The following is a 144,179-nucleotide window of genomic DNA, read 5'->3' as shown; positions in this document are numbered from 1 at the left end:
ATCACCCCCCCTTTTTCCACCCTGTAGGTTACAAAGGTGATCTTCTCCTCTTTTGGTGATCTTCTTCTCTTTTAGCTCTACAAGTGTGTCCTTTTTCTCCTTTGTCATCTTGTTGAGTTGAATTTGAAGCTCTTTTACCAATTTGTCACATGATCTTCAGTATTGCGCATGGCTGAAGGCATGGAAGTAGTTGACACTTCTAAGCAGGGTACCTTCGACCCTTTGCATGATTCTACATTGGCTGCTATTGCTATTGGCATCTTTGTTCTTGTAAGGGGGACTCCTTTGCTAGGTGTAGGCACAATTTCTTGCACTTTTCTTACTAAATAATACACCTAGGCCATGATGTTGCTTTCATTGACCACTCGTTCAACAGTTTCTTGTGTCGGGGTGGGGTGGCCATGACTAGTGGGGTTGGGTGTAGAGGGGCTTTACCCTTGCCTTCCACCAGTGGTCTTCATCCTGCATCTTTAACTGTTGCACTTATGCATGGCATGTCATCTCATGTTGGGCTCATCATTGCCAATTCGTGCAATGGGGAGGGTTGCTCCACTGATCTCTGAATGGCCAGGGCGATCTCCTCCTACTCCTCCTATTGCCTTAGTCGTTCTTCCTCATCTTCTTGTTTCTTCCTATACTCTTCTTCAAGCTTTTTTTATTCCTTTAACATGTAAGATGAACTCTGATGACTTTCGAGTTGATGTCTTGACCTACATTACATACATAGGCATTAGACCTCATGACATGGACTGTCATGCCCACTTGGAGTATAACCCAAAATTCTATGATTGGCTCATGATGAAGTAGAGCATAACAAGCATGCACTTAATGCCCTTAAACCTTCGTCCTCCAATCCTAGGAAGGATTTTCATCACTCCCGAGGGAGGGAGTAAGGTGGAAAATAAGACACCCCTTGAACCTTAAATCAAATTTTAAAATGAAAACACCATATTGGGAAATATGGGAATTTCCCATAAGTTTGGGAAACATGGTCAAATATTTAGATTTTCTATAACTTGAACACTATAACTCCAAATCCAGCACTCTATAGCTCAATAGATTCCATTTTTCAAGCACTTTCCAATGATAGGTCACATCATACGGTTTTGAGAAACTTATGGGCATGTTATCTGGGTGCCACCTTTTTAGTATTCTAAAAAAGGGGATTAGGAGATTCCCAAACTCACTAATATTGCATTTGAAAAGGACGAGTAAAAGTTAATTGGTACTTAAGGAATATTTTTAGGAAATTCTTATTTGGACTACTTGAAGCAAAAATTTTCATTCTATACTTGAGCATTTCACCTTTCCATAGAAAATATTCATGATCCCCTTATCTTTTTGCAAAAAGTCATTTCAAGTGAACTAATAGTGAGCTGTTGCATCATGTCAGGAACCCAAGATGGTAGGGCAACATGAAAAAGATAGCAAGGTTCCATTCATGAAAGAAGAGTAGGACAAATACTGGCTAGCAATGAAAATAAGGGCCTTTAATCAGCTTAATTTTAGAAGCATCTAGAACTTAAAAGGTACGGTGATGGAAGAGCAAGTAGTAAAACATATTGTTGACTAGTGTAATGTTAGTAAATATATGGAGAATATCGAGCAAGCCATTGAGCAAGTGCATGGAGTTCTTGTGAACTTTCAATGCTAACAGGAACCATGGCTTTGTGATAGTGAGGCAAGGAGAGGAGACTCATAGAATAGAAGTTGAGTTGAGTCTCGAAATGGTGAAAAGAGCTCTAGGGCTAGTCAACAAGCCTAAGAGGCGGCCCAAGAGAGACATTTATGGCATGCTACAGATGGACAAGGCCCAAGTATATATGAATGATGGAGTCAGCTTAGTCGACATCCCGGACCCCAACATCAAGCTACAGGCAAAGAGAGTCCATGCTACATTCACTAGTCAAAGGTATAATGCCTTGACGAGAAGGATTGGAGTGCCACTGCTCGAGAGCCCCATGGCTAAGTCTCTAGATGAAATCAATTAAAATGGATATGTGCATAATACTATTAAATCTTCAGTGATGAAAGTGCTCACCACAAGAGCTAGAGCTACAAGTGGCGAGTCTCTGGCTTCCATAGTGGAGACAACAAGGAAGAAGTCAGTAGCCAAGGCCTCCAACATAGGGTTTGGAGGTGTGCTCACTTCCAGCATCCAGGAGGCCATTGGAGACTTAGAAAGACAAGAAGTGGTGGAGGAAACCCCTAAGTACTCCTTGACCCACGGATTGCTTATGTAGTCACACATAAATATGAGCATCCCAGTCTCTTTCTACACTACAAACTTGGCGGATAAAGAGGCCGTGAGAGTGTAGAAGGAAAAAGCAAAGAAAGCCACAAAAAAAAGAAGAAAGCTCTACTCCAAGTCTAGCAACAACAAGAGGCTTCGAGTGAGAGAACTATTAGTAGGGAAGGAAAGGAGGGCTCAGTCTTGTTGAGCCAAGGAGAAAAAGGAAAAATCAAGTTGTGAACATCCCAAAGAAGAAGAAGAAAACCACAATAGAAGGAGACAAAGAATTAGAAGCTACACAAAAGGAGTCGAAAGAGCTAGAAGATGAATGAAAAAAGAAGCATGAAGAAGAAGAGGAGCGAATAAGAAAGGTGGAAGAGGAGTCTAGAAGGGCAGAAGAGCAACAAAAAAGGAAGCAAATAGAGGATGAGGAAAGGCTGAAAAGAGAAGATGATGAGCAATTGGCCCTAGCCTTGAGATTGTCAGCAGAGCAAGCCTCTCATCTCTCAAAGAGTTGATAGGAGAAGCCCATGTAAAGAACTAGGCTCCAGCGCGCTGCAGTAGAGGAAAGAGCTCAAGGGCCCATTGTGCTAGGAAAAGGAAAGGCCCCCACGCACCAATCACCACCAACCTTGATTACCAGGCATGCCACCACCCAAGAGACGTCACAAGTGAGAGTAGACCAAAGAAACATGGTGGATTGGGGTAGTACCTCTGCTAGATTCAATGAAGCAGCTTGGCCTAGTGCTAAGTGGTAGAGCCCTAGTGATAGCAACAAAGAGAGCTTCTCTTGTGGACAGGGAGTCTAGAAAAGACCCAAAGAAATCCAAGGTTGAAGCATCAACAATGTCCATGCCATTATTATACTAGCAGCAACCAACTATGATGAATATGTGTAGGAGCCCCTAGGCCAACTTGAAAAGATGAAGGAAGAGAGGAAGGCCGCTATGGCAGAGTAAGAGATTGAGAAGGATGGGTTCGATGCCTACCAATCTAGAGAAGACAAAGTAGATAATCATCTATCAAAGGCATGTGAATGATCTAAAGAAGGAATAGAAGTAAGGGAGAAAGTAGAGGTGGAGAAGGAAGAAGAGATTGCAAAGGAACTCCAAATGGAGAAGATAAAGGGAGAAATGGGGCTAGAAATGGACTTTTCAAGCCTCATACAAGGGAAAAAGGACATGGAAGAGCACCTTGAATAGCCAAAGGAACTCAAAGATGAGCTCGCTTGAGGATCCAAAAAGGGTGAAGACACATGCCTATGCAAAGTTCCATAAGGAGAGATGGCAAAAGGAACTACTACTAAAGGAACTACAAGAGGCTAGGGCACAAAAAGATGAGGAGTAGACCAAAAGCCTGCTAGAGACAGAAAATCGACTCCTTGGAATCCTCCAAGAGCATAAACAAGTGAAAGATGAGCTGAACTATCACAAACAAGACAAGGAAAATATGTTGGCAATCTGTAGAGAACAAGAGGAAGTGGTGACAATGTTATCACAAGAACTGAGCCAAAGTAAAGGAAAGATGGAGGAGAAGGGTAAGGCCTGGGAAGGGAGAAATATTAGAAGGGTCAGAGACCTAGCCAAATACCTTGCTCTAGTAGAGAGTGGGAGAATCATGGCAAAAATAAGGGATGAAGTGGTGGAGGTAGAGCTAAAAGTCTAGCAACACGACTTTTTGAACATTGTGCTTCATGTAAGTGATGTTGGAGATGAGAACTCCATGGAAGGGCTAAAAAGAAAGCTAGAGATCTCAAGGAGACCCATAAGGTATGGACTGTAAGAGCACACCCTTACAACCACCACTAGCCTAGCACTAGCCCAAGCTTAACACAATAAATAAAACTTTTCATGCAAGTAGGGCTCTCGAGGAAAGAGTTAGAGTAGCTTGGAATTGGAGAGTAAGAGCATCAAGAGTAATGAACCACAACAGCCTAAGCATAACTAACAAGGGAAAAAGGGCTCAATTTTGAGAAACTTGATAACACCCAGGCACCACCTGGTTAATAGAGCCCACCCCCACCTCCATCAATAGAAGAAAGAAGGCCAAAAAGAAGAAGATTGTGCCAGTGCACAAAGAATGAACGAGGCCAAAAGGAAATGTAGAGAGTTGGCTGAATTCATGAGGAGAAATTTTAATGCTAGATCACAAGAAGTGCCTGATGTCTAGATGATGTGAATTGAGGAACAACTACCTATCAATTGGGTTGGGAGTAGTGGGAAAACGGGTGTAGGCCATTCCAATTTGACTTCTTCTACCCTTCTGCCCTAAATCGAGTGTTGCCTCCACATGTGGTTGAAGGAGAGCAATCCAGCTCCTCAAATAGGCTAAGGAAGAGGTGGATGGATGAGAGGTTAAAAATCCCACATTATGAAGACGAGAGCCTACAAAATATTGGGTGAATAAGGTCGTAGAAGAGCCAAGAAAAGTCAAAGGATACAAATTCCAACCTAAATGGCACAGAAAGATCTTGAATAACAATTTTGAGGCATGGATGGCTTTTTGTAATAGGCTACCATATGAAAGGGACAACTCCACCTAATGGCTTACTCAAGGTGCCACAGTATTGATTTTGACTAGAAAAAGCATGGCAGGTATGACTTCCCTTTGATCTGCAATGTCAATGCTGCCAACCTTGAAGAATGCCTAACCTTTGGGGCACAAGACCTTCGACCTTCGATCACTCACTTCTTGGATGAGTTCACAACATGTCCCAACCACTTTCCTTACCACTTGTAATTACCTCTACCTCTTGTGAATCCTACTAAAACAAAAACATGTAGCCCAAGAAGAACACCTACTACCCCTCTATATAGGTAGTCTTGTAATGACCCGTCTGATGTTAAAGGCCAATCTCTTGCAAGATTTTTGCATGAACCTTTTGGAAGATATGATTGACACTAGGTTCTCAAAGTTTAATAATCCTTTCCTCTCTACTACCCCTCCCAATGCAAGAATTAACCAAAAGGGCTATATGAAAAGCCATGCACTCCTTAGAAAATCTCTAAGGCCCTCTCAAAATGTAGCTACTAACATGATGATACCTAACATGCTAGGGGTTCTCAAGCTAGGTCCATTTGGTGGCTTCAGTCAACATACCCTAGCCCTCTCTGTCCCCCCACTCTACACTGTTAAGGTAGAAGAGAAGGGTTGGGCAACAACCCAAACATCGTTTAAAGAGGGATACAAGAGAAGATGCATTTGGTGTGACAATTTACAGCATGAAAAGCGAGACTATACATCCTATCGTGAAGCGAAAGCAAAAAGGTTTGTCTTTTGGAAAGATAGCAAAATACATGCAACACAAACGAGTCTTTGAATAGAGCCAAATTTTGGAAATGGTGGCATGTAGAAGAGGTTGGAAGAGATGGCAACAAGAACAGCATTTGTTGCCATAGTTGCAGCTACATATGGGTTGATAATTGAAAGGACCAAAGAAGCTCGTAAAGGAGGCATGGTTGAAGAAAAATATTGTGTTTGGATGCAAGCATTAGATTGCATGGAAAAAGGTAAAACATTAAAGTATGAATAAGCTGATGCAAGTCAGAGTATACAAGGGAGAATAAAATGGAGTGCACCAGTGGATTCATTTTTAGCCTATGCTTATTTGGCTGAGGTTCATAATCAAGAAGCTCTTGTGGTGGAAGAAAAGAGAAGAGGAGATGAGGACACTGCTGGTCCTTCCTCTTCAGGTCCATCTAAATGCATAACATGAAGTAAAATGGAGTAGCAAAAAAGAGGCTAAAAAGTCCATACTTGAGCATATTATGGAGGATGCATCTCAAGAGAAGAAACAAAAAGGGAAGAAAAGGGGAAATCATCCTGGTTATAGGTTACAATCGGATCTTAAGACTTCCACAAACCTTAAAAATGTCTTGAAAGATCACATACTTGGCAGTAGAGTGGAATTCACACTTGGTGAAGTTTTCGAATTTCGAAGCGTGAATTTCATGATGCAATCATTGATATGCTAAAACGAAAAAGACACTTTGATGGTAAAGTTTTGCGAGTATTGATGCAGGTTGACAAAGACATAGCGAAACAACTTCAAAGGGAATATGATGATGCATGTAATGCTGATTTGGAGTAGGTTGATGTTTAAAATGAGTTAAATGGGAGTGTTGATAGCAAGCTTGTGGCTGCAATTGGTCTTATGGGTAGCAGTAATCATAGAGAGAAGGATGTGTATAATGGGAATATCCATCAAGTACATGAAGAAGAAGATGTTCATTTTATTCCAAGCATTCATTATTCACAAATGCATTGGGCTCATGGTACAACAGAGACAATTGTTAAAGTGGGAAAAAGAGATACGCCTTGCATACCTCTCTTGGATCATGGTTTCAAAATCAATGTTATGGCACACAGCTTGTATGAGAATGGAGGTTGGCTGATTGATGTAGATGGGATGGAACATGTGAGCACCAAACATTTCATTAACGGATCTTTCTACGGCTTATCCAAATGTACGCGTGACTATTAGAGATGTTAGGGGGGATGAATATCACTTTTTTGTGCAAGATTCATGTAGTTATCCGGTGATTTTGGGATAGCCCTATATTTCAGAATCAAGGCTAGAAACAAAGTCCTTGGATGATGGTTCTTCATATGCTCAAGTTCAGAGTAAAGACAATACAAAGGCTATACAGTTTCTCACTATTTGTGTGAATCATACCCGTAATCGGAATAGGCTACAATATAATCCCATGCCACCTAATGCATGAGAGTTTAAGGATTTTTAGATAGCATTGTTGTAACTAGAGGCTATGGCAATGCCTCTTGGAAGATAATTATGCCTCCAAGAAAGGGGAAAACTATGTTTGTGTCTGGATTGCAAAAATGGACAACATGTAGTCTTGGCAATTTTAAGAATATTTCACCCATGTGCAGGGATGAAAAGAAATATGTAGGATAGGCTGAAAAAGAGTTGAAGACATATGGTTTGATGGCTACAAATGAAGGTATTTTAGGGCTTTTTTCAAGACTGCTTGATAATGATATAGTGGCTGAATTTTCTATAGCAATTAATGTTGAAAATAGGTCAGAAAAAGAGATTTTTGATGTTGATACTTTAGAGATGTATGAAGTCATTCAAGAGTTTTCTGAGCATGAATGTTATTTCCTGCAATATGGGTTGCAAAACATGACTGAAGCAAGGGTGAATACAAAGTACAAAACAGTTGCAAAGAAGGTTAATCCTGTGGCTTTGCCTTTACCACTTGAAAGTGATGGGTTGGCTGAAAAAGTGTCTTAATAGCCTAGTTTGCAAGATCCACATGGAGTAGGACTTAAATTTACAACTGAAACTTTAGAAAAGCTGAAAATTGGTGATACAGGCTTTCTTTTGCTTACAAAAAGATCTTGTTTCTTACAGATGTTGGCAAGGCATGGAAAAGCCTTTGCATTTCAGCTAAATGAAATTGAATGTGTTAATTCAACCATAGTTGTACCTATGGTGATCTTTACAGTACCTCATGTGCCATGTAATTTAAAGCCTATTCTAGTACCTCGGGCATATTTACCTAAGCTGCTAGAGCTTTTGAACAAGAAGATTAGGATGTGGATTTTGGAGCCCTCTTCAACTCCATATTCGAATCGGTGTTTTACTATTCCAAAGAAGAATGGTTCTTTGAGGTTTAACAAGATTTACAACTAGTTAATAAGGTCACCATAAGGAATATTGGATCAGGGGCAATAGTGGATGAATTTGGAAAAGCATTTTTAGGTAAGGCAATTTACTTTATGAGAGATTTATATTCAGGATATGATCAGTTCCATCTTGCATTAGAAAGCCGAAATATTACTACCATGAAGTCACCACTTGGATTAGTTATGATGTGTACACTTCCACAAGGAGCAACCAATTCAATGGCACATATGATAAATGTTATGCATAAATATTTGAGGCAGTATATCCCTTAGTTGACTTTACCCTTTCTTGATGGTGTGTTGATAAAAGGATGTGATATCCATGAGAAGAATGAAGAGCTAAATGAGCAGGGATGTAGAAGGTTTGTGGCTAATCATATTGTTGATTATGGCAAGATTTTGAGCTGCCTTGAAGAAGTGCATTTGACTCTGTCAAGAGAAAAGTGTATTTTTGGAGTGGAGAAAGTATTAGTTGTTGGGCACATGTGTGGACCATATGTATTCGAGGTAAGAAGATTTTTGGGTGCATGTGTCTTTTACTTGATATGGATTCTGCATTTTTCTCATGTGGTTGAAAGTTTATATTAGGTCTCTTGAGAAAAGGGAAAAAAATTTTGTAGGGTAACCTAGGGAGTTCAGTCATAAATATATGTATGTATCATGTAGGTTCAACATAAGGGATTTTTAAAATACCATTTTTACACATTTTCTACATATAGAAGGGTCCCATATAAAGGGGTTACTTATAGATTGAATAGAAAAGGGTTATGTTTTATTAAGGAAAAACTCACAAATAAGGATATTTATAAATAGACCTTAAATACACGTGATATAGAGGGCATACATATAGTGAACTACCCGGGTGGGATAAACAACATACGGAGGCAGTTCTCAGAATTTAAAGAGCTTATTGATTTCAACCCCAACACTAAAGAGAGCAAATTATGAGAATGGGCAACATATTATTCTCACCAAGGATATAAATCCAATTGGCATTGGTTGGGCAATGGGTTGCGTCAGGATGATGTTGATGGGAATAGGTATGCCATTCGGTTTGGAGCAAAGGTCCTCAATGAATGGCAATGGCAGTAATCTCAAGTCAAAATAGAGCTTTGGGGTGTAGTGACAGCCCTTAAGTGTGATAGAAAGTATTTTATGGGAGTTCATGTAGTGGTAGAGACGGATTGTCTACCTCTATTGGGCATGATAGTAAATTGCTCAACTCCTGATGTTGCCATGCTACGATGAATTGCATATATAAAGTCACTTAACCGTGATTTTCAACATATTGCAAGTAGAGAAAACCCATTGGGTAACATGCTTTCACGAGCAAGGTTTGAAGATGAAGAGGAGCTGATGAAAGATGAAGAGGATGATGTGATAGGTGCTGAAAATGACTTTATGATAGTAGAAAATGAGTATGCATCTGCTGTTACTATAGGTACATATCTGAAAACAATAAGTACAACTTTTTTTAATGTAGGTACAACTGTCATAACAACAAATACAGTAGGTACAACTATTGTAACAAGGATTTTAGCAGTAAGAAAAGAGCTTATAGCCATGGAAAAGAGATAGGCAACAGAGAGAAAGCATCATCAGTGTTATGCTTCAATGAGAACACAACTTTTGGAAGATCTGTATGAGGATGATTGGTTGAAAATAGGCCAATATCTTAGCCTCATGAAAAAGAAGGCTAAGTGATCTGAAACTAAATTCAAAAGGATTAAAAGAAAAGCTTATGGGTTTTTCTTGAAAAATGGATATTTATGAAAGCATGCAAAGAAAAAGAGAGGAGCTCTAGTATGTGTATTGGGAGGTAGGGCTTCTCAACAATAGGTGATGCAGGTGTTTCATGAAAGCTTATGGGCTGGACATAGAGGAGTTTGGGGCACATTTGCCAAGATCAAAGAGAAGTATTGGTGGCAAAACATGTATAAAGATGTGTAGCATTATGTGGAAACATACAATGTCTATCAAATGTATTCCACGATAAATCATAGGGATGGGTTGCAAAACCGACCTATCCATTGTCTATGCACTACAAATGGGTCGTTGATTTGGTTACTATTCCTACAGGTTTATGGAATATGAGATATCTTGTACTTGCATGAGAAGACTTAAAAAATCAAGTGGAAGGTCTAGCTTTTAGTACAAAGACTATTCAAGCAGTTTGCAGGTTCTTATTGGAAGAAATCTTTTGCAAATATGGTTGTGTTGGTAAAGTGGTTGTTGATAGAGGAGAATTGGATGCAGATGAGGCTCTTGACTTCTTTTCATAATTGGGTATCAAGTTGGCTTTAACTTCAGCCTATAATCCTAAAGCAAATGGCAAAAGTGAAAGGGGTCATCAGCCTATCATTAAGGCATTAGCAAAGTCATGCAAGGACAGGATGAAAGAGTGGCCAAGAATGTTACCCTTTTCTTTGTGGTCTAATAGGACCACTCATAGTATAGTTATAGGATATATGCCTACTGAATTAATGTATAAACAATAGCCAATCGTGCCTATTGAGGAGACTATTGCTACTTGGAGTGTTCTATCATGGGAAGAGGGTTTGAATAGAGAATAATTGATGGTCCTATGCATGGAAAGAAGGCATAAAGACATTGAGACAACCATGAAAAAACTGAAGACTACAAGGAATCAAGAATAAGAAGAGGTTTGACAAGTGACACAGACTTCGGTTCATGAGCTATAAAAGAAGGGGATTGAGTGTTGGTTTAAGACAAAACAGCTTGGAAAATCAACATAGTGCCAATTAGAAGATGGCAAAGTGATGGTTTGGTCTATATGTGGTAAGGTTGTTTTTGACAATGCTACCTATGCATTAAATGAGATGGATGGGATAGCTCTAAGGATTCCAGTGGCTAGAAAACATATCAAGCCCTTTAAACATAGGAAGTCTTCAGCATATGAGTTGAAGGAGTTGAATACTGAGCATAAATATGAGAATATGGAAGAAGAAGAAGAGGTAGAAGATGAAGACATTGACATGGCAGAGGATACTTCTTCTAACATTGCAGATCCATAAGACTTTGGCACATGCAGGATGTGCAAGTTAAGAGAGGGGGTGGATGCCGTGCCACTAAGCGGACATAGTATGAAAAAATCTAGAGTGCATCATCATTCTACTTTCTTATTGATCTAGAGAGTCAATGCCATATTAGTCATTAGTGTCACTGTCCCTAGTATGGATGGTTCAAAAATACTAGATTTTTATACAAGTTTAGCCTATTTTTTATATTTTGGATATTATTTCTTGTAAATATCCAAAAGTTGTAGACAATTTCTAGAATAGGATGATATGTAAAAAAAAGCAAGTGGCTTTCAACAAATTTTGGGGGATTCTATGCAAAAAGGAGGATTGGCGAAATTGCATGACACATGATTGTAGTTTACATGCAGAAAACAACACTCTGAAAACTGGGAGAAGAAGGAGTGATCTAGGAGAATTTTGACCAAGTGTCCTGTATTTTACCCCCCTTTTTGAAGCCAACATAAGCAACAGATTGGCAATTTGAGAGAGGCAAAGAAGAAGCTACTATTTGATGCACGTTTTTGGTCTATAACAGATTTATCTTCTCAGGATGTAGAAATAAATTGACAAGCTTCATCTCTTTGAGTATTCTTCTACATCTTCTCTTTCTTCGAATCCCTTCTCTTTTATCAATTTCTCTCCCTAAATCTCCCTTCACCCTATTGTCTCTTACCACCGTGGTATGTTCCATAAGGTGGACTCCTCGGGATTTAAACACATACAACATTATGCTAGGCTATGCAAAACAACATTTGAAATGCTATGAAGGCTCAAACATAACACAATTTGTCCCAAGTCTATTAGCTTATAGGGGACTCGTTTAGGAAGAGTTAACTCAATTCCAAAGAACTAACTAGGATTTAACACGTGAGCTAGTCGCTCATATTGCCAAGGCTGAAACTCCTATACCCTAAAGACTTACCCACGTTCACGGCATATAGGGACATTGGAACATTCTTGAGAAGTGATCTAGGGTTTTTCCTAAGAATCTCTCGCTAAAAAAAGATGGAACTTGGAACCCTAGGACTGACAATGTCAGCCTAATGTAATCATGAACAGATTGTTTCATGACTCCATTCGAAGGGTAAATAGTCCCATAGCTTGATGCGACACTTGTGCAAAAAGTAGTAGAGTCGCACAATCTTGTGAATTGATCACAAGAAAAATGGCCAAATTCCTCAGAATGAGGTTGGCAGACTCTTACGCAAGTTATCTTGCAAGAGGATGAATAATCATCCTAATATAGTATCTTTCTTTGGTAAAGATAATTGCTTGAAAGCAAGAGACCAACCAATAAATTGGAATAACATATGAACTTAAGGTATTGACCAAGTCGAGTTAATAGGGTACGGCCCTAACCCAGGATATAGGGGATCTTGCCAAGTCGCAAGTAATCCCAGATCGAGTGCTGGAAGCATTCGGAAAAAAGGATTCGCTCCTTAGCAGTTGGCCAACAATAACGACCAATGGAAATGATTGTGCTTGTTACAGATTTAAGAGCACTATTTTTCTTTGTTTGATCAAAGAATTAAAGGATAAATGGATATCTAATGCTTCAGGTTGAAGGCGTGAAGGGAGAGGCAGCTTTAGTTACCCCCGACTACCTGCGTGGCCCTAACCAAGGGGGTTGTTAACCACACTGAGAAGGTGAACCAAACCCACCGCAAGAGGTCTCTCCGTTAAGTGCTACTTGGAGCAAGAGGACACTTGGGTGCCAGGGGGGCTCTGGCCGTAAATCCCTCACCTTCCGGGCCCTGCACAAGAGGCTAACGTGACTCAAGATTGGATCTCGAGGCCAGCATACTAGTCTACGGGCGGAATCTGGGTTTAGTGATCCCTGTGGATTGCTGGATAGCCTTCGGGCAGATTGTGGATAAGCCTACGGGCTGGACTTTATGTATTTCAAAGATAAATATGATAACCTATTAAAAAGAAACTTGTTTGACATTGCTTTTCTATGTCAAGTGCTATGGTTACGTGAAGGAACCAGTGCCTAACGAGCTAATTAAGGAAGCTAATTGATACATGTCCAACTAAATGTGTTAGGTAATTAAATAACTAAAAAAACCTGAGGAAAGTGTGATGGATGTGGCCATAGGTCCGTCCTATGGATGGGTGGTCCGGGTTGGTCAGGAACTTTTCTCAATCAAAATGGACAGCACGAAGATCATTCAAAGAACACAAACTACAAGAGCGTTGACCTAGAGTTATAACTGATCCCAATTTACATTGTTTTAGGGGAACGGAATGGGACTATGCTTTATGGCAGAGAGGTTGAGCTTCCCATCCCTCTCATTTCCTATTCTCCTTGAACCAAGTGCACCGTGAATCCGCTTCTGACCTGGCGTTTCTGCGTAAAGTAGTTCGCTCGGGTTCGATGCTAGTTGCCGTTAGGAAATGACCAATAGGGAAAACCCTAATTCAGGTCGGTCCTAAGTGGGAACGGCTGGAATACTTCCGCTACGTGGCAGACACGAAAATTCCTAGATCACAAACCCCATGACATTCCATGGGAGTGCCAGGCGGAGCTTTCTAGACATCCTTTTTGATGGACTGCTAAGACGTGTCCTGAAGATAACAAATGGACACGTGATAAAAAACCACTAGAGGAGGGCTTAAGAAAGCCCACAGGAAGGGGGGCTTCCTAAGGGACCTTGGAAGCTTCCCAAGAAGCTTCTGGGAGTCGTGGAAATCCCATGTGGAGGGAAATGAAGGCGGCAAATGGCGGCGACTTCACGGCTTCAGGCGACCATCCTCCTTCCTTCATGACTACCATACGGCTCCTCCTTCAGCGGCAGCTGGCGCACAGTATGTCAATGCCTTCAGCTCCTCCTTTCTCATGGTCTGTGGCGACTGCAGTGTTACCCTCTCTATCCTCAATCTGCAACGTGATGGCCTCCTCTTACTCCACTCCCACAGGGTATTTATAGGTGAAGGGAGGGGACCTTCCCCCCCTCCACGCGGCCTAATTACATGGCCATTCCCTTCCCTATGTCCTCCAGCTAGATGCTTAGTCATAAGTGCATTTCTCCCTCTCCTCCAGCACGACCATCGGCTGGGGGAAAGAGGGGATAATTTTAAAAAATTTACCATAATTTAATCCTTATCCTCTTGACCTCCTCCCAAGAGGAGGTTCATACGAGGATATTCGGTTCCTTTTACTTTGGTCTATTTATGCCGATAGAAATTGTACAATCGCACTATCCATTTATTCAATGCTGGCATTCCCTTGCATGAGTATCACGTGGGTTAGAAATATTTTCAATGGAAATATTGCATTCTCTCCCCCTTGGAGGAATCGAGATGTCCTCATCTCGAGATAAACAGGGGATATTGATGGTTGAGAGTGCTTTCATCTATCCAAGTGGCATCCTCCTCACGATAATCTTTCCACTGGACGAGGCATTCTCTCAAGGTTCTGGATCTCAGTTGTCTCTCCCTAATATCTAAGATCCTGTCAGGCCATAGTTCAAGGACTCCTTGACTAGGCATTACAACTTGTTGGTCATCAAGTACATGGTTAGGATTTGGTACATACTTCTTCAATAGGCTGATATGGAATACATTATGAACCTTTAGGTTCTCAGGGAGTTGCAATCTCTATAAGCATTAGATCCTAGGCACTAGAGGATCTTGTATGGTCCACAATACCTTGAACTTAGCTTCTTGCAATCTCCTAAGGATAGGGAACTCTTCTTTGGGCGTATGCAAATGAAGACCATGTCTCCTTCCTCAAAGATTCTATCTTGATGCTTCAAATCCACGTATGCCTTCTGTCTATCCTTCGCAGCTTGGATGTTCTATCTTATTGACTTTACTTGGTCATCCATCTCATCCAACATCTTCCTTGAAGCTTCAAATCTCAAGGTTGGATTTGAGAAGTTTAGGGGACTTCGACAGTCATGACCATACAATGCTTGGAAAGGGGTCATCTGAATGCTTTGTTGGTAAGAAGCATTGTAGGCAAATTCCACCAAAGGAAAGTATTGAATCCACCTTTTTGGTTCACGACAGCAGTGTGCGCTAAGAATATCCTCAATGACTTGATTGACTCGCTCTGTTTGACCATCAGAGTTGAGTCCCAATGGCTTCAAAGATGGCTCTCCAAAAGTGTGATGTGAAGAGAGAATCACAATAACTAATGATTCTTTTGGGTAGCCCATGTATCTTGAATATCTCCTTGATAAACAACCTTGCAATATCTGAGGCTTTATAGTCTGTCTTTACTGGAATAAGGTGTGCAACCTTAGTAAGCATGTCAACCACAACCATGATGGAGTTGTATCCTCCCTGAACTTGGGGTAGGCCAACAACAAAGTCCATACTGATGAATTCCCATTTCATTTGGGGAATTTCAAGTGGTTGTAACTTTCCTGGCATTTTGACATGTTCGACTTTAATACGTTGACAAGACAAGCAGTCAATGACATATTTGAGAACGTCACCTTTAAGCCTCTCCCAATAGTAGCTCTTCCTAACTACATTGAGAGTCTTGGCATAGCTAGGATGTCCTGAGAAAGGGGAATCATGAGCTTCCCACAATATCTTCTGCTTAAGTGACTGGCTTGCCGGTATACATAGCTTCGTTCTATAGTAGACAAGTGCACTATTGATAGAGAATTCATGATACTTTGCCTGTAGCTTTTGGTCCTAGTCCTTGATAGAGATCTCCCTTAGCATCTTTTGATAGGCTGGATCATGGCATGCTTCCTCTCTAGCTACCTCAAGTATTGGGTTGTTTGGCATGGACATCTTTGTGGCTAGGGATCTAGCTGTTGATGGATTTTGCAAGATTAATGAGTTACGGAGTGCATAGACAACTACATTCTCCTTTCCAAGTCGATATTTGATTTCAAAATCATACTCCTCCAGCACTTCAATCCACCGACGTTGCCTCATGTTGAGCTCATTCTGGGTAAAGATCCACTTGAGTCTTTTATGATCAGTCACTAGAGTAAACTTATTACCCAACATGTGGTGTCTCCAAAGCTTTAGAGCATGGATGACAGCTAACAGTTCTAGATCATGGGTAGCATAATTCTTCTCTTGGCTCTTCAGTTTCCTTGAAGAGTATGCTACAGGGTGACCTTCCTGCATGAGCACACATCCTAAGACAAGCGTGCTAGCATCAGTTACAACTTCAAACTCCTTACTGAGGTCTGGAAGTTTCAGGATAGGTGCTGATACCTCAACTTATCAAAACTGGTTTGTTCGGTAGTTGACCATGCAATGGATGTTTGCTTCTTTAGTAAGTCTATTAAAGGTGTTGCAATCAAAGCATAGTTTTTTATGAAGACCCTATACCATCCTGTCAACCCAAGAAAACTGCGTATTTCTTTGATAGTTGTTGGTATTGGCCATTCTAGCACATCTCTGACTTTGGCCGGATCCACTGAGATTCCCTCCACTGATACGATGAATCCCAAAATATTCAATCTGACATTTGAAGAATGCACATTTCTTCATCTTAGCATTCAACTTGTGTGCTCTCATTGTCTTGAGGACAATTTGAAGTTGGGGTTCATGATCTTCCTCCTATTTGGAATAGGCTAAAGTGTCATCGAAGAACACGAGTACGAAGTCATCAAGATATGGCCTAAAGATATCCTGCATTAACATGTTGAAGGTGGCAGGCGCATTCGTAAGCCCGAATGACATAACTAGAAACTCAAAGTGCCCATATCTTGTGTTAAAGGCCATCTTTAGGATGTCTTCTTCCTTGATCCTTATCTGATAGTAACTAGACCTGAGATCAATCTTGGAGAAGATCTTGACACCCTGAAGATGATCAAGAAGCTCATCTATTCTAGGAATAGGGTACTCGCTCTTGACAGTTGATTGATTCAACCCTCTGTAATCACTACACAGTCGAAGCATTTCATCTTTCTTTTTCTGGAACAGTACTGGAGCTCCCCATGGTGAACTGCTTGGATGGATGTAGCCTGATCTAGTAGTTGCTTGAGTTGTTCCTTCAGCTCAATTGCTTCCGGGATGGACATTCTATAAGGTCTCTTTACAATTGGCACAGCTCCTAGTACTAGCTTGATCTCATGATCCACTTCTGTTTGAGGCAGGAGTTCTTTCAACTCTTGAGGAAATACATTCACATATTCCTTTAGCCATGAAGGTTCTTTACTAGACTCCTGCTTCTAATCTAACTTATTGAGCTTAATTAAGTAAACATGTAGTCCTTTTCTGACTCCCTTTATAATCCGAGATGCTTTGGCCAATTGAATTTTTGGCTTTCTAGCTTCTCCTTGAGTTGTGACCAATTCCCCTTCAGAGTTTCGAAAGGAAATTTGGCCGTTTCCACAATGAATGTGGGCGTCATTAGGTTTAAGCCAATCCATTCCGAGTAGACCCTCATGGATGCCTAAGTTCATGACTCTGAATTTGACCGAAGTCGTCTTTCCTCCTAGAAAGAATTCCACCTTAGCAGTTTGCCTGATACAAGTGACCTCACGACCATTTGCTAATTCTACAAGAAAGGTAGGTGCTTCTACTGTGGCTATTCCTAATCTTCTTGCACAACCTGGTGAGATAAAGGAATGTGTACTGCCACAATCAATTAAGGTCTTGAAACCTTTACCTTGATAGTTCGACGGTGTCTGAATCACCAAGTAATGGCAATTCGGGCCTTTCTTGTGTAGAGTGGCATGGAGTGTCACCCTTTCAAACTAGCGATTCGGGCGATTTGGGCCTTTCGAACTGGTGATTCGAGCCTTTCAAACAGGCAATTCGGGCCTTCCTAGTGCGGTTAACAACCCCCTTGGTTAGGGTCAGGCACACAGTCGGGGGTAACTGAGGATGCCTCTCCCTTCAAGACTTCAACCTGAAGCATTAGATATCTTTTCATCCTTTAATTCTTTGAACAAACAGTGCTCTCTAAACTGTTACAAGCACAATCATTTCCAGTGGTCGTTATTTTGGCCAACTGCTAAGGAGTGAATCCTTCTTTCCGAATGCATTCAGCATTCGATCCGAAATTAATTGCAACTTGGCAAGATCCCCAAGGGTTTGTTTGTTAACCCTTATGTCCTTGGGTTAGGGCCGTACCCCAACTTAACCAATACCTTAAGTTCCATTAGCAGTAATTATGTTATTCCAATTTACTGATTAGTCTTTTGCTTCCAAGCAATTATCTAATCCCCTTATCTTGGTCACTTTACCCAAGAAAGGTACTATATCAGGATGATTATTCATCCTCTTGCAAGATAAAATTGTGTAAGAATCTACCCATCTCATTTCGAGGAATTTGGCCATTCCCTTGTGATCAAATCAAAAGATCATGCGACTCTGCAACTTGTTGCAGGAGTGTCGCATCTAGTCCATGGGATTATTTTACCCATCGAACAGTGTCTGTAATCACAAAATCATGATTAGATAGGAAACAGGGTTAGGGTGTCTTCATAACCAATCTGTTCTTGATTGCACTAGGCCGACATTGTCGGTCCTAGGGTTCCAAATTAAAATCGAGTTTCATCCTTTTAGTGAGTGATCCTTAGGGTAAAAACCCTAGATCGTCTCTCGCAAGTATGTCCTATTGTCCCTACATTCTGTGAATGTGGGAAAGTCTTTAGGGTATAAGAGTTTTCAGTTTGGAAATAAGAGCAACTAGGTCAGGTCCTGAATGTGCTAAACCCTAGTTAGCACTTGGGATATGTTGCATTGATTTAACCATTTCTAAGCTAATCTTTTGTGGTTTAGGTGTTTAGGGTAAAACCATTACGATACCATTCGTAAGCACACGATTTATTGGCTATGAATGATTAGATTTACAACCCTAGTTTTACCGGCTAAGCTCGAAGTGCATGTTTAAGTTATGACACAATTTCTATTGATCCTTCTAGAACATGCATTCAAGACTCCAACTACTAAGCTTTAGGGTTTTATGCCAAAACGAACCATGCAGCCTTTTCTAATTTTCATTTATGAACGAATTATTCGTATGCTGAATGAGCATTACCCAACCTTTCGTAACTACTTACGCAATTGATTTGAGTTTTTATGCCAACTGACTAAAGTTTAATCTTCCTCATGTAGCCCTAGAATCATTTCCATGCCTTGCAAATTCATACAATAATTTCGACTTTATAAAGATAAGAAAACCTGGACTTGTGGATTTGGTGAAATGTCCACATGGATGTTAGGAGATGATCCTCCCGCGGTTGCGCCTTGTGCCTTTTTAGGAGCCATAGCATATTCAACTTTCTTGCCTTGGCCGCTGCAGACTTATGATCTTGGCTGTCTCCTTCGCACGTGAAACTCTCTTTGAGATTCCGCTTCCTTGACCGATTGCACGGTCTTTCAGAATCGAGCTTTAGAAGGCCTTGAAATGGGAAAGGGTTTAAAAACCAGCTAATATGGATTTTGTAAGAAAAGGGAACTTTAGAAATTTTGGATATATAAGCTTTCACGAAAAAGGATACAATGGTTTTAAAAGGCTTGTGTAGGAAGGGTTTTCAAAAGGAAACCGGGGTTGTGGAAAGGTTTTATGGAACTGCTAGGGAAAGGCCTTTTAAATCCGACTAGTGTGGCTTATGGGGGATGTAAGGGGAAAAAGTCTAATTCTTGGAGATATAAGAGACCACTTGGGAAGGCACTAGAAAGGGATTTTTAAAGGAACCCGGGGTTAAAATGAACTTTCGTGGAAATTGCGATAGGGAAGTGGGTTTAATATTGCTTGGGAAGGCCTTGTGAAAAACCACGGAAGGGGGGATTAAATGGACCATGGGAAAGGAATTTAAATCCCGGTGGGGGGTATAAAAACCACTAGAGGAGGGCTTAAGAAAGCCCACATGAAGGGGGGCTTCCTAAGGGACCTTGGAAGCTTCCCAAGAAGCTTCGAGGAAGCTTCTCTGAGTCGTGGAAATCCCACGTGGAGGGAAATGAAGGCGACAGCTGGCGGCGACTTCACGGCTTCAGGTGACCATCCTCCTCCCTTCACGACTGCCACACGGCTCCTCCTTCAGTGGCAGCTAGTGCAGTATGTCAATGCCTTCAGCTCCTCCTTTCTCACGGTCTGTGGCAACTGCAGTGTTACCCTCTCTCTCCTCAATCTGCAACGTGATGGCCTCCTCTTACTCCCCTCCCATAGGGTATTTATAGGTGAAGGGAGGGGACCTTCCCCCCCTCCATGCGGCCTGATTGCATGGCCATTCCCTTCCCTATGTCCTCCAGCTAGATGCTTAGTCATAAGCGCATTTCTTCCTCTCCTCCAGCACGACCATCGGCTAGGGTAAATAGGGGATAATTTAAAAAATTTTTCCATAATTTAATCCTTATCCTCTTGACCTCCTCCCAAGAGGAGGTTCATACGAGGATATTCGGTTCCTTTTTCTTTGGTTTGTTTATGCCAATAGAGATTGTACAATCGCACCGTCCGTTTATTCAATGCCGGCATTCCCTTGCATGAGTATCATGCGGGTTAGAAATATTTTCAATGGAAATATTACATCAACAATAAATCCAAACTATGCTTAGCCCTCCACTTCATTCAAGCATAATGTCATTCAAGAATGATCAAAACTTAGCCCTTGAATTTAGCCCTTTATGTTTTCTAACACGAGATAGAACCCGATTAAGTTCATAGCTTTTTTCTCATAAATCATTGACTCGCATTGGCAATAAGAACATGTACATCATATAGTTCAACGGCTTCTTTTGCCATACCCTCATAGAGTTGAAGTGCTTCCTAAACATATTTATGATTGCCATAACGTGCAATTATCGATATGACTGTGTTTTTTATTATTTTTTGTTGGATTTTTGGGTGATGTTTGTATGATTTATATATTAATTGATTGGTTTGGAAGTGTTTGAGAGAGTTTTAGATAAGGTTGAATAGGTTTGAGAAGCTCATGATGTTTTTTAGTGGGAGGTTGGAATTATGATTGATGGAGTTTGAGAGTGTTTGGAAGCTTATTGAATGATTCTTGATGGTTTTAGTTGAGTTCAATGCTTTCGAATGACTTTTTGTTAAGCCTAGACATGTCTTTGTTTTGTTTTTTCTTTGTATGCCTTTGTAAGTGTTCTATGGGATGGATGTGTAGCTTGGGGAAGTTTCGTAATCATTGGAAGAGATAAATACAAAATAGCTCAAAGAAGTGGAAGAAGTAGTTGCTAAAGACTCAAGTGAAGACTGAAGTGACGGTGACACTCTTGAGCTGTGAAAGGACACTATAGTGGCTCTGGTGACCTTTCATATTAGACCTACCTCTTAGGAGGGGTATCCATGACCAAAGAGTTATTATGAATTATTATTATTGAATATTCCAATGTACTATTAGGAGAGAATGTATGAGGGAGATAGAGAGTGAGAGATAGCCAATTTTTCATGCAAAACAATGTATCTATGAGTGAGAGAACATGAGTGAGATTATAAAGACTATGAAACTATTGAAGATGAATGCTATGTGATGATTTCTATTCAAAGTGGAGCATTCCTTTATGTTCTCGTTTTCTTTTGATGAAGAATATCAAGAATGTGCTAAAGTTTTGTTGTGATAAATCCGTGGGAGAATTATTATATGAATCATTGTGAATATTTGAGAATATTGGTGTTGTTTTTCTTCTTCTGGTTGATTAAAACATGAAGAATATACTTGTTGATGATACAATATAGCTTTTCTTGCAGTAGACTCCCTCTTTTTCTTTGTGTCCCGCTTGGGGATCTAGCAATCATCACATTCCATACCACTGTGTACTTCTTTGGCAAACTATCAATCAAAGCACTTGTTTCTCATAGCTTATTACACTTGGCAAACATATCAATCAAAGTTTTTCTTTCAAAAAATAGTGACTCGTGACCTATGTTCACCATGTTATAGTGAAAAAACTTCTCATGAACAAGGTTTGTTATTGAAGAACATGATAATAAGATGGAAACAAAAATAATATGCATTTGGATCTACATTTGTGTTTGAATGCTTCATCATGAACAAAAACATAATGAGTTCAACATGACACCTTCATGCTATGGTAACCTCATGCACATATAAAGTAACTTAGGATGATGATTTCCTCTCCCTTTAGTACTTGCAACCCTAGGACTCTTTAATGTCATAAAACAAAATAACATGATTCCATGTATGAGAAGAGTATGCAAAATCCTCCTCTTATGCCACCTTCATGGAAGCACGACCCCAAATTAAATGATTTGTAGCCTGGTACACTATCTGTCCAAACCCTTGTACTATAATGCCGTGTTTTTCAACATTGTTGACAAATCCACACTCAGACCATGCAATTCAGCTCTAGTAAAAAATACATGCTCAAGTAGCACCCATCTTCAACATGAATTCAAGACATAACAATTGCTCTTAGCTGACACATACAACTTCCCATCTTCTTCATGCCGATTACCCTATCTTAGTGTGATAACCTCAATAGACTATAAGCTTTCATCATATTTCATGTCACTGCAAACATTGCTAGGAGTTTTACCAACTCCTTTCCACGTGACTCACTCATATGCCGTAGTTACAATCAGTACGAGGCCCTCCATACAAGACTATATGTTTACTCTTATGAATCATAACTTCCTACATAAGATGACAAAGAGACCACACAAGAGGTGGATAACGACATGATATTAGCAACACCTTTTTTTTCTTGAAAACAACTCAAGTCCTCTTCTTGATGACAACCATAGATTCCCTTTCCAAAGCATTCCACAAAAAGATCCATTTACCTCCCTCCCCCTCCCCCCAAGAATAGCCTTTTCCCTTCCTCAATTAGCCACATTCCCCCATTTTCATCAATCCTTTTGAAATAATAATTTAAGCATTACATGTTTTTATTTTTCAATGCACTTTTCCTCTTGCCATCTTGCTAGCAACGCTATGGGACTTATGTAGCTATAAATATTCATGCTTTTGCACAAGATTAGCTTCACATACGTAGGTGGTGAAGCAACCACATTCGATAAAGGGAGGAAATTCTTTAAGAAAACCAATGCAAACAATCAAACTCTTCCATGTTGCCATAGGCCCATGAATAATCCATAGCCATGTGGCATACTGTTATTGACCCATAGACGATCATACCTGGCATTTTCTTGTAGTGGACGATAATCCATGGGACAATGTGATAAGTGGATGTCATCTTGATCTTTAGCTTGGATTATGGCATGGTCTTTAGATAGGGATTGGTGGAAGTCAACATCAATGGAGCTATTGCTATTGTTGAGGTAGTGCAAGAGAGTGGGGAGATTGATGAAGTCACTTCACGGTATTCTTTACGGAATGATAGGACATAATTGATCCAAAAAGCTTGGTTGGAGGTGGCCTCATGGAGGGCTTTGAGAGAGGGGTAGGAGAGGTCCTAGTCATTGAGCTCAATGTTAAGGTTGGGCCTTCTTCATGTAAAAGCACCGATCCCTATCACTACAGGAATATGACTATGAATGGATGAAAGCATCAAAATCATGATACCATTTCCTAGGTGTCTATTTAAGTCCATAAAGACTCTTTCTCAACTTGCATACTATGTGTTCTCTACCATTTTCTACAAATCCCTTAGGCTACCTCATATAGATGTCCTCGTGTAGGTCCCCATGTAAGAAGGTAATTTTCAGAGCCATCTGGTACAAGTCCAACTTCAATTGCACAACCACGGCCAAAACCAATTGAAGGGTAGTCATCTTGACCACATGGGAGAATGACTCATCAAGATGAACTTCATTTTCCTATTTAAACCCTTAGTAACGAAATGTGCCTTCTTAGGATGACCAAGGGTCACTATAAGATACATGCCATATACCAACATTTAAAGCAACACAAATATTCATCAAAAAAATTACCCCGTGGTTGCTAAAAGTGTCAGTATATACATATCTACAGATCCATTGCTATTAGTATTACAAAAGGGATGCTAATAGCAATTCAAATAGCAACGCTTTCCTACGTATACAACAATACAAATAGCGATAAGTGTAGTAAACTAGTGACGCTAATAGCGATGGTTATAGAGAAAAATTAGGTGGCAAGGGTGCATGTTGCCTTGCCACCTTCCAGCACCATATATTGAATAATGTTTCATAAGGAAATTACATATTGAATACATAATCGTCATCAAAGATAGGTGCATCATGAGACGCTAGAAAAAAAGGGTCATTGATTCAATATTCAAATAAGTACAAGACTAATTATGACAACAGTTTGCATCACTTTAAGTTCCCATTGGCTTACACATGTGACACTCCATTCCTTTATTTGGAGTCTTTCCCATCCAAACCACATATGAGCTTTTGGAAATTGGATCTCATAGATAGAGGTGTAGAGGTGTGTTAAAGTAGGAGGATTAATTGCCTCCATATATGCATAGATGTTAAAGGTTTCTCATATTGAAAGGTTGATGGATAGAACCAAATCTCTTAAACTAGAAATTTTGTTATCTTTTAAAGAAGAAAACTCTAAGCCCATAGTCTACAAAGTAAAGACAAGAAACTAGCTATTGCTTATAACACCCTCTTTTAAAGTTATGGATCCATTTACAAACTATTTGAGCATGTGGTTGTAGTCATCTCTAGATGAGGTTGTTAATATTTTGTGTTCATTGAGCTTTTGGTATACATTTTCACTATTAAATTTCAACCAAAAAATTTGAAGGTTGACATTCACCCTGAAAATAAAAATGCACCTACACACCCGAATCCAATGACAATTTTTCCCAAAGTATGCATCATTTGGAGCCACTTAAAGTTATGATACAAACTCTTATGCATTGCATATAAGTTTAATATGTGTTATATAATTAATCTATGTAAAAATAATTTTAATATTTTAGATTTTTTGAAACCCAAAAAAATTGCATCCTTAGTACTATTATATTTATTATTTTATTATTATTCTTTTGTGAATGCTTTTTTCCTAGATAATTTTACTTGATAAAAATATTAAAATACCTAAAATTATTTCATTTAGCCTCTTGATTGAGAAATATGCCACCCCTTGACCCTAAGGACAAAAGAAGAGACTAGCATTCAAAACAAAGACACATACACACATGAGAGAGAGAGAGAGAGAGAGAGAGAGAGAGAGAGATGGTAATTTAGAAAATTTCTACTTGGGGATGAGCTGGGTGAATAGATAATCATGGCTTTGAGGGGATTGGTTGGTTATGGCCCAAGAAGATGGTAGGTCAACATGAACAACATACAATGTTATTAACCTTGGTTATTCTGTAAAGAAATATTCATTTTACCATATGAGTCTAGGATACCTTTTATATCCTCCCAATGCAATGTTGTTGTGCCTTAGCAACTTAATTACTCCAAATATTCTAAATGTTAGAGTTATGGGGGTCACTATCTTGCCATCCAATCACATAGACCTCATTTGACATGAAGTTAGGACCAAACTAAGGATTGGGCACACACATAGTTTCTCCTAATAATATTAGCCTTACAAGTTTGAGCACCTTGGATCATGGGGGAAACTTTTGAGGAGAGAGTATTGATCATGTCTAACAAGATGCTATTGTATTAACTCTTCAAGGAACTCCCATTCTTTGTCTTATTTTTTTCATTTTTTTCTCATCTTAAACTCAATCCTTGCATTCATTCTTGCGTATAGGAGTCAACTTGAGTGAAAAAATTACACATGAACTCATTCTTGCATATAGGAGTCAACTTGAGTGAAAAAATTACACATGAACTCATTAGTGTATCATGACATTTATCATTAAAAAATCTTTCATTTCTTTCTAATGCACCACAAGTTGAGTTTTGGCCCATCAATCAAATTTTAGACTAAGTGAACTTGGAAGGATGAAAGGAACTAATACAAAGTTACAAAAAGTTCCTTATATAGTTTTTATGGGAAAATTTCATAAAGAGATAAGAGATACTCCCACAATCTTTAGGAGACCTTGGGCATACACATTATCATATCCTCTTTTGAGGGGCAATTGAACTTTAGGAGAATAGATCTTGGGTATACACATTACTATATCCTCCTTTTTGGGACACGTGAAATTTAGTACAACTTGGGCATACACATTACTATATCCTCTTTTTAGGGCAAGTATAGTCCATAGCTCTTGCTATAAAAATGAGTGCCTAGTGTGAGAGATTTGGGAAGAATCTGGGTTTCAATCTATTTGAAATGGATTTGGAATTGGATGGGGTCTAGGTTAGGGTCTAGGTCATACTAGTTTGAGGTAATCAAATCCTAAATGTCTTTGTGAGATTATCCCTTTCTTAGAAACCTTATGGCCTTGCTTATGGGACCCTAGAACTGAACAAGGAGAAACTAGGAAAATGAACTAGCCAAATTCTTTGAATGCCTAAGAGGAACTTGGATGATGATTTCAAAATGTAATTATTTGTTTCTTCACCTTAAACAAACCATACCGCATTGCTTTGGAAATAGGGGGGCACTTCACAAGATAGTAGCTAGCTTTAAAAAACGCCATAATAGCAACATTTAGTTTTTTCTATTGCTTATATTCATTTACGTCATAATGAATCTTTGTAAGAGAATGGATCCTGGTCATCCATAATAACACTCTTGGTTTTTCAGTTGGCTACAAGCTTGTGTTAGGAATATGAAGAAACTCCAAACCCCCTTTGTCCTTGTAGAGGGTACAATTATGCAAAGCAACAACTATATCCTTTGAAAAATCTTTGCTAATTTCGACATACACCCACTGCCATCTCTCATTTTTGGTGACCACAAACTAGATAGGTATTCTTATAAGTCCAAACATGTTCCAACTTCTATCCACATGCAATCGAGATTATTGAGCTATTTAGAGGGAGGGTGGAAAATACTCGTTATGCTTTTTTTTTGTCCGATTTATCAAAGAATCTAAGGCCAACCAGAAACCAATAAAATAGGACCAAAGGACTTCTCCTTATTGTGCTCTGTGCCATTTGTCTCATCAACAAATGAATTGAGGGCCATGTCCCTATGAGAGTTGGGAAGGGAAATTCCCATGTTTCTATAAGATTTTGGAAATGATATTTTTTGGAAGATCATTTTTCTCAAATTCAAAATGGATCTAATAGTTCAAATAATTTATTGCTATGATGAAATTGTGGGCAATAAGGGGACTGCCTTGTCTATAGGCCTTGTGATAAGGGAGGGGGATGTGCATGAGATGAGGGAGCCATTAACAACCACCCTAGAAGACTAGCATTTTCCAAAAATAATCTCACAAAGTTGATGGACTTTTTCATGAAATCCATGTCTTAGGAGAATCAAAACAACAAGAACTACATTCTACTCTATCATACGTTTTGTCAAAGTCTATCTTGAAGAAAAGTATGTCGTCTTGGGATGCTTAAGTCCCTCCCAAAGGGTATAATGAAATATAAGATAAATCTAAATTTGATTAATAAATTTGTAACTTGAGATTACCTAAATGTAGATGGCTAAGGCCATGGAAATAATTACGAGAGTCGACATCAAAAATTGGGATGACACTCCTTTTGCTAGAACCCATTAGGATAATGCATTTTATAGAGTGAGGGTTAGGATTATATTTTCCCATGTCCTAGACTACTTATGCCCTTAGAAGAGCTCCGTGGTTCCTACTCGACCAACACAATGCTATAATCCTCCCAAAGCTATGGATGGACTTGGTAAAACTAGGGGTTTAAAGGTTTGGGCTTGTGATAGCACTTGCATAACCTATTGTGCATACTCAACTTAAAACAAAACAAAAGGTGGAACTAAAGTTATATGCAATGGAGTTATGGATCTCCATTTATTAAGATTTTCCTTATCATTTCTTTTGTGGAATATCTAGTTGATAACAATAATAACAATGCTCAAAAGGCATAAAAAAGAAAGAAATATTTCCAAAAACCAAGGAAAGAATAAGGGCATTCTTAAAGATCTAAAAGAACTAAGTAGGAATTCCATCCAATCCTAGGTTTTGTCTTTTTTAAGAACATGAATAGTATGATTGAACTTATAAGGGAAGTGTCTTAGTCTAGGATGGTTCTTCTAGAATGGGATTTTTCTACATCTTTCTATTTTATCTCTAGTCCTACTTTTATGTGAATAAGATTTGGGGAAAAATACAAGAGATAGGTTAATTTATTTATCCTTGGCTTCGTGACCATATTTATCAAGGAGGAGGGGAATCTATTTTGTATCTTTCATCTTTTTCAAATGTCACATCTCATTGTTTGTCTTATCTATTTTCCAAGCCCACTAGGTTTTAGTGAACTATAGGATTTGGGAGGCTTCAATCTCCTCTTCCTTTCTAAGGTTAGATCTAACTTTGTTTAGGGAGGACCTCCTGATTGAATGCATAGAGGAGTTAGGATTAAATATAGAGTATACTCAATATACCTTGATGCTTTTGCTCCTTGCTAATTTTGGCAATTTACAGTTTTGACCATCATGAGGAGTTGCCAATGCTATGTATATCTAGGTTCTAGGCTGTGGAAATGGACCAATATGAGAAATGGCATTGATAATGTTTTGAACATGCTACAAGTTAAATAAGTAATTACCACAATGAAATTATCTAGACCTAATAACACCATATTGGGGAATATGGGAATTTCCCATAAGTTTAGGACATGTGGTCAAATCTTTGGATTTTTCATAACTTGAACACTATAACTCCAAATTGAGCGCTCTATAGCTCAATAGATTCCATTTTTCAAGCACTTTCCAATGATAGGTCACATCATATGGTTTTGAGAAACTTATGGGCATGCTATCCAGATGACACTTTTTTAGTATTTAAAAATTGGAAATTGGGAGATTCCCAAACTCACTAATATTGTGTTTAATTGCATTTTCATAATTTACTGGAATAATTTGATAAGAAAATGATTAAATAATATAATACACTACAACAAACTTAGAGTAGAGACATATGATTGCAATGCAAACTTATGAGAATGTTAAAATAATCGTTAAATATCTCGTTCACTTGAGCTGCATAGCTCGGTCTTAGATAACTCATGTGAATGCTAACTTAAATGTGAAAACAAGAGCCAAATGTTTTGAGATTATAAATACTAAGTTGCATGCATTTCCAATTTAGGCCTGTGGCATACTATTTTTAGCTTTCATCATGTTGAATGAAAAGTAAAACTTAAACAAAAATGTCACACACACACACACACAGGGAGAGAGAGAGAGAGAGAGAGAGAGCTTTCAAGGGGACAGTTGTGTGAAAAATGAGGGCGCACCTTCAATCAAAGCTTACAAGGTAAAGATTCCATTATTGTTATGATTATATTGTATTCTTTGTGTATACACGAGCATGAAGGGTGCCATCGCTATGAGATCAAGTTAGGTTTTTAATGCAACAAAACACAAACTTTATCATCTATGTTCATGTGATTTGGTATGCAGGAACGCAAGAATGGACGCCAGATTAAACAGAAGTACTATAAGATACAAGCCACATATCGATGAAAAAAGTGATATAAATATTCATTAAAAAATTTACCCCCATCGTCACTAAAAGCATTGGTATAGGCATCTCTACAAGTTAAATGCTAATAGACTCTCTATTTGCATCACTATTTACGTCACAAAAGTGACGTAAATAGCAACCCTTTGTGACATAATTAGTGATTAAGATAGCAATGGATATAGTAAATTAGCGACGCAAATAACCATTACAAAGAAATAAATTGATGGCAGGTGAGAGAAAATTTTAAAAACCATTTTTGAAGTAAAAAAGAGCCTGGGAGGCCATAAAATACAAAATTTTCATGCAAAATGAAACGGTTTCAAATCGATGAGTTGGAGTTTTCCTAAATGGAATTTGATGCCAGGAAGCGAAGGAAAGTCTTGGTTTGTTGATCGGATTCTGTTTGACCCCCCATTTAATCCTCGCAAGGTTTCGCATTATGAAGCAACTACATCATTCAAAAGCCGAAAAGTGCGTGTGGTGGGTGCTAGGTTTATAGATTTCGACATCACAAAGCTAGCTGACTAGATAGATCTCAATTCTGAGTATACTTACCCCTTCGAAAGTAAAAAATCCACTTGGTAGGAAGTGTGAATATGGAAAAGTAGTCTAGTTTTTTTTAAAAACATTAGTTTAAGCTTGTGGAATGAAGGGGCATGAAGAAAAAAACGTTTTTCTAATGGGGGCACCGTTTTTTCAACGCCCTCTCCAATCATTGAAAAATCCATTTTTCTAATCAACAACCTCATGAGGAGTTGGAAGGATTGCAGCATTAGCGGGCCTCTAACATCAAGATATGTGTATCATAATAAGCGATTTTGTGAGAAAAATATAGATTTTACCGTTTTATGATAGATTCTTGTTTGAAATGGTTAGTAATGCTTGGATTTGATTTCCAATTCGTCATTTGATTAGTCATTTTGAAAGAATTTAAGAAAACCAGTCATATAATAATTGTATGCAAAATCGAAGACTAGGCGATTTAAGGAAAAATATGTGGTTTTTGGGGTTTTGGTGTGCATTTGCCATTCCCATGGAATGAAATATGCTAAGAAAATCATTTTCTATAAGATTAATCAATCTACATATGAAAACCAGTACTTTTTGTAATTTTCTATAAATAAATAGAGAAAAATAAAAAAATTGTAAGTTTTTCGCGTCATAAAAAAAAGAAAAGCACATGGTCTCAGTTCAGCCCCATTTCTTTGTTAGAGTGAGTTCTTACCACTTTCAATAAAGAAAAATACATTAAAAAGCCATGCCTACACCTATCAACGCAAGCAAAATCTTGAACAGTATGGGGAAAGGGGTTTGTTGAGTGGTTGAATTATATTGAATGCTGATGATTAATGTTACATTTTATATAGAGTTTGTAGTTGTTTGAAATTAAAGGGACTAGTAGTACAAGGAAACTCATGCTAGCCCTTAACAACGAAGCATTCGTGTAGAAAAGGAAATCATGAAAAGAATTGTCTTTGCACATTCACATTGCTGAATTACAGAATATTTGTTTTAGCACGATGGTCATATTCACACTTACATGGATGCACCTCATGGTATCATATCTTGGATGATAGCACATGTTTATATGAGTGATGACCCAACATTGAGAGTGTGAGGTATCCCAAGCCATAGGGCTAGCTATTCGGTTCGACTCTTTGGAATTTATTTTATGAGGATTATTCATTTATCCCCTCAATTTATCAAAGGAGTGGACTTTGTTTCGAAACTGATTATGTTCACATCGCATCTTGGGGCCAATCCCCAAGGTGTAGGAGAGCTAAAGTGGAGCCACAGTGATCAATTGAGGGGTGCTCCTTATATGTGCTACATGGTATATAACACTAAGATTATTAGGGACTCCCTCTAAGGAGTGGGGAGAGAGGTATTCGTTAGACTATGAAAAACGCTACAAACGAAAAGTCTTAGATTCTCCTGACCGCAAGGCCATATGGGCTAGTTTTAGGTGAGTAGTAGAGGTATGGCTAGTGCTTAGAGCCATTGTTGGGCCCATTTTAGGTTTCGACACATCGTGTATTTTTTAGGAGCGACTAATAAGTGGCCGTTTTCGAATCCCAGTCAAAAGGGACCAATTCATTAGTGTATGCGAAAAGGCGGTGAGATAGAGTCAAAAGACTGACCATCAAGCCTCGCTTCAAAAGTAAAAAAAAGCTGAACGGGCTAGACGACGGGCCGAAATCATTAGAAGATATTCTCCACAAGCAGTGGTCCAATATCCCTACAAGGGTCGGGTCTTAGTAACCCTAGCTTAATGCATAGTCTATGGGGGCGGAAGCTCTAGTACTTTCCCCCTTCTAATCAGTCCATCCACTTTGAGTGGAGTGATAGTTTCGATTGTTCAAACTCCTTTAGCAAATCCAATTGTTACCATGACACAACCAATCCCAATAACAGGGATGTCAGACTTGCCAGCCTTAGGGTTTCCTCTACCCAGTTGTAATGGGTTAGTAGAGAAAGACATGAAACTTCATATAAATGAACTCCTAAAGTTAATGTTTAATTATTGAATTCAAGATGAAGGACACTTGATGATGTTCTTCAACATGACTTTGAAAGGACGAGCTGTAGTGTACTATCACAACCTAGAGGTTGAAACCATAACTATGATTGATCTATTCTTTGTAGCCTTTCGAAGAGATTTTGTCCCTAAAAGGGAGGGTTAGTATTGGAAATATGTCCTGAATGTAACATGTTAAGAACATCATGAGAATGTTTGTGGGTATTGTTGAGATGACAAGCTCAACACGTGCGGACATTGATGGTGGACCGCCTGGTTAGATGGGTCCACACGTCTACACTAGCACGTCGGTGGTCGTTATGACTCTCACATGGCCACTGACTCATTACTTATTATATTCAAGTTGTTACACCAATTTACAGCTGGCATAGTTATAGCGCTAGTCGACTGGTTTAGTCAGTTATGCATTGTTTACTTAGTAGGCCACTTTCCTTTATGTTGTATCTTATCTATACTTTGTGTACATTGTAAAGTGTGTGGAAGAAGATGACCAGGGGAGAAGGAGAATCCAGATCCTCTATATCAATTGGTTCTGACTCATCTAAAGGTGGAGGAGGAGGTGCTGGATCAAATGGAGGAGGTGGAGGCACACTCTTCTGTAAACCTGAGTAGGTTAAGAAGGCAGACATGTAGGATCCATAGGTGACATTGGTAACATTGCCCCTGGTTACTTTAATGAAATGTTGATCCATCTTAGTGAGTAGGTAAGTGCTCCAATCAATAGCTACTTCTTTTAACACCATCCTTGTTGGCTTGTTTGGTATATGATTGTTGGGCTTTAGCAATCATATCCTTGACCTCATCAAAAATAGTGTTATGCATAACAGCAATATCATCGGCACTTTGTATTCTATTAGACAAAGATGCAACAGGTGTAGATAATCTATGTCCATAAATAACTTCAAAAGGTTGTGAGAGAAAAAAAAGAAGGCTGCTGCCGCCGCTTTGCCATCAGGTGATGCCATCGTTTAGAGGGAGGGAGAAGGTCGTGTAGTGCTGCGTGGAGGTAAGGAGTCGGAGGCTGGATCTGCTGCACCGTCGCCAACAAGCTTCGCCAATCCCCTCTTCTTCCTCCAAGTGTTAAAAATCACGAGCCCAGAAGACTTTAGAAGCTTCTTTGGAAGCTTCTAAAGCCCCCTTAGGTAGCCCCCCTTCCTGTGGGCTCCCATAAGCCCTTCCAAGGTTTATAATTCCCCCCCCCCCCCGATTTAAGCCCCCATTTCTAAAGGCTCCATCTAAGCCCCTTTGTTCCCCCCCCCCCCCCCCCCCCGGGTTTAATTTCCCCCCTAAAACCCCTTTTTTTTTCCCCCCTCCCCCCGGTTTTAAACCCCCCCTAGGATTAGTAAATTCCCTTTTCCCCTTAAGCCCTTCCCTTAGACTTTGGGAACCTACCCCTGGTTTTAATTCCCCTAAGACCTTTTCCACCCCCTTATAACCTTTTTAACCCTTCTTCAACCCCCTCATAACTCTCATTTTCCCACAACTCCCTAAGCTTTCTTCCTAATCTCCCGTATCCCCATTATTATTTTCCCCCCGAACCTAACCATCATCATGGCCTCGGATGGTACCCCGTAAGGGAAAAATAGCCGTGAGATAAAAGATAGGGAGGGAAAGAAAAGGGGAGTGAAAATAAGCAGTGAAGGAGGAAGAGTGGGAAAAAGACAAAAGAAAAGGGAAAGAAGGAGAAGACGGTGGAATTCCAGAAGAAAGAGGAAAAGGCTATCTCTCATTCGAACTACGATGCCACCGAAGAAAGTCCAAGGTGTAGCTGCGGGAGGGTCATCCCCCGGTATCCATGTGGATATCTCACCTCAAAGCCAGGTTTTTTTTTTCTTCTTGGCGTTAATTCAGTTTTAAGTCGATCATGCAAAGGAAAAGTGTTAAGGATAGGATATATTTGTTCGAGTTATTTGTAACGAAGGAGTTTAGCTTATGAATGACAATGTATAGAACTTAGCTTTCTTCAAATTGCATCAAGCATTATAAATTACGAGCAAGATTATCCATTTACTATAGTAATATATTTTAGTTAAATCCTAAGGTGTAGAAATTATATCTTGCACCATTAGTCTTATTCCTTTCGCAACGAATCATGGTAAATGGCTAAATTCATGAAAGGTTTCTTTTGATGCTCAAATTACTAGGGAGTTATCTTTGCTAGTTGCACATCTTAGCAAGGCAATTGTTGTTATTTGGCATGAGTTCATCTTTAAGGAAAACGGAAGTTAAATGTTAGGAACTAACAAGTATAAAAATTAGATATACGAACTCATTTGGAAAAAAAAAAATGTAATGGGAGATTGCTGGATGACACTCTATTAACACTTTTCCCTTGCTAATTGAGGACTTAGGGACCAATAAAGTGTGTATACACCAATTTCACAGCTAGGCCTTTTTGTCCCAAGGAGTATTGTCGCTCTTTGTATCACCTTGGCATTATGCTATATACCAAATTAAACTGTATTGAAAAAGTAAATTGTCACAAGGATAGTAAAACCGTGACAAGACGATTAATATTACCTTCCAAAAGATAACTGAACTAATCTAAACATAGAAACATTCGTACCTTAAACACTTGACTACTTACCTTACCGTAGGGACAATAAATCCATAAAGATAAGAAACTAGGGTTTGTCCCTAAGGTTCTTAAAAGAAGAAACCCTAGGCCTGACAGCTTAAAGAATCTAAACAGATTATTCCATCGCACGACTTGCGCAACAGGTATGAAATCATTTAGTCTTGTGATTGATTCGCAAGGAGAAAGGGGAAAAACCCTCATCAAGGACGGCAGATCCTTACGCAAGTTATCTTGCAAAAAGACGTATTTTTGGATATCCTTCTAAATAAGGAAAGTTGTAAACCGGAAACTAGCATATCTAAAGCACTTTAGGGTTAACCAAGTTAGTTATGCCCTAACACCGGAATGTAAAAGGATCTTGCCAATTTACAAGACACCTTGGGAACGAGTGCTGATACACTCAAAAAGGAAAGAACACTTCCTTAGCAGTTTGCCATACAACTAGGTTGATTAATGGAAATGTTTGTGCTTGCTAGAGATTTTAGGGCTCTGTTTGAATTATGAATTACAAATTAAATGAGTACCTATACTTCAGGTTAAAAGGCCTGAAGAGAGAGGCAGCTTCAGTTACCCCCGACTGCTTGCCTGACCCTAACCAAGGGGGTTGTTGACCGCTCCGGGAACGTGGACCGAACCCGCCACGAGAGGTCTCTCCGTTAAGCTCTACTTGGAGTAGGAGGACGCTTGGGTGCCAGGGGGGCTCTGTCCGTAAATCCCTCGCCTTCCGGGTCCTGCACAAGAGGCTAACGTGACTCGAGATTGGATCTCGAGGCCCGCATACTAGCTGTCGGGCGGAAGCTTGGAATAGTGATCCCTGGTGATTACTGGATAGCCTTCGGGCGGATTATGGACAAGCCTACGGGCGGAACTCCTTGTATTTCAAAGATAAAATGATGAAATGTTAAAAGAACTTGCTTGATATTGTTTTTCTATGTCACGTGATAAGATTACGTGAAAGAACCAGTGCTTAAAGGGATTAATTAAAGAAGCTGACTGTTATATGTCAAATTAATGTGTTAGATAATTACATAACTAAAACAAACCGAGGAAAGTGCGGAGGATGGGCCATGGGACCGTCCTACGGTTGGGTGGTCCCGGTTAGCCAGGAACTTTTCTCAAAAATCTCGAAGAACAGCGGAATGATCATCATCATCAAAAAGAATAACGAGAACGATGACCTAGAGTTACATCTTACCCGATTTACGCTGTTTTAGGGGAACGGAATGGGACTATGCCTTATGGCAGAGAGGTTGAGATTTGCATCCCTCTCGTTTCCTATTCTCCTTGAACCAAGTGCAGCGTAAATCCGCTTCGGACCTGGCATTTCTGCGTAAAGTAGTTCGCTCGGGTTTGACGCTAGTTGCTGTTAGCTAATGACCCATTAGGAAAACCCTAATTTCGGTCGATCCTAAGTGGGAACGGCCATGATACTTCTACTACGTGGCAGACGTGAGAAGAACTATATCGCAAAACCCGTAACATTCCATGGGAGTGCCGGGCGGAGCTTTCTAGACATCCTTTCCGATGGGTGCTAAGACGTGTCCTGGATGATACTAGGGGATACGTTACACCCATGTTGCTAGCTCCTTCCACTGTGACCATGCCTATGGCTAGTCAGATGGCTCCACCAAATATTGAAATTCAAACAATAAATCCAACCATTGTTCCAAGAAATCAACAGTGAATCCCTAATCAAGTGGTTGGGCCATTGGAATGACAGGTAGATGATCACAGCTATGAGTCAAGTGCCTCAAATATCCTTGGCAAAGTTAAAGATATGATGAAGCATAACACTGATATGATTAGTGAACAATATAGAAAAATAGCCATTCATGTCAATTTCCTTAAGAAGCAACAAGATTTGATAGAGAGTCGACGGTGCCCCCTCAAGATTCAGCTGTAAGTGGTGTGGCAACCAACATTTTCCTAGGAAATTTCCAAATATTAAATGTGACATATATAGAAAGTCTGGCCACTTAGCTAGTACCTCTTGGAGCAAGATTAGCTCTTTCCAACAAAGAAGTAAACAGCCAAGTCCAGTTAATGATCGAGTGCAAGAAAACAATCTCCTGCAAGATGAAGGACCAAAGCAAATATTACAAAGAGGGAAAGCTATGGTAGAGGAGCTACCTATAGTGGCAATGGAGTCAGCTTTGTAGAGTTCATTTGTGTCAATGGCATTGAAGCTTCTAACCTATGAGTCATTATACGAGAGGTCAAAAGTAAAGAAGCTAACAAATACAAGGAAAAACCTGTCAAGGGAAACCCTAAGCAAGATGATTAGGGGGGGGACACAAGTCCTAAATGACAATATGGAAGGTGGACCTCTAAAGGCCATAGATGGTAAAGTTGACCCCAATAAATGGTTGGAAAAGAAGAAGGAAAAAGCCAAGAAAGAGGCACCAAAGCAAGTTCAAAGACTAAAGGAGAGAATGGTCTGGCGAGAAAAGCGAGCTCTTGCTAGCTATCATGAGTTCAATTTAGCAAGTTCTCCTTGTAAAGTTAAGCCAGATGTAAACCTCCTATAGTTAATTAAGTTTTATCTAAGAGTACTTAAGGAATTCAAAAATATTATTCACACTGGGTATATCATTGAGCCCTTGGGAATCGCACGAGTAGGTAATGGTTGGTTTGAACATGCTGAAAAGCATTGTCCAAGGATAGCAACATATGTTGATGGAATATTAGTGGACTATGCTATTGTGGATACAGGATCCTCCGTCAACATTATGAGTTTAGAATTGATGGAGAGGCTGAGATTAGAAATAAAAAAAGATGCATTGATGATTCTCCAGATGGCTGATGATAGTTTAAGACAATCTGAAGGTTACATTATTAAAGTCCATGTGACTCTTGCCAATGTGGAATGCATTTTGGACTTTAGGGTCATTAGGTTTGCAGGGCGGTCTAGCTATCAAGTATTGCTAGGCAGACCATGGATCTTACAAGCAGAATATCAAGTTGATATACTCGTTGGTTGATTGATCTTTAATTGAGGTGCCAGACATGTAGTAATAGATGCCTATCCTGAATCTCCTCAAAGTGAGAGAGTTCATTTATCTTTGTTAGAGTTTGACACATTAGATGCTCCATCTACTAGTGAAATATCATCAAGTAATGAGTCTAACAAGGGTTCCACTACAAAGAATATCTACCAAGTAACCTTGAATGAGCCACTAGAAGCTTAGGAGAGAATAAGAGATGGGGATATAATTGAGTTAGACCTTGGCATGTTGAATGACTCACGGCCAATGAAATTAGGGTCCATGCTTAGTTCGAAAGAAAGGAAGGAATATGTGTCCTTGATTCATGAATTCTATGACATCTTTGCTTGGAGTTATGATGAGTTGAGAGGTATTTCTTCCATTCTGGCTATTCATATGACTCCTCTAAAGAAAGGTAACCACCCTATGCGACAAAAAGTAAGGTGTATACATTTCTAACTAAGGGATGAACTATTCAAAGAATTGATAAAGCTACGAAAAGCTAGCCTAATATTTCTGGTTCAACACACATAGTGGTATTCACCAGTGGTTTTCAGGAAGAATAATAATAATTAGATTCAACTTTGCATAGATTTTAGAGAGCTTAATAAGCAAACAGTTAAGGATTACTATCTGCTACCATTCATTGATCATATTTTGGATCAATTAGTGGGTAGGGAAATTTATTTGTTCATGGATTGCTTTGCTAGATATAATCAAATGGCTATTGTGGAGGAAGACAAGTTGAAACTGATATTTATCACTATCTTTAGTACCTTTGCATATCATGTGATAGTCTTTGGGTTATGCAATGCGTCTGGGTCTTGGCAATGAACAACTGATATGACTTTTGGTGACATCTCCCTAGAGGAGTTAAAAGTCTTTATTGACAATCTAGGAGCATCCACCACAAGGGAACGACAATTGACCATTCTAAGGAAATGTTTTGAGTGTTGTAGATAGTTTTGCATTGCTCTTAATCCTAGAAAATGTGTCTTTGGATTGCCATATGGACTATTATTGGGCCATGTGGTTAGTTCAGCTAGTATTGCGACTTACCTGGAAAAGATAAAGATTATAGTCACTATGAGCTTGCCACGTACTCCAAAAGAGGTACAAATCTTTCTGTCATCAGTGGGATATTATCAAAGATTTATCAATGCATTGGTAGAAAGAGCATTGCCATTGATGAACCTCCTATCTTTCAACTATCTATTTGAGTGGAATGAAGTCTATCAAGTGTCCTTTGAGGATGTGAAGCAAGAATTAGTGAAAGTACCAATCCTAAAAGCACCAAGAAGAGGTAAAGTTTTCTATATACTCTTGATAGCCACAATTCATAGTATCAATTGTGCTATTTAGCCCAAATTTGGGAGGAGAAATGGTATCATCCAATTGCGTTTGCTAGTAGAAAGTTGGGGATATCTGAAATTAACTATACATACATGGAGAAATTGTGCCTTGGAATGGTCTTTGCCACGAAGAAATTTAGGCACTATATTATCTATGAAAAAGTGATATTTTTCACAAAGGTGAAAGGACTTAGATTACTGCTGAATAAGTTACAACTGCCTGATTGTTTAGTAAAGTGGTTAATCACTTGCAGGAGTTTGATTATGAGATTAGAAGCAAGCCACCAAAGCTACAAGGTATTGCGAAATATCTTGTGGATTTCAGGGAGCCAAATGATGTTTTGGCTAAAGGAAGTGATATTGAAGGTCTATTTAAGATTGATATAGCTTCCATTCCTTCCTAGTATATGGCTATAATGCATTATTTATCCACATGAGGATTTGGGGCTGCTTTATCAAAGTTTGAGAAAAGGAAGATCAAGCAACAAGCATTACACTTTTCGATTATAGCAGGTGTTTTATATTGGAAAGGAGTAGATGATATTTATCATCGATGTTAGTACCCGACGAGGTACCATTCACTCTTGAGAAGTGCCATGATTCAGCATGTGGGAGACATTCTATTGGACCGCTTACCACCCAGAAATCCCTTCATGCTAGCTATTGGTGGCCATCGATTTTCCCAGATGTTTTTAGCTATGTTATGCACTGTGATGTCTATCAAAGACATGATGCGAGGGAAAATCATAAGCAACCTCAAAACCCAATTTTGGTAACGATACCCTTTGAAAAATGGGGTATTGATTTTGTGGGACCAATATTCCCTTTATCAAGTACACGAAAGAGATATATTATTGTAGCAACAGACTACTTTACCAAGTGATTTGAAGCTCAAGCAACAGTGAAGGACAATGCGAAGGAGATGACGAGTTTCATTTTGGAGCAAATTTTTTGACATTTTGGTCCACCAAGGGAGATTGTGTATGATTGAGGGACATACTTCTTAAACAAAGTTATAGTTGCTTTGATTGAAACTTTGAAGATTAAGCACAATAAGACTACCCCATATAATCCTTAAGCTAACAGCCATGTTGAGAGTACAAATAAACAATTGTTGGGAATCTTATCCAAATTAGTATAAAAAAACAAGTGCGATTGGGATAAGAAATTATATGTGGCAGTGCAGGCTTACAACACGATATTCAAGAGAGCCACACGCCACCCCATTCAAGCTAGTGTATGGGGAGGAGTGTGTTTTGCTGTCGAAAATAGAGCTCCCCACTGTGCATTTTTCTCTCAATCATTCATTGGGAGAGGTAGAAGTGTTACAAGAACGATATACTTCTCTTCCACATCTTGATGAGATTCGGTTACATACTTTATTACATCAAGAAGTAGGGAAGAGGAGAATGAAAGACCTTTATGATCTTCGGGCAAAGAAGTACAAATTTGTGAAAGGTCAGTTGGTGTTGTATTATGATTCTTGTCATGAGATCTTCCCAGGAAAATTAGAACCCAAGTGGGATGGACCATACAAGATTGTACTTTTAGGAAAGAATGGCTCTACGACCCTTCTAGCAGATTTGCAAGGGGTAGAGTTTAAGACTAGATTTAACTTTAATAAGTTGAAGCCTTACTATGTGTAAGGGCTGATGTTGGACTTGGTGCCTGTACAAGTCCTTTAGGATTAAACTTTAATGTGCAATAGATACCAAGACAATCAGATGGGATGAATCATTCCATATCTGGAGCATCCGTATCTTGAGCAATGTTACCACCAGGGTCTAGTGATCTAGCGAAGCAAAGGGTATCAGGTTATTGAGGGGCAAGAGAGATTTTTCATGTGGGAGATTAAGATCTACTGCCACCATTGTCAACAAATTCTCACTAGCATTCCTATTGAGTTCATCAAGGAAGGAGGGATTGAGCTTGTTGTACACACTTGTTGTACACACTCTCTCGGCTTGATTTTGATTATCATAAGTACAAGTGAGTTAATTAGTATGGTGGTGTGGCCTATCAATAAAAGCCTATGTTTATACTCTATATTTCGACGGAGCTTCTAGAGGGCTTGCTAAACATAGGAGTGTTGGTGTGGACATTAAAGATCCTTGACGTAGGGTTTTCATGAAGATGGGAGTCTATTTAGAACCTTCCTTTACTAATAATATGGAAAAATACAAGGCCTTGATCATGGGGTTGAATGTAGCCTGATATAGTAGTATCCGTCGATTATTGGTTAAAGGTGACTCGGAGTTAGTAATCAATCAACTAAATGGAACCTATAGTGTGCGCCAGATCCCATCTTACAGATGTATCATCGTGCAACCTTGGATATATTGTATACCTTTGACTTGGTGTCTTGTCAGTTAGTTCCTCGATAGTGGAATCGTTTTGTGGATTCCTTGGCTAACTGTGCTTTCATTGAGGATGTCTTTTTCAATTGTGGTCTAAGGGATTTTTACAATTACCTTCTAACATTAGCCTTGGACTATTTTGGTGTCCTTATGACATGTCATATTCTCGCTGCCAATGGTTAGGATGGGTTATGAGTCAGGTAGCTAGTGAGCACCTTGCTACTTTGTCATGGATATATAAGATTGTGTATCGTCATATTTATCAGACACCCCTTGCTATTTATGGAGGGGGGTTAGCTAATAACTTGATCTACTTAGTGTAGGGCATGAAAAGCCCTTATCCTTGGTCCATTTTGTGCTTTAGTAGAATTATAATTAGGACCAAGGATTTATTTTAACAGTACACTACTAAAAGTGGTAGTGAAGTGTTTTATTTCTTTAGGCCAAAAGGGTGGTCTTTGTTCTATTCTAGTGTTTTATTTCTTAAGGACAAGAGGGTGAGTTCATTGGTTGTGAATTGTTATATTCCTTTAGGCCAAGAGGGCCATATGTCTATTTGGTATAGGTGCATTTAAAGGTTTTCTATTTTATTGATAGCATTAAACAGGTTGGACAAAGTGCTTGGAGGGAACCTTTATGATGGGACCTAAAATGGGCCAGCACTGGCAATGCACTAGCTAGACCTCATGCTCATGACACACAAACACCCTCATGGCCTCACAGACGAGGAGCGTCAATCTAATGCTAAGGGACAAACTTCCCTAGAGCCTAATCTATGCGTTTATAGTTTATTAAACTCCACAGAGGGAGAACCCATACACATTGGCAATAAATACCACGATTACACACATGGATGCAACCTCTTGGTAGAAACACTGCGGGCCCACTACAGCTCTCCTACATCGCAGGGATTAGCCCCTTGATGCGTTGCTCAACATATAAAACAATCGAACACAAACTCCTCTCTTTTATATTTATCGTATTTCCAGGAGATATACCATGTGTCCTCACTTAACAGTCCCTTAGGAAACCGACCCTCTATCCTACGGCAAGGGATAAACTCACACTCTCAATCGTGGGTCAAAGTCCTAAGAAACAATTGCTATGCAGTCTAGGAGCGTTTCCGTTGATAGCATGAACTATGCATAGTGCATAATGTGAATGGTTAAGTGCACAAATAGAAGAAAATTAGCATTGTGCATCGTACAAAACCAATCTTTCCATGATATCCATGCTAATGTTTATGTAATGAAACGAGAAAAGACGCCGAGCCTTACGCTCATGCTGCCTTTCCCTTTATTTTAAAACAACATCCTATAGGCATGATGCAACACATAAACAATATTTTAGTTTATATTTTGACACTCAACTTCCCCTCTCACCCTACTGTTTAATGTTTTGCATTCGTTGATAGGTAAAAAGGTCATTTTATGTGTATTTCCTTGCAAAGAAAACGATTAACATGAACGGAAACATAGAAACAAGGGTAACCCAAGGCCAACCTCATGCTCTACCTTCATTATACGCTGCACAAACACACATGTAATTTTTTGAAATTTTTCTTTTACCGTTTCCTAATTTTCTCCCATTTAAAACCCATTTTTTACCATTTTTTGGTATTTTTTCTCTATTTTTTTCAATAGAAAATGACTAAAAATCAAGATTGAATGTGGGCTGTGGCCTTAGGTTCCTTGACAGCAAAATTTCAGGGTTTTGTTGGCATTTTGTCTCATATTTTCCATTTATTTTGTAAAAAAACCCCCATTTTACCCCTTAAACGTGTGTTTTACAGGTTTTTGTTATAACTATATATATCATCTCTCACTTGACTTGGGTCTCACCTATATATACTAACTCTACTTGATGTTTTGTATAAAGACTTGTGTACCACATTTTAGGTTTTGAATATATGTAAAGTACAAAGTGTAAGGGTACGTTCACACTCGAACACAGTAAAAAAGGCACGGCAAGCCTTTATTCCCAACAAGAGAAAGCTATAGGAGAGAAAATTTAGAGTTTTGTCGCGAAGAATGATTGAAAATCAGTCAAATGCAGCTGCTGCCCTACCACAATAGCATTAAATGTTGTTGCCTACAACTAAGACATCCAAATCAGCTATCACCTTGTACATGGATGCAATTGCCTAGCTATGGAGGGTTTGAATTTGCAATTGCCTCCTCAAAACTCACTCGTGGCTGGTTACAATGGCTGAAAATAGGTTGGCCATGGCTGCTCATAGCTCTATATATCATCTCTCACTTGACTTGGGTCTCACCTATATATACTAACTCTACATCAATATGAATCATTCTTTGGGAGCATGTCTTGTGTATCTCTCTCATACTCTCTCTCTCTCTCAACAGTTTTATGATATTAATTTCAGCCATATCACTGATGATTTTTTTATTTTCAGAGCATAATCTGATAAAACTCATAGCAAACAACATCATAATGCATAATCAGCCCATGGGAACAATATTTCATCAACCAAATAGCATAAAAACTCATTTTTTTCTTCATAAAAATTGAATTACCACTTAGGCTTCATGTCTCGGGATCTCCATTTTGGTGCGGGACTGCAGGTCAGCCCTCATTCAATGTCCAGCATCTTCACAATCAGCAATCTTTATGTCTACATCGATCCGGAAGCAATCCGGTCTCATCCGAATAAGCTTTCCTTCACCATTCTTCATTTTCCTCTTGCACACAAAAACAGCCCCTTAGGGGAGAGAGAGGGAGGAGAGAGAAAGACTAGAATTGACTCTCTTCATTCAGGCCACCATTGTACGGGCGAAGACAAGAAAAATGATTAGCAGAGAGAAGGAAGATCGGGGGTAATGTCGGTTGGGTAGGTTGCTTGTAGGCTGGAATCTCCATCCCATCCATTCATGGCGCATTTTTTGGCGCTTGCAGACGACGTACTCTTCATGCTCTCTCTCTCCACGATTTCATGCTAAGTTTCATCTTGGCATAAAATGCCCCAACTCCCCAAAGGTCATCCCATTTGGCCCAAAGTTTGTCCACCTCTTCATATCTTGTCCAATTTGTGGCCATTTCCCCGTTCGGGCTTCGATTCAAGTGCTCTAAATTTCTGGGCATCCGGCTTGACATCTCGCATTGACTGGCAACTCCTGACAACCCGCACAACAGTCTGAAATTTTATCAAAAATTAGCAAGTGTCGCTCGGGCACCTTTTAAAAGTCATCTTTCACTTGGTGCTTAAAATCGTCCTAGTTGGAGCTGCCGCCTTCGATGTTGAATATTTTTTCCCTAAATTCCAGATTTTTTGGCAAATTTTAGGCACATCCCGAGCTCAAAACTTTGCTCTCACTTTACTACGGGGGAGCTTCTTGTGGCCATTCCAGGTGGTGTCGTCACCTTTCCAAGTTTTTTCCTTAGGCTGATAATGATATGTGTATGTGGGGGTTATTTTCTTTTCATTTTTTGGAGATCAACATCAAGGCATGAAGTTCTAACCTAAGGCTTTGGTTAGGCATATCTGAGGGAGATTTGACTAGTTGTCTACCTCCTGTTAAGACATTGTTAAGCATTCAAGATTTGTTTTAGAAGGTAGTCCTAGTAACTTTGTTCTTCCTACTATTCGAGGAGTCCTTGCCAGTGTAAGATAGTTAGAGAAGACTACCAAAATTGAAAAAAATAGACACTTCTGACTACATCTAAAGATAAAATTACAGAGGAATGTAAAAAGGGGTTCTAACCCCTCAATTAGAAAAGAAAATGATGAAAATCCCTAAAAGCAGTTGATGATTGCCTTGTAGAGGCCTACTAGGTTCTTATGCCTTGTCTTCCCTGGGATAGTAGCTAGTTGAACTAAAGTATAAGAAAGGATGGAGAAAAAACAAAAGTGAGCTTCAAAAAAGGATTAAGTGTCGCCTCGCGAGAGCTTGGTAGGTTTTTGGGTATCGAGTGAGGACTTGCAATGTACCTATCTCAAAGACCCAAAGATGAATTCTTTCTTGTCTCCTTTTTGTAGTGTCCCCTTTTTCTCCCTTGTGCACTTCTCTCTTGTGGAGGGAGCTCACGGTCAACTGCCAAGACCCATGGAGGGACCTCTTATTGTTTCAAGCATTTCAAACGAGCTCTCATGGCTATCTCTCACCTAGCTGATGCGCCTTTGAATCTACGAGTGTAGTGAGCTTACCTCGATGCTGAAAAGAGTTGCCTCCTCTCTTGCACACACTAGTAGCTCCATGATCCTAGATGCTAGCTCAAGCCTCCTCCATTGAGCTCCATCCACCATGGCCGCACGCGTGAGAAAAAAGAAGAGAAGAGAAAAGAAGAAGAGAAGAGGAGATGGTGAAGAGCTTCACCCTCTTGATCCCTCACTCCCACATACTCACTCCCTCACACTCTCACACTCCCTCTCTCAAGAGCACACACACAAACAAGAAGGTGAAGAGAAGAAGAGAAGAAGAGAAGAAGATAGGACTCTTGCTAGCCACACACCAAAGAATGAGCTTCCATTCACTTTTTGAACTTTATATACAAGCCCTAAAATCCCATGGGCACCCATCCCTTTTTACATAACCGGCCATTGTGGCAAGGTCCTTTTTCATATTTCCCTCTTCTTGCTTCATGCCTTAAGCCTACATCCGTCTATTCTTTTACAAATGGCACAGGAGGGAGCCTGGTGCTCTTTTACAAGAGTTTTAGAGTTTTTTGAGGCACCTTTCATTTAAAATTGTGCTTTTTGCCTCAGCTTAGCTTTAGGGGCCACCTCTACAACTTTGCTCTTTTTTTGTCCTTTTTCTTCTCTTTGCTTCATATTTCCACCATCTCGAATTGAGGTTTACATTACCCCCCTCTGAGATGGGTGCCAGTTCCATGGCACTGCAAGCTCTTTGTTGTGGAAGGTTAAGCTCTGGTCAAGTGGCTGGTGGGGTGATGATAGGGCCACATGTGGAATCTATTGATTGGGAAGATTTGGTAGTGATTTAGATGGAGAATCCAAGGTATGTCGAGTGGATGATGGAGGCTTCCCAAGTTGGTGGTTTGCAACATCTTGTTGTACTTGAGAGGAAAAGATGCTCTACCTAAGGGGAGTGTCTACCTCACCATGCAATTGCTCTATGCTCGGGCTAGTGGAATGGGGAGATGGATCTAACCAGAGGCAAGCTTGGGTGATGTCCCACACTTGAGGACCGCATTCGTGTGAAGCCTAGATGTGGTGTGTATAGCTTAGGGTGTCAGGTCTAACCATAGGTGAGTGTTACCTCCCTAGGTATGTCCTACCCTTGAGGTGCCCTAAGCATGAAGTGGGGAGTTAAAAAGGGGTAGGGGGTTAGGAACGGAGCCGGCCGACCAAGGCCACTAGATGTGCCTAACTTGAGTATAAAAGAGGTAATTTTCACAGCAAGCAAAATAACTGGAAAATACAAGAATACACCAAATATGCCAAAGAAACCATAGCCAAGGTGGCTAGGAATGAAAATGTATTTCCATGAATGGCTTAGAATCACGGATGAATGCTGCAACAAGATACTCACCTCTTGCTATGGTGGACATAGATACACGTCCCTATGATAGGTGGGAGGAAGAATCCCTTAATCTTGTATTCTTGAGATGGCAAAAAGATCCTTCATATGTTACATCTCCACCTTTTATACCAAACCCTAGCATATCCTAGACTAAGGCATTTTATGCTTTATTACAAGCCATCCTGTCCTAGACTCAAAGCTGAATTGAGAACAAATTATAAGGATGATTACAAGGATAGCTTGAAGCATATGGAATCATGCTAAAGTAGAGCTCTTATGTTGATGAAGAATCAAGAAGTTGATGAAGAAATGACCATGTAAATGGAACACACTGATGTAAGCTGTCAAAAACAGGCTATATACAAAATTGGACATATCTTGAGCTAAAAATGTTTAATTTCCATGTGCTATAGATAGAAATGTAGAGGACAACATGTAGTATCTAGCCATGCCTTCAAAATAAAATTTTGATGAAGATGAGGCAATTAACTTTCCGACAGGAAATTATTAAAGCAAGTTGTTTACTGTTTTGTTCATGAACTGTCCTCTTGTAAAAGCCATGGAAATTTCTCCAAGTATAATGCTTGTTGCCAAGAAGATTCTTTGATAGGCAAACTTTTCCATTTGATAAGGTATTCCACAAGAATTTAGTTCCTTAGAACCTTCTCCCTCTTACCAATAATCTTTTTAGGCTCATAGATGATCAAACCATCATCATCCAAGGGAGGGAGTTCTTCAAGAACTTGGATTTGAGGACCAATATACTTTTTAAGCTAAGATACATGAAAAACATTATGAAATCTTGTGCTTGAAGGTAAATTAAGCTAATAAGCAAGATCCCCAACTCGTTTGACAATGCGGTAAGGACCATAAAATCTATGAGAAAGTTTATTGTGCCCTCCTTTGAGAGAAGCATATCGTGACTTGGAAACCTTTAAGAATACCCTATCATCTTCCTCAAACTCCACATGTCTTCTTTTCTCATCCGTATAGGCTTTCATGGTCTCTTAAGCTTTTCAAATGTTGTCCTTGCATTACTTCAAAAGAGCCTCCATCTTTTCTAACTCCTCATAAGCTTATGGATTCACATCTTCATGGAATAAGGCGGAGGGTACTTGCACTTTGTAACCATATAGAGCTTAAAAAGGAGACATTCCAATACTCATATGATAATTATTGTTATAGCAAAACTCTGCAAGGTGAAGCCAATGGTCCCAAGCATTTTGTGTGTCATGATAAAAGTGCCTCAAGTATACCTCTAACCATTTGTTAACTCTTTCTGTTTGCCCATCGGTTTGTGGATGGTATGTTATACTAGGAGTCAATAGAGTCCCCATTGAAGAGAATAAACTCCTCCAAATGTTGCCCATAAACTTAGTGTCTCGATCGGACACAATCTTCATTGGCATTCCATGAAGCTTGAAGATAGATTCCATAAATTGTTCAGTTACTTGCTTTACTGTAAATTGAGCTTTGGTAGGGATGAAATTGGTTGATTTAGTCAACCGGTCTACCACCACATAAATGCTATTCCACCCATGCTTTATTGTAAGTAATCCCACTATAAAATCCATGGTAATATCAGTCCACTTACCATGAGGAATAGGAAGTGGCTGAAGTAAGCCACTGGGTAGAAGAGAAGAGTTCTTGTTTTATTGGCATGGAAGACATTGCATAACAAAATCCTTAACATCCCTCCAAATACCCTTCCAATAGAAGCTCTTATGGATATTATCAAAGGTTTTGAATAGCCCATGGTGTCCCACTAAAGGTGAAGAGTGCATCCCATGCAAAATATGGTATTTGAAAGAAGATTGTGGTGTCAAGTAGACTCTACCATTATATTATAGAAGACCGTTATGCCATTTGAAATTGGAATACTGTTTTCCTTTGCCTTGCTGAAATTCCTTCATCATCTTTGATGCTTCCTCATCCAGCAAATACTCTTCTCGAATATCATTGATCCAATCCTTATGCACAATTGAAATTGTAGAGATGGAGCATGCCCACATTCTTGATAAAGCATTTGCTACAATGTTGTCTTTTCCAGCCATATAGGATATTTCAATATCATAGCTTTGAAGAGAAGCTAGCCACCTCCGTTGTTTAGGAAACAAATTTTGTTGGAAAAGGAAATATTTCAGCACATGGTGGTCTCTTTTAACCTTGAAATGGTTGCTATATATATGATGATGCCACTTTTTAATAGCATGCAAAATTGCCAACATCTCTTGTTCATAGACATGTAGTTGACGCTCCTTATCATCAAGCTTGTGACTCTCATATGCTATAACTCCATGGTCTTGATAGAGAACAGCCCCAACTCCTCTTTCACTAGCATCCGCGCATATAGTGAATTCCTTAGAGAAATCCCAGAAAACAAGAATAGGTGCTGAAATTAAGAGAGATTTCAGCTTGTTGAAACTCTTGTCAGATATGGAGCTCCAAAAGAAAAACTCTTTCTTCAGTCTATTGGTTAAAAGAGCCGCCACATGAGCATAATTTTTTATGAATCTTCTATAAAATGATGATAATCCAAGGAATCCCTGCAAATATGTAGAAGAAGTCGGTGTAGGCCATTCTTTGACACACTTCACTTTGTTAGGATCCACTCTTATTCCTTTTTCTCCCACAATGTGAGCTAGATATTTCACTTCTTCTTCCATGAAAGAACACTTTGACATTTTGGCAAAGAGTGTGTGTCTTCTTAATATGTCAAAGACCTCTTGTACATGCATCAAATGCTCCTCCTTGGACTTGCTATAAATGAGAATGTCATAAAAAAATACAATGACTATTTTGTATAAGAGAGGCTGCAATATTTTGTTCATGAGAGCTTGAAAGTGGTGGGGGCATTTGAGAGCCCAAATGGCATGACCAAGAAGTGGTATAACCCTCTTTTGGTCCTAAAGGTTATTTTATACTCATCTCCTTCCTTTATTCAAATTTGGTGATAGCCCAAACAAAGATCAATCTTGGTGAAAACCTTTGTATCCTTAAGTTCATCCAAGAGATCATCAATATGTGGAATTGGGTATCTATTCTTCATCATGGACTTGTTCAACTCTCTATATTCTATGCACATGCGGAAAGATCCATCCTTCTTCTTTACCAAGAGCACGGGAGAGGAAAATGGAGATTGACTTGGCTGAATTAGACCCATTTGCAACAACTCTTTGATTTGTCGCTCCACCTCTTTCCTTTCAAACTTTGACAAGCGATAGGGAGGTTTGTTGATGGGCTTGGTATTAAGCAACAAGTCGATAGGATGGTCAATCTCTCACTTTGGAGGCAAATATGATGGTGGCTGAAATAAATATTTGCACTCCTCCAATAGTTCTTTTAACATTGGATCCTTTTTCTTTGAAGAAAAATATGGCTAATTTGGTGGCTGCTCTTCATCTACTTTCGCAAGCAAAAGAGTGAAGATACATGATCGTGCATTGATTTCTTTTCTTAACTTCTTCATGGATATGACTTCCAACTATTTTTTACCAATGCCCTTCAATTCTATATGCTGTCCATTTCATTTGAATGCCAAGTCCAATGAAAATTTTCCAATGGACTTTAACCAATCGTAGCCAATGACAATATCAATAGGTTCCATTTCCAAAATAATCAAGTCCACTTGTAGGGTACATGAAGGAGATAGAGTAATAGGAGTTTGTAGGCACACTTCATTGCTTGACTCCTAAGCTCCATTCGCAACTTGGATCTTCAATGGCACTTGCATTTATTGAGGTAACAATTTCAGCCCATGTAAAGATTTGGTATTTACGAAGCTATGGGTGCTCTACCTGTGTCTATCAAGAGATGAACAACTTTGCCATTGATCAGCCCTTCAAGTCGAAGGGTATTTTCTCCCTTACAACCGGTCCATGCATCATGAGAAATGGCACATAAAGAACCACACGGATCAAAAGGAAAGTTGTCCACAATGTCATAAAACTCATCATTGGTTCCATCATCCTCATCATACATGTCTTCAACCATAGGGTTTGCATACACTTGAAACACATTTGCCTCTTGATTCTCTTTTCCTTCATCTTCATCGAGTTCATCAATAATGACAAAATTGAGCTTGCTATTTTTAGATTTACATTTTAGTCTATGGTCTTGTGTCCACTTCTCTCCATACTTAAAGCATAAAATTTTAGCCTGCATGTCCCAAATTTGATCATTAGAAAGGACCTTGTTGTAAGTGTTGTTTTGATATCCCTTTTGTGTATTTTCAGCCCTTGTAAAATTTTGTTTTGCTTCAGCCATATTTCTAAAAATTTTCCCTTATTTTTGTGCATAATTTCCACCCTGTTTTGAGGTATAAATAGTAGGAAAGATTGGTACTTTGCTATTGGGACTGTTATATCCCCTGTTTTCTTGCTTAAAAGTATCCTTTGACTGGCTAAAATAAGCTCCAAACTTAGAGGACTGATTTGATGAAGAATACCATGCACCTTTAGGCTGAAAACCCATTGAATATTTCCTATATTTCCGTCCATACCTTTCAACATATTGAATAGAATCATGAATGCTCTTGGGCTACATTGCACCTACTTCTCTGAAGAAAGGGCCGGATCTAAACCAAAGATATATATTTTTTATTTTTCCATATCATCAATTCCATCAATGTATGTAGAGAGATTGAGCAACATATTGGAGTAGTCACACACAAACATGCCTCTTTGTTGAAGATCATACCATCTTCATTGCAACTTTTCCTTTTCCATTGGAGAAACAAACACCTCAAACATTTCCTTTTTAAAATCTTCCCATGAAGCAAAAGTATGACCAACTCTTTGCATGTATCTCCACCATGTATGAGCATACCCTTCAAGATGGACTGCCGCAAAGTAGATCTTAGCTTCATCATGGTGAGGGAAAAGAGTGAAGTACATCTCTAGTTTGTTTACCCATTCTTCTAACTCCATTGGAGATGCATTATTCCCCTTGAAGTTGGAAATGGTGATTTTCTCTTTGTATTCCCTCTCATTATATGTTGCCTGAAAATTGTTAGAATGCTGTCCAAAAGATGGTTGTCTCCAAGATTCTCTATGCATTGAATCCCTTCCAAAGGAATTTGTCCTAGAAGCATTATCACCTTGATTTTGTTGATAATACCTCATCAAACCCATTTTTCATAGTCTTTACTACTATATTTTCAAACCCATATTGCATAAACTTGACCAATTGTTGAATACTCTCAGTCATTGCATTGGTTGTCTTTTCCATATTCCCCATTGACTTAGAAAGTTGTTCAAATCCATCATGCATTCCAATGCTCATCATATGTAACTCATTTGAAAGTGTAGGATCCCCAAAAGATTCATGGAATGCTTAGTTCTCTTCATTTCCAAGTTGCACACTATAGGGATTACCAACACTTACAACATCATCATGTTGGTCTTGATTGCGGGTTTCATTAGTGTTATTTTGTTCATTGGAATACTCTCGAATGTCTTCTTGAATTTTCTCCATCACTTGGTCTTTCCTTTTGCCTTTGGCCATTGGAAATGGTTGCAATAGTAATGGACTGTCAATCACAAAATCCCTTGTATCTCTCAAAGTATTGCTTTAATCCCAATGCTTAATAGCTCCAAAGAAAGATTATGATGTAGGAATATACCAGATTTGAAGAGATTTCAACTTGGGATGAAGATCTTAGGTGAAATACTGACAAACAATGAGTCCCTGTTATGCTGTCCAGCTGTACCCAGTGTCACTAAAATTGAAATATCTTGAGCTACAGATGTCAGATTTCTAAGATTCCTAATTTAAATCGAAGCTTATTATGCCCTATATCCAACAACTGATCAAGCTCCAATTATGGATCTATATAAAATTTTCTGTAATAAGATCTTTACTGCTGTCCTGGAATTTCCTGCAACCTGTCAACAACCTGTCCTGTAAGTGCCCTGTTTGGACCTGTAGGAGTTTCCTATGTAAGAATAAACCCTGAAAACCCCTGTAGATACTTGGAGAGAATAGTGGGACACTTGTAGGGCTCAAGAATGACCTGTAAATAGTGGGTACCTGCTGTATAAACTTGTGAAAAATTGTGACCCTATAGGTATCAAGAGAGTATGAAATGCCTTGTTATTGTTTATGCCAATAGAACTTCTAATTTCTGTAATTCCCTAATGTAACTGAAATGTCTCTGCCAATCACTGTCAAATGGATGTACCTGTACCTGCACCTAAACTTGAAAAGTATGTGGGCTCGGAGACTACGGGAGGTGTGCAAAGTTCCTCCCATGCGGGTTTGTGCACCTCGTCAGGATCATAATTGAGAAGGGAGGGTCACCTCTCCTTTGTCTTCCCAACTCGCCTGGCATCCACTTTTCCTCATGGGTATCAACATGGAAAGTATATTCTAGGCTAAGAAAACAGTGGTGCTATGCATAGATGGAAAAAGCCTTTGATTCTTTAATGAAATGCAAGTGGAAAATGGAAAAATTTGCTAAAATTGAAAGAGCTATGGATAGGGAATTACCCTTTACAGTGACTCACTAATTTTACAATATCCCACTTACCATTTTCATTGGCATTTTTTAGTCCTAAGCATCAATGTTATCTCAACCAAGTCAAGTACAAGTTAGGTATAAAATATGAGTAATGAATCACTCTATGCAATCATTTGGGCATCAATTTATGAATGGACAGAGCTGGAAATCAATAAACAACATCAATCAGCCCTAGGTAAGGTACTATATGATCATGATATCAATGATTTACTCTTAATTTCTTCCCTTTCAGTAATTGGAAGGCTTGAACAAGTGGATTAATAGGGAAATTAAGAGTAGAGAATAATAATTACCTCTTGATTGTTGTTGAAGAATGGTAGCTTTCCAATTCTTCCCAAGAAGAAGGGAGTGTCCTGATTTCCATCGCCAAAGGGTAGTCCAAGAGCCCCAAGTCTAAGCGGTCATAGCTTTTAGCGAGCGACATGAAAGTCGCATCCAAGCATCTAAGGCAAGCAACCAAGTCATCCCCTGTATGTTTAGCTAAGTCCGCGATCAAGGTTAGAATTGATCGCCACTCATAAGATAGTTTAAGCCCGATAGGTGGTTGAGGTTTGATAGCACTAGAGAGTTCAACAACTAATGTTTGTTGCTTGGTTTGCTCCTTAGGTGGTAGCTTACTCTTTTTCTTAATGAATTGGGTTGTAATTGCGGTTATGGTACTACTAGATGCATCTAAGGTGCACCACTCATCGGGGCTAGATTTGGGCGATTGGTCAGTAGTAGCAGGCTATGATTTTGGGTGATGGATTGGTTCAGGCCCTGCTTGAGCTAAGGTTTGGAGGTTCTATGGACTTAGAGGCTTGATTCTCTTGTGGTTTGAGTGTCTCTGGTATGTTTTGTTGTGTGGTCAAGCTTGAGGATGGTGTTTGAGTAGGGCCTTTGGTTGTTTTGGCTTTAGGCAATCACATCTAGGTGTTACCTACATAATAGTCTTGCACTTGCAATAAGGCTTTGTGAGCCCATCACGGCTTGGACCATACGTCGATGTTTACAATTTTGTCTTGGCTTTTTAGGTTTCGGGTGCGGGTCATTAGCCTTGCAAAGCTGTGGTTTTCTATTCCTAGGTAGCGCTCTTTGTTTAGGTACCCATTTGAACTAGGGTGCATGGGCTTCAGCATTGGTTCTAATGGGTTGTTGGCATTGCAGCTTGGTAAGTTGTGACGAGTCATGACCCCCCCCCATAGACTTGACAGTGGGTTTCTCTACTAGTGGCTTTGTGGACTTGGAAAGAGTCGCGCCGTCCGTACTGAAAGCTGTAACAACACGCATGTTGCCATTGGCTAAGTGGATATGCTGCGACTGATAGGTCGACATTGCAATGAGCTTGTTTCTTGAAATTTTGTCCTAACAGTGATTTCGTGCCTGCATTCTTAGTATTAGGTAGCACATAGAAGATTATTGACATGCTTTTAGACTCGATAAAAATTGCAATCTTGCACTTTCCCAAAAGTGTGTAGGGTTGGCCTCCATAAGGGGTGAGATTAGCATTAGTGGGCTGCAATTGCGGTTTCCCAATTTGGGTCCAATGGTCATGGGTTAAGATATTAAAATCAGCTCCCTCATCAATCAATGCATTGATGGTGCATGTGTGTTTAGCAATGATCGTCATGCGTAGGTAAGTTGTTCCATCTTAATGATAGTGGCTACTCATATGTGTATTGGGGGTGTTAGCATTGGGGGCTCATGCAATGGGTGTGTGGGAGGGAAGTACTTCTTTATGTGACTGCCATTGAAGAAGCTTATGCCCTCACCTTCTAGGGTTTCAAGTTCTACATTGCCAGTTCGGCTGATGGTTCAAACCTTAAAAGGTCCTAGCCCCCGAAACTTCAAATTTCACTTGTGTCCCTTCACTGAGTATAGCAACACTAAGTCACCGTGTTCAAAGTTGTGCTACTTGAGATGCTTGTCAAACCAGTGTTTGTGGCTTGCCTACTCAAATATTAGTGCATGGGTGGCCAAAAGTTGGATTTTTTATCAGCATTCAAGTTCAATCAAGCATTCTGTTTATGCCTCCTTCCCATCCCATCTTTCTTGAAGGGTTATCTTGAGGCTTGGTATGAAGAATTCCAAGGGAAGAATCACCTTAGTACCATAAGTCAATCTAAAGGACGTCTTGTAAGCTGTGCAATAGGCTGTCATTAGCTTATTATCCCAATCACTACGTGAAGCAGAGATGACTTTGATCAGGATGTTTACTAAGATTTTATTTGTGGATTTAGCCTAACCATTTACCTGAGGATAATATGGCGAAGATTTCCAATGATTGATTAGGAAGGAGGATAGGAGATAAGCTATTACTTCGTTGATAAAGTGTGTGCCCTGGTCGTCGTCGCTGACTAGTTCGATGGGGTAGCGAAATCATGAGATCACTTTCTCCCATAGGAACTTAGTAGTGGTCCTAGTAGAATTATTTCTCGTAGCTCGTGCTTCTACTCATTTTGTGAATATTGTGCCATAGGACTAATCGGTCCAATGAAGTCAATCTCCCATTTCTCAAAAGGTTGTCGTACAATAATTGGGGTTAGCTCCATGTGATCTTTACAAATAGGAACTTTAGTTTGTTGGCACTCATCACAATGCTTTATGAATCGTGTCGCATCTCGAAAGAGGATAGGCCACCACAGCTTGGATTGTAGCACTTTGCGAGTTGTCATGTCTCCGCTGAAATGTCCTCCTACGATTCTGTCATGTGCCTCTATCAGTACATCATGCATCTCATGCTCACACACACATTTGCGCAGCAACCCATCTTGTCCCAGCCTGTAGAGTTAGCCTAGTATCAACTGATAGGGTTGGATCTTCAAGATGAGCCCCTTAAGTCGGGCCTTTTCTATCCTTTGTTCCAGTAGTCTGTGCTCAAGCACTTGAACTATGTCATCTACCTAATACAGTGTCATGTTAGCTCTAAACAAATCCTTTTCACTGGATAAGCGGAATAGATGTGCGTCTGATAGCTCATCCACAATGCCTTGTGTCCAACTTCTTCTCCCATGGGGATATGAGACAAATGGTCAGCCATGTAATGCTACTTCCCCTTACGCACCACCACAAAGAAGTCAAACTCTAAAAGCATAAGAATCCAACTAGCGATGCATTTTGTAGCACATGGTTTGTTAACAAGATACAACAAGGCTTGATGCTCAGCAAAGAACGTAAAAGGCGTAGCCAGAAGATAATGTCAAAATTTCTTTACGAAAAACACCATGGCCAAGCCCTCTCTCTCCATTGTCAAGTAATTCATTTCAATCTCAGTGAGTTGTCTGCTAGCAAAGCTCACTGGGTAATCCAGGTTGCATTCACTAGGTTGGCACAATACAGCTCCTATGGTAAATTTTGAAGCGTCGATGTGCACATGAAACGTGAGTGTCTAATTTGGGGCTCGTAGAATCTATGTTGTGGCCAGTGCCTTTTTAAGTCCCTCATACACACATTTGCATTCCTCAGTCCATTCAAATATAATCAACATCTTGCATAGAGGTTTAGCAATCGACGCATAGTTTAACACAAACCATCGATAATACCATGTATGTCCTAAGAAGCATTGAGCGCCCTTGTAATCAGTTGGGGATGGAAGATTGAAAATGACCTTGATCTTTGAGAAATCTATGGCAATGCCATTCTTTGACACCATGTGTCCTAGGATACATCCATGCTTCACCCAAAACTTGCACTTCAAGGGGTTCAATGAGAGATGATATAGTCAACATCATTCAAAGACTACTCAAATTCTGTCTAAGTGTTCTCGCCAAGTAGAGTGAATACACAAGTCGTCCACGAAGACCTCTAACTCCTTTCTCAACATGTCTTTGAATATTATACACATTAGTCATTGGAAAGTGGCTAGCACATTAGTCAATCCAAAAGGCATGACTATGTAGGAAAAGACTTTCCATTCATTTGCAAATGCAATCTCATGCCTATCGTTAGGATGCACTTGCACTTGATTGTATCCAGAGAAACCGTCCAGAAAACTATAGGCCTCTTTGCCAGCTACTCTCTTGAGCATGTGCTCAATGTACGACAATGGGTAGTTATCTCTCTTCATAGCTGCATTTACCTTCTTGTAATTGACACACACTCTAATCTTCCCATTCTTCTTTAGTACGATGACTATGGGCAAGACCCAGTCTATGTGTTCAATTTCGTAGATGAATCTTGCTCTCATAAGTTTGTCAATTTCTTCCTTAACATTGTGAGTGTGCTTTGGATTCATAGGATACGGTTGCTGCTTGGTAGGTGTTGCATCAGGTGTCATGGGTATATTGTGAGTCAATGCACTCGGGTCTACCCCTTTGAGTTCTTCTAGGGACCAAGAAAATACGTCTATATACTCTTGCAAGAGAGTAACGAGACTTGCTTTATCTTGCTCAGCCAAGTCATCCGCTATAAAGAAAGTTGTGGGGACTCTCCTCTCCTTGCTAAATTAACCTCTTTGACCTTGGTAGGTCCCTCGATTGGTTCACTTGCTTGCCCCTATCATTTGGCTCCCAACAAGATCACCACCCTATCTCCCTTTTTGAACTTTGTGAATCGTTTTGGTAGGTCTTGTGGTTTTCGTTGTTCTTGTATTTGTGTTTCTTTGCTCAGCGTTTGTCATTCTTCCCTTACCTGTCGGTGTCATAGGTGGACGAGTAGGTCCCCCTTAGTGCGTCCAATCTGGGGAAGCCAAGGTATTTCTAGGTCACTATTTGAGATTTGACTTCCGATTTGGAATTGAATTCTCTGTCTTCGCTAGAAGAGGAGCTCTTTCCTTGTGGTTGTAGCTCAGAAGGTGAGTCTCTTTGCAGCAACAGTGCATCACTCGGTCGGGCTAGGCCTACCTGCTCGTAATCGATTGCACCCATGTGCTCCAACCAATTTCGATCACAGTCCTTGTGTCTGACTCCTTTCTCTACTCTAAGTGCACTCTTCTTGTGTGGTCTGGGGTCTGCTTATATTTGTTCGATTATACGTCTCTCCTAGTGTCGTACTCTAGGGTATTGATTTCCCTTTCGCTCTCATCACTGAAGTAATAGAAGTCCTCATATTCATCATCAAGCTGTCTTTGTCTGGTTTCTCCTCATTCTCCTAGTTCTGGCAATTCTCTTCTTGTTGATCGAGGATTAAGGCCCAATTGTACTTCAAGTTTAAATCGTGTACCTTGGACCCATTCAGGCTCGTCCAAGAGATCTTGGAGTGGCTTAAGATTTGTTGCTCGATTGCTAGCAAAATTATTGGTTAAGTACCCTAGGATCTCTAGGATCTCCCGTCTAGTGTTTGGGACTTGGAATGCAATAGGGTTGGGTCTTCCACGTAGGCTTCTAGTCATCATGCAAACTGGCATTGAAGGTATGTCCTTGAGCTTGCCAGTTGCCTTGATGGCTTGTTCATACTCAGTATCTAAGAATGGTAGGTCGATGGTAGCAATAACATGCATCCAGTCTCGCTCATCCTCAGGGCATGGGATATACTTGGTAAGGGTCCCATAGGATCCCCTAGTTTTTCTGTCGCCCTTCAGCATGGTGGAGATGGTCTCTAGGTCGATAGGTGTAGTCTTCCATGTGTCCATTTCACTTTTACAACCTCCATTCAATTTCATAGGAAGATAAGACCGTTGCTTCAGTCCTTTATGACTCTTGCATTGTGTATCCAGGGTGGACTCCCCTCATGACTATGAAGTCAACAGAGAATTGGATTCTTGTGATCTTTACTGGTCAATTTTTCAACACTCCAAACAGTCATTCTATTTGCTAGTAGACATTAAACCTAGCAATCTTGATCGGTGGGTTACCCCAAGTTTGGAGTACTGCATGGCTTAGCACACTCACTCTTGCCCCTTCGTCTAGGATCCCCTTTCTGGTGACATCTACTAGTGCTAAGACTAGTAGTACTGCATGCATTTCCGTGCCTTCCCAAAGGGCATTGAGGTGCAGGGATTTAGGCATGGAGTGTAGCGACAAACTCAGTATTTGAGTTTCTGCATCGTGCTTATGAAAGTCTATGGAAATTGGCTCATTTGGTTCTTCAACCCACTGCTTTAGCTCCAGCCATAGCGTTGGGTGCTGCCTAATCAAGTCACCTAAGCTCAGAGTTATCGAGGTGGTTACGAGTGCATTGAGGAGGTTGCTAGGAACTTGCTTCTCTCCTAAGTCTATGGTTCTTGGCCAATGGCCTTGACTGGTTTTCTAGCTCGAAGCATTTATACTTTGTCTAGGTGGTCTAGGTTGTGGTACCATCGCCTCCCTTGATCTTGGCCGTGGGAGAGAGATTGGTGTGCTTATGCTTGAGAGATCATCGATCTCGTCTTTTAGTATGGGTTCAGCGTCCTTTAATTGCTCCTAGGCATCCTTCACCCATTCTTTCACCTTCTTGATGGCTTCGAGTTGGCATTTTGGGTTAGGGTACTCCTCAACCTTAGCACTTCCCTTTTCAGCCGAATGAGGAGTAGATGTTTCTTCCTCTACATCAATGACTTTCCTTCCAACAGGTAGTGCCATGGAACTTTCAGTTTTGAGGGTGACCTTAGCATCTAGTCTTTCCTTCCTTCGTCTCGGACTCTTCTTTCTAACTAAGGTTGCCTCAAGTTTGCTAGGCCTCGGCAATGATATCTTAGTCTACTTCGTCTGTGCATGGGTCATGATATGCAATGGGATAGGCATGGGCTCCCCATCAAGTGTCTCGACACTGAACAACCCCAATGGAACCGATGGCTCATTTGCCCCCAAACTAGAGGATGGTCTCTGCCTAGGGCAATCGACAAAGAGATGAGTGATTCTACACTCAGTGCATCTAAGGCCTACCTTATCTCTATTTTCTTGCTCCCTCTTGGGGTAGCACAAAGAAATATTTCCATGGTGACCGCAAGTCCAACACACGATTGGCTCTTGGGCCTGCCCTCCTAGGCCTCTACCTCTCCCTCTACCTAATGCCATCACCGGTACTGGTTGATAGTCCATGAGGATAGCGTTGCCTTCCTCATCATATGACACTATGGGTTTACGTAAGGATCATCGTTGCTAGGCTCATCCACATATTGGACTAGAGTCTCACTAGGTGGATGAGTCACGTAGGGTCCATGTGGTCCAGGGATACTTGTAGGATTTATGTCCATTCTAGGGATGGTCGACTTAGCATCATTAGGTTCTGGAAGAGCCAATGGGGCTCCCCTTTCAAAGAAGTTTGGTGTCTGTTCGTAGGGTAGGGTTGACTATAAGCCTACGGATATGGGAGTAACCGTGGTAATCAATAGTTCATGGTGTCATGGTCGACGAACCTACCACAATTAGCGCAAGGTCATGAGCTAGGATCCTGACACTTACCTGGAAAAGTGGTTTTCGTCACAATGCACACATTGGACATGTGGACGCATTGGCCGTCTCATCATCTCCTATAATTTGGTTATGTCCATCCTAATCTCTGCTAGCTCTTGTCCCGAGTCACTGCCCTTCCCTTTGTCCTATGCACTTGATCTTAGTCTCTCACTCGGCATTGAGGCCCTCTCGAAACCCCTCATACTAGACTCTTCTCGATTCAAGCCTCTACAACTTCTTTCCTTGAGCTAGTCATCCACTCTAATAGCTTCCTCAAAGACCCTTGCCAATACATCTCGTTGCATTCTCGAGTTGCTGGCCAAGGCTTTGTAGAGCTCTTCACTTTGTATACCCCGCTGATGGATACCATGGATACCACTCTTTCGATTGGTCTCTCACCCATTGGAATTCTCTTGAAGATGATCCTCACATGGGTTACGTAATCTCGAATGTCCTCTTTCTCTCTCTACTTGACATTTACGAGTCGGACTAGCAAGTTATCAAAGTACCCAAGTTCGAAAAATATCTTAATGAAAAGATTTTTCAAGACATTGAAATTGGCATGCTCCACAGCATCTAAACTTGTGTACCAAGTTTGACCCTTGTCGCCCACCAAGCACAGTCCGAAGGATTGGGAGTGCTGAGCAAGATCAGTGAGGCCGTTGGCCTCATAAACTTGCTCAAACTGCTCCACAAAGTTTTATGGATCGTCTGTTGCTTGGTATTTTTCCAGATGCTTTGCTATCACGGGGATTTTCAATTGGCTCCTAGAGCCTTGGTTAATTCCCAACCCTGTCAGTAGTAATATTTTCAATGCTACAGCACTTTGTTCTACGACCATGTTATCTAGCAACCGATTTGTCTAGATCTCACTCAGTGTAAGGTCTCTTTCTAGCACTCTCTCACTCTCTGATCGATTTTTGCCTTGCTAGGGCTAGTGCTCTCTAGATCTCTCGCATTTCTAAGCTCTGGCATAAGGTCCTAGTTTTCTTATCCTAGTTGTACACCGCTAGGCCTTGCAGAGCCCTATGTGTCAGCTTCCTCTCGCCCTATAGATCTGCTCTTATGTCCTCTACAGGTCTACTGTGATACTCTAGCTGGGTTTGATCATCGTATTTGTTCACTAACTACTGGATATCCTCACGAAAGTATCGTAGGTCAAGCATCTTGTTGTTCCTATGGCCTAATCTACCCTCTTCCAAATCCAAGGCTTCATGTTCTACCAAGTTGTCGATTAAGTTGATAAGGCCGTGTAAATCCACTTCCACAATATTGTGCATCTGGTTTTTCAACTCTGTTCCTCACTTGGTCCTACTTTTGGGGATTCAATCACCCATCTATGTCTTTAGGTCTTCTCCTACTAGTGGGTTCCTTCAAGTTCTTAAGTCTGGGTGAGTTTCTTATTAATTATAACCACTCCTCAACTTACCCTCACTCTGTGAGTGTGCACGTGTGTGTGCTCATTTCCATGCATTGTGCGAAAGCAAGCTTTTAGCTCTTTTCAAGTGTACTTTGAGTGATGGAAATCAGAGTAAGTGAGAAAACAACGTGTGTGCAGCTCCGGCGCTCTTGTCTACAGGTTGGCTTGATAGGTTCGTGTGTTCGATTCCTAGTTTTTCTCATTGGTTTCTTGGGTTTGTTTGTTGTGCTATCCCGTTCGGCTTGTTCAGGGTCGAGTTGGGGTCTTGCAATCATCCCACAACACTAGACACCCTTCCAGACTGTTCAGCCACAATCTCTAGGTTTATAACTACTTGTGAGACATTCGATGGGTTCTTTCGGCATGATTTACACTTCACATTAGCTGGGGTTTGTCAATTTTCCAAATTTTCCTTCTTAGGCTGTGTCCAATCTACTAGTGTCCAATTTATTAGTGTCCGATTCTAAGAATCGGACAGGGCCAGGTCCAGGGTTAGGTCCGATTGTCACAATCGGATAGGTGTGTCCGATCGGATAGCTCAAGTTGGTCCGATTTAAATATGTCCAATTCTCAGAATCAAACAGGGGTGCGTGGTGTGATTTGAAGGTATGTCCGATTGGACAAGTCTATTGATCTGATTCTATGGTCCGATTGTTGCGATCGAATGGCTAGAGCGTCCGATTAGACAAAGTGGTGTCCAATTCCTTCTTGTCTGATTCTCGAAATCTGATAGAAGTGGTGAATTCGATTTGGAGTTGGTCCGATTTTCAAAATTGGACAAGTGTGTTTGATTGAACTAGGTGGATTTGTCCGAGTCTGATTCTGGGAATCAAATGGGTCGCTTGGTCCAATTCTGGGAATCAAACACTGTGGAAAGAGTCTGATTCCGTCAGCTGAAGTGCGTGTCGATCATGTTTTTGCCAAAAATCCTCACTTAAGTGTTGCTAGCACCTACAAGGACTTCTAGGAATCAAGGAGTGTAGGCCAAGAGCATCCTATACCTTGATCTCACTGAAAGCCCCAATATCGATATGACATAGGGTTTGACATACAAGCTCTCTCTCTCTCTCTCTCTCTCTCTCTCTCTCTCTCTCTCTCTCTCTCTCTCTCTCTCTCTCTCTCTCTCTCCCCCCCTCACAAAGCTAGAATTGTAAATGAGGTTTTCCTTGGTCACCCAGGACCTTAAGCCCTCACTGTGGCGAGTACTTTAGCCTTCCCAATCACTCGACCTTCGCCTTCGAGACATCTGAGAACTCTTTTTTTTCCATATTTTCCTATTATTGCCTTGTTCAGGACTGTTTTATAGTAGTAAACTTCAAGATTTCCACTCTGATTTCTCCTTCCTATCCTACTCTAAATGTGATAAAAATCAAAAGCAAGGTATTGCATTGATTCCTCCTACTCAACTAATCATCAACAACCAAAAATACTTACTTGTAGCATGGATTAAAACCCAAAACCTCCTATCTATCTCAGGCTTCGATTCAGGGATGAAACCCTTACTTCGATGGTCAATTTGAAGCGTGCAAGCACTCAAGCTTGAATCTGTTGGTCCCGGCAACGGAACCAAAATTTAGAGGCGACGAGCTCATGCTCAACTTCCAAGACCCACTAACCGCTTATTGTTCAAGTGTTTCAAGCGAGCACTAATGGCTACCTCTCACATAGCGGATGCGCCATCCCTCTCTACGAGTATAGTTAGCTTACCTTGATACCAACTAAGTTGCTTCGTCTCTCAAGCACTCTGATAGCTCCATGATTCTTGATGCAAGCTCAAGCATCCTCAAGCCCTCCACCTCCAAGCTCCATCCTCCATAGCCACACGCAAGAGAAGAGAAGAGAAGAGAAGAGAAGAGAAGAGAAGAGAAGAGAAGAGAAGAAGTAGAGAGGATATGGTGGAGAGCTTTGCCTCCTTGATCCCTCACCCTCACACACTCACTCCCTCACACTCTTACACTCCCTCCCTCAAGCACACATAAGTAAGCAAAGAGAAAAGAAGAAGAGAAGAAGGTGAGTCTCTTGTTGCCACACACCAAATAATGAGCTCTCATTCACTTTTTGAACTTTATATACAAAAATCCTAGATCCCTTTTGGGCAGTCATCCCCTTATCCCTTTTTTAATATGGCCAGTCGTTGCCTAGGCCCTTTTTCCCATCAGCATCCTTTTATTTTAGCTTAGTCCTACCACGCGTTCATCGTTACAAATTGCACAGGGGAGAGCATGGTGCTCTTTTACAGAGGTATTGATTGCACCTTTATATTTAAAGGTGTGCCTTCCTACTTTTGGCTTCTTGCAGCTTTCATGGTTGCGTCTTGTACTCTTGGTGGGCCCACTCTCTTGTAGGGCACCTTTTCCTTTTTTCCACCTTGCGTTTTTCCTCTTGATGTCTCATTTTCTGCTTCCTTCACTTTGTAGTTAACATGAACTATGCAGTGATATCTATTCTATCTGATCCTAATGTATGGCATGTCATGATGAACTTAAGCATGTCAAGAGTATGAAGCTCAAATATTGTATGCCAAATACATTGTTAGTTGCTTCCCTTATAAGCTTTACCTTGAACTTCTTGTATCCAATATTATGTCCAAGTTGAACCATGACATATTGATGTTATGAGTATCTGAACTCCTTGAATTCCAAAGACTTATGAAATTAATCATCCTTACTTCTGACCTTGAAGTCCAATTTATAGAGTAATCTAATCTCTAGCTCCCTATGTGCGAGAGTAATCCTTAAGAACAAGATAAGAGTAATAAAGCAAGCATTCCTTTCTGTTGGACAAGGGAAACACTATCTATGCATATGTTTTGTGATGATTGCAAGTTAAGTTCAACATGATTATGTCTAGGAAGCTCTTCAACTATGAGATGATATGGTAAAGAATACTGTTATGTGAGTCACTACTTTATGAAAAGAAAATACTCTATAACACTAGAGAAGGTTTGACTATTATCAAAACTCAAGTTTAGAGTGGATTTCTAGACACCAAGGAGCATTTTCTTCTTGTTGTAATAAAACTATCATACAATGCAAAAGTGGTTTTCGAAGCCCCATAATGGTTAAACAATGGTTTTGTGGATTTTGATGCTTGGTATCACTTCCTGGCATTAGCACACATCATCTACCTACAAAGATTTGGGTGTATATATGGATTTATAAGGTGCATGTCTTTGATTTTGGACTATGTATAGTAGAGATCTTGATGCATGTCATAGGAGTTTTTAGCTACGATCTTAGATTGTGTGTTGGGTAATAGTCCCAAGTGTGTTTGTAAGCCTAGGATCTAGGCATCTTACATGGTTGTATTGAGATATACTGTTAGACCATGTATGGAATAAAATCATCTATTTATGCCTCTATTATTGCCTTTTACTTGATACTCTTTCTTTCTTCATGTTCCTTATTTCACACTCTCTAGACCCTTTTGTCTCATACCCTTGTGGTAGACCTTCTAGCTTACATGCTTCGACACCAGTGTGCGTGACATAGCTAGGAGATGATTGCCTATTGGTGGATTGAGTTTTCTTATTGATTGGTGGATTACCATCATGAAGAGTCATCCTAATCCCAAGCCATCTCTATGATATAAAGTAATCACGATAGTTAGAAAAATAACTTACAAAATTCAATAAACTTAAATTTCAATTTAATTTATTAATTTTGATAATTTTAGTTAAAATAAAACTTATATTTATTTTATTGAATAAATAAATTTAAATAAATATTGTATTACATATATATATATATTAAATTAAATAATTTACCGAAATAATCTTTTAAACATAACTATAATCTAATTTTAATAGCTTATTAATCCCATAAGAGGCTATTAAGCTAAAGTATATACTTCAGTTCTCATTGAAAATTAAATTAAAAATCTCTACTTTTGTCTTTACAATCCCTTGGATATAAAGATTGGTCATGTAATCTACACTTTTATAGGGGAATATTCTTTCATTCCAAAGAATAGTTTGCAAGAGATATTCTTTCATATAGAAAACTATTTTCACTAATAGTCTTCTTAATCCAATATGGTAATCACCGTTTTTACTTACATGTCTTCATATTATACTTTGTATTTTTAGGGGTCCACTTCATTTTTCTTAATTGTATTTTTCTCATTATTGTTCACCACTAATATCATTACCATGTTTAACATGTAACTTTGGTGTGTAAAAGACTTTAATATTATGCTCATCTTGAACACAAGAGAATACAAAATATTTATAACAAAGTGATTGCATGAAAACTATCTTTGTATTAATAAGTAGATTACAAAGGACACTTTTTCCAAGACTCTTGTGATTTTTCAGCAATAGTACAAAATTTATTTCATTTTTATGTGCTTAATTCTTTCATGTGCCTACTTGTATCTCTTCTTGGCCTTTGGCATCAAACCAGTCTTCACACTCTACCATGTCTCTCACCCTTATGGCCCTTCCACTACCCATCATGGCTTGCAATAACCTTCTGTGTAGGTATCAAAACATATGCTTCACTAGCTCCTTCTTCATAAGAATTATCTTGTATGCATTTGAAGTGATGGTGGAAGCACATAATATCTTTAACAAGGCTTCAAAATGGAGAGTTGACTCAAATCGTTTGGTGTGAAAGTGATATATATGATGACAATATTGCTAATAGTGAGGATTTGGCCAATGTAGTACCCTATTGAGACATCCTTCCAAAAATCTGCTCGAACCTTCTAGCAACTTGGGAATTCATTGATGTCGAGCACAATCTATGTTAACAAGAAGTTATCTCAAAATAATATGCACAATAAAACAAAATCTTAGACAAACTTACCTCCTACTTGTCACTATCAGTAACAATCTTTGAGGGTTTGGTCACACTTAGTCTCGGAAGTGTGGGGGTTTATTGCTCTTCATCTTGTAGGGGTACTTGGCTTGTAGCCAAGATCACTTGCATTACTTTGAACTCTTAGAACCAATTGCAGCGTGTTCTAACAAGTCGATGAGGCATCCCCAAGAGCTATGATTACACCATATAATCGTTCAAGTCATGGATTTGTGGGATGCCTCCTCCATTAGGCTCATAGGTCCTCTAGTAGTCAATCAAAATCCATGTCCAAGCACAACACTACCCAATCTCCCCTAGGAAATGTCAAGCTTAATTGAACATGTGAATCTCGGTTCTACTATATATGGGAAGTGTGGACATGTCACCCCTAATAGCAATCTAACACCCATCTAAGAAGGATCACTTTGTAATCAATTAGATATGAGAGAAAGGTTAACATCACACTTGGTTTAAAGAGAGTGAGAGATGGAGGAGAGTGTAACATTATCCTCTTACCCATATTAAGGTAAAATCTTAACTTTGGTCCCCTAAAACAATGTTAGACTCAAAACTAGTCCTACCAACATTTTGGGGGGGTCACAATCTAATAAGCTCTATTTAGTGTCTCGCGTCTACCCAACAATAGGTTTTCGATCATTAGGATGAAAGCCTCCCACTTTTCTCGATTGGGTTTGCTTTAGTTTTCTTATTAGTAGACATACTATCACACCATTTGAACACATAAAACTAGCTTCCTTTTATAATTCTATTGAATAGGTTTCATTAAACTTAATCTTTAGTATGTAATAGACTATTCAAAAGTTAGTTACTTTATTTCATAATAGTAATCAAAACCTTCACTTCGTAGAGTGATACAAAACTATGTTTCCACAGAAAGATAGTGTCCAACCTAGGACCTTTCAATCCTGTTGGATTGGGTTATATGTGATCACACTTTGTCTCTCATCAACACGGAATTCACTAATTCAAAGCTTCTCTAAGATTCTATGAGCCTCAAGAGCTGTCCTACATAACGAGAATATTTCTCTAGGTTTTGGATCCTTCATTAATTTTAGATCTCATATTGATAACACATTCCATTGCTCCAACACTCTAGTTATATGTTGAATCGTGATAGAAACAGTATCAAAATTTCTTATAACTAGGGCACACAAAACATTTGCATTTATTCATTTTTTTGGGTCAAGGGTAGGTTTTAATTTTAGATCAATCTCCAATGCCACCTCCAAATGAAAATAAGAATCAACGGTAGAAGGAATTTTAAACCTCTACACAGTATAGTTTATGCCATCTAGCTTGTGTTTTTGAAGATCATTAAAATAACCCTTAATATTTAAATTATTCGTATAGCAACATCATTTCTTAATCCACAGAAATCGTTTTCTAACACATAAGAACCACTTTTTAACTTGCTAGAAGCACTTCTTGATGTAGCCATCTCTCATTTCTCCTTGTCTCTCTTTTACTCTTTGATGCTTAGAGCTTTTGTGGACTCTATATCACGTAAAATTACACAGTTCTTAACCACAAGAAACAAGGATCCTGAAGGAGCACATTTTTCAAGTTATAAACATACCATGAAAAAACAAGGATTAATTGTTTTCAATGTGCATGAAGAAATTGCACAATTAAAACACTTAGCGGTTACACCATTGTATTCATTTATCCTGAAAATCCAAAGTTGGGCATAATCCTGGGCATGATCCCATGCAAATTGTAAAGATAGCATATGCTCCTAAGAAAAAACCGCAAAGGTTCTATTTTATTCTCGCCATAGGAAAAGCATGCTATAAGAGATGACAGGTCTTTTGGCCCAAAAGATGGGTTGGATGCCCAAGAGGGATGGCAAAACCCTAGCCCTAAAAAAGTGTGTAAAAAGGACGAGAATGAGTAGGATAAGCTATTCATATGTGTGCAACTTTGTGCACTTGCCTTCTTGCTTTCTATGTGAGTCTAGAGAAAGTGAGGGTAAGAGTGAGAGATTGAGAGCATGAGAGTGAGAGAGTGAGGGTGAGGGACCAAGAAGGTGAAGCAATCCTATTCTTCTCTCCAAGCACTCTTTTTCCATGCCCATACTTATTCTTTCACATGCGCAAGCCATAGAGGATTGAGGGACAAAGTAGCACTCACTTGGCCATGTGGAGCTAGCACGTGCATCATGGTTGGTGATATGGTATGCAATGCTCACTATAATCCAGTTTTGATCCACATGCAAGTAGATAGGTGAGGGCTAGCCCAATGATTTTGTGTGTTGAAACTCCTCAAATAATAGGAGTGTGTCCAATGGTCCCAAGGCATTAAGCATGTGTTGCTCTACATTTTAGTTCCATTGTTGGGACCAAGGACATCAACCTCAAAGTCACTTGTGCGTTTGTATTGTGGAATAGAAGAGGTGTGCGAACACGAACTCCAAAACACATGTCCATAGATAGGATTTCGTTTTCTTTTGGTCGATATGGAATTTGTTGATAAATAAATGAGATTTTTTAAAAGATTAAGATTTTTAAAAAATACAACTAAAGCGGGTATGATAGTCAATCTTTGTTTTTAATACTAATTTCTTTATTTTACTTTCTCTTTAACAAATAAAGGGGGGTTAGTTTTCAAGGTGTAGGGTGAGGGGAAAAGAAAGAAGGAAGAGAATGAGAGAAGAAAAAAAGAAGCAAGAAGAAGAAGGTGAAAAAAAGAAAGAATAAGATTTTTAAATATATTAAACGAAGGAAGAGAAAAGATAATGAAAAAGAAAAAGAATAAAATATGAAGAAGACCAGGTAAGAAGGGGGAGCCAGCCACAACAAGTGGGAGGGGGATCTCTCTGTCTCTCTCCACCGTCTTCTCCACCGTCTCTCTCCAAAACCTCCTTTTCTTCCTCGGCCAGCACCACACAAAGCTATTGTCGCCCATGGCCACCCACCTGCCCCACTGCAGCTCCCCCTGGCCTCGTCGTCACGCTGGCTTCGTCGTCACGCTGCCGCCGGGGGACCATTTACACCGCCTCGTTCGCCACCCGCTGGCTGCATAGACATCCATCCGCCCTATAGGTCGCAGAGACACCCGCCATTACACTGCGCCCCCCGGCTTCCTCTTCTTCCACTCCTCCACCTCCGCCGTATCCACCCTGCCTCGTCCTCGATCCTCGCTGCCTCACCTATGCTCACAGCGAGCCGCGCCGACGGCGTCTCCACCCCGCTTGCAAGCTGGCTCTGTGCTCTCCCTGCCGCAAGACTTCCACCTTTCCCCTGTTTTCCTCTTCCGCCGCTGCCCTACACCTCCCTACCACGCCTTCGCCCTGCGCCCCCCGCTCCCCCAGCCCTGCCGTCCGCCTGCACCCCGCTGGGCTCACGGCCCTACCGCCGATGTCTGACAGTGCTTCCATCCTCTCCAAAAACTCCTCCCCTCCTCGACCTTGCCTACCCCCGCTACCACACAGATCTGGGCTTCCGGACCCACGCAGATCTGCCGGTGCCCGTCGATGCCACCAGCACGACCACCCGCCAGCACCAAGATCGCCCCAACCACTGCCGCCTTCGCACATCTGGCCTCTTTTCTACCAGGAAAACCACTTAGACTAACTGCATACAACAACCAACACACACACACATGTACCCGGGGTGCCCTTCGTGGATATTTAAGATGACGTTCGAAAATCACAATTACCCTTCATTTTTCGTTCCGTCACGCTCAAAAAATAAAAGGGCCCTTGAAAATCTAAATTTTCAACCGATGCAACCATTTATACAGTGAGATATACCCACCTGCCCATTTGAATCTCTTGGAAAGTCAGGCTCTAAAATCTCTTATAAATGGCTCTGGACATCAAAGAAAAAGCACATATTCTAGTAATTAGAGGACTATAGGAAGATCAAGTTGCAAACAATACTATTTCGTAGAGGTTTGAAATACATCTAAGCAATAAAAAGCTTTGAAACGTCCATAAAAAGATAATAACTCACTAATGGCAAACCACCATACCATTAAGAAAATACTGAAGGAAAGCCACTCACAAAAAGTGTGGCTACCAACATCATACATCTTTTCTTCTAAGTGGACTCAAAGATTATATATCCTACGATCTTTAGCATCTTGCCAAATCTCAAAAACTCGATTCCATTCCACATCATCTAGGTTTGGTCCTATATGAAAGGTGAGAAGGATCGAAGCTTGCACGCGAGCTATGGCGGGAGGGCAAGAGCAAGAAAAGAGAGAGACAAGAAATGGGAACTCTAACAGACACAATGTGTGACCGGGCCTTCCTTTATTCAAACTGTCACTAAAAGAATAAAGAATAAAGTGACTTGACGGGTGCCCGCCACCTGCAGTGTATAGTGGCGGGTATTGTCAGTGTAGTAATACACGGGGCGGCACGGCGAAGGCGCCTTTACCCCCAACAACCTCCCACTTAAAGGCGAATCTGCCCTAGTGAGAGAGAAAAGAAAAAGAAAAGACAGTACAAATGTACATAGGTACAAGGGATGAGGAAAGGCGACTTCTCATCCAACGCCCATCAACCTCCTGAGGAAGGCAAAGCGCTCAGTAGTGAGGCTCTTCGTGAGTAGATCTGCAGGATTCTCGTTAGTGGAGATCTTGACAAGGTCAACAGACCTGTCCTCCACGACACCACGTATGAAGTGATACCTCACCTCAATGTGTTTCGTCTTCGCATGGAAGACCGGATTCTTAGCCAACTGAATGGCACTCATAGAATCCGAATGCAGTGTAGGTGTAGCATCAATCCCAAGGTCAGCAACTAGACGGCCTAAGCATATGGCCTCCTTGCAAGCCTCAGTGGCTGCAACATACTCGGCCTCAGTGGTAGACAAAGCCGTACACTTCTGAACCCTGGACATCCAAGAGACAGCCCCTCCAGCATAGGTGAATACATAGCCAGAAGTGGACTTCCTACTATCTGCATGTCCTGCATAATCGGAGTCAGTGTACCCCACGACCCCTGTATCCTGTGTCAAGATTGTGGGAGAGAAGGAAGGAGTCTCACTTGAAGCTTTCTTGCTTGCACAATGGGGGAATACACACAAGGGTGGAGGCTGAAAATAATTTTTCCTCTTCTTAGTTGTGGAAGCCAAAAGAACTCAAGTACAAAGAAATAGAAGAACCCTCTATATGGGTCTCAAACCAAACTCAACTAACTAAGGTGGCATACTAACTGAGCCACGAACTAGAGTAGATAAGGATAGCTATCATGTAGCTATTATTCATGGGCGGTGTACCAACCGCATCTGCAACTGACACGTCGGTGACATAAATACACAACGGTCACCCTGGCGTATCACGAGTGGAGCTCGATATCTCAACACTCCCCCTCGAGCTCAATCCCAATTCCTGCACACCAAGCAGGTCTCTGAACTTGCGCAGCTTCTCTGCGCCCAATGCCTTCGTGAATATGTCAGCTACCTGATCCTCTGTGCTGACATAAACTAGATCAATAAGACCTAGTAAAACCCTCTCCCGCACATAGTGATAATGCACCTCAATGTGCTTTGTTCTAGCATGATAGACTGGGTTATTTGCCAAATGTATACTGCTCATGTTGTCACAATAAATGACAACTGGCCCATCTGTAGGCTCATGCATATCATAAAGTAGCTTATGCAACCAAGCTACCTCACATGCAGCCATTGCTGCACCCCTGTACTCGGCCTCTGTGCTCGACAAGGCAACTGTAGGCTGTTTCTTGCTCCTCCAAGTGACTGCAGCACTCCCAAAAGAAAACACATATCCACTGGTAGATCGTCTATCAGAAATGCTACCAGCCCAATCAGCATCAGTGTATCCATGCAACTGTATCTGAACCCCAGTCTCATAAAATAGTCCATACTGCAATGTGGACTTCACATACCTGAGTATGCGTCTAGCCGCATCCAAATGTGATTTCCTTGGAGCCTGCATAAACTGACTTACCAATCCAACAACATAGCTCAAATCTGGCCTGGTAATAGTCATATAAATCAAGCTTCCTACTATGCGTCTGTACATAGTAGGGTCTTCCAGAAGACCACCTGCATCTGCGCTCAACTTCATATTCTGCTCCAAAGGAACTGAAATAGGCTTACAGCCTGTCATCCCATATTTGGACAGCATGTCCAATCCATACTGCCTCTGCAAGAGCTGTATCCCACTTGGTGATCTAATCACCTCAATGCCCAAGAAATAACGCAGCTCTCCCAAATCCTTCATCTCAAACTTCTGCTTCAATAGTATTTTCACATGAATGATATCTTCATCACTGTCACCTGTCATAATCAAATCATCAACATAAATGACAAGTAGCATAATACCTTTCTCTGTTTTTCTCACATAAAGTGAGAAATCTGCCTTGGAAATCTGAAAGCCAATAGTGACAAGATACTGTCCTATCTTGTCAGACCATGCTCTAGGTGCTTGCTTCAAGCCATACAAGGCTTTCTTCAACCTGCAAACAAACTCAGGATGAACAGCATGCACATAACCTGGTGGCTGCTCCATATAGACCTCTTCTTGCAAATCACCATGCAAGAAGGTATTCTTTACATCCATCTGATGTAAAGACCATCCCTTTGATGCAGCCATAGCAATGACAGCTCTTACGGTTGCCATCCTTGCAACCGGACTGAATGTTTCTTCATAGTCAATACCATATGTTTGTGCATACCCCTTGACTACTAATCTTGCCTTGTATCTGTTCACAGAACCATCTGCATTGTGCTTCACCTTATAAACCCACTTACAGCCAATTGCATTTTTACCTTTAGGCAAAGGTACCAATTCCCATGTAGCATTTGCTTCCAAGGCATCCATTTCTTCATCCATGGCTTTCTCCCATTTTTCTTTTCCCATGGCTTCCTCAAGAGAAGTGGGTTCTGGTTCCTGTATCACTTTGACCATATATGCATAGTGAATGGCTGTAAATCCATCATATTTCAGCCTATCCACAGGATACCTAGCTCTCGTAGACCTGCGCAAAGTAGGTTCACTCCCAGGTGCTCTCAAAACATCCCTGGTCTTCCTTACTCCAGGTGTAACAATAGAAGGAATACCCAACTCATCATCAATGCTCTGTTCTGAGCCACTGGATTCACCATCCACATAAGAGTGACCTGCATTCACATCAACAATGGGCTGATCAACCTTCTCTTTTCCTTTTCGTGATACCTGCATACCACTATCTGCATTGCTTTGAGAAGATTCTCCTGATCTCAATCTGCCTGTCCATGGCGAAGAATGTGAACCACTACTAGAGGACGCTCCAGGTCCACTAATATTTTGTGACTGCTGCTGTGAATTCTGTGCAGCATTACCATTTTGTGCATCTACATCATCAATCACATTTACTGGTTTATACCAGCTACTCATCTCATCAAAAACAACATCTCTGCTCACTGTAAACTTACGAGTAGAAGGGTTATAGCATCTATACCCTTTTTGCTGCAGAGAGTAACCAATAAAGATGCACTTCTCAGCTTTTGGATCCAACTTGGATCTCAGCTCATCTAGCACATGTACATAGGCAATGCAACAAAAAATTTTCAAATGAGAAATATCTGGTTTCCTACCAGTATACCTCTCCTCTGGAGTCATTCCATGTATTGCTGCAGTGGGAGTCCTGTTCATTATGTAGACTGCTGTAGCAACTGCTTCAGCCCAATAAAAATCTGGCAAGTCTTTTTCATTGAGCATGGCACGAGATACCTCTCCAATATGCCTGTTTTTCCTTTCTGCAATTCCATTTTGTTGTGGGGTATAACTGCATGAATATTGCTGCTTTATGCCATGCTCCTGCAAGAACTTTGCAAACTCATTTGAGAGGTACTCTCCCCCTCCATCTGACCTTAGACATTTTATTTGCAGACCTGTTTCTTTTTCAGCCATAGCTTTAAGGGTTTTGAAATGCCCAAAAACTTCACTTTTCTTTTTCATAAAATACACCCAAACTTTTCTGCTATAGTCATCAATAAAAGTGACAAAATAATGACAGCCTCCAAGAGATGCAGCTTTAGTAGTCCACACATCAGTGTGGATTAATTCCAATGGCTTCTCACTCTCTTGAACATGTCTAGGAAATGGTTTCCTTGCCTGTTTTCCAAACTGACAGGCTTCACATACCTTATGCATTTCTGCAACCTTGAATTTTGGCAATCCTGCAACAATATTTTGGGCCTGCATTGATTTAAGTCGCTGTACATTAACATGACCAATGCGTTTATGCCAGATATCAATATCTGCAACTACACCGGTCCCATGTGCAAACATTGCTGCACTCAATTCAGACATTTCTGCATCCAACGTAAACATTTTGCCCTTCTTCTTTCCTTTTGCTATCAAGCGACCTTTATTTTTCATATCCTCAACAAAGCATCCATGAGGATTAAATCTGACCTGCAAGCCCTGCTCAACCATTTGACTGACAGAAACCAGATTCTTGGTGATATTCGGGACATGAAATACATCGGACATGTATTTCTTTTTCCCATCCTGCATAGACAATGGAATTTTTCCAATCTGCACAATAGGATGTGCAGTATCATCACCAGTCTCCACAAATCCTGGTTTTTCCATTTTCCTTGCATCCTCCATCCATTCTGCATGACTTGTCATGTGGTTTGATGCACCTGAGTCAACATACCATACATCATTGCTTTCTTCTACACTTGTCACAGAATTGTTCATGTGCTGCACCATGAACAAATGCTCATTTCTGTCATTACCCTGTCTGCTAGAAGATGCATAATTCCCTTGTTGTAGTTTTCCATTCATGATGTCATTCTGCTTTTTATAGCAGTCTTTAGCCATATGACCCATTTTACCATAGTAGTAGCATTCAACATTACTGTTTGCATTTTGACCTCTTTGCCATCCACCACAACCTCTTTGGCTCCCCCTGCCTCTAGAGTTACCACGTCCTCCTCCATAGGACTGGTTTTCTTGAGTTTACTGCATATTCTGATTTCTACCACGGCCTCCAAATCGGCCTCCTCTACCTCTGCCTCTACCTCTTCCAGCATTTGAGTAGAAGACAGCTTCTTTTGAAGTTCCTCCTGAAGAAGATGCACCACCATTTCTCTGTTCCTCAGAAATTAGAAGAGCAATCAACTCCTCAAAATCAGGAAATCTTTCACGAACTGAAATGGATGTCCGAAACTGTGCATAATCCTTTCCTAGACCATTCAAGGTCACAGAAACTAAATCATCATCTTCCACTGGTGACCCAATGGAAGCAAGTGCATCTGCAATCTTCTTCACCTTCATGTGGTAGTCGTTGATGCTCATATTTTCTCTTTGCACATTGTGCAACTCTTGCTTGAGCTGCATTTTCCTGGCTTGCGTATTTGTGCTATACATTTTTGACAAAGTATCCCATGCCTCCTTTGGCGTACTTGCATCCTGAATATGCACAATCATAGAGTCTGAAATGCTGATAGACAGCCAATACATAACTTTCCTGGCTCTCTCACGCCATGCTTTAAATGCCTGCATTTGCTGTTGATTGGGAACATCAGGAAGAACTGGTTCTTCTTCATTTCCTGCAACAAATTTCCAATATCCTTTTCCCATAAGGAAATTCGTCATTCTAAACTTCCATGCTTGGAAGTTGTTCTTGTCAAGCTTTTCAGTGACAATCTGTGAAAGAGAATCAGATGCCATTACAGAAGACTGCAAAAAATTCTGTCACTGCAAAAACCACAGCTTCACCCTCACAAGGGAAAATCTGCAAAACTGGCGAAAGTGGTATTTGACCACACAGTCACTTCCTAGTGACGATTTTGCATCAACAGGCAACAGGGATGATTCTGTAACTCCCAATGTCTCTGCGCACAAGCATACAATGCAATTTTTACAGTAACTATTCACCGACCTGTAGAACAGTGGCTGCACAGCATAAAACTGGGCCTTTTCCTGAGTGCGTGCAGAAAACTTCCGCCTCCAAAACAGGCCCCGAAATGGCCTCAAATCAAAAAAACAAGGTCGCCGAGGGCAAAAGCCTCCTCCCGCAGTATATACTACCCTATTGCTTCACCGCGAAAGGCGTCTCAACCTGAGACAATGCACTCCTGCACTTTCCGGCTGTGCTACCTGCAGAGATCTGCTCCCAAAACAGAAAATGAAAGCAACACTGCTCCTCTTACCAGAACACCGCGAGCTTGGCTTGCTTTCTTGAGCTCCTTACCACGAACAAGGCTCTGATACCATGTCAAGATTGTGGGAGAGAAGGAAGGAGTCTCACTTGAAGCTTTCTTGCTTACATAATGGGGGAATACACACAAGGGTGGAGGCTGAAAATAGTTTTTCCTCTTCTTAGTTGTGGAAGCCAAAAGAACTCAAGTACAAAGAAATAGAAGAACCCTCTATATGGGTCTCAAACCAAACTCAACTAACTAAGGTGGCATACTAACTGAGCCACGAACTAGAGTAGATAAGGATAGCTATCATGTAGCTATTATTCATAGGCGGTGTACCAACCGCATCTGCAACTGACACGTCGGTGACATAAATGCACAACGGTTACCCTGGCGTATCGTGAGTGGAGCTCGATATCTCAACATCCTGGCTGCCATAGCAAATACACATATCTGTTGTGCCCTTCAGGTACCTCATGATACCCTTCACGGCATCCCAATGTCTGCTGCCAGGTGTAGCCATATAGCGTGCCACAACACCAACTGCATGCGCAATATCTGGACGAGTGGCTATCATGGCATACATCAAACTGCCCATGGCTGAAGCATAAGGGATCTTGGCCATCTCGGCCCTCTGCGCATCTGTCTGCGGACAATCGGCCTGTGATACCTTCACATAAGAAGGTAATGGACAGCCAATAGGCTTTACGTCCTGCATGCGGAAGCGCTCAAGGACTTTATGAATGTACTCTCGCTGTGAGAGATACAAAAGCCCCTGATGCCTATCGCGCTTAATGCGCATCCCAAGTATATGTGAGGCCTGTCCCAAATCCTTCATCTCAAACCTCTTCTTCAGCTGAGATTTAAGAGCATCTAGCTCATCATGAGCTTTCCCTGCTATCAGTATATCATCAACATAGAGTACCAAGATAAGCAAACTGCCATCACAGGCTTTCTTCGTGTAAAGACACAGATCCATAGCACTCCTGCTGTAGCCCTGTGACTGCATAAAGGCATCAAACTTATGATAGCATTCCCTAGGTGCCTGCTTCAAGCCATACAAGCTCTTCTTCAACTTGCACACTAGGTGCTCCCTGCCAGGTTCTGCAAAGCCCTTAGGCTGATCCATATAGATCTCATCATGCAAGTCCCCATGTAGAAAAGCCGTCTTGACATCCATCTGATATAGATCTAAGTCAAGCTGTGTAACCAAAGCCAAGACCAAGCGCAGGGTGGTCATCTTAACCACAGGAGAGAAGACCTCATCAAAGTCCACACCATGTTCCTGCTTAAAACCCTTTGCTACCAATCTAGCCTTGTATGCCGGCTTGGGGTGTCCAGGGGTACTTTTCAGCTTGTACACCCACTTGCATGGCAAAGCCTTCTTGCCCTTAGGCAAGGCAACCAAATCCCAAGTCTCATTCTTATGCAGGGAGTCTATCTCAGACTGCATAGCCCTCTCCCAAGAGTGACTGTCACCCCTGCGCATAGCCTCATCATAAGTGAAAGGCTCTCCTGTATCTATAACCAAAACATAATGCATAGAGGGCTGAAATCTGTCAGGTGGACGTCTGTCTCTAGCAAACCATCTCACCGCAGGCTCTACTGCCTGTCTAACTACCTGTCCAACACCCTGGCCCTGTGGAGGAACTGCTACACGATGTACTACTGGCTGTGCTGGAGCTCTAGGCTCCTCCTGAAAGATCACTCTGCGGATCTCAACCACCTTCTCAGGCTACCTGTGCATCTTGTCTTCATGGAAGATGACATCATGGCTGCGTACTATTTTTCGCGCCTGCGGATCCCATAGGCGATAGCCCATCTCTCCTGACTCACCATAGCCAAGGAATATGCATTTAATGCTCTTGGGATCCAATTTGCTCCTCTTGTCCTTGGGCACATGGCAGAATGCCTCACATCCAAAGACACGGAGATGCGCATAAGAGGGTGGCTTACCAGCCCAAACTTCCTCTGCAACCTGGAAATCCAATCCACTGGAAGGCGATCGGTTTATGACATGCACTGCCGTACTAACTGCCTCAGCCCAAAAACTCTGGGGTAGGCCTGCATGGCTAAGCATAGAGCGCACACGCTCCTGAATAGTCCTGTTCATGCGCTCAGCCAAACCATTCTGGGGTGGGGTGTAAGGGGCGGTCAACTGACGCTTAATACCCCTGTCATCACAAAACTGCTCAAAAGCATGCGAGACATATTCTCCCCCATTATCTGTCCTAAGGCATTTCAGCCTATACCCAGTCTGGTTCTCAACAAGAGCAAGCCAACGCTGAAAGACTGCCAAGACATCGGACTTTTGCTTTATGGGATAAGCCCACACTTTCCTAGAAAAATCATCAATGAAGGTAACAAAGTACTTCGCGCCACCCATAGACATGCAAGGCATAGGCCCACAAGCATCGGAATGCACCAATGCCAAGGGCTCACTCATGCGTGGCCTACCCGATTTCTTATGCGTAGACCTATTCTGCTTACCATAAAGACAATGATCACACGAGTCAAAACATGCATAATCCAAAGGCGGAAGATACTGCAAACCAGATAACATTTTCATTCCCTTCAAAGACATGTGCCCCAAATGGGCATGCCAAAGTGATACATGTGGGATAGAGCCCACTACCAAAACATGGTCTACAGAAGACCCAGATACAACAAGAGGATAGAGGCTGCCAGCCTTGGCGCCTCTAGCAAGCACAAGTCTGCCTTTGGTAATTTTCTAGGCAGAATCCCCAAAACAGACATGAAACCTTGCATCATCCAACTGTCCTGCAGACATAAGACTGCGCGTAAGCGCAGGTACATGACGTACATCCCTGAGCAAAAAAGAACTGCCGGTGGAAAACTGCAACTGAATATCACCCATGCCCACAATGTCAAGAGACCTGTCGTCTCCAAGTCTGACTGAACCAGATATAGTGCGGTAAGAGTGGAACCACTCACGGTAAGGCGTCACATGGAAGGATGCTCCGGAATCCAATAACCAGCACTGTGCATACATACTAGATGTCTCAGTTAAGTGTGAAGCATCAGAAGAACTAGCTGCAAGTATAAACTCATCACCACCATCGGACTCCTCAGTCTGCGTGACATTAATTTCCTCAATCTTGACGCTGGACTTCGCAGGTACTATGCTGCGATCAGAGGAATTCTCCTGCACTTTATCTTTCCCCTTATCCTTGCGCTTCTCATTGCGCAACTCATGACATTGTGGTCTAATATGGCCCTTTTTTCCACAATGATGACAAGTGACATTTGCATTGCGCCCACGTGACTTACTACGCGACTTGCCACGAGATTTAGACTGACCCTTCTGCGAGTCACGGCCTCGACCATTACCACGGTCATACCTGTCATTCTTGCCTCTAACTGTCAAAGCATGACTACCACGAGAGGCATCCAAGTTTTTGCGATTCACCTCTTCCTGAAGAAGAGCACTCTCAACATCTGCCAATTTTAGAGTAGCACTAGAGGCACAAAGAGCAGTACGGAAAACATCCCATGACTCATTCAGAGTCCCAAGCAAGAAAAGAGGAGTTACTTCCTCTCCAAAGGTGATATCCTGCAAAGTCAGGTTCTTCAGTATAGCATGGAACTGGCTCAAGTGAGCAGACATAGTCGCATTATCCTTCATGCGCAGATCCATAAGCTACTTCAACCAGTACATTTGACTTGCCGAACTTTTCTTATCATAAAGATTCTTGATCTTATTCCATAGATCCCATGCACTCTGTGCTTCCTCAAATACATTATAATGTTCCTCTTCAGTGAGAGACAATACAATCGTGGACTTGCATAGCTCATCAAGTTCAAGCTAGTCGTCATTGTCCATAGTTTCAGGCTGCTCCCCACTCAACCGAAGTGGCTTAATCTGAGATTTCTGCACCAAGACCTGCCAAATTTGACTCTTCCAATAAGATTAGTTGGTACCATCCAACTTTGTAATGTTAAAGATGGCACTATCATGCGAAGATGACGACATTATGCAGGCTGGAAATGCCCAAACAGTCCAAAACTGCTTGCTATTTTACTGCAGAAACTGCCCAAAAATGACCAAAACGGGGTCCAAAGGGCGAGCAAAGTGTGCCAAAAGTTGCTGCCCACTTAGTACTAGGTGCGGTACACTAAATCGGGATATTTCAGCATGAAAAGTACACCTCAGTCCACCAATAACTACTTGCTGTAATAAATTGCAGGTATGTAGTCTAGAGAGCAAACTGTCCCAAAATAGGATCCAATGTCAAGCAAACAATGCTAGGTCCAAAGCCGGCATGAAACGGACATAAGCAAGGCCAATGACAGTGAAAAGAACACGAGCTCAACACCGAAGCATGTCAAAATAATATCTGCCAATGAAAGGCACATTCCCAGACACTCTAGGCAAAGTGTTCCCGTAACTGCCAAAACCTGACACAAATAGGTGTCTGCTCAAAGAGAAAGATCCAAATATGAGACTCAGCTCATAAGCATCCTGTGAACCAAGAGTACATCAATGCATATCCATAAAGATCGGAGTATGATCCCAAAGTCTCAATGCGTATGTAGCTGCTCAAGACATAAACTACTCCAAATACATGTAAGTGCTCCAATAGCATGCAACTGTCAAAGGTCAAGCAAGCATGTAAAATGCTCCCACTGGCACAAAAGGCTTACAAAGCGAGCTCAGAAGCTCAAACAACCCAAGAGAAAGCACCAGTGATAAGTGACCTTGTCAATGCATCAAGCGCATCTAAGAGAGCATGACATACATGAAGCACCGGTCGTATTAACCATGAAGCAATACATAAGCCCAAATAAGCTCTCGGTCAACTCAATGACATCCAAATAGCAACCAAGATTAGTGATCAAGTAAGCCGGGAATGCTCAAATACATCCAAATCCAAGCTCCAAATGTCGGTATGGCATACACGAACCAAATAGCATATGTCACAAACCAAATCATGTGATGCAAAAGCCTAACTGTCAAGCAGAGACATGAGGCATAGGGGGTCCACGAGCATGCCAAGTCGGTCCAAATGCCAGTGAAGACAGAGCTAATGCGAAGCTCAAAAGCATCCCATAATCTCATACATATGCTCCAAGCCGTCCCCAAATGTCAGAGACATCATGCCAAAGCTCAAAGCATACATCCGGTATTGGTAGGTAAGTGCCAAAGCCTGTAAAGTACCTTCAGCCCACTGTTATTCCAGCATGTATTTACTGTTCTAAATAGTAGATTTTAGCCCCGAATTCAAGCCAAAATCATGGTCAAACCAAATGCATACATCCCCAATACATCCGGGTAGGAAGTAGACCGCATACGGGCATCAAACAAGGTAACCGAAGTAGAGTATAAGCATCAAATGCCAATGCCAAGTGTGGCTGCCCTGTTTCCAGCACTGTATAACAGTAAATAACAGTCCCAAATCAGCCAATATTTCAGGCCAAAATCATGGCATAATCATGTGCATACATTCCCAAGGCACTAGGCATCATGTAGACCGCATACGGGCATCAAATAGCACAACCGGAATGGAGTATAAGCAACAAATGCTAATGCCAATGGTGCTGCCCTGTTTTTAGCCTGTTATGACAGTTTATGACAGTCCCAAATTTGAAGAAATCAGCCCCGAATGATCAAGACCAATGCCCAAAGCTTGAATGACATCAAACATGAAGTCTATAGCCCTCTTGATCAAGGTAGAGAGCAAGAAGCAATGGCCAAGTGTGGAGCTGAAGTAGATGAGTGCTCACAGCCTGGAAAAAAATGATGCAATGTGCCCTGTTGGTGCTGAACTTGCTGCTGCTCCACATGGGCTGAAAAGGGGGTAATGGGGGGCTCAAGAAGAGCCTATCAAAGGCCTATGACAAGCCTCTTTGAGCCTTGATAGGTGTAAGGCACAATATGAGGGGAATAAGCTTCAAGGGTTTGAAGCCATGGCTGCCCTTGCTGTTTGCAACCTGTAGACTGAAATAAAACCCTGAAAGAATGATCAAATACCTCAGTATCAATGCCTTGAAGGTGCCTCAATAGGCTGGGAAGGTGCTCGGGAAGCCGGGGAGTGACGACAGCTCGGGGAGATCGGATATGGCTGCCGGGATGGAGATCCAATGCGTGAAGCAAGTCGATGCGAAGGTCGGGAAGCACCGAGTCGAGCTCGAGCAAGAGAATGCCAAGCTCTGATACCAGTTGAAAGGTGAGAAGGATCGAAGCTTGCACGCGAGCTATGGCGGGAGAGCAAGAGTAAGAAAAGAGAGACAAGAAATGGGAACTCCAACAGTCACAATGTGTGACCGGGCCTTCCTTTATTCAAACTGTCACTAAAAGAATAAAGAATAAAGTGACTTGACGGGCGCCCGCCACCTGCAGTGTACAGTGGCGGGTACTGTCAGTGTAGTAATACACGGGGCGGCACGGCGGAGGCGCCTTTACCCCCAACACTATAAGTATAACATGCATGAGAATATCCAAAGTTTTGATGGGCATAGATGTTCTCCTTGCATCTTTAATCATATTTTGTCGTGAAAAACCTCTTTCACATGCCATAGTACTTACTGGAATAATAAGACTACACTATAAGATATAGGCCTTATACCGACGTTAAAAGTGACGAAAATGTAAATAAAAAAATTTGCCCCCGTCGTCGCAAAAAGTGTCGTTATTGGCAACACTATAGAACAGTCGGTATTAGCGTCGCTATTTGCATCGTAAATACCGATGCAAATAGCGACACTGATAACGACGCTTTGCGACGCTAATAACAATGCCAATAACGACGCATGCATGTAAATTTGCGACGCTAATAACGACGGTAACAAGAAAAAAAATGGTGATCGGGCAGCGTACTATATGCTTTATTTGGGCCATACAAAATAGTTTCTACACTATGTACAATGTCAAGATTGTGGGAGAGAAGGAAGGAGTCTCACTTGAAGCTTTCTTGCTTGCACAATGGGGGAATACACACAAGGGTGGAGGCTGAAAACAGTTTTCCTCTTCTTAGTTGTGTAAGCCAAAAGAACTCTAGTACAAAGAAATAGAAGAACCCTAGATATGGGTCTCAAAAACAAACTCAACTAACTAAGGTGGCATATTAACTGAGCCACGAACTAGAGTAGATAAGGATAGCTATCATGTAGCTATTATTCATGGGCGGTGTACCAACCGCGTCTGCAACTGACAAGTCGGTGACATAAATACACAACGGTCACCCTGGCGTATCACGAGTGGAGCTTGATATCTCAACACTCCCCCTCGAGCTCAATCCCAATTCCTGCACACCAAGCAGGTCTCTGAACTTGCGCAGCTTCTCTGCGCCCAATGCCTTCATGAATATGTCAGCTACCTGATCCTCTGTGCTGACATAAACTAGATCAATAAGACCTAGTAAAACCCTCTCTCGCACATAGTGATAATGCACCTCAATGTGCTTTGTTCTAGCATGATAGACTGGGTTATTTGCCAAGTGTATACTACTCATGTTGTCACAATAAATGACAACTGGTCCATCTGTAGACTGATGCATATCATAAAGTAGCTTATGCAACCAAGCTACCTCACATGCAGCCATTGCTGCACCCCTGTACTCAGCCTCTGTGCTCGACAAGGCAACTGTAGGCTGTTTCTTGCTGCTCCAAGTGACTGCAGTACTCCCAAAAGAGAACACATATCCACTGGTAGATCGTCTATCAGAAATGCTACCAGCCCAATCAGCATTAGTGTATCCATGCAACTGTATTTGAACCCCAGTCTCATAAAATAGTCCATACTGCAATGTGGACTTCACATACCTGAGTATGCGTCTAGCCGCATCCAAATGTGGTTTCCTTGGAGCCTGCATAAACTGACTTACCAATCCAACAGCATAGCTCAAATCTGGCCTGGTAATAGTCATATAAATCAAACTTCCTACTATGCGTCTGTACATAGTAGGGTCTTCTAGAAGCTCACCTGCATCTGTGCTCAGCTTCACATTCTGCTCCAAAGGAACTGAAATAGGCTAACAGCCTGTCATCCCATATTTGGACAGCATGTCCAATCCATACTGCCTCTGCAAGAGCTGTATCCCACTTGGTGATCTAATCACCTCAATGCCCAAGAAATAACGCAGCTCTCCCAAATCCTTCATCTCAAACTTCTGCTTCAATAGCATTTTCACATGAAGGATATCTTCATCACTATCACCTGTCATAATCAAATCATCAACATAAATGACAAGTAGCATAATACCATTCTCTGTTTTCCTCACATAAAGTGAGAAATCTGCCTTGGAAATCTGAAAGCCAATAGTGACAAGATACTGTCCTATCTTGTCAGACCATGCTCTAGGTGCTTGCTTCAAGCCATACAAGGCTTTCTTCAACCTGCAAACAAACTCAGGATGAACAGCATGCACATAACCTGGTGGCTGCTCCATATATACCTCTTCTTGCAAATCACCATGCAAGAAGGCATTCTTTACATCCATCTGATGTAAAGACCATCCCTTTGATGCAGCCATAGCAATGACTGCTCTTACGGTTGCCATCCTTGCAACCGGACTGAATGTTTCTTCATAGTCAATGCCATATGTTTGTGCATACCCCTTGACTACTAATCTTGCCTTGTATCTGTTCACAGAACCATCTGCATTGTGCTTCACCTTATAAACCCACTTACAGCCAATTGCATTTTTACCTTTAGGCAAAGGTACCAATTCCCATGTAGCATTTGCTTCCAAGGCATCCATTTCTTCATCCATGGCTTTCTCCCATTTTTATTTTCCCATGGCTTGCTCAAAAGAAGTGGGTTCTGGTTCCTGTATCACTTTGACCATATATGCATAGTGAATGGCTGTAAATCCATCATATTTCAGCCTATCCACAGGATACCTAGCTCTGGTAGACCTGCGCAAAGTAGGTTCACTCCCAAGTGCTCTCAAAACATCCCTGGTCTTCCTTACTCTAGGTGTAACAATAGAAAGAATACCCAACTCATCATCAATGCTCTGTTCTGAGCCACTGGATTCACCATCCGCATAAGAGTGACCTACATTCACATCAAACATGGGCTGATCAACCTTCTCTTTTCCTTTTCGTGATACCTGCATACCACTATCTGCATTTCTTTGAGAAGAATCTCCTGATCTCAATCTGCCTGTCCATGGCGAAGAATGTGAACCAGTGCTAGAGGACGCTCCAGGTCCACTAATGTTTTGTGACTGCTGCTGTGAATTCTGTGCAGCATTACCATTTTGTGCATCTACATCATCAATCACATTTACTGGTTTATACCAGCTACTCATCTCATCAAAAACAACATCTATGCTCACTGTAAACTTACGAGTAGAAGGGTTATAGCATCTATACCCTTTTTGCTGCAGAGAGTAACCAATAAAGATGCACTTCTCAGCTTTTGGATCCAACTTGGATCTCAGCTCATCTGGCACATGTACATAGGCAATGCAACCAAAAAATTTTAAATGAGAAATATCTGGTTTCCTACCAGTATACCTCTCCTCTGGAGTCATTCCATGTATTGCTGCAGTGGGAGTCCTGTTCATTATGTAGACTGCTGTAGCAACTGCTTCAGCCCAATAAAAATCTGGCAAGTCTTTTTCATTGAGCATGGCACGAGATACCTCTCCAATATGCCTGTTTTTCCTTTCTGCAATTCCATTTTGTTGTGGGGTATAACTGCATGAATATTGCTGCTTTATGCCATGCTCCTGCAAGAACTTTGCAAACTCATTTGAGAGGTACTCTCCCCCTCCATCTGACCTTAGGCATTTTATCTGCATGCCTGTTTCTTTTTCAACCATAGCTTTAAGAGTTTTGAAATGCCCAAAAACTTCACTTTTCTTTTTCATAAAATACACCCAAACTTTTGTGCTATAGTCATCAATAAAAGTAACAAAATAATGACAGCCTCCAAGAGATGCAGCTTTAGTAGTCCACACATCAGAGTGGATTAATTCCAATGGCTTCTCACTCTCTTGAACATGTCTAGGAAATGGTTTCCTTGCCTGTTTTCCGAACTGACAGGCTTCACATACCTTATGCATTTCTGCAACCTTGAATTTGGGCAATCCTGCAACAATATTTTGGGCCTGCATTGATTTAAGTCGCTGTACATTAACATGACCAATGCGTTTATGCTAGATATCAATATCTGCAACTACACCGGTCCCATGTGCAAACATTGCTGCACTCAATTCAGACATGTCTGCATCCAACGTAAACATTCTGCTCTTCTTCTTTCCTTTTGCTATCAAGTGACCTTTATTTTTCATATCCTCAACAAAGCATCCATGAGGATTGAATCTGACCTGCAAGCCCTGCTCAACCATTTGACCGACAGAAACCAGATTCTTGGTGATATTCGGGACATGAAATACATCGGACAGGTATTTCTTTTTCCCATCCTGCATAGACAAGGGAATTTTTCCAATCTGCACAATAGGATGTGCAGTATCATCACCAGTCTCCACAAATCCTGGTTTTTCCATTTTCCTTGCATCCTCCATCCATTCTGCATGACCTGTCATGTGGTTTGATGCACCTGAGTCAACATACCATACATCATTGCTTTCTTCTGCACTTGTCACAGAATTATTCATGTGCTGCACCATGAACAAATGCTCATTTCTGTCATCACCCTGTCTACTAGAAGATGCATAATTTCCTTGTTGCAGTTTTCCATTCATGATGTCATTCTGCTTTTTATAGCAGTCTTTAGCCATATGACCCATTTTACCACAGTAGTAGCATTCAACATTACTGTTTGCATTTTGGCCTCTTTGCCATCCACCACGACCTCTTTGGCTCCCCCTGCCTCTAGAGTTACCATGTCCTCCTCCATAGGACTGGTTTTCTTGAGCTTGCTGCATATTCTGATTTCTACCACGGCCTCCAAATCGGCCTCCTCTACCTCTGCCTCTACCTCTTCCAGCATTTGAGTAGAAGACAGCTTCTTTTGAAGTTCCTCCTGAAGAAGATGCACCACCATTTCTCTGTTCCTCAGAAATTAGAAGAGCAATCAACTCCTCAAAATCAGGAAATCTTTCACGAACTGAAATGGATGTCCGAAACTGTGCATAATCCTTTCCTAGACCATTCAAGGTCACAGAAACTAAATCATCATCTTCCACTGGTGACCCAATGGAAGCAAGTGCATCTGCAATCTTCTTCACCTTCATGTGGTAGTCGTTGATGCTCATATTTTCTCTTTGCACATTGTGCAACTCTTGCTTGAGCTGCATTTTCCTGGCTTGCGTATTTGTGCTATACATTTTTGACAAAGTATCCCATGCCTCCTTTGGCGTACTTGCATCCTGAATATGCACAATCATAGAGTCTGAAATGCTGATAGACAGCCAATACATAACTTTCCTGGCTCTCTCATGCCATGCTTTAAATGCCTGCATTTGCTGTTGATTGGGAACATCAAGAAGAACTGGTTCTTCTTCATTTCCTGCAACAAATTCCCAATATCCTTTTCCCATAAGGAAATTCGTCATTCTAAACTTCCATGCTTGGAAGTTGTTCTTGTCAAGCTTTTCAGTGACAATCTGTGAAAGAGAATCAGATGCCATTACAGAAGACTGCAAAAAATTCTGTCACTGCAAAAACCACAGCTTCACCCTCACAAGGGAAAATCTGCAAAACTGGCGAAAGTGGTATTTGACCACACAGTCACTTCCTAGTGACGATTTTGCATCAACAGGCAACAGGGATGATTCTGTAACTCCCAATGTCTCTGCGCACCAGCATACAATGCAATTTTTACAGTAACTATTCACCGACCTGTAGAACAGTGGCTGTACAGCATAAAACTGAGCCTTTTCCTGAGTGTGTGCAGAAAACTTCCGCCTCCAAAACAGGCCCCGAAATGGCCTCAAATCAAAAAAACAAGGTCGCCGAGGGCAAAAGCCTCCTCCCGCAGTATATACTACCCTATTGCTTCACCGCGAAGGGCGTCTCAACCTGAGACAATGCACTCCTGCACTTTCCGGCTGTGCTACCTGCAGAGATCTGCTCCCAAAACAGAAAATGAAAGCAACGCTGCTCCTCTTACCAGAACACCGCGAGCTTGGCTTGCTTTCTTGAGCTCCTTACCACGAACAAGGCTCTGATACCATGTCAAGATTGTGGGAGAGAAGGAAGGAGTCTCACTTGAAGCTTTCTTGCTTGCACAATGGGGGAATACACACAAGGGTGGAGGCTGAAAACAGTTTTCCTCTTCTTAGTTGTGTAAGCCAAAAGAACTCTAGTACAAAGAAATAGAAGAACCCTAGATATGGGTCTCAAAAACAAACTCAACTAACTAAGGTGGCATATTAACTGAGCCACGAACTAGAGTAGATAAGGATAGCTATCATGTAGCTATTATTCATGGGCGGTGTACCAACCGCGTCTGCAACTGACAAGTCGGTGACATAAATACACAACGGTCACCCTGGTGTATCACGAGTGGAGCTCGATATCTCAACATACAATGCTCATATAAATAAAGACAAAGTGTACTTAAATCATAACACTGATATATGAAATAAATACATGATCGCATAATAAAAGCGACTAGTACAATCATGGCAAGATGTCACTACTACATAGAAAATGTCTACATAGATCAGGTGACAAAAAAAAAAGGGTGTGTGAGCTCCAGGGATCCAAGGGCGAGCTATACATTCTCGCCATCGGAAAGCTCTTCCCACCGCAAAGGAGCATCGAACGAACTCTACAAAAAAAAAAAACTACAAATCAGTCCTCCATATAATAATGCATTCTAATTAAATATGGTAACTACGGACAAGAAAGATGAGTGACTGACAGGGCCGCCACGTCTATACAATCGGTCGATCAATGCAGTGAGACCGTGCCTCTCTGCATATCGAGTCTTAAGGCTGGTCGGATCGCGATTTGTAATGGAGTGCTGTAAAGTAAACAAAATACTAATTGCTAGAAACACTATTGTCAGTACAAAGGATATTGCAAAAAAATAAGCAAGCAAAACAAAAGAAAAACTTACAAAGTCCTCCAGGTGGCTGCCACTCCCAAGATGATGGACCACTCCAGCTTCTAGTCGTGCCCTCGCCGCCTTACACTGTTGACTCTAATGTCCTGGAGAATCTGTAGCCTCTTCCCTCAGTCGGCACCAGTCATTCGCGTCTAGCCACTCAGCCTTTGTAGCCCCACTCTTGAGTGCCTTGCATGCGTCCGATCGTCTATGTGACATATAAGCATACATGCACTTCATCATCCAGCTCGTAGAAAACCTATCTGCTGTGGCTGGAACTGGAAGCTCCTCACGCAAGGATGCTACTATGTAGTCATTGCTCCCCTCTGGTATGTTTTTTCAATGATCCAAGACGTTGTGCCGAAAAAATTATTGGCACAACTCTCTCATGCAAGCCATTACCCTCCTCCCCTCATCATTCATGATGATGGCTCCTGACCTATCATCTACATGCTCCAAGCTTTCGGTGGCCTCCACCCCTTGCAATATCGATCCATCTATTTGCATATTATCCTCATCTATGCTCGAAACATGATGCCAGGAGGCATATTTCATGGTGGATTCCGTGAGCTTTCACGGTGGATTCCGTAAACTTTGTTGACCGGGGCTCATACACAAAGTGGATTCTTTGTGCGAGAAGTTGATAGGGACGCCTATCCTTTTTGGGCGTTTCATTAATTTAGTGTATACATGGGTGATTCCATAGCGGGTGATTCTGCAAAATATATATTACATTAATAAACGTTGATGAGTTTAGAGTGCGCACTTGTGATAAATTAAGGTTAGGATTGATTTCTAACCAGTTGATTTATTTATGTAGCTGAAGACTGCTAGGTATTCACTTTTGTCGATTTAATTGTATTATTTTACTAACGATTGTGAATGCTTTGATGTGTAGAGATAGCAGCAGTGGGCGAAGGAAAGCATTGAAGGATAGTGTGTATTCGAGTTATCACTTATATTTTGATGGGCGCATACCTTAGGCATGGCACCTATATTTTGTCGCGCCTATTTATTAAGGCGTTGGATATTTATTTATTATTTTGTATGCGCATGGCCGCACGATTATGATATTTGTATTTGGACATTGTATTGGGTATGCCTGATTCTTTGGGCGCCCGCCCATTAGCTTTATTTCTATTTTGTGCTAAAGCAAACTCAAAAGCCAAAAGCGTGCTATTTTGTAATTTGGGTTATTATTTGAGTTTGAAAATGATTAATACATAAAATACATGCTTTGTGGAACCAAAAGTTATTATTTTTTACCATGATTCTAGATTTTGTAATAACTTTTGGATTACTTTGTTTGCTAACCTAGGAATAAAGATTGATTTCTCATCTGCATTTCATCCTGAAACTAATGGACAAATAGAAGCTACTAACAGTACTATTTTAGATCTTTTACGTGCTTACACTATTTCTAAACCACAGACATGGGACACACATTTATATTTATTACAGTTTGCATATAATAATACACCACACACAGCCACAAAGAAAGCACCGTTTGAAGTGATTTATGGTTATAGATTGTCTACACCTGTTGCATCTTTATCAAATAGAATTCAGAGTGCTGATGATATTACTAACATGCACGCTACTATTTTTTATGAGGTTAAAGACATGATTGCCAAAGCCCATCAATCATATACAAAACAAGCCATTAAAGAAAGACAGGCCATGAATTTCAAAGTTGATGACTATGTTTGGTTAAGAATAGAAAAATCTAGATTACCAAGTGTGAATAAACACCCAGTTGTGAAATTAGCACCTAGATTCTATGGACCCTTTAAGATCATTCACAAAATCAATTACAATGCATTTAAGTTAGAAATACCACCACACTGGAAAATTCACAACACCTTTTACATTAGTTTATTACGACCCTTTAGAGGCCAATTACTTGTACACTCTGTTTATGAAAACCCACCTTTGCTAGATGAAGAGACTGAAATTCTTGAACCTGAAGCTATAATAGATACTGACTTTATGAACACTAGAACTGGCTGTAGATATTCTAGATATTTGGTCAAGTTTAAAAACCATCCTGTTAAAGAGGCCCAATGGATGCACGCTAGAGACTTAAATGCTTTCCCCCACTCTATTAGCTCCACATTGAGTTAATAGCAATTGAGGACAATTGCTATCCCATCCCGGGGGTATGATGCCAGGAGGCATATTTCACGGTGGATTCCGTAAACTTTGTTGACCGGGACTCATACACAAAGTGGATTCTTTGTGCGAGAAGTTGATAGGGACGCCTATCCTTTTTGGGCGTTTCATTAATTTAGTGTGTACATGGGTGATTCCATAGCGGGTGATTCCGCAAAATACATATTAAATTAATAAAAGTTTATGAGTTTAGAGTGCGTACTCATGATAAATTAAGATTAGGATTGATTTCTAATCAATTGATTTATTTATGTAGCTGAAGACTGCTAAGTATTCACTTTTGTCGGTTTAATTGTATTATTTTACTAACGATTGTGAATGCTTCAGTTGATGTGTAGAGATAGCAGCAGTGGCAGAGGAAAGCATTGGAGGATAGCGTGTATTCGAGTTATCACTTATATTTTGATGGACGCATACCTTAGGCATGGCACCTATATTTTATCGCGCCTATTTATTAAGGTGTTGGATATTTATTTATTATTTTGTATGCGCATGGACGCACGATTATGATATTTGTATTTGGACATTGTATTGGGTATGCTTGATCTTTGGGTGCCCGCCCATTAGCTTTATTTCTATTTTGTGCTAAAGCAAACTCAAAATCCAAAAGCATGCTATTTTGTAATTTAGGCTATTATTTGAGCTTGAAGATGATTAATACATAAAATACATGCTTTGTGGAGCGCTCACACAAGGCATGAGGGGAGATTGCACCCAATTGGTCTCTTGTTCATGTCGTGCATATTTTCTACCTTGAGTTTTGTGCAAAAAGTAGAGTTCTTTTGTTCTTAGGGACCTTCCGGCTCTCACTACGTAAGCATACAGCATCCGATCTATGCACTAGAACATCACTTTGATCATATACTCTCGTACTTTGGGAAGCTGAAGGTATAATATACTACCATCGAGGTTGTCGGGGGTTTGGATAGAAGATTACATGTTCACAAACACGTACAAGAGAGATTTAACTATTGTGACATGCACCTATTCACAATGGGCCGGCAACACAAAGGTGTTGCGCAAATTCGTCCATTTTTTTTCGGAATCTCTTTTGAGAAATACAGATGGATCTCATCGAACTGTTGCTCCAGCTTCTTCAAGTACCACTTTGAACCACTGCACATCAAATAGTATCATGGAGAAGCTACGGTAATCCATTGTAACAATACTTTGCAAATTCCCAAAATACTCCATCTCATCTGTAACTGTGTTTGGATCCGTTGCTCATCGTTGACTCTCTTGCTCAAACCTTGCCATGATATCACAGTCTATTGTGGAGTGCATTTTGTCAATACGTTTCATGCGAAAATGTCGTCCGCGCGACTACGCTGCACTATATATTTTGTATTGTACATTGAAACACTCAATTAGTTGTCACATATAAAATATAGATATGAAAGATCCTAAACACATCATCACCTTTGGACTACATCCCCTCAAGAATTTCCACTCCTCGATTGAGACCTCCGCCCCTTCGTGAGACGCTGTGCGGTCAAAGCTTCATGCAACCATCACGTTGACATAAAGCGTGGCATCTCCTCCATGCCCTCGGGATATCGAATCGGTCGATGGTGTGTACTACGTCGAAATTCAAATCGCGCTTCCTCTCGATCTTACCTAGCTTGCTGGTACCTGGTGAGCCACGTCTCCATAGAGGCATGGTGCAACATACAAAAGTAATTCACTTTCTCCTCCATTGCAGCATTCATTCTTTTTTCTACCCCATTTTCAACCACCACATCTCCGGTCAGTCTATCATCGTCCTTCAGCGCGACTATAGCATGTTGTTGTCTGGATCTACCGTTGTGATGCCAGGAGGCATATTCCACGGTGGATTCCGTGAGGTTTTACGGTGGATTCCGTAAACTTAGATGACCGGGGCTCATACGCAAAGAGGATTCTTTGTGCGAGAAGTTGATGGGGACGCCTGTCCTTTTCGGGCGTTTCATTAATTTAGTGTGTACATGGGTGATTCCATAGCGGGTGATTCCGCAAAATGCATATTAAATTAATAAACGTTTATGAGTTTAGAGTGCGCACTCGTAATAAATTAAGGTTAGGATTTATTTCTAACCAGTTGATTTATTTATGTAGCTGAAGACTGCTAGGTATTCACTTTTGTCGGTTTAATTGTGTTATTTTACTAACGATTGTGAATGCTTCAGTTGATGTGTAGAGATAGCAGGAGTGGCGGAGGAAAGCATTGGAGTCTAGCGGGTTTCCGACCTTTGGATATATTTTGATAGGCGCCACGCCTATATTTTGATTATGTCTATAGAGACATCGACTATTTATTATTATTTTGTATGCGCTTATGCGCCTGGATATGTTATTTTTATTTGGACATTGAGATTGGGCGTGCCAGACTCTTTGGGCACCGTCCATTAGCTTTATTTTCCTATTTTTGGTAGAAAGCAAACTCAAAAGCTAAAAGCTTGTATATTTTTGTAATTGGGCTATTTTTGAGCAAAAAGATTGAAAATATATATTAAATACATGCTTTGTGAAGCGCTCACACAAGGCATGGGGGAGATTCAACCCAATTTGTCTCTTGTCTCATGTCGTGCTTGCTTTCACATTGATTTTTGTGCTAAAAAGTAGAGTGCTTTGTTCTTGAGGACCTTTGGGAATTCACTACGGGAGCTACCTGCGTCCGATCTGCGCACCAGTGGTATCAGAGCGGAGCAGAGATCAAGGGCTTCCAATCGCTACCAATCTCGGGCGAAGGCGGAGCTCCAGGAACAAACGACCTCTACAGTCAATCTCGTCGCGAACCGTCGATACAGGCAGACTTCTGGCGATCAAGAACCCCTGTTTCCACTCTCAGATCGCGAAGGACCACTCTCTGTCGGCGGAGGACCACTCCCTCAACTCCATGAACAAGTTGTGATGAAACTGTGAGAAAAGCTCTTAATCCTATTAATCAAAAGCTTAATCATAAAGCTAAAGGGTATTAGAGAAGCTTGATTAGCTTCAAATCTTCAAATCGTGGCAAGAGGAGATCATCCCGAAATTTTCGGCGGAAAAAACGGACCCCCCCCCCTCACGATCAGAAAACGGCGGCCTATTTTCCTCCTTCTTAAGCTTCTTAAGCTTAAGCTTAACTAATTAAGCTTAAGTCCCTCCATACTCTGCAAGTCAGTGAAGGCAGAGAAGTCAAAAAACTCCTGGTCTCGCACTACAGAAGACAAGTTCAGTAAGTCACTTGGAATCAAGTACTGCAAGTCCTGCAAATCGGCTAAGTCCAGCAAGTCTACAACCCTGCAAGTCTGCTAAGTCTGCAACTCTGCAAGTCAGACTAAATCAGAACTGACTAACGCTCGAAACTCCTAGAAGACTTGTTCGTTTGCAAAAACTCAGAACTGGAAAGTTATTCGCAGCAAGCTGTTTTACCTATCTGCAACTTCGTTGAAGTACTTTCAGCAAACAGAGACAGAAATATTTCAGAATTTCTGAAAATTGAAGAAGAAAATACCCAAAATACATAGCCTTGTAACCCCAAATTTGAGCTACGCTCATCCCGCTAACTGATTTTGAGTGAGAAAGGTTTGTTGAGTTTTACAGGATGACTACCCCACTTATGGATGATCCTATGGCTGAAGACGACCTACCCGAGCCTACCATGGAGCAAAAGCTGGATCTTATCATGTTGCAATTAGACGAAGAGCGAAGAGCTAGGCAAGCCTTGCAAGCGCAATTGACAAAGCTACAAGGAGCGTCCACTGATAAAGAAGAACCTCAAGCTGAAGATTTGATACGCCGTACCATCGACGCCACTCTTGAAGCACAAACCATTCGCAAGGAATCCAAGATAAGTAAACGAAGTTTCAAGTTTCGCACTTTCAATGGCATAAGGGAAGGAAAGACTGTTTTATCATTCATTAGCCAGTTTGATGACTATTTCCATGAGGAAACTTATCCTGAGAAAGATAAAATCAAGTGTGTTACTAATCATCTGATAGATAGAGCTTCACTTTGGTGGACTGTCGTCCGCAAGAGCATAGAATGTCCTGCTACATGGGAAGATTTCAAGAAGAAGTTCATGCAAAATTTCCTTCCACCGCAATTTCATGAGAAGGCAATCAAGCAATGGGATTTACTTCAACAACGCGACCGTGAGCCTATACCACAGTATACAGAGCGTTTTTGGAATGCACTCCTACAGCTACGCATGCTTGAAGACGTACCAGAGACGACCCATAAGCGGAAGTACATGTCTGGACTTCTTGGACATTACTACGCTGAGGTGAATATGTTCAAGCCTGCTACTCTGGAAGATGCCATCTCCTTAGCTCACGACACTGAAGATAAGTTACGAGGAAGAGATCGACGACCAAAGCCATTCCAAGCAAACGGTAATTATGGATCTAAACAATTCAATTCAAATTTCAGAAGGTTTAACCCAGGTCGTTTTTCATCTCCATCTTTCCGCAAGAATTGGCCTAAACCACCTGCATTACCAACCACTGTCAATCCAAATCCTAAGCCTATCCAACAAGCAAATCCAAATATACCCAGACTCCCAGCCATTGCAAATAATGTGACCAAAGCCAAGCCTATCGTATGCTACAAGTGTCACCAGCCAGGCCATCTCGCAGCAAATTGTCATTCAAAGAAGCCATCAGCACATATCAACTACCTTGGAGCTATGGACGAAGACGAGCATGAGGATATGCCGGATTTCACTGAAGAAGAAGATGATCCTACTACTACTTCCGACACTCTACCAGGTATGCCTACTTTACATTCATTGTTGACTATGAAATGTATGGTGCATGGAAAAGAAAGAACTTTATTGCATGATGACGGTAGTACGCATGACTTTATTTCAGCAAAATTGGTAAAGGAATTGAAATTGCATACAGTACCTACGCACTATCGCATAAAAGCTGCATTTTTAGGTACTAGGTACAATGGCACACAAGAAGTTCAAAATTTAGAAATTCAAATTGGTCCATATATTGAAAGAAGAAATTTCTTAGTTGTCCCATTACAGTCTAGCGACATTATTCTAGGAATGCCATGGAGACACCAACATAATCCCAATATAGATTATTCCACACACACAATGAATATTAATTTTCAAGGAAAATCTATTACATTATTTGGTATGCATGCATCTCATATGTTTCCACTGCTTTCGCATACTCAAGCAAAACGTGCACTACGCAAGAATACTAAATCATATCTCATTTGGGTGAATGAATTGCACGCAAAAGAAACTCATATGCACCCTAGACATAAGGAATTTCTTGCATATTTTAAGGATTGTTTTGCAGAAGACCTACCACCAGGTTTACCTCCATCACGTCCAGAAGACCATAAAATTGACCTAATACCTGGCACACAACCACCTTGCAAAGCCCCATATAGGCACAATCAAATAGAGCAAAAAGAAATCCAGAGTCAAGTAGAAGAATTACTAAATAGAGGTTTAATTCGACCTAGCAGTTCTCCATTCGGTGCACCTGTGCTCTTAGTCAAGAAAAAGAATAATACTTATCGGATGTGTATTGACTACCGAGCATTAAACAAGATCACTGTAAAGAATAGGTATCCTATACCTAGAGTTGATGACCTTATGGACAAACTGCAAGGATCTTCTATATTTAGTAAAATTGACCTTAAATCTGGATATCATCAGGTGAGGCTAGATAGATCCGACATATTTAAGACTGCATTCAGGACACAGTTTGGCCATTACGAATTCTTAGTTATGCCATTCGGATTAACTAATGCACCTGCCACTTTCAGTAGAATGATGAACCGTATTTTTCTAAAATATCAGTATTGTGTGATTGTTTTCTTTGATGATATTTTAGTATTCAGTCAAAGTGAAAAAGAGCATTATGAGCATTTATCATTAGTTTTTCAATTACTGAAAGAAAATCAATTGTTTGCAAATCCTGACAAGAGTGAATTCTTTAAAACAGAAATAGAATATCTAGGTCATATTGTATCAGAAGAAGGAATAAAAGTTGATCCTAAGAAAATTGACGCAATATTGCATTGGCCTATTCCTAAAAATGTACATGAATTACGTTCATTCCTTGGTCTTGCTAGTTTCTATAGGAAGTTTGTACGTAATTTCTCATTACTTGCTTTACCACTGACCAAACTTCTTAAGAAAGGCATTGTTTATCAATGGACTGAAAACCAGCAGAAATCCTTTGATTTACTTAAACGTGCATTGACCAATGCCCCTGTCCTACAATTGCCTGACTTTAATAGACCATTCTTTTTAGTTGTGACTGATGCTAGCGGATCAGGAATAGGAGCCGTGTTAATGCAAGATAACCATCCAATAGCATATTCTAGTTCTAAGCTGAAACCCTCTGAGCTCAAATATTCCACTTATGACAAGGAACTCTTAGCAGTTGTTCAAGCATTGAAACAATGGAAGCATTATTTAATGGGTTCAGAATTCATGATAAAAACAGACCAGCAAAGCATTAAACATCTACTTAGCCAACCCCAAATTTCTGACCGCCATATCAAATGGGCTTCATTCATTCAAAGTTTCCATCCTATCATTCAATACCAACCTGGAAAAGAAAATGTAGTTGCTGATGCATTAAGTAGAAGACCTGCAATTCATAACATTTCTATCATATCTTTTGATTCTTTGATTGCTATGAAAGACACATATCACCAGGATATTACTTTTCATTCTGATTGGCAAAAATTAGTTCAAAATAATTTCATTCCTGTTGATTCATTGTCATATAATGATGGATTCATGTTCTTTGAAAAGAGACTGTGTGTTACTATTCCATTCCGATCTTTTGTTTTGAATGAAATTCATTGTCCCCCATATCAAGGTCATAGAGGTATCATTTCTACATTACGCATGTTAACTGAAGATTTTTATTGGCCGCATATGGATGCAGATGTGTCTAATTTTGTTTCTGAATGTTTGATTTGTCAACGAATAAAAAGACATCATGGTAAACAGTATGGGTTATTAATGCCTTTATCTATTCCATCTAAACCTTGGGAACATATATCTATGGATTTCATTACTGGCTTACCAAATACTAAATCTAACCATGACATGATTTGGACAATTGTAGATAGATTTAGTAAGCAAGCATATTTCATTGCATGTAAGAAAACTTTAACAGCATCACAAGCAGCACAGTTATTTTTGAAAACTATTTTTACTAACCATGGATTGCCGAAAGTGATTATTTCAGATAGAGATTCTAGATTTTGTAATAATTTCTGGATTACACTGTTTGCAAATCTAGGCACAAAGATTGATTTTTCATCTGCATTTCATCCAGAAACAAATGGACAAACAGAAGCCACAAATAGCACTATTTTAGATCTTTTACGTGCATACACTATCTCTAAACCTCAGACATGGGATACTCATTTACATTTATTACAGTTTGCATATAATAATACACCGCACACATCTACAAAGAAAGCACCTTTTGAAGTTATTTATGGATATAGATTATCTACACCTGTTGCATCTTTGTCTAATAGAATACAAAGTGCCGATGATATTGCTGTTATGCATAACACTATTTTTGATGAAGTAAAGGATATGATTGCTAAAGCCCAACAATCATATACCAAACAAGCCAACAAGGAAAGACAAGCCATGAATTTCAAAGTTGATGATTATGTTTGGCTTAGAATAGAGAAACGTAGACTGCAAAGTGTAGATAGACATCCAGTTGTCAAATTAGCCCCTAGATTCTACCGACCATTTAGAATCATTTATAAGATTAATGACAATGCATTCAAGTTAGAACTACCATCTCATTGGAAAATTCATAATACATTTCATATTAGTTTATTGAGACCATTTAGAGGACAATTACCTATCCACCCTGTCTATGAAAACCCACCTTTACTAGAAGAAGAGACTGAAATCCTTGAACCAGAAGCCATCATAGACACTGACTACATGACCACTAGAACTGGCCGAAGGTACTCTAGATATCTCGTGAAATTTAAGAACCATCCTGTAGAAGAAGCACAATGGATGCACGCTAGAGACCTAAATGCTTTCCCCACTCTGTTAGCTCCACATTGAGCTAATAGCAATTGAGGTCAATTGCTATCCCACCCCGGGGGTATGATGCCAGGAGGCATATTCCACGGTGGATTCCGTGAGGTTTTACGGTGGATTCCGTAAACTTAGATGACCGGGGCTCATACGCAAAGAGGATTCTTTGTGCGAGAAGTTGATGGGGACGCCTGTCCTTTTCGGGCGTTTCATTAATTTAGTGTGTACATGGGTGATTCCATAGCGGGTGATTCCGCAAAATGCATATTAAATTAATAAACGTTTATGAGTTTAGAGTGCGCACTCGTAATAAATTAAGGTTAGGATTTATTTCTAACCAGTTGATTTATTTATGTAGCTGAAGACTGCTAGGTATTCACTTTTGTCGGTTTAATTGTGTTATTTTACTAACGATTGTGAATGCTTCAGTTGATGTGTAGAGATAGCAGGAGTGGCGGAGGAAAGCATTGGAGTCTAGCGGGTTTCCGACCTTTGGATATATTTTGATAGGCGCCACGCCTATATTTTGATTATGTCTATAGAGACATCGACTATTTATTATTATTTTGTATGCGCTTATGCGCCTGGATATGTTATTTTTATTTGGACATTGAGATTGGGCGTGCCAGACTCTTTGGGCACCGTCCATTAGCTTTATTTTCCTATTTTTGGTAGAAAGCAAACTCAAAAGCTAAAAGCTTGTATATTTTTGTAATTGGGCTATTTTTGAGCAAAAAGATTGAAAATATATATTAAATACATGCTTTGTGAAGCGCTCACACAAGGCATGGGGGAGATTCAACCCAATTTGTCTCTTGTCTCATGTCGTGCTTGCTTTCACATTGATTTTTGTGCTAAAAAGTAGAGTGCTTTGTTCTTGAGGACCTTTGGGAATTCACTACGGGAGCTACCTGCGTCCGATCTGCGCACCACGTTGGTAGCCATTGTGAAATATGCACTAGCGCCTCAGACATCAACCAACCTCCAGTCATGCTACCTTCTGGCCAAGCTTGTTGGCGCACAAAGCCTTTCACGGTTTTCATGAAGCGCTTCAAGAAGAATATCCATCGCATATGGACATGTCCAACAATCTCCACTTCATCTACAAGATGCACAAGAAGGTGGATTTGTATCGTGAGCATGCTGGTAGGCAGGAATTTCCCAAAGAGACAGACCATCTACATTGCTCCCCGCCTGGCAGATTCAATAGAGGATGCCTTAATCTCCTTCTATGAGATCCATTGCACTAAAGTCAACAACCTGTAAATGGCCCCACGTATTTTTGGAGTAAGGCATCCTGTGATCGCGATCGGTAGTACAAACTGCCACAAATGAGAAAGCATTATGAACAATGACTACACTCCAAATAAAAAAATGCAAAGGCCACTTACAATCCATTCCTAGTACAAACCTGACAAATCTTATGCCAATCATGGGATTTTAGCCCTGATAATTGCCTCCATCTCAGGCTCCAAGATTATAGGTAAGTCTGGAAGGCTGTTTGTCTCCTCTGGAATTGACGGTATAGATTGGGTAGTACCTTCCAAGTGGTGGATTGGCTTAGGCACTCCATCCATCGCACACCCACAAACTCTTCTAATTGGTCGCAAAGGATACACTCCTCCTTGGGACGAGATGTCACCTTCTTGGATAGGAAAATTTGCCAGCCACACCCAATGTTTTTGTATATGGTATTCAATTAGCTTGTGAGTACAATGCATGATTGATATTAACTTTTCTTATCATTTGCTGAAAATCTAAGATTGCCTGATCAATGGTCTCAAATTGAAACTTGTCGAAGCGTCGTACGTGTTCTATAGACAATCGACGTTTTCATCGAATTACCAGCTTGCATTGAGAGCAAGGACATGAGACACATTGATTAAGATACGCCTCGCGATCTTGAATATCAAGACCTTCATTATTTTTCATTTTGTCTACGTTACAACAAACAATTTGTTTTTGTTATCATTCTTTTTTTATTTCTTAAATTGTTTGAGAAGGGATTTCTTCTCTTGTAACTCAGTAAAAATTAACGAAGCAAAAATTAACGAATGTAAAGTCTCCACCCACCCATCCATAAATTAACGTATATTGGAGTGTTTTCCGTCTTGTAGTGTTGCACCGGGCCTCACCAAACCTCACCACCACTCTCTCTTTGTTTTTTATCCATTCATTATCTCATCTCCTTCCATCTCTCTTTTTTTTTCTCTTTCTTTATTATGTTGTATGTTTATTCCCTCTCTCTCGTTCCTTCATTTTTTTTCTCTTCCTCCCCCTCTCTCATTTTCTTTAACAAAACATATATCTCTCTCTACTACAACAACAACAACAACAACTACTACTACAAATAAGAAAAGAAAAAAAAACTACTATTACTACCACTACTACAACAACAAAAATAAATAAGAAAACTAGACAACAATAAATAAGAAAACAAAAAAAACAATTACTACAACAACAATAACAATAAACAAGAAGACCACTACTACTACTACAATCACGACTATGATGACTACGACTATGACCACGATTACGACTACGACCACGACCATGACCATAACCACGACTATGACCACGACCACGACCACGACCATGATTACGACCATGACTACCACTACCACTACCACTATAATAAACAAGAAAAGAAGGAAAAAAAATAACAACAACAATAACTACTATTACTAAAATAACAAACAAGAAAAGAAGAAAAAACTACTACTACTACAACAACAATAAACAAGAAAAAAAAAACTACTACTACTACTACTACAACAAATAAGAAAACAACAACCTCTCCCTCCTTCTCTCTCTCCCTCCCTCTCTCTCTTCCTCTCTTTTTCTCTTTCCCTATTATGTTTAATGTTTTCTCCCTCTCTCTCTCGTTTTTTCTTTCCTTTTCTCTCTTCCTCTCCCTCTCTCATTTCCTCTCCCTCCCTCACCCTCACCCTCTCTTTCTCTCTTTCCCTATTATGTTTAATGTTTTTTCTCTTATCTTCTCTCCCTCTCGCATTTCCTTTTCTCTCTTCCTCTCCCTCTCTCATTTCCTCTCCCTCCCTCACCCTCTCTTTCTCTCTTTCCCTATTATGTTTAATATTTTTTCTCTTATCTCCTCTCCCTCTCTCGTTTCCTTTTCTCTCTTCCTCTCCCTCTCTCATTTGCTTTTCCCTCACCCTCACCCTCTCTTTCTCTCTTTCCCTATTATGTTTAATGTTTTTTCTCTTATCTCCTCTCCCTCTCTCGTTTCCTTTTCTCTCTCTCATTTCCTCTCCCTTCATCACCCTCACCCTCACCCTCTCTTTCTCTCTTTTCCTATTATGTTTAAATTTTTTTCTTTCCTCTCTCTTCCACACCCTCTCCCTCTTTCTCTCTTTCCCTATTATGTTTAATGTTTTTTCTCTCTTTTTCTCTCTCCTCTCCCTCTCTCATTTTCTTTTCTCTCTTCCTCTCCCTCCCTCTCCCTCTCCCTCTCTTTCTCTATTTCCCTATTATGTTTAAGGTTCTTTCCTTCCTCTCCCTCCCTCACCCGCTCCCTCTCTTTCTCTCTTTCCCTATTATGTTTAATGTTTTTTCTCTCTCCTCTCCCTCTCTTTCTCTCTTTCCCTATTATGTTTAATGTTTTTTCTCTCTCATCTCCCTCTCTCATTTCCTTTTCTCTCTTCCTCTCCCTCCCTGTCCCTGTCCCTCTCTTTCTCTATTTTCCTATTATGTTTAATGTTTTTTCTTCCTCTCCCTCTCTCATTTTCTCTCCCTCCCTCACCCTCTCCCTTTCTTTCTCTCTTTCCCTATTATGTTTAATGTTTCCCTCTCTTTCCCCTCCCTCCCTCTCCCTCTCCCTCCCTCTCTCATTTCCTCTCCCTCCCTCTCCCTCTTCCTCTCCCACCCTCTCCCAAAAGAGAAAGAAAAAACACAAAAGAAAAGTAATAAGGAACAATGTACTCACTGTAAAGGCTTGAAGAAGGGTTTGGCAGCTCCTCTTCATGCTGGCGGCTCCTCTTCACCCTCTGTACACTTCCTCCTCTTCCTCGCAAATGGCGGCGGTAGCGATGAGAAGCTTTCTTTCTCCCTCTTTCTCTCCCTCTCCCTCTCAAATGCAAGATTTTCGCTCTCCCTTTCACTCTCCCTTTCGATCTCTCTTTCGTGTATGCGTGCAAAATAACGCGCTCGGGTTTCGGCCCGTGTTTTTTTCGTCTGAGTACCATCACTATTTACGTCCCTATTAGCGTCGCATTTGTGATATGCGATGCTAATAGCAACGCAAATAGGGACACCACTACTTTGCATTGGAAACCGCTGTCGCTATACCTCCATATCCTTCTAGTGGTAGCTTGCCATAGCCTCATCATATTAGGAAAGCTTTCTTGCCACTCTTTCATCATACAAAGTGCTCTCCATGCTTCTTTCATTGTAAACCCTTCGCAATTCAACCGAAGAGTCTCAATAAACATAAATAGCTCTCTTTCATAAGCTTTTCTATCGACCAAGGAATACAAGGGTTCTTTTCCTTCCTTGCATGGTTGAAGATGTATCAACTTGTCAAGCTTGGTGTTCTTATCTCTTATTTCATCATCTTGAGCATAAAAGCATGGTCTAAAAAGCTTTGCAACATTAAAGAGTGGAAGATCTGGAAAATGAGCATTTAGACTATCTATGAGGCATTGCACATAGTCCAGTGCTAGTTGTGTACAAGAATCTGAGGTGCCATCAATGTGTGGTCTTAGCACTAGGCTATGTGTCTTTTTGCCATTCTTTTTCCTTCCCATTCGATGCATCATCCTTCTCTTTACCTTAAGGAAGTGGTCTATATATTAATTCATGTCTATGTACATAGCCATCCTTGTCAACCATTTCCAAGTATCCTATTTTAGAGCATTCCAAAAACTTAGATAAGTATGTGGTATCTTGAACAAAATGATTAGGTCTAAAGAAATAATGCTTAAGCTTTGATATAACCACATCGATAGTACTTCCAATGGATGTTAGATCCACTGTGTCTTCTTGAAACTTTAGACTCAAGAAATTCAACACTTTCAAGACATCAACCATCATGTGAATGCAAAACTATACAAAAAAATGCATTGATTTATTATACCAATCCATCAACTTTTAATATTTCCAAAGTTGTCAAGATAGCAAAATTTAAGCAACTAGTCTTTCTATGACTTGTCCATGTGAAAGCCATCTGATTGAATGAATTTATAAAGGTCAATGTGCATCCAATTGCATAATCTCTAAAAGAGACATAAACTCATTGTTTCTCTTGGGTGAGTTATTTATCCATGAATATACTTTGTTTGCAAGCTTTTCTATAAAAAGTTCTCGAAAATGATTTACATGTATCTCCAGCAGCTAAAGCTTGATGATGTGCAATAATACAATGCATTGTTATCAATTAGGCAAGTCGTTTTTGAGAAGTCCGACCATACATGATGCCCAATTAGTTGCTAAGCCAATCATCTTTTGCTTTGATAGACCTCTTGCATCAAGAAACTGCATCAAAGCATCATAGATGGTCTTTCATTTTCCATCTAATAGTGTCATAATGCCCATGAAGCTTAACTACTTGCTTTCCACACCTTTGCTTGCAATGCATGTGCCATATACTCTTAAATGCATCTCAAGTCCCCTATCTGTACTCTCATCCAACATCACTCAGAAGTATAGAGATTGCAACATAGATGCAACATGCATTTCCAAGAATTAACTTGATAATGCTAAAAGGAACTTAATGCCTGCATAATGACTTGTGTAGGAAGAATACTTTGTGTCCTTGGCATATTTGGGATATTTAGAGCCATTTCCAAGTCATAAAGATACTCAAAGGAAGCAATCGAGTTATCTCTTTTTCCTACATAATACATTAACTTCATAGTAGTAATGACCCTTGCCTTGTTTGCATAAGCAATATATGTTGGAATTGAATTTGCTTTCTTTTCCACTTCACAAGTGTACTCTGCCATTGCCATTTTGTGACCACTTGATAAAGCATGCACTTTGATAGCATCATGTTGCATTATGTTACATCCAACTCCCATATCACACATGGACCAGGTGCTCGGCACATTTCGCTCCATTCACATTTCATCACTCCTTTCTCACCATCCCCTAAAAACATATTTCAGTCAATGAATTTTTTCTTTCCATTGGGCTTTAAATTGTCTCTTATTGACCCTTGTTTTTGTTCCCCTTGAGTACATGAAGTATTGCTTGTAATTTGCAAATACGGCTCCCCTTCCAAGCCATGCATATTAGTTCCATTTTGTGTAGAGGTTTCCCCTTGCAAGTCATCATTAAGATCAAAATCTAGAGGAGAATCCATAACTTCCTCAACAACTTCAATAAGGGCAACCCACCCAAGCATTGCCTTCAATGTCTTTTTCCTTTTCATTGATTTTTTTGGTGTCATTGATAATGTAAACTAACACATAGATTATAGAGTATCAAGCTTTATGAGCATTATAATTTCCTAAAATAAAAAATAAATTAGTAAAGGCTAAAACCTCTACCTTGATTTCAAGAGTTGAAAGGAATAGTATGGTGCAATTCAAGGCCTTTTGATTCACGCACCTCCCCTCCACAATGGTGTAATACTCAAGCATTCACCATTATGTCCAATCGAGGTCCTATAAAAATAAGAACACAAGTTTTGATACATATATATTTCCAACCTTATCAAATCCAATAATTTGAAGACTGAAATCCAATCATTTGAAGACTCAAATCCTAAATTCTCAAAATTGACTAACTACTTCATCACATTGCACTAATTATTAAATAACATTAATTCATATAATGGCTATTCATTTCTAAGGTTGTATATATTTTTAGCATTATCTCGAGCATGCAGTAACAATGTAACTTCTAAGATTACTATGCTTAGGTAGCACTAAGCAGTATGTAGCCTACCAATGTGCACATTTTTTTAGCAGAGAGGCTGTAGCAAGGCATATGCATGATGATGCCAAAATACTTTCTTATTCACACACTTCATTCTCATTTTTGGTTCAACTTTCAACCCTCGACCCTCGGGTATTGTTGGAAAATAGGTCTTATGTATTTTGCTTCTGAATACACTACGGCTTGCCTATTAGTGTCTAAGCCTAATGGTTTTCTCATCAAAGTTATCATTTGCTATTGAGTTGGACATTAATCATTGTATAATTAATGACTAATAGGTATACTGTACATGATCAAGGGGCAGGGCTAATAGTTACATCAGCCATAGACTAAGCCTATGGACTCTGAAATTTGAAGGATGTTGGAGTGTAGGAGGCTGCAACTACCTACGAAGGAGGCTTGAGCAGGGGAGCCTAAAGTTTGGAGCTTGGAGCATAGCGCTCCACATGCAGTAGGCTATAGTGTAGGGCCCAAGCGGCAAGACTCTGGCTGTAGCTGTTGTCGGCATATGCTCAGAGCTCCTCCAGTGCTCCACAAGCTAGCTAGTGGGTACTATAATGCAGGCGGAAGTGGGCATGCTACAGGACTCACTCAGGATGTTGGTGGTTTCCCATTGGAGCATAGGACCTAGTACCTACTACCTAGGCTATACTTCACACTGCATACGCTATGGCTGCTGATGCATAGCATACACTAACAGGCCTGAGGCGGCCACCGTTGGAGCACAGTTCGCTACAGCATGGCAGGCGTAGACAAAGCCAGCTATGCAAGAGGATTTTTGTATAGTAAGTGGAGCCTAGCATACTATGGCTGCTCTGCAAGACCTCCAGTGAGCCTCGATAGACCATTCATTGTCCCCACAAATCACAACTAGATGATAGGGGTGGAGTGAGGGGATGATTACTCATGCATTGGCGGCTGGCCTTTCGAAATGGAGGCTAGCCACTAAACTACCATTGCAGGATACACCTTGCACACTTAAGCAAGCTACACATACAGGCTGTAGAATGATATTTGACCAATGCGCATTGAGAGTGTAGCCTGCAGACATCCCTTTTCTTCTTATGCAGAGAAACGAGATGATACTAGTGAGACCAGAGAATGTTGTTTGAGCCTCGACTCCCAACTTCCAACTACCAGCTGTTACAAAAGATATGGCGAGCATGTATTGATGTGACAATGGTGTTCTTTTCTTTTCATAATGTGATAGACTACATTGTTACTCTCTCAGCCTTCAAGCTTCAGCTTTGTTCTCAAAGAGAGTACAACGTCTAATTTGGATGAGGAAAATTTTAGTCCTCATTTCCCAAATCCTATGGGATATGTCCAATGCCCATTTTTTGACCCACTTAGTATAGCAACAGCCTGCTGTCCGGGCCTTGGAAGTTGGCACTTTGGTCCTCAAGGATGCCCATGATCCAAGCCTAGTACCTATAGGTTACTACCCACATACTACTAGTAAATTTTGACTTGTACTTTTTAACCTTGCCCATCAAAATGACGGTCTCCTAAAATATATGCACTTCACAAGTGATAGATTCACGAGAAAAATAAAATTAAAATACATGTGATAAGCCTAAAATCGTGCATTATATCCTTCAAAAAGCAAGCTTGCTCCTCACTCACATACACACAACTCACACCCACATGCACACCCTGTTATAGAATCTGAGATACACGCTCGACTTTCTTATATACTTAAAATATATATGGTGAATATTATGTTGGCATAGAGGGAGAATAGATGAGAGAAAAGAAAGATGTAGAGAAACACACTAGGGATTGGAAGATGGGCTAGTCCCTCCCCCCCTTTGTGGAGTTATATTATTGACAAGGAGCAAGCTCCTCCATTACACATAAGCTAGTTCTTACTTGTAGATCTTGGAAACAAGATCACGGTTCCTTGCACGGTATACAACCAGCTAACACTTGCACAACTTGGAAGTTGGCACCTTTTGATCCTTCTTGAGTCTCATTCACTTCTACACAATATGTGTAGGGCTCTGCTCTTGACGCTTGATTTCAGCAGAGCTTTTGTAGCACTTGCACCTTCTCTTCTCCTCTTGGAACTTGATTTCAATAGAGCTTCTGCAACATTTGATTTCAGCAGGGCTTCCGCAGCACTTGCACCTTCTCTTCTCCTCTTGGATACATGCAAAGTGATACTTTCTTCACCTCTCCCTTAACCCAAGGAGAGCCTCCTCTTTTATAGGCTTTCAAGAGCTTATCTTCTTTGAGAGAGAGTTGAGTTGATCTTTATGAAAGATGTGGTTGTTCCACTCTGCAGTACTAATTTTGAGATATCTCTTTGTGCGTTGTTTGGATGAAAAAACGTCCAATATGAAAGTTATAGATCTTGATGTTTCCAATAATCCTCACGGTCCATTTTTAGAGATCGTTTTCTATTGCGAGATATTTTTAAAAATGATTTTCTAAAAAATAGCTTTTTAAACTGTACTCTTAACTTGTGGTCCATGCAACCACCTTGAGTCATAGATCAGGAGAGTTCATTAGACTACCTTGGGCCTCAACCTTAAGATTGAATTCCACACAAAAGCTTGTGTCATTTTAGACCTTAGAAAGAGAAAATCACTTCTCTCCTCACTTCTAGAGGATCACATCTCTCGTCTCTCTTAGTGAGAGAATTCCGTCTCTCGTCTTTCTTAATGACAGAAAAGACCTTAAACCTTGACTTGTAGGGGAGAGGATGACCCCAAATGAATGCAACGCTCATTACACACAAGTAAACATTCCCAGGTGTCCCTGGATACACACATAAATACATATACACAATGCTAATGCACTTCCTCTTCTTAGAACTCAATCCATCTTCATTTATGTATAACTCCTTGGTTCTTGTGTACACTCTTACACTTGGCAAACACTTCTTTCCCCCTTCATAACTTGTACTACCTGTATCAAATATCCCCGTCATAGTGCTTTGATCACCCCATTAAGTGATACACTAGGAATACTGGTCTCTAAATGGTCTCATGGCCATGCTAGATCATCGTCAACAGTTAAAGAAAAGTGAGTCATTAATTTATTGGCATGAATTTATTAAATAGAGAATGCGTGATAAGCAATCAATTTAGTGGCATTCCTCTGGCTTCTAAACAGTTGACCTCAACTATAGAGGGGATACATAGTCCTTAAGAAGATCTCGAAAGTCTTGTAGTCCTCTCTCAGTCATAAACTGAGCGTCTAATGGGGGATAATTCTTAAACTTAACCAGATGCTTCTGTAATACCTTACCTGACCTTAGAGTATTGTCTTGATGGTGTAAAATTCTTTCAAGCACAAGGAACTCTTCTGTTTCTTCTATGTCACGTAAATCTTCCTTGATTGGTTCCATTCAAGGTTCTCTAATATAGGGATGTAGCAAACTTATATGGAAATCATTATGAATGTTCCAATGACTTGGTAGATCCAAACAAAAAGTCACATCGTTTATCTTATCTTGTGATCTTGAAAGGGCCATAATAGCGATTAGAAAGCTTAATCACTTTACCCTTTTGACCTTTCTACTTCTTCAAGCGAGCCTTCCCAAACTTAAGAAGAACATACTATCCCAACTTGAGATCTAACTTACGTCGATGCTTGTTTGCTTCGCGTTTATGCTTCTCTTGTGTCCTTGGATAACAGCTTTTACTTGAGTGAAAGTTGTATCAATGTTTCTAACAAACTTATATGCTGCAAAGATCTTATCCTTTGTAAGAAGAATGGGTGGTAAATGAGGCTAACCATAGATGATCTCAAAGGTTGCCTTACCAATACTAGAGTGCACCATATTATTGTATGCAAACTCTACTAAAGGCAAATACTTTTCCCATTCTCTTTGATTATCAGAGGCATAGGATTTCAAAAGGTCCAAAATAGTAGAATTAGCACTTTCACTCTGCCCATCCGTTTGAGATGATAAGAGGATGAAAACTTTAACTTACGGTCCCAAGGTTCTCGAAGAGAGCTTGCCAAAAGAGGTTGGTCATGCGGGGATCTCGATCACTTATAATGGACTTAGGCATGCCATGATGCTTGAAAATATGAGCAATGAATAGCTTAGCCATATGATCAGCTTTGATTATCTTTCACATAGGTATAAAGTAAGCTTGCTTACTGAATCTATCAATGATAGTCCAGATTGGATCATTGCCTACTTGTGTGCGAAGAAGCTCCATGATAAAGTCCATGGCTATACTTTCCCAAGGCTCATTGGGAATATGTAATGGCTTCAGTAGACTAGGTGGTTTATACCTGTCATACTTTACTTTTTGGCATATCTTGCACTTGTGAACATATCTTTCAATGTCAGCTCTAAGAGTGGGCCAAAATAAATATATTTCCAATGCTTGAGTAGTGGGTAGAATACCCCTATGTCCAGCATATGGAGATGCATGTGCTTCATCCATTACCTTGTGTCGCAATGGTAATGCTACACAAATTGCTTGATGATGATACAAATAACCATCTCGAATCAAGTAAGGTGTAATCGATTGACCTGAGTTAAGCTGATCCCATATAGTTGAGAAGTCGGAATCAATTGCATACATTTTGGGTAAATCCATTAACTTGTTATGGTAAACAGTTGTAATTTCATTCACTTGAGGTCGCCATAATAGAGCATCTACTACCACATTCTTAGTTCCAGATGTGTGAAGGATTTGAAAATGAAACATAGATAAGAAATTTTTCCAATGCATCTATTTCTCTAAGAGCTTATTCTGAGTGAGGAAGTATCTTAGACTTTGGTGATCTATTTTAATAACAAAATCTACACCAAGTAAATAGTGTTTCCATACTTGAAGAGCATGTACCACCGCCATAAGCTCTTTCTCATATACTAGAGCATGTAGCTCATGGTCCTTGAGGCGTTGGCTCTCAAATGCTACTGCATGATGCTCTTGGTTAAGCAAAACTCCAATGCAATCCCTAGAAGCATTGCAGTGAATTTCAAAAGGTTTTGAAGATCTGGAACTATGAGAACTGGTTCTTGAGATCAATGTGACTAAAGATACTAGTCCCTTGCAACTTATCCAAGATATCATCTATCCTTGGGATAGGAAAACGATTCTTGATTGCGATCTTGTTCAAAGATCTGTAGTCTATGCACATACCGAAAGAACCATCTTTCTTTTGAACAAGTAAGATTGGAGAGTAGTATGGAGAAGAGCTAGGTTGAGAACTAACCCTTTTTCCAACAATTCGTTTACTTGTGTTAGGATCTCCTCTTTTGCTGACTTGCACTTACTCAGTAAGGCAGTTGGTTAGGTGGTGAATTTCCTGGGATAAGATCAATTGTGTGATCTTCTGGGTGCTTAGGAGGTAACTCTCCTAGGAGTAAATCACTAAAACAATCTTCATATTATTTAACAAAATCATGTCTAGCTTGATCAATTAAAGAGAGGGGTTCTTTTAAAGTCTGAGACTTAGAAGCATTAGTTGGTATTGTGTATTCATTAGAGGCACCAAGTGCCCTTGAATCATTAGTTTCTTTTGACTCTCTCACAAAAATCATGTACGCAAAAATACCTTTCTTCATTTCTTTAGAAATGCTAACATGACTAACCATTGGCACAGGCCAATCTCCAGCATCAACAATGCATACTGTGTTCCGACCCTTGAATTGAAATGCAAGGGTCTTCTTAACAAAATTGGGAAGAGATCTAATCTTGTAATACCAAGGCATGCCTAAGATAACATTACAGTTACCTATGGGTGTAAGTAGAAAAGATTCTTGGTCGCGGTAATCCCCAATTCCAAGATTCAACTTCCCTTGAATAGGAGTAGAATTGGTTGTAAGTCCTTCAAATGTCGAACCTGATCCAACTGGTGTTCCCAATCGATCCAGTGGAATTTGTAGCCTTTCAATAGTATCTACTGACACAAAATTATATGTGGACCCTGGATCAAAGAGTATCAAAACTCATTGATTGTTGAGTGTCCCCCAACTCTTTAAGAGTTGTCTTTTATTCTCATTTGAATGTGTTAGCTTGCACATCCAAAATAGAATTTGAGGATGGCAGAGGAGGATCTTTAACCACATTTGCTTCCTTCCTTTTGTGAGGACAATTAGGCTTCATATGCCCTAACTCACCACAAAGAAAGCACCTTCCTTCCTCTTTTTACTTTTGTATCTCAGAGAGTGAGAGATACTTGCTCTTCTTCTTGTTACCCTCTAGCTTTGAATATTGGTCATGGGTAAAGGTAGGTCTTCTTCGATTATTCCTATTTCTTGGTTGATCATAGAGCTGCTATTGTCTAACTCTATAAGAACTTATCTCCAACTTTCGAGATGTACCAGGTGTATGAAAGCTTTTAGCTATGATGGCAGACTCCATCATGAGAGATAAGGTTTCATGTGGATACTTCTTTATGGTTCTGTGTAAATGAGGGAGTAGGCCAGCTTCAAACTTCTTTTTCTTCTCTTCATTGCTGATCTCCATGAAAGGAGTAACCTTGAGAAGAGTAGACCAAAACTTGTCCACATAACTAATGACATTTTCATGCTCTTTCTGGCCTAGCCAATCCCACTCCTTTTGGACATCATTCTCAAAATCAGGATGCAATAACTAAGTATAAAACTTATTCTTGAACTTTTCTCAAGTCATAGGTTTCCTTCCCTCCAAAATGAGAGTCAACCACCAATTGCTACTGGTGTCTTTCAAGTGCATGCCTACATGCCTTAGCTTGGACTTTTGTGAGAAATTACCATAAGAAAAAGTAACTTCAAATTGCCTGACAAAGGCTAACGCTTTAGAAGGGTATCTCTTAACGGAGTAAGAGTCAAACTTTATGTCCTTATCCCCAGACTTGAAAGTCTTAGTTTTCTTAAGCTTGCTCCTCTTATGGTCCCTCTTTGTCTGTTTGTGGATCGCACGAGACTTAGAACCAAGAGAGTAGAAACTAGATTAGGAGGAGGAGGAACTTGAGCAATTGGGGGAGTAGCTGGTTGCTGAGGGAGATGACTCCCTCCTTATACACCTCACTCGAGGTGATGTCTTTTTACTCTTCTTGACCCAAGAATCTTTCTTCCTTCTAGGAAGCTTCTCAGCAATTAGATGCTTTGTATCTTCACCATCAATTGGTGCGATGGTGTTTCCTCCAGTATCACAATATTTTGGAGGATTGAGTCCTTCATAAGTAGCTTCTTTCCTTGCCCTTAAACTGTCAATCAATACTTTGGGAATCTCCAACAAGCTACAATACTTTGTCAATTGAGCCTGTAATTTCTCACTTGTAGGTGCTTCATTGTAAAGTTCTAAATTTCTTTTTTCACGTGAACTAACCCTTGTAGGAAAGGGAGATAATGATATGGCAATTGTTGGTAATTTCTTTGGGGATAATGCAAAATTTTTTTCCTTATCCCCGCCCTAGCCGACAGTCGTGCTAGAGGGGGGGGGAATAGAAGGGCCAGCAAGCTCCTCGCTGGAGCTTGCTCCGCCTCACGGCCATGCGCATTGACACGAAGGAGAGGGAGGATCCCCCCTTCCCTCCTATTTAAACCAAGCATTTGAGGTGAGTGGGACGGCCATTCTGAAACACTGTGGGCTGAAGAGAGGGAAGGCAGACGACGCTACCGCTAGATGTGAGAGAGATAGAGAGCTGGAGTGAAACACCACTGCCGCTTCTGGCTGTTGAGGGCTGCCGAACCCCGTTGCTCCCACCTGCATCCACTGTCGAGACAATGGCCTTTTAACACCCCCCCACCCCCCCTCCCCCCCCCCCCCCCCCCCCCCCCCCCCCCCCCGTGTTTAAAGCATTATATGCCCTTCCCATAGTTGGAACCTAACCCCTGTGTTTTTTTTTTAAATTTTCCTTTAGCCCTTCCTCATTGACCTCGGAATCATTTCCCCCCTCCGTGTGTAAACCCTCATAAGCCCCTTTTCTCCTAATTTGCCTAAGGGTCCTTATAACCTTTACGGTTATTATTTTGCCTTGGAGCTCTCCCGCACCCTGTTTCTTTTCCACACCTTTCTATTCCCCGTTTGTGCGAGTTTACAAAAGCCATTAAGCCTTTCCCATGGCTTAATGGGTCTTAGTCGCGAAAGATTCTGAAACACCCCTTTCGAATTCCTAACTTCAAGGAGGGAGCCTATTGAAACTACTTTCGATGGATGGAGCAAGGGAGTGACGGTGGAATTCCAAAGAGGAGTTGTAGAGCTGCTTCCACGTCCGAAAGACTGAAATTGCGATGCCTCCTAAGAAAGTCCAAGGCATAGCCACGGGAGGGTCGTCTCCCAGCATCCATGTGGATATCTCACCCCAAGCCTAGGTTTCCCTTCCTAATTTTTATTTGATATTGTTATAATTCAATCATGCAAAGTTAATTATTAGAAATAGGATATATTTTCGTCCTAGTTGTTCACGGCGAAGGAACTTAGTCATCAATATCTTTAAATGAAACATGCAAATTAAGAAAGCATAAATGCATTTCTAGCAAATAGCTTATGCATTGAAATGAATTATAAGAGTAGATTATTATCCATTAAAATAGTATACTTCGTTTAAACCTAGAAGTTTAAACTGCATCTTGTACTATTAATCCATATCCTGTTTGCAATGAATCGTCATGGAAAGTGCAAGCATGAAATGATTCTTACGAAGCATAAACTCTAGGAAAATATCGTTTGTCAACTGCATAAATTATCAAGAAAAAGGTTGCTTGTTAGCATGAAATTTGGTTCGCAAAGTGTAAGAAGATTATTTGGAATTAACCTAACCTCAAATCGATAAATTTTAGGGTTGAAAAAATCAATTTACGCATTGACAACAAGTCATGTAGAAATAATCCCGTAACTATTTTCTAGAGTTAAAACAAATTGGCATAAACCTAAAACACCTAAACCCCGGAGTACTCATTTGTAATGAGTTAAATTCCAAGAAATGCCTATACCTTAAATACTTGCCCACATTCACTGAATGTAGGGACAGTGAATTGTAATTGTAAAGTGAGCTAGTGTTTGTCACTAAGAATCTTACAAGATGAAACTTGAAAACCCTAAGTCTAACGACATTAGCCTAGTAACTTGAAATAGATTGTTCCGTGACTCCATTGTCTCATAGTTCGATGCGACACTCACGCAGCAAGTGCAGAGTCATATGATCTTGTGATTCGATCACAAGAGAATGGCCAAATTCCCACAATGAGGTTTGTGGATCCTTACGCAAGTTATCTTGCAAGAGGATGGATACTTTAGTATCCTTCTTGAGTAAGGAAGATTAATTGGAAACTAAAGACCAGCCGATAAACTGAAGTAACCAATGAACGTAAGGTTTGACCAAGTTGGGTTAATGGGGTACACCCTGACCCAGGATATAGAGGATCTTGGCAAGTTGCAAGTCATCCTGGATCGAGTGCTGGATGCATTCGTAAGGAAGGATTCATTCCTTAATAGTTTGCCAACAAAAACGATCAATGGAAATATTTGTGCTTGCTACAGATTTTAGAGCACTATTTGGCTTTGTTTGATCAATGAATTAAAAGATAAATGGATATCTATACTTCAGGTTGAAGTCCTGAAGGGAGAGGCAGCTTCAGCTATCCCCGACTGCTTGCTTGACCCTAACCAAGGGGGTTGTTGACCGCGCCGGGAATGTGGACGGAACCTGCCACGAGAGCTCTCTCTGTTGAGCGCTACTTGGAGCAGGAGGATGCTTGGGTGCCAGGGGGCTCTGGCCGTAAATCCCTCGCCTTCTGGGCCCTGCACAAGAGGCTAACGTGACTTGGGATTGGATCTCGAGGCCCGCATACTAGTCTATGGGCGAAAACTTGGAATAGTGATCCCTGTGGATTGCTGGATAGCCTTCGGGCGGATTGTGGATAAGCCTACGGGCTGGACTCTTTGTATTTCAAAGATAAATATGATAACCTATTCATAAGGAACTTGTCTGATATTGTTTTTCTATGTCAAGTGATAAGATTACGTGAATGAACCAGTGTCTAACGGGTTAATTAAAGAAGCTGGTTGTTACATGTCCAACTAATGTGTTAGGTAATTAAATAACTAAAACAACCTGAGGAAAGTACGGAGGATGGGCCATAGGTCTGTCTTACGGATGGGTGGTCCCGGTTGGCTGGGAACTTTTCTCAAATCACGATGGACAGCCGTCAAAGAACACGAACAACAAGAGCGTTGACCTAGAGTTATATTTGAACCCGATTTACATTGTTTAAGGGGAATGGAATGGGACTATGCCTTATGGCAGAGAGGTTGACCTTTGCATCCCTCTCGTTTCCCATTCTCCTTAAACCAAGTGCAGCGTGAATCCGCTTCAGACCTGGCGTTTCTGCGTAAAGTAGTTCACTTGGGTCCGACACTAGTTGCTATTAGGAAATGACCAATAAGGAAAACCCTAAGTTATCCTAAGTGGGAACGGCTGGAATACTTCCGCTACGTGGCAGACGCGAGAAGCCCTAGACCGCAAAACCCATAACATTCAATGGGAGTGCCGGGCGGAGCTTTCTAGACATCCTTTCCGATGGATTGCTAAGACATGTCCTGAAAAATACAATTGGATACGTTACATTCATCAATTGCCATCTTTACCTTCTTCTTGCAAGGATCGCCTTTACTTTGAGAAAACCAAAGAGACATGCTCTGATACCACTATTATAGAATCCGAGATACAGGCTCGACTTTCTTATATACTTAAAATATATATGGCGAATATTATGTTGGTACAGAGGTAGAATAGATGAGAGAAAAGAAAGATGTAGAGAGAGAGGTAGAGAAATTGGCAACACACTAGGGACTCGAAGATAGGCCAGTCCCCCCCTTGTGGAGTGATATTATTGACAAGGAGCAAGCTCCTCTATTACAATAAGCTAGTTCTTACTTGTAGATCTTGGAAACAAGATCACAGTTCCTTGCACGGTATACAACCGGCTAACACTTGCACAACTTGGAAGTTGGCACCTTTTGATCCTTCTTGAGTCTCCTTCTCTCCTACACAATATGTGTAGGGCTCTCCTCTTGGTGCTTGATTTCAGTAGAGCTTCCGTAGCACTTGTATCTTCTCTTCTCCTCTTGGAACTTGATTTCAGCATCACTTCCACAGCACTTGCACCTTCTCTTCTCCTCTTGGATACATGCGAAGTGATGCTTCCTTCACCTCTCCCTTAACCCAAGGAGAGCCTCCTCTTTTATAGGCTTTCAAGAGCTTCTCTTCTTGGAGAGAGAGTTGAGTTGATCTTCATGCAAGATGTGGTTGTTCCACTCTCCAGCACTTATTTCGAGATATCTCTTTGTGCGTTGTTTGGATGAAAAAACACCCAACATGAAAGTTGTAGATCTCACTATTTCCAATAACCCTGGCGATCTATTTTTAGAGATCGTTTTTCTATTGCAAGATATTTTTAAAATGAATTTTCCAAAAAAACTGCTTTTTAAACTGTACTCTTAACTTGTGGTCCATGCAACCACCTTGAGTCACAGATAAGGAGAGTTCATTAGACTGCCTTGGGCCTCAACCTTAAGATTGAATTCCACACAATTAGACCTAAGAAAGAGAAAATCAATTCTCTCCTCACTTCCAGAGGATCACATCTCTCGTCTTTCTCAATGAAAGAAAAGACCTTCATAGATATGCATAGAAACATGTATGTGTATACTATACCACACACACACACTTCTTCATACACATTGTTGTTGCCTGAATTTTTGTCCACTGCTTGCATGAAAACTCTAGATATGATAAATTGTGAGACATTATATTTATGTGTCAGGACATTTGGTTCTTAGTATTTAGAGATGCAAGGCTAGTTGTGGTCTGAATAGTATGTCCATTGGTTGGTGCCTTTACCTTTGTGCTGATGGGTATTGAGTTTTAATAAGATTGCTTTGTGCTATTGTCACCGCATGGTAATGGAATAAAACAACGCATACTACAATAAAGACAATGGCTAGCTTTAGGGAAAGGCTGCCAATGGTTGGGATATATGCCAGACGTGGGAGAGAAGGAAAAATGAGAGTTTTTGGGAGCTGGAAGACAGCATGGTGTTTATCAGAGCAGGCAAGGACATAAATAAATAGCTACAACAAATACCATGAAACAAGCTTTAATAGATAGAGGTGATGGAGTGGATATATAGAAGGAGACAGTGCTGATAGTGCAACAGGAGGGAGGAGTCCTCTTTTTCTGCCTCACAAGTGCCATATCCTGTGCTCAGCCCCAGAAAGGATAGTGCAACAGGAGGGAGGAGTCCTCGTTTTTCTGCCTCACAAGTGCCATATCCTGTACGCAGCCCCACAAAGGTTAGCACCAATCATTTTTCTAAGTGCACTTTCACATATATATACGAACTATTACCAATATTGTTGAGATAATTGACAGGAGGCTACTTTGCTGAAGTATATTATGTAGTACTTCGAAGGGGACAAGCTTCTGCCGCCAGGCATATAGGAGGCATCGTATGCTGATCAGAGTTGCAGTCAATAACTAGAGACGGAGAGGAAGGTTTGAAAATTTGACGCAACCGCAGTTGCATCTTCATGAATTGTGACGGAGGGATCGTGCTTGAGGTTGAATTGACGAAGCTTATGCAGAGGATTGCAGTATGTAGGCGACAAATCAGGGAGGATTTCTACTGAGTGTAACATTATCCTCGTTGAGTTTAGAGGCTGCCTAAAGTTCACTAGGATTTACTATTTATGGTGATAGGTCTTCTATATAGAGGGTGGAATCGACTTGACTATCTTATTGCTAGCCTTTGAAGCTGTAGCTCAGCTATTGAAAATGATGGACCTCGTAGTTTTCTTTTGTGATCTTGATTGAGATAATCATAACCTCCTCCTAACATGGCATTGTTGCAACTCATTGTGATAAAGATTATCCTATAAAAGCTAGAGAATTTGAGCACAAGAGACCACATATTCATCTCAACTTGGAAACCAAACAAAGAACATACTGTTAGGCTCACTACATAACAGTACCTTGGATTTTACATGTTTAGAATTCACAATCAAAAGCTAGAGTAATACTGTTGATGGTTTTTCTTGGCATTCTTGAATATCTAGCATAAAGAGTTTTTGGGTAAATGACAATGCTTTGAATCAAAGTCTTGTATTTTCCTTTTTACTACTACAAAAAAGATTTGTGATTCATATGTAGTTGGGAAAAATCCCTGACAAAGTTAGGCTCAAGCTATATGAGTCAATATCTGTGAATTCCAAGTACTATAGTGTAATGGGATTCTACTGAGTCTTCATCAGTGATAATACTTTCCATGTCCTGTCTTACCATTAGGAGAAATATGGACTCTCTTTTTTGCCCCTTAAGGAGTGAATAAACAAATATAGGCCTAACCAATGAGAGAGTTGGGATTCCAGATTCATGTAACATGAATCTTCTAGCCATATCTTGGCCCAAATCTTCCCTCAAGAATAAAATAAGGACAAATGTGGGGAATACAATGCTGACATTTCCTGGAAGTTTGTGACTCGAATTTTCATTTTCTTATTTTTTTATGTTTGACTTTTCATTCCTCCCCTTTTTAGTTTTCCCCTCTTTCTTAGGCAGAACTCAAATTTATCATATCTCTTTCTTCTTTCCTGACAAAATTTTGCAGCCTCGTTTTTGCTTGCCCTATCTGTAACCCTGTGAAATTCAATAACATGTAATTTCTTTTGTTTTGGTACTCTAGGAGTCTCTTACAGTCAAGAATAATGATCTTTTGAACATTCAACATCTTACAGTTTCTTTGTAAATAAGGTTACAAGTATATTGTCATGTTTTTCTGCTGCTCCATAGTTAAATTTTATCTCCTTTGGACAAAATGTATGCAAGCTATATGCATACTGAGTTTTCCTTTGGTTTTTAACTCCAAGAGTCTTGGAGGGTGGAAAACAATGATTTTTTAAAAACTCAACTTCTTCAACATCTTTGGGCTTCTTTGCAAAGTGAGCCACAAGTATATTGCCACTTTTTTCTGTTGCTCCATGGTTAAGTTTCAACTCATTTGGACAAAGCCTATGTAAGTTATATGTATGCTTTGACTTGATATTTCTTTTGTTTTGTCCTCTAGGAGTTTGTTAGTGAAGGAACAATGGTCTTGTTATAAGTCAACTTCTTGTTCAACTTCTCTGGGCTTCTTTGTGAAAATAATTATAGGTACAATGTTTTTTTTAAATTGCTTCATTTAAATTTCATTTCATTTGGAGAGAACATTTGCAAATTATACACATGTTGATAGGTAACTTTTCTATTTGGTTATCATAGATGTCTTCACAGAGGAAAACCATCAATAACATACTTGCAGTGGAGGTCTTCAATAGGAAAGATAGTGGCGGTAATTGGATTTGTGATAAGTACTATAAGTTGGATTGGATTTTGATACACCCAAGTACTCGAGGGAGTTTCAAGGTCAAGCATAAGGATATTGCAAACCCTAGCAAACATTGGAAAGATAGGATTTTAGAGTTCAGAAAAGTGTTTAATGGAACAAGTACAATAACATAAGTGTTCATTCAACATGTTTATATGCACAAACAAATCTCTATACACACGACAAGAACTGCATTGCAAATTATAAACAAAACAATAAGTTTTTAAATTTTTTCATTGTTTATTATTTTGCATCAGAGTTATTTTTAAATATCTTTGCAGTGTTGATCTATATTCATCAACTTTGCATGAATGGTAGAATGTGGAATGTTTGAGTGGCAAGATATATGTTTGGCATGAAGACATAGACTCTTTGATCTCTGATAATAACTCTACAAGTCAACTTGTAACTCAAAATATCTTTTTTTATAATTCATTGTATGTAGTCGAAAGCTAGAGATTGCAGCATGTCCCATTGCTGCCACTATCTAGTGGTGAATGGTTGATTGGTAGCTTAGAGTTGTCAAGAGTATGTAAGTCCAAGATAAAATCTGACATCAATAGTGCTATGAAACCCACCACAGGCTCCAAAGATGTAGATCTTAGTTGGTTTATTTCATTCTCATTATTTGCATTGGTTTATTTCATTCTCATTATTTGCACATTTTTTAAGTTCATGTGATATTCTAAAGAAAACAAAGATTACATATCAATGCAAGTGTCCATCTGAGGAATGGATGAATCAGTTATTAGGTGGGTCTTGGCAAGTCAAAAGAACACATTTTGGTAAGTCAATTGAGTGCAGGGTCAACCAATCTGATCTCACATTCAGGTAAATATTTTTTACTACTTTGAGTGCCTTGATTTAATTGACATAGGTCTTGCTTAGATGAATTGTTGTGTTATTCGTATTTACCTTCCATTATTTTTGTTTTTATTACATGTATGTCATCGCTAGACAAACTCTGTACATTTACTTTCGATATAGAAGATGGCGACTTTTGCGAGGGGAGTGGATCATCTTGGATCAAGATACCTGAGATGAGACACATATAGCTCTCATAGATGGCCCATTTCTTTTCTGAGATAAGAAATCCAATTAATAACAAGATTCATAGTGAGCAATCCATGACATGTAAACAATGTGCTTCTCCACATATCCTTGAGATAGTGGAATCCTTGTAAATTTTTTATATAAATAACGAAATATAAACTTTTTTAAAACTTTTGAGTACTCTAAATTTAGATCATCTTAGTTTACTATGATCCAAGCATGCGATAATATATACTACAATTAGTCAATCGTGCTGGTTAAAATCATAATTAAATTACAGCCTGGAGTTCTATAATCTATGCAATATTGTCTTTGCATAATGATATATTGTAGATCATCTCTTCTACTTATTTCTTAAAATTAAATATTAAATTGAATCCAAGGGATTTTAAAGGTCTTTTAGATTTATATTTTCTGTTAGTTGGACTTGAATATACTCAGCGATCCAAGTATATTCGAGGATATAATAATGTAGAATGAAGCATTTGTCTGTATGAATAATTTTAACGGTTACTTTAAAGTATTGAAATAAAGAAACTACGGTAAGTGTTTTAATTTGAAACTTTAGGATTAAAAAAGAACATTTATTTAAAACCCTAGATACATAAAAGCTATAACTCCAAACTCATTTTCACTTTCATTCTCTACTTCCCTACACTTGTGCTCTCCTTCCTTCTCTCTTTGTGTGCCATGGCTACCACTCTCGCCTTCACCGCATGGATCAGCTCCACATGCTATATACACATAAGAGACTATATATACCCTACGTTTTTGTGCGATCTTGAGTCTAGAGAGCTCATTTTCCACCGTAGACCTAGCTCTAGTATATTGGCATCATTTTGTGATGCGGCAAACCCTCTCACCTGATTTATTCCTGACTCTACTCTCAGATGGGTCCCCATAGATTTCTTATATAGTTTACATGCTGGACCAAGCCATGCAAAGGTAATAAATCGAGCCCTTGAGCATGTGGGACAGTATCTACATGCCAGAGTAGTGCAAGAGGACAGTGAGGAAGACACTGACACACCCTCTCGGCCACAGCTAAAGTATTTCAAGAGGGAGCCTGAGGAGATCACACTCGATCCGAGAGTAGATGTAACACAAAGCTTAGCCATTGTGCATCCACCTCCTTGCCCTGTTGAGACGCTGCTGACAAGCAATGAGCCACTCCTCACTTCTCTCCATGCTATCATCATCGAGGGGTTGAAGTATTTACTTATATATGATGTACTAGAAATTTTGGAGCTAAGGGAAGAAGAGCTATATTGTATTATGGTGCGTAATGCATCTGATGATTTTATAGATTTTGATATACAAGATGCACTAGCACATGTTGATGAGGTGGCTTGATATGATGGCATGAGTGTCGATGACATCTCTGCCATTGTGAGCATCCAAGAGCAGATTGAGAATGTGGCACCACAGTATGAGATCTCAGATAAGGAGTTCGAGTGGTTATAAGAAAGATGTCCTACAGGTCCTATTGGTAAATTTTTATACTAATCGCATGTATATATCGTTAGCACATTCCATGCATAGTGAGTCTGACATTGAACTTCTGTGATGATACTGGACATTGTCTATATAGATGAATTTTCATCTAGACAAGGTGGCTGATCTGGTAGCCAAGGAACGGTGCAGGACTCGGCATTGAAGGAGTATATTGGCCAGCTTGTGAGTGACATTATTGTATTCCATAAGGCATTCTCTCTAGCTTATTGAAGTTGAGGGCACTAACGAAGGTTGTGCCCTTTCAAGACCATCCCAACAAACTCTAGCTTTGAGAAAGTAGTGTTGCCTTCACGTTCGAAGCTCCTCTACTTATTCTCTAGTACTAGGTTTGGGCCACTTTTTTCCATGGTGACCTGTGGCATGGTTGCTGGTGTTGAAGACCACAATTTCATTAGGTAGGACTACTAGGGAAAAATGTATTGTTGCCTATGATCCAGAATAGCTTTGACCATGGGGACTCTAGCTCAAAGAAGCCTAGGAGAGAGTAGATGTACTTAGTGCCACGTGATATCTCATCACCAATGTAATGTAATTTGTAATCTTCTCTTGAAGTAATGAAAACGGATTTGCATTGTTGTCATGTTATGAGGACACAGTGTGAAAAAGTATTGAGTGCAGCATCATCCGACTTCTTTATTAATCTAGAGAGTGAATGTAATTTGAGCCATTAGTACTAGTGTGAGTAGCATGGATTATCCAAAAATACTAGTTTTTTGGATAATTTTAGCCTATTTTTGATATTATTTATTGTAAAAATCCGAAAAAGTTTAAAAAAGCTTCTAGATTAGGATGGCAAGCAAAAATCTAGTTGCTTTTTCAGCCAATTATGGGATTTTCATAGGAGGGACAGATTGACGAAATCGTGCACATCACGATCATTGTAAATAGGCTAAAAAGTGCAGATTGAACTGAAAGAGGAAGAATGAGTGATCTGGGAGATCCGTGATCAAGTGTCCTACAGTTTTACTCCCCTTTCGGAGCCAATGGAGCCATCAGATTTGGGTTTCGAGTAGCAGAGAAGGAGCTATAATTTTTATACACGTTTTGTTCTACGAAGAAGCTCTAGGAAATCTAATGCCTCGAGATTGCTTTTGAGTAGTACAAAGATTCCAGGTTCTTTTAATACATATTAATTCAATTCATTGTGATTTGTCTTTGTAGTGTTTACCACTTGGGTATTCTCTATCTTCTCTTCCATCTCCTATCTCTACTTCCTTCTACTTCAGATCCTTGGTGGATTCGACCTTTTGACAAAAACCCCTCCGACATTGGTGAACTCGACGTGAAAGGTCATCAGAAGAAGAAAAGATAAGATGGGAGAATCTTTGAATACATTCTGAGTGATGTTTTGCAAGAGTTGGTGCAAAATATAAATATGATTATGCAGATACAACAACAACAACAGGTGATGCAAGCTTTAGCTCAAACAGAAAGTGTTGTGATGAATGTTTTGCAAGCAGTTGAGTGTGAGATGAAGTTATTCAATGGTAGGAATGTATCTACATATGTATATACCTATGGTCAGAAGATGGAATTCTTTAGGGTGGCTCAATTTGCATGGAGCCGGTATTTTGTACGTGTTACTGTTCATGAATTGAAAGCACACATTACTGAATTATACTTGCAGGATGCAAACCAGGTAGCCTTCAAGAAGACACTCAAGGAAGAATTTTACATTGAGGACACCAATTTGATTACGCGCAAGACTTTTCAAGAGTGGGTTTAACAACCCAATAAGGGTCTTGTGGATGCGGAATTGTTAAGAGAATTTGAAAGTCGATTTGAGCAGTTGGATCTTGCAGAACAACAAGCTCTTGCAAGTCAGAAAATTGAATTGTTTCTACAGGTAGCTAATCCTGAGCTTCAAGAGAAGCTTGATGATTTGCTGGAGGATCAGACTCTAGAGACAGGTTTGAAAATAGAGTGGAGACATGTCAAGGAAGATGTTACTGCACTTGGGAAGAAGTATAGAAGAAGAGAAAGATTGCATGTCTCTAGCTTGCCCACTGTTACGGGCAAGACAGTTGATATATCTAGTAAGCCACCTACTCTTGTGGCTAACCCTATGGCTATACTTGCTATTGTTCACTCTGTTAGGGAAGATGTCTTAGATGAATTGGTCAAAGGGATGTAGGATCTTCAATTTAAGGTTGCAAAATTGGACGAAAAAGGACAAGAGGAAAGGGGACGAGCAACAGTCCCTAAGTCTAAAAAAAGATCTATGTGGTATGACAGTTTGCAACATGAGAGAAAGGATTGTGCTACCTATCAGGAGGCCTTGGCACGATAGCTTATCTTTTGGAAAGATGGCAAGATCCATGCATAAGAAACGGGATTGCCTCTTGCTTTGAATTTTGGAAAGGGAGGTATGTAGAAGTTGTTGGAAGACTTGGCTGTCCGAAATGCTTATACGGCGGTATATGTTTCTACTTTTGGTATACAGTTGGATAGAATGCATGGCCAAGTGATGGTTGGTCCAAAGGTTGAAATATGGACACATGCTTTACATGCAGCTGAAAAGAGAAAGGTCACTGATAGTGAAATATCTCATGCAGGTCAAGACGTTCGTGGCATAACTGGTTGGGAATCACCAGTAGATGCATATTTAGCAAAGATACAAAACACGGATGTACTTGTGGAAGAAAAACGAAAAAGAGATGAAGATATTGCAGGAACATCTAAAAGAATGACAAGAAGAAGTGTGGATTAGCCTAAAGCTGCAAATCAGCCACCTCCCGAGCATGTTCCAATATGGAATACATTATGAACCTTTAGGTTCTCAGGGAGTTGCAATCTATAAGCAGTAGGTCCTAGACACTTGAGGATCTTGTATAGTCCACAATACCTTGGACTTAGCTTCTTGCAATCTCCTAAGGATAGGGAACTCTTTTTAGGGAGTACAGGAATGAAGACCATGTCTCCTTCATCGAAGATTCTATCTTGACGCTTCAAATCCGTGTCGGCCTTCTGTCTATCCTTGGCGGCTTGGATGTCCTATCTTATTGACTTTACTTGGTCATCCATCTCTTCCAACATCTGCCTTCAAGCTTCAACCCTCAAGTTTGGATTTGAGAAGTTTAGAGGACTTTGATAGTCATGATCATACAATGCTTGGAAAGGGGTCATTTGAATGCTTTGTTGGTAAGAAGCATTATAGGAAAATTCAACCAAAGGCAAGTATTGAATCCACCTTTTTGCTTCACGATAGCAGTGTTCCCTTAGCATATCCTGTATAAATTGATTTACTTGCTCCGTTTGGCCATCAGTTTGGGGATGGTAAGCTGTACTAAAACTGAGCTGAGTCCCAATGGCTTCAAAGATAGCTCTCTAGAAGTGTGATGTGAAGAGAGAATCACGATCACTAATGATTCTTCTGGGTAGCCCATGTAGCTTGAATATTTCCTTGATAAACAACCTTGCAATGTCTGAGGCTTTATAGTTTGTCTTTACTGGAATAAGGTGTGCAACCTTAGTAAGCATGTCAATCACAACCATGATGGAGTTGTATCCTCCCTAAACTTGGGGTAGGCCAACAATAAAGTCCATAATGATGAATTCCCATTTCATTTGGGGAATGTCAAGTGGTTATAACTTTCCCGACATTTTGACATATTCGGCTTTGATACGTTGACAAGATAAACACTCAGTGACATATTTGAGAACATCACCTTTAAGCCTCTCCCAATAGTAGCTCTTCCTAGCTACATTGAGAGTCTTGGAATAGCCAAGATGTCCTGAGAAAGGGGAATCATGAGCTTCCCACAGTATCTTCTGCTTAAGTGACTGGCTTGTCGGTATACATGCTCTCATTCTATAGTAGACAAGTCCACTATTGATAGAGATATCATGATACTTAGCCTGTATCTTTTGATCCTGGTCCTTGATAGAGATCTCCCTTAGCATCTTTTGATAGGATGGATCATGGCATGCTTCTTCTTTAGCTAGCTCAAGTATTGGGTTGTTTGGCATGAACACCTTTGTGGCTAGAGATCTAGCTGTTGATGGGTTTTACAAGATTAGAGAATTAAGGAATGCCTTGCGACTGAGTGCATCGGCAACTACATTCTCCTTTCTAGGTCGGTACTTGATTTCAAAGTCATACTCCTCTAGCACTTCAATCCACCGACGTTGCCTCATATTGAGATCATTCTAAGTAAAGATCCACTTGAGACTTTTATGATCAATCACTAGTGTAAACTTGTTACCCAACAGGTAGTGTCTCCAAAGCTTTAGGGCATGGATGACAGCTAACAATTCTAGATCATAGGTAGCATAATTCTTCTCACGGCTCTTCAGTTTCCTTGAAGAGTATGCTACAGGATGACCTTTCTACATGAGCACACATCCTAAGGCAAGTGTGCTAGCATCAGTTACTACCTCGAACTCCTTACTGAGGTCTGGAAGTTTTAGGATAGGTAAACTTTGCTTCAATCTATCAAAGCTAGATTGTTTGGCAGTTGACCATGCAATGGATGTTTGCTTCTTCAGTAGATCCGTCAGAGGTGTTGCTATCAAGGCATAGTTTTTTATGAAGACCCTATACCATCCTATCAATCCAAGAAAACTGTGTATTTCTTTGACAGTTGTTGGTACTGTCCATTCTAGAACATCTCTAATTTGGCTAGATCCACTGAGATTCCTTCCGTTGATACGATGAATCTCAAATATTCAATCTAACATTTGAAGAATGCACACTTCTTCATCTTAGCATACAGGTTGTGTGATCTCATTGTCTCAAGGACAATCTGAAGTTGGGGTTCATGATCTTCTTCATATTTGGAATAGACTAAAGTGTCGTCGAAGAAGATGAGAATGGTAGACAAAATAGAGAAATGGAGCTAGATTACAAGAGGTGGGTGTCCAAAGCACATTATTATAATATATTTACAAGAAGGATAGAGTGGAAAGTTGGTGTGGTAAAAGAGAAAAGAAAATTGCATGTAGCTAGCAGTCTGCGCCTTCGTAACGCCAAATCCATGAGAAATTTGAAAAAAGTTTCTTCTGCAACTTTGTAGACTAGCTCGAAATCGATCGGGCATCGCGAGAATTTTCTTGAAATTTTCTTTTCCTTGGGAGTTATTGAGATTATAAAAAACGGCTTCCAAAAGCTGCTTTGACTTTAGTCTCCCATATATATATAAATACATAGAAGCATGTGACAGAAGGGGTCTATGCTTGTAAGCTTTTGTGTAAGATCCAAATGACACCATGATCTAGATATTGACTTGTGTGCTAGGGTGAGGTGTCCTCTAATGATGGTGATAGATTTCAAATCTTAGTGATGCAAGCGGAGCCCATGTGTATTTGGAGGCTAGTCCTTTGAAAAATCTATGCATTCACTCAACTCCTAGGTGTAATCCATTTTCATCTTCACTAAGATAAGCATCCCTTTTACCCTTTACATTGATATGCCTCCTAAGAACTTGTTCCCCCCATTTTCTAGAGTTATCAAAATCAAGAAGCAATGTAGCATACCTAGTGCTTGAAGAGTAAACCCAAAGTGATATGGTAAGCTCTTGATAGGGGTTTTGGCCAAATTTTGTGGTAGTAATCCGGGTTGTAAAAAACTTGGATCAACGCTAATTTAGACGCATACATAAACGCAGATATAGATGCGTATTTAGATTTTATCATAATTTTTTGTTTTTAAGATAAGTTTTGATAGTGAATTCTTATCATAAGTTTTAATGTATTTATGATGAGTTTTGTGTATTTAAAATTAAGATCTTAGAATAATTAATACGCCAACTTGAAGTTTTTATATAAATATATGAACGACAAATATTTTGATGTTGTCATGAATTAGGTTTAATCATGTCGTCATCGTCACTTAGTGTGGTGCATGCTGATGAGTCAACAAGCACATCCTCAAGTGAAGATGAAACATTATGTTTTCATAATCGAGATGTATGGCTACGACAAAAAATTAAATGCATGTGTGATCGTTGTCGAGGGTGTATTTTTCAAGCATGTTGAATTGCAATGTCACACCTCAGCTTGTATGGAGAATGGGACCGAGAAAAATCACCAGTATTCATTGTTTTTTTTTAACACTAAGATTGCTAGTCTATGTTACTCAATATATATCAACGTACATGAAACTCCCTTTTGTGGTTGAGCAGGATGCGGTGCCACATCGTCAGATGCTCCCTCCTAGGCGTCGAGAGGTTGTAAAACGTCGATGCAAGGAGGCAGAGTCTTCAAGAAGAGTGAAGACTCACGACCATGATAGTAGCCCTCATGAAATGCCCCATCAAGGTGTAGAGGATGAGATTTTGGACAACATGGTATACCATCTATTTTCGCAATCGGTTCAGGGAGAAGGTCACTCTACGAAGCCAAATGATCCACTATACGTAGCGTCATCTACCCCGTTGTATGAAGGTTGTACGTACTCCGTTCTTCATGCGTCCCTTGAGATACTTAACTTGCAAACAATTTATGGATGGAGTAATGTCATTTTGGATGCGTTATTGAAGTAGGCATCAATTCAATTTGGCTTATGAATCATAATATTAATTGTTCTATTTTGAAATCACATAGAAATATATGTTGGTGGTTTTTTAACTCACTTTTAAAAATATATGTAGGTTATTATCACAAATGCTTCCAAAAGGAAACAAATTTCCAACTAAGAGAGAGCAAGCAAGACATTACTTGACATCTCTAGGAGACCTCGATTATGTCAAGATCCATGCATGTGTCAATGATTGTGTCTTATTTCGTGGGATTCATGAGTTTGCACGAGAGTGTCCTGTTTGTGGCGAATCAATATACGAAGTGGAGATGAAGTCAATGGATGTGCCTCGTAAGGTTTTGCGACATTTTTTGATTATTCCACGTATAAAACTTATGTTCAAGTGTAAGTCTATTGGAAAGCTCATGTCATGGCATGCTAGTAATTGTTCAAGTGATGGAAAATTGAGGATCCCTGCAAACACACTGTCATGGCAACATATAGATAATTTTTGGCCCGTTTTCAAAGAAGATCCAAGAAATTTGAGATTTGGTTTAGGTATGGATGGAATCAATCCATTTGGCATCAAAAGCACATCATACAGTGTATGGCCAGTGGTATTGGTGAACTATAATATTCCTCCATCCATGGCAACTAAAAAGGGACATGTAATGTTGTCCCTTCTGATTCCTGGAAAGCACAAGGTAAAAAACATGGACATTTACTTAGAGCCTTTGATTGAAGAGTTAGAAATGTTATGCATGACTTTTCAGGATATGGAGAGTGTTCAAGTACATGTATATAACTCTATATTTGAAATTCAAGACTTGAATCAATTGCATTTTATTAATTCACTTGTTTGTTCAAGTTTAACCACATCAGGATATCATGCATGTCCTATTTGGGGTCCCTCTCTAGTTTCCTCTAGGCGGGCATGTTTAAAGAAGGTTATCTACGACAATCATCATCGATTTCTTCCTATTGACCATCCCAAATATGTTCTCCCTACTAATGAAATGACTCCACAATCTGTAACCATTCGAGATTGGAAGGAGAGATGGATTAATACTGACAACCACTCTCCACTCGGTCGGCATGAGTCGGTAAGAAGTGCATTTCTCTCAATTGACTTTAAAGTATTTAGCATGATGAATTGTTTACATAATATATTGTTTGTTTGTTAGGTTCTCTATATTTTTTCGTCTTCCGTACTGGACTGAAACTCAAGATCGATCACCAGTTGGACCCCATGCACATATTAAAAAATATTGTATCTACATTATGGGATCACTTGATAGGGACTCGTGATCAATGTAAGGGAGGATTTACGTAACATTGGTCGCATGAGACGAGCCTGGCCACGCATTGGACCCAGAGAAAAGATTGAGCTACCCCATGCAACTTGGATGTTGTCAAAGAACGAGGAAAAAATAGTGAAGGAACAAATATGTAGCTTTTGAACACCCTCAGGATGTATGAGATGTCTCAAGGGAGCCTTCATAAAGAAAAATAAAAGAGGTGTGAAGTAACTATCTGGTTTGAAGTCCCACGATTGGCACAAAATGATTCAAGTAAGGGTATCTCTAACCATGAATATAGTAATTAGTGGAGTAACTATGTGTAAACTTTGGGGTATGATGACTTTTTCCTCAACTAATCATTTGATCTATGAATATTTTTTACATTCAGTTCATACTTCCTACTAGCATATCGCATTGTGTATCCAAAGATGTATGTGATATCATTTACAAGATGGGAGAGCTTGTGAGGTGTGTATACATTGTATTTTTTCATTATATATCTTTTAATTTCTACACAAAATAAACAATTCTCAAATACATCCTAACAGATACGTGAGCTCGAAGGAAATTGATCCAAACACATTACAAGATACTCGAGTATTATCTGTTGAGGTGGTTTGTTTGGTGGAGGAAATTTTTCCTCGATCCATTTTGACTACTCAATTACATTTACTCGTACATTCGATTGCACACTTTGTGGGGCAGTTCATGCAAGGTGGATGTTTTTTCTTGAGCGCTTCATGAAAATCTTGAAAGATTTTGTGAGGCAAAAAGCACGGCCTGAGGGAAGCATGGTTGAGGGTTGGTTAGTGCAATCATCCCTTGTTTATATCTCTGAATATCTTGCTGAAGTGGACCCCTCTCAACCACAAATATGGAAAGATGATGAAGACTTGAGGATGACCTCTATAATACCTCAAGGAAAAGGAATGAGTAAAGTGCTAACAAAAGAGGAACTTCATAAGTTAAATAGTTTTTGTGTGCTCAATGGTGATGTAATGAGCAAATGGGTGACACTATATAATGAAGCAAGGGCAAGAAGAAAAAGCGAAAGACAAGCATTTCGCACCAGATATGGATGTAATGTCTCATTTCCAGATCATCTAAATGCGCTCCCACGTCATATTGATATAGATTGGTTACATGAGGAAACGGAGAGAATGGAAAAAAAGAAGGAAATTAATATATCTCAAGAAGAGTGGGAATATGCATGAGGTTTCTTATCAAAGGTGAGACATACTATCAATTAATTTGTTTCTATAAGTTATATTTTATATAAATAATTGACATGTTTGATCTTTTATCTTTTACTACTAGTGCACATTATTCAATATTTGGTGTGAGGGTAAACATCTTCGAACTAAACGTATAGATGAAAAGAGAAATACCCAAGATTGTGGTGTCCTTGCTCACTTCAAGGATGCCAATGGTACCATGGAAGGTTATTGTGGCTTGATCCAAGATATTTTGAAGCTTGACTTCAGACGATTCTTTATATATATACTGGATGTGAAGTAGTTTAAAGAAGTGGTAACAAATGGTGAGCATTGCATAATCAGACATCATCCAAGTGGTTTTGTAATCATTGACTCTATAAAATTTCACCAAAACAAGAATGACACATTAGTACTACCTCAACAATGCGAGCATGTATATATGCAAAAGCTAATTTTTAAATATGTATACATGTGATACATATACACAATATAATAATTATTTAAGTTTCTTACTTTTGTTTTTCAAATAAAGGTTGTGTATCATCCAATGGTAAACAATAACCAATGGTGGTATGTCATCCCTATATCTAATCATTCAAAACCAATATATGGTAATATTACCAACATGCAGATAGCAGATGACAATCCAACAATTAATGATGATGTACATGATGACACCATAATGGATGATATGTGTGATATAGTACAAGATGAACCTCGCGAGGATGTTCAAGGAAACACAGAAGAAGACAATAATGTGATTGTCGATGATATTGATGAAGTTATTGAGCAATATAGCAACACATTTGATAGTGGGATAGACTTATTTGTTTCGTAACCTCTTGGTAACATAGACCTAGAAGTAGATAGTTTAGCAAGGGCTGATCTCATTGAAGATGAGATGGATCATTCACTATAATATACTTAATTTGCTTAATGATTCAATGTGTATTCTTAATTCTATGTTTTTTATCATGCGCACACGTGCATACTCAAGAATCAATAGTTAAGTTTAAAGCTAAATTGAATTTTCCATAATAAAAAGGAAGTATTTTTTATCATCTTCAAGTAGAGAAATCATGAGATACATATTGCAATGCTTGCTACTAATTGTATAATAAGGTTTCTGTCACTTGCCACTAATTACTTATATCAGGCTTGTCAACTGGAGGAACTGCTATTCATTAGAGAGCAATGGAAAAATAATTATTAACTCTGATTTTTTTATTCAATGATTCAATGTGTATTCTTAATTCTATGGTTTTTATCATGTGCACATGTGCATACTCAAGAATCAATTTTAGGTGGTTAAATAATTATTAACTCTCATTTTTTTATTATATTAAGTCCAATTTGAGGTGGTTAAATAATTGCACGTCTGGAGGATATATTGGCGTCTACTTACGCAGATATATAGACGTGAAATTCGCATCTATTTACACGCTCTTTTACATGCACATATAGACGTACTAATAGACGTGCCCGAATTTGCGCATCTAACATGCGCGTCTATGCCTCGTTTCTGTTGTAGTGCTTCTTGAAGGGGCAATTGGATAATGATGAAATTTATGCAATTTTTTTTTTACTAATTATCCCTTCCCCCAGCCGTTGCATGACTGGAGGGGAGGGAGTGCGAGAAGGAGGTGAAGCGATGGAGTGCATGGGGAGAAGAGAGAAGCATGAGAACTCCACGTGTGTGGAGTCTCTGCCTCCCCTTAATCACTATATAACCTCCCCCTTAACCTTGGGGGGAGGTAGAATCGAAGGGAGAGAAGGAAAGGATGCCGCTAGCGCCACGCTATTCGCCACCTACCGTGAGAGAACTGTAGAAAAATGCCGCCCTGCTATGCCGGATTTCCGCTAGGCTACTGCCACGTTCATAAGCATCATCATCATAGTTTCCCTCCCCTCCACCCCCCCCCCCCCCCCCCCCCCCGGCCGCTTTAGCACTATATAACCTCCCCCTTCGGCATTGGGGGGAGGCACGAAAAAGGAGAGGATCAGGGGAGGAGGCTGCTCCACTGACATTCAGAGGGAGAAAAAGAGGACGTTACTGCCACCTGCCGTGAAGAACGCCCCACTAGGAAGGTCGCCAGCTGCCGCTACTGCCGCGCCGCTGCCATACCACCACCGCCATATTGCCATCAATCTCCCCTCTCGTCGTCAAACTTTCCCTCCCAAACATTGACCCTTTCTCCCACATGGTTCTGGGAGACAGAAGCTCTTTAGAAGCTTCTTACAAGCTTCTAAAGGAAATCCTCTTAAGCCTTGTGCATGCAATCTTTTCTCAGGCCTTATAACCCACTTCCGAAAAGGGGTATTCCTGCGTAAGGGCGAGGGCAAACCCGGAGTCCAAACACACTACGTCTAAGATGGCTCCCAAGAAGATGCAAGGTGCACCCACAAGAGGTTCTTCCCCCAACATACACGTGACATCCCCACGAGCCCTCAAGCCCAGGTTTTACGATTTTAATTCCACGTAAAAAAATGCATTAAGCACGATAACTTTCATGGAAATTAAGAACTTATGCATGTTTATAATTCACCTAGCCTAATTAAAATGCATTTTGGAAAAATTGCCTACTCGAATGATTTGCTAGAATTAATGCATGACATGCAATAAGTTTATTTGCATTTCCAATGTTATGAATGTAAATTACCTATCCATCTTACGAGCTTAGTAGCATGTTGCCTTTTCATGCATTTCAAAGTGACAAGCCTAAACGCATATTGCCTAGGGTTAAAAGATGAAGTTGTTAAGTATATCCTTGTTTAGCTGGGAAAGAACAAGCATATCTTGCTTTTAGTCAGTAACTTCCTTGTTATGACTTGCATGGAAAGAATTGTTAACGTCCATTGCATAGCATGGAAATGGGACCATTGATTTGCACGTTGCATGCGATGATGTTTGTCGAACGGATTAAAGGTTGCATGTCACATGAACTTCATTAACAATGTTATATCTAGAAAAGGGTTGCATGTTACATATTCGTCATGCGAAAAATTCATTTCATCGAGTTGCATTTAGAAAATATGCATGGATTATCAAAGCATGAGTTCCCACTGCATTAAACAAGAGGTTGTAGGCATAGTTCCTTAATGTGAATCTTGTAGGTTCAATACAAGATAATCTCCAAATTGTCATTCGTCATGGGTTTAGCAAGGAAAGAAGTAGTTATTGCAAAACCTTTTAGCTGCCTAAAAGTAATGAATCGCATGTTGCAACTATTTACACCTTTTGAACAAGTTTACCATCTCTAGGAAAGGTTCGTCCTTGTCGCAAGACAAGTAGATCAATTTAGCTAAATCACTTGCAATATTATAACCGTTAGGGATTCGTATAGACATAACTAGTCGATACGATAAACACCTCAAGTACTAGCTAGGGCTTGGCATGTTAGAAATGCAGCCTAGTATCGTACTTGGACGCCAAGTCGAAACCCTCAAACCCGAAGGTCCTACCCACATTCACGTAATGTTTGGGTCAATTGGACGCCCATGCAAACAATGATCTAGGGTTCTACCCTAAGGATCGACCGACCTAATGTTAAAACTCGGATTGAGTTTGGAAACCCTAGGACCGAATGTTGTCGGCCTAGTACAATTAGGGTTGCGTTGGGTAAGAAGACACCCTAAACCCTGCATCTTGTCTAAACGAAATTCCTTGACCAGGAAACGTCATTCAATGGGTGAAATGATCCCATGAGTTAGGTGCGACACTGTAAAATATTACACGGTGCAGCGAACAGAATCTGAGAAAGAGATACAGAGTACACAACAGATAAGAGGAGAATCAGTAAATTCTTTAACTTCAAACAACTGATTCAAAGATGGCTCTGTCCACCCGTGCACTTCCACTGTGTGAAGCTTAGATGGCGATCTAGACAGAAGATAGGTGAAGAGCTTAAGGCTAGCTGGAATAACAACTCTGACTGGGTGAAAGATGAGTGAGAGATGGCTGCAAAGGGGTTTAGCTTTTATAGCCTGCGAAGGTCGTTAGGTCGGCCTGCTAAGTGATCGACCTACCATATGAGCCTCCACTAGTCGGCCAGGGAATATTCCCTTTACCATCGGGCTGGGGGCGTTGCCCCCGGACCCCCACCAGGGGGGCCACTGGCCCCCCTGGGACCCCTCAGCCAGGGGCCGCTTTTGCGGACCCCGGACCCCACAATAGGGGCCCCTTTTAACTCCCTTACATCTCAACTCGATGCAATGCGCCTCGAGTTGCTACTAGCTTAACCACTCTGTCTAACCCAAAGATTAGACCCACAATAGCCACCTTTTTGCCATCCGGTCACATAGACCTCATCTGATATACAAGTCAGGACTCAACCAATGTTCGGGCTCACATTTGGCTTCTCCTCATAATGGGGGCCTTACAACATTGAGCTTCATGGATCATTGGTAGCACCTAATGAGGGTGGGGCACTGATCATATCTAACACCCCCCCTCAATGTCCACCCATAGGTGAACTATCTCCTCGGCCCAATGCCGAGTATCTGAAGATGAACTTGAAGCAGATCCTTCGTAAGTGCTTTGGTGAAGATATCTGCTCCAATCTCCTCTGTTGGACAGTAGACCAACTCCACTATCCCATCCTCCATCAAATCACGCACATAGTGATATTGGATCTCTATATGTTTGGTGCATGCATGAAACACTGGATTTTTGGCAATGGTGATGCAACTTTGATTGTCACATCTCAGCATAGTTGGTTCTTCATCCTGCACTCCCATATGCCATAGAATCCTTCTCAACCATACGGCCTCACATGCAGCAAAACAAGCTGCCTTGTACTCTGCTTTGGTAGAAGACAATGCCACTGTTGGTTGCTTCTTACTAATCCAAGAGAAAATTCCTAAACCCAAAGAGAAACAATAACCAGAAACTGACTTCCTGGAATCAATGTCTCCTGCCCAATCTCAGTCACAGTTCCCCACAAGAGAAGTTCCGAAACTGTATGTGATACCATAGTCAAGAGTTTTCTTCAAGTATCTGAGCACCCGCATCCCAGCCTTCCAATGACTCTCATGAGGTTTATTTGAGAACCTACTCAAAACACCAACAGCAAAACTGATATCTGGTCTGGTGTTACACAAGTAGATCAGACTACCGACCAACCTCCGATACCTCCCAATGTCTAATAGTGCTGATGTATCCTCGACGGATAACTTTGCATTCACCTCCATAGGTGTAGCTATCTCCTTGCACTCGGTCATGCCAAATGCCTTCAAGATCTCCCATGCATACTTCTTCTGAGAGATGAAGATCTTTCCTGGCTCTTGCCAGACTTCAATCCCCAAACAATAGTGCAGCAAGCCTAAGTTTGTCATTTCAAACTCAGAACTCAAAGCCTTTCGAGTTTGGTTGATCATATCTTCATAGTCACCTGTAATAAGAAGGTCATCCACATATAGGACAATACTACAGACTTTTTACCATTCCTATAAACATACAAGTTAGCATCTGAGGCACATCTTTTGAAGTTTAGGTTTAAAAAGAACCTATCTATCCGCTGGTACCATGCTCTGGGGGCTTGTTGCAGCCCATACAATGCCTTCTTCAGTTTACACACTTTGTTCTCAGAATGGGGGGCCTCAAACCCTGGTGGCTGAGCCATGTACACCTCCTCCTTGAGGTCACCATTTAAGAACACTGACTTAACATCCATTTGGTACACTGGCCACTTCTTGTGGGCAGCCACTGCAAGTACCGTGCGAATAGTGGTCATTCTGGTAGTTGGGGCAAATGACTCTTGAAAATCAAACCCTTCAACTTGTGAAAATCCTTGGGCAACCAGTCTAGCTTTGTACTTTTCTAAGGTACCATCAGCCTTGTACTTTACCTTCCAGATCCACTTGGTGCCAATAACCTTCCGCTTTGCTGGTCGATCCACTAGCTCCCAAGTGTCATTCTTCATTATACTGTCATACTCCGCCTGCATAGCAGCCTTCCATGATGGATCTGTAAGTGCTTCTTCTAAATCAGTTGGCTCCTTTACTTCTCTCATAATCTCAACCATCAAGGCCATATTGACTATGTGAGCAGAAGCCCTCCTTTGCTCCTCTATTCTCTGAGACCTCCTTGGTCCATCTGCCTTCTCCTCAACAGATGCAGGCATAGGATTATTGTGGTCATAGAGCTACTTCACCCAACGCGGCAATGGCTTTTCCGGTGGGGTGATGTCAAGTTGGTGAACTTTTTCCTCATCATCTGAAGATGATGCTTCCTCCTCCTTAAGGATAGGGATAGCTCTCCGGATAGGTTCATAGTGGACTACTTCTTCGCTTGATGATAAAGTGGAAGAACTTGCCTTCTCCTCCTCCACTGTATGCAGATCCTCCTTGAACACCACATCACGGCTCGCGATGATCTTCTTTGCCTCTTGGTCATATAATTTGTAAGCCTTCTGCTCATCACTATAACCCAAGAAGATACATTTTCTGCTTTTTGGTTGTAACTTGTTTCTCTTCTCATCTGGAACATGTGCATAACATTCACATCCAAAAATTCTGAAATGTGAGACAGATGGTTTCTTACCAGTGTAAGCCTCATGAGGTTTTTTTCCCTTGAGAGCCTTTGTATAGCTCCGATTTAGAATGTAGACTGCAGTATTAACAGCTTCAGCCCAAAAATGGTTAGGCAATCCCTTGCCCTTTAGCATACATCTTGCCATCTCCACAATGGTGCGATTCCTGCGTTCCACAACACCGTTCTGCTGAGGTGTGTGAGGCGTCGTCAATTGATGCTTGATCCCTTTGCTCTTGCAAAAGCCTTCAAACTCCTTTGAGTTGAACTCACCACCACCATCTGTTCTAAATTTCTTCACACTTTTTCCTGTTTCATTCTCAACAAGTATTAGCCATTCTTTAAACTTACCAAAAGCTTGAGCCTTATCACGAAGGAAGTACACCCACATCTTCCTACTGTAGTCGTCGACAATCAACATAAAATAAGAAGATCCTCCCAAGGCCTGTGTAGGCATCTTACCACACAAGTCAGCATGCACCAACTCTAGAGGAGCCTGTGCTCTATTCTTGCTTTCTTGTGGAAATGCGTTTCTCTGTTGCTTGCCCATCATACAAGCTTCACATGGTTCCTTCAATTCAGTTATTGTAGGTAGGTGAGCAACCATACCTTGCTTTTGCATCTCCTTCAATACTACAAATCCGATGTGTCCAAACCTTTCATGCCAAAGCTTACTTGTGCCCACTCCAGCGGTGGCTGTAAGAGCACTTAGCTCATACAGGTTGTTCCTTCTTTCTTCTTTGCCAACAATTGTGCCAACACTATCAATAATTTCTGCACCTGTCTTCGTGAACCTCACTTCATGACCAAGATCAGTTATGGCAGCACTGATAATAGATTTCTCCTGATTTCGGGAACATACAACTCATTTGAAAGCTTTTTGACTTCACCATTTGTAGCAACAAAAGAAATAGTATCTATGCCCGCAACAGGGCATTTAGCATCATTTCCAACCGTCACAGTGATGGATTCTTGTAGAGGAGGCCCCACTATCCAACACCCATGAGTCAGTGGTAGATTCTTCTTGCGCCGAGGAGCACACTTCCTCAATGGTCGCCATGAATAATTCCAACTCTGCTTCAGCCGTATTGGCTGTCTCTTTCCCTTTACTTTTAAGGGTACCATTCTTTTCATCTGCCTTCTTGACATGACAATCTGCAATTGCATGTCCTTTCTTCTTGTAGTAGAAGCACTCTCCTTGAAACTTCTTCTTTCCGCCCTTCTTCTTTTTGTCACCATCATTTTTGGCGAAGGAACCACCTTTGCCTTTTGCATTGGCAGAGAATGCAGCATCTCCATTGTTGCTTCCTTCTCGGGCTTTCAGCCTCAACTCCTCCTCCATTAATAATGCACAAAACTCCTCAAAAGTCAAAGCTTGAGGTCCCACCTGAGTATTAAGGGCAGTTACTAGTCCATCAAACTTTTGTGGACAAATCCGAAGACACCTCCGAGCTAGCTCTTCGCTAGTGTTTTGTATCCCAGCGCCAGCCATCTGGTCACGCAGTTTCTTAATCCGAGTGATGAATGCTTCAACCGTCTCTCCTTCAACAAACTTCTCCGCTGCTAGTTGATTCTCCAAGTTTTGAATCCTTGTTTGGTTTCGTGTTTCATACTGACTCCTTAGTATATTCCAAGCCTCTGACGCTTTGGTTGTATGCTGAATCAAAGACAAAACACTGTCAAGAACAGCTTGTAACTAAGGCACACAATGCATCTGCATTCCTTCGTTTCCAAGCTCGTAGAAGATCTACATTCGGAGGAATCATCACACTAGGATTTGATGGGTTGGGGGTAGGCTGTGGTTCTGCGTCAGTCCCCAGCACAGTATCCAGAAGCTCATAAGAATCAAGGATAGTTGTAATTTTGAACTTCCACAAGGTGTAGTTTGTACCATCTAACTTGCCTTCGCTGAAGGTTGGTGGACGAATCCTTAGTGTTTGAATAGTCGGTATAGCAACACCACCTCCTGCACCGCTTCCGGAAGTCGACATAGTTTCTCTTTGCTGTTGAAGCCTTTGCCTCTTGCACGCTTTCCGATCTCTAGAGCCCCCTGGGCTCTGATACCATGTAAAATATTACACGGTGTAGCGAACAGAATCTGAGAAAGAGATAGAGAGTACACAACAGATAAGAGGAGAATCAGTAAATTCTTTAACTTTAAACAACTAATACAAAGATGGCTCTGTGCACTCGTGCGCTTCCACTGTGTGAAGCTTAGATGGCGATCTAGACAGAAGATAGGTGAAGAGCTTAAGGCTAGCTGGAATAACAACCATGACTGGGTGAAAGATGAGTGAGAGATGGTTGCGAAGGGGTTTAGATTTTATAGCCCATGAAGGTCGTTAGGTCGGCCTGCTGACCAACCTACCATATGAGCCTCCACTAGTCGGCCAGGGAATATTCCCTTTACCATCGGGCTGGGGGCGCTGCCCCTGGACCCCCGCCAGGGGGGCCGCTAGCCCCCCTGGGACCCCCCAGTCAGGGGCCGCTTCTGCAGCCCCCGGACCCCATAATAGGGGCCACTTTTAACTCCCTTACACCGCAACTCGATGCAATGCGCCTCGAGTTGCTACCAGCTTAACCACTCTGTCTAACCCAAAGATTAGACCCACAACAGTCACCTTTTTGCCATCCAGTCACATAGACCTCATCTGATATACAAGTCAGGACGGGCTCACATTTGGCTTCTCCTCATAATGGGGGCCTTACAACTTTGAGCACCATGGATCATTGGTAGCACCTAATGAGGGTGGGGCATTGATCATATCTAATAGATACTTGTCCAACAAGTTGCAACATCACATGGCCTTGTGGTTTAATCACCAGATAGATTTGCCATTCCTTGGAATGAGGTTGGCAGGTTCTAGCGCAAGACTAACTTGCAAGAGGATGAGTAGACATCCTATTACATCACCTTTCTTGGGCTGATTTGCCAAGTAAAGGGAAGTTATGTATTTTCCTGGTAAGCAAAGGATCAATCAAGTTAGAGCGACATGGTCGCCAGGATTCACTGTCTTAACTTAAAGAAACCTAAGGTGTTGGTTAATTTGGGTTGATGGGGTATGACCCTAACCCAAGGACAGAAGGGTGAACAAAAAAACCCTTGGGGATCTTGGCAAGTTGCAATTGATCCCAGGTCAAATGCTGGATGCATTCGGAGAGAAGAATTCACTTCTTAGTAGTTGACTAATTAAACAACTACTAGATTAATTGTGTTTGTAAAAGTTTAGGAGCACTGTTTGCATTGTTTTCTCTAGGAAATAAAGATGGAAAGATAATTAATGCTTCAGGTTTAAGGCCTGAAGGAAGAGGTAGCATCAGTTACCCCTGACTGTTTGCGTGACCCTAACCAAGGGGGTTGTTAGCCATGCCAAGAGCGTGGACCAAACTCACCATGAGAGGTCTCTCCATTGGGCACTACTTTCCCTTGCCTTTCGGGCCTTGCACAAGAGGCCAACGCAACTCAGGATTAGATCTCGAGGCCCGCATACTAGTCTACGGGCGGAATCTTGGATTAGTAATCCCTGTGGATTGCTGGATAGCCTTCGGGCGGATTATGGATTGCCTTCAGGCGAATTATGGATTAGCCTATGGGCTGGATTATATGGATGTATTCCAAAGATAAATAAGATAACTGGTTGAAAAGGAACTTGTTTGATACTATTTTTCTATGTCAAGTGCTAAGATTATGTGAAGGAACCCGTGTCTAACTAGCTAATTAAGGATGCTATTTTATGTGTGTCCAATTAAATGTGATCGATAATTAGACAACTAAAGCAACCTTGAGGAAAGTGGAGTGGATGTGACCATGGGTTCGTCCAACGGATGGGTGATTCCGGTTGGAGATAGTTCCATGTGGTGATGAAGGCAGGATTCATAGATGAGGAGAAATCTTTGAGAAAGCTTGATAATGGAACTTTGGTCGAAGGGAATGAACAATAGGCAATGCTGACTTAGAGATCAGGCTACTAGAATCTCGATTTATGTTGTTTTAGGGGAATGGAATGGGACTATGCCTTATGGGCAGAGAGGTCGAGCTTTGCATCCCTCTCATTTCCCATTCTCCTTGAACCAAGTGCAACATGAATCCACTTCGACCCTGATGTTTCTGCGTAAAGTAGTTCGCCTAGGGTTTGATGCTAGTCATTCTCTAGGAATTTGACTACTAGAGGAATCCCTGATTCAGGTCGTCATAAGTGGGAATGGTAGGAATACTTCCACTATATGGTAGACTCAGAAAGACCTAGATCGCAAACCCCATAACATTCCATGGGAGTGCTGGGCGGAGCTTTCTAGACCCTCTTTCCGATGGGCTGCTAAGATGTGTCCTGCAAGTGAACTGGTGGACATGTTACAGTTGGTATCAGAGCAAACCAATGAGGAACTAATGTTTTCAAGAAAACATAATAAAGAAAAGTAGAGAAAATGTTGATAAGATCGTGTCCCTACTTACTTATCAATGCTGACTTGCAGAGTCATGAAGCATGGAATAGATTCATGGTGTTCCAGGTCATGTTTATGACTATGATGCATGCCTTGGATTATCGACAAAGGATCAATATAATGAACATCCTAGACCGCATTTACAATCCATTGCCTCTGTACGTGGAATGGAGATGGAGGGTGATTCAGACACCATCGGATTATCAAGGTAAAGGCTTCAAAACCTTGATTGATTATGGCAGTACGCATTTCTTTATCTCACCGGCTTGTGCAAGAAGATTAGGAATAGCCACAATAGAAGCACCTACCTTGCTTGTGGAATTAGCAAATGGCCGTGAGGTCACTTGTACCAGGAAAACTGCTAAGGTGGAATTCTTTCTAGGAGGAAAGTCAACTTTAGTCAGATTCAGGGTCATGAACCTAGGTATCCATGAGTATTTGTTCGGAATGGATTGGCTTAAACCTAATGATGCCCACAT

This window comes from Lygodium microphyllum, chromosome 29 (assembly GCF_053477565.2).
Source record: "Lygodium microphyllum isolate KBCC chromosome 29, Lygodium_microphyllum_v1.1.10, whole genome shotgun sequence".
In the NCBI taxonomy this organism is placed as follows: Eukaryota; Viridiplantae; Streptophyta; class Polypodiopsida; order Schizaeales; family Lygodiaceae; genus Lygodium; species Lygodium microphyllum.
The sequence above is the reverse complement of the archived record's forward strand: the minus strand, read 5'-3'. Positions refer to the sequence as shown.